This window comes from Crinia signifera, chromosome 1 (genome assembly GCF_055691185.1).
Source record: "Crinia signifera chromosome 1, ASM5569118v1, whole genome shotgun sequence".
NCBI classification, from domain to species: Eukaryota; Metazoa; Chordata; class Amphibia; order Anura; family Myobatrachidae; genus Crinia; species Crinia signifera.
Window position 1 is genome coordinate 284,239,866 of NC_139217.1, and position 144,179 is coordinate 284,384,044.

The following is a 144,179-nucleotide window of genomic DNA, read 5'->3' on the forward strand; positions in this document are numbered from 1 at the left end:
GGCATACTGTATGTTAATCCCTCTCGGCTGGCACCATCCTATGATACTGGCTGCAAATTATTGTCATTCACAAGCAGTCTATGAGACAGGATCAGTATTCCTGGCTACTCATTGTAAATAGTAATTGTCTAAACTATTGCACACTCATATATGCACCTCATATTGTGCACTTATATAACAGCATACATTTTCTGCATACTGTACACAGGACCACATTTACTTCAGCTTTGACACAGTTCCCATCATTGTTTGCTGTTTTTCTCATTAGTACCATTAGCTATGTAAGTGTAGATACACACAAGCAATTAGTATCTTAACCAGTTCATATGTTGTAATTAGCTACTATCTGAAGCTGGCCTTACACTTGTCCAATTTGGGAACTTTTCACCTGATTCCCACAAATCGGGCTGAGAAATCAGGTGCAAAGTGTCCAAATCGGATGTGTTTGACATCTGATTCAATCAGATGTGCGGTCCCATGTGCATCAGGTCAGAGTCAGAGATTGGACCAATCAGATGTGCGGTCCCATGTGCATCAGATCAGAGTCAGAGATTGGACCAATCAGATGTGCGGTCCCATGTGCATCAGATCAGAGTCAGAGATTGGACCTGCTTGCACGTCTAACCTTTGACACGGACAGCCTACCGGCATGAGGGATGGGAATGCATGCAATGTATTGCATGCAAAAGGCCCACATGTTATATATCACATGCGATCCTGCCACCGAGGAAGGTCCTGGGTGGCTCAAGAGGGATCGGCTGTGACTTCTCAACTTAGCGAAGTCACAGTATTGTACGGGAACCTTAAATAGACCTTACAGAATGTGTCAAGCATTTTTTGGTAGCATTAAGACAGTCTATAAGCTGTACATTAGCAGGAAACACACAAGCTCTTTATTCATTCATACTGTATGTACATCAGAAAGGAAATATGTCAGGGAAATAAAATGTAGCAATGTGCTTACAACAACTTCACATCATTGGTAATGAATTTAATAAAAAATAATTCAGAAAACTGTCATCAAAACTCCCCCACATGTAAAGAGAATCCAAAAAACTATTTTTATTGGAATAATCCTAAAGTTCTTAAAGAGTATTCAGAGCCATCTAGTTTCATGAACAGAAAATTAAAGACCCATACTGTTACACTATAGTAAGTCAAATGTTAATACAGGTTGAGTATCCCGTATCCGAGTATCCGTTATCCAAATTATTCCGAAAACCATACATTCCAGAAAGTGAATAAAAAATATTTTTTTTGCTAAAAACTCACTGGGGACATTTGTAACAGCACTACTGGTGACATGATATGTAACTGGCACTATATATGTGCAAGACAATGATTGCTTGACATTCAAATTCAATATCTGAGATAGTACACAAATTTTGTTTCATGTTTTGAAACCTTGTTTTTTGAACAAATAAAATATATTTGTGTGTATTTTATGTGGTAATAAAATATATTTTTGTGTATTTTATGTGTTTATACAGCATACATGCAAGATACTTCAAAATACATAATTGAAATATTAAAATATTCCGAAATACGGAATAATCCGTTATCCAAAATTCTCCTGGTCCCGAGCATTTTGGATACGGGATACTCAACCTGTACTCAAGCATGCATTAGCAACATCCCCTATTCCAGTAACTCTATGGGGCTGGTGTAATATACTATGAGATGCATGCATGGGCGGGAGTAAGGGCAAATAAAGTTGGTTTGCCTTTTGATTGATTTTTGCTTGCAGTCAGACTGCTTGGAATGGTGCCCATTCCTGGTTCCCACAGGCTATAACGGTACTTGTTTCCTAGCACGGCCACAACGATCATGATCGTGGGCATCGTGAGTAAAAATATGGGGCATCGCGGCCATCGCATGCACTAAAAAATCGGGTGCGATGGTACCGACGCGATGCCCGCGATTTCCCATAGGGAACAATGTTAAATGCCTCAATTTACCCGCGATGCCCCCGATTTCCCGTAGGAAACAATGTTAAATGGCTCAATTTACCCAAATCATCATAGGGAACAATGGTAAATGGGCCAGAAACCCCCCAAAACACCCCTGAACAGTGAAATGTCCCCCCAAAAGTAGTTTACGCCACCCCACGATCAACGCGAACCCAAAGCGTGGCGAGCGCAGCGAGCCCGCGAGGGGCGGCGGTACGCGTCATGCGACCTTTTCATACCCCCACTATCCATGTCGGCGTGGAGTTGAGAATAGAATAGTAAGGCGAGCACAGCGAGCCACCGAGCCCGAAGCGTGGCGAGCGGACGCGGATACCTGTGAAGCCCGCGAAGGGACGCGTTTACCTGTGAAGGTATCCGCGTCCCCTCGCCACGCTTCGGGCTCGGTGGCTCGCTGCGCTCGCCACACTATTCTATTCTCAACTCCACGCCGACGTGGATAGTGGGGGTATGAAAAGGTCGGAGGACGCGTACCGCCGCCCCTCGCGGGCTCGCTGCGCTCGCCACGCTTCGGGGGGTGGCGTAAACTACTTTTGTGGGGACATTTCACTGTTCAGGGGTGTTTTGGGGGGTTTCTGGCCCATTTACCATTGTTCCCTATGATGATTTGGTGAAATTGAGGCATTTAACATTGTTTCCTATGGGAAATCGGGGGCATCGCGGGTAAATTGAGGCATTTAACATTGTTTCCTATGGGAAATCGGGGGCATCGCGTCTGGACCATTTAAGCCTTTTTTAGCCGCATACGACGCGACCGACGTGATTTTCACTTTTTTCAATGCATTTCAATGGGAAAATCGGGGGCATCGCGTCAGTCGCGTCGCAGACCACTAAAAATTACACCCGATGCCCGCGATTGTGGCCGTGCTAGGAAACAAGTACCGCTATAACATAGTACCAGCCCCTCAAGGTCTAGACCACAGGTCTTCAACCTGTGGCTCTCCAGATGTTGTGGAACTATATGTCCCAGCATGCCCTGAGGTTTTTTGGCATGCTCTTATAGGAAAAAATGTGGCAATGCATGTTGGAACATGTAGTTTCACAACATCTGGAGGGCCGCAGGTTGAAGACCCATGGTCTAGACCAAGTCCTAATTAAACATTCTCTGAAGGGTACATTTATCAAACCTTGGAGACAGATAACATAAAAACAATCTGCACCTAACATTGGCTGCTTTACAAGGTGTGTTTGCAAATGACAGTAACTATTTGTTTGGTAGTTTATACAGTAGGAGCACATCTCATCTATCTTCCTTAGGCCATGGCTATCCTATTGTTCTCAGCTGCAATACAATACATTGAACAATAGAGTAGGGGATTAGCAGAGTAATCCAATTACTCACTTAATCCTATTATAGGGATAGATGGCAGTGGCTCCGACTGTATATTTCCACTTTATTACTCTCCAAACTTTGATACATCTCCCCCATAGACAGTTTACTCTATCTTCACTGATATTACATACTGTAGATCATGGCATTTTCAGTAGATCAAGATTACCCAAAATGTAGAAAATGCCTAGGCATAGGGTATCGGAATTGGACCAACAGCATATTTCTATATCACTATTTATTTTATACATATCTATTTAAAAGCCTTCTGTTCTCCTGGGCTTTCATGCACAACTGTCTCTACAGTTTACAGACGTTGGTGCACAAGGCACGCAATATACAGTGAGCTGTGGTTTTATTTCTTTTTTAAATGTCTTGTTAATGAGGGTGTCCCCAGTTCTTAAAATGCTCCATAGTAGTGTCCCCTTTTACTAAAGTGCCCCATAGTAGTGAACCAGCTTCCAAATTACCCACAGTAGTAACTCCAGTTCCAAAAATGATCCACAGTAGTGACACAGTTCTCAAAATTCATCTCAGTAGTCGAACCAGTTCCTAAAAGGCCCCATACTGTAGTAAGTACATTACTGCAATATGAGACATCTTTAGAATTTTATACTTTTAGGAACTGTGAAAACTATTTACGGTGTCTTTTATGAACTAGAAAAACTACTGTACAATGTTGCAGCTGAATAAAATGGCAACTTTCATTTATATCCATCGTTGATATTTTGTTAATGTATATTTAATAAGACACCTGCCTTCATAGTCTACCATGTACAGCTAATTGTGTAATATTGGTTGCTATTAAACAACCTTTTTGGTAAATTTTTATATATTTTAAGCAAGTACTAATGCTGTACATACAATTTATACAGTTATTTCTAGTTTTTTTCTATGGGCTTTGTTTCAGTTTTGTGGGTGATTTTGTTCTCTTCCATTGCTTCAAGGCAATTCGCTACTTCATGGTGCAATTAAATATGTTGAAAAGACAACACGTCTGCAAACTTGGCTAGACTAAAAGGTGCCAAGATGATAAAACGCAATTAGCAAAGACTTTGCTGCCACAAATTTTATCTCATGCTCCTTGACCCTAAGGCAAGACTGAACGACATTACATATTGATGTTATGATGTCTTATATTGGGCATTCCAAGAAACGGAATGTTTATGTTTTACTGCTACTACTAGCTTATTGGCACATATCTTGTGTAGAAGAGACCAACAAGTGCATGCATGCATATCAAATGCAAATCACGGCTGCAAAACTGAACAAAGAAAATATTTGAAACTAGGAAAACAATGTTATGACTTTATTAACCAGGTTTCTCACATTACTCATTGCTTCAAATTTGGACATGTAGCACGTTTACAGTGGTGGAAACATTATTATGCATATGAATTAATGCTGAATTAATTATAAGACAAATACCTTTGTCCCTCCAGCATTGAAGCTGCTGCACCTGTACATGTCTGGAAAAAAACAAACAAAACAATTCATTTAATTATACATGACAATTGACATTTCAGCATTAAATATTTCCCATATCTTTACCTTTCCCATATCCGAGTTTATCATGTTTCAAGTCATGATCAAGTCATTGTTATATAAATTTTTGGTCTTCATATTTTTTTCTTCTTTGTTTAATGAGGACCAGTGGCGGTTTTTACATATGGACTGCAGGGCTGCAGTCCCCCCAGGTAAAATCCGCCACTGTTCTCTGCCTAAGTGAAGCCAGATGCAGTCTGCGAGACGCTGGAACGGGACCCTGAATATACCTCTGGGGGCTGCTGCAAAAGCAGCCCATAGTATGTAAGAAGCTACTGCGTATGTGCTGGCCCCATGCTGGGGATCGGCGGCTTGGACCAGGATTTGCAGCAGCAGCAGGGACCACAAGCACAGCAGCGGCAGTAGAGGAGGGGGGCCCACATCGTGGCAGCCAACCTACTCCACGGAGGTAAGAGCTGCCATGTTTCTGAGCATGCATTACTTGGTGCTCTATTAAACTGAAACTCATGTTACAGCACTGGCCATTCCAGAAAAAAAGAGCACGCTTATCTTGTTTTGTTTTATTTCTGTTTTGGTAGTTTTGGTATTCAAACATTATTAATGCCGTGCACATTATATTACAGTATGGTCACCCAGATTTATTCTTGCTTTGAGTTTTAAGCAGTTGTGAAACACTAGATTTACTGACATTTGACAATATCTAGAACAGCGATTGATTCCTTTTAAGACCTTCAATTTTAGTTGTTTCCTTGCATGTAATATCCATTAATGAACAAAGAATGAATAACAATGTAACTTTAAATGAGAAATCAGAGTAATGTTCACACAACAAAATGTGGTTGTAATGTCATTGTATAGTCCTATAATCAGAACCAGACTGGAAGAAGGGGGGGGCACTGTGTGGGGTCCCTTTGCCATAAAAGCAACCAGACTGGCCAACCCAAGGCTGGAATTTCTTAGAATGTTTTTAACCCAAAAACAAATTAGGTCCCACCAGAGGAACCCCATGCCTGGGCTGATAGCCCAAGGCAATTCCCAACACCCCTTGTCACAATGGGTGTAGGGGTCCCAGAGTTACTGGTAAAGTAATACAGGACAACTACAGGTCCCAGGAATTATGCCCTGCCACCATGGCACTTAAGGAACAGTGACTGCATTCACAGACTTTGCGAGTCCACTGCAACCTGTTGTCTGATTGTAAAGTACATATTAAAATAACCACAGTACTCACACATACCATGCTGTAGCACATTATTAAAATAATAACACAAACATCCAAAAAGCTCCCATTTAAAATGTATCAAATCCCTGGATGGGCTCCTCTTAGGTCCAATGTAGGCATTCAATGATCCTGGTAAAATAACAAACCACACAGAAACCTCTGAACATGTGCTAAATCAAAATAATGGGGAAATGCTTATTGGATGAGAGCATGGCAGTGCCCACTCTCAGCCAATAATGTTCACATGTATATGCTTTTCCCTAAAGATGTGGGTACTCCCCAAAATGCTGTTGGTATGCAATAAAGGTCTTATATCCAGTCTTATATGATTACAAGGCTAAGAAGTGCAGCTTACTTACTAGTGGATTATATATATAAGAAGAAAAGAGTGGGTACTGTCCAGCGATTCAACCTTGGTGATTCTGATCTGCTCGTAATTAGTCGCGTATAAGGCTCCTTTTTGGGGAGATTTAGGTCCTTCCATAAAACAATCCCTGTGTAACAGGTGGCTGCTATGTTCTCTGTTGAAACGTTGTTGTGTCATCTCGGAATGTGTACTAGAAAAAGGGTGAGAAACAGCGCTCTCTAGTGTAATAAGTGGGTATTCACACTTTTGAATATAAGTATTGTGCGTACCATGTATAAGTGATTATTGTGCCGGATTTGTCTTTAAATGAAAGGTTTCATGGTTTACCAGGCTGCTACTTGACTGAATATTGGACACACTGCTGATATCTCCCACAAGTATCAATGTGTAATCCAAACACATGTGCCATGCGGTTACATATAGGAAAGAAAACACCAATTCAAATTAAAAATTGGGAGTTTATTTAAGGTGCATAAAGTGAATAAATAAAAAACAAACTTACATGAATAAAGTTCTGGGGTAGAAACAGGCTTCTCTCTATGCATTTCGTCTGTTACACCCTATAGGTATGGGTTGGACTTCATCAGGAGAGTAAAAGTAAGGTACTGTACCATAGGTGCTATAGTTATAGTGTGATCAATTAGAGGGCCACTCCATGTATGGAACTTCCAGGTCCTGTAATTATTCCGGGATTCCCGCGATCTCGCGAGTGTATTATTAGTATATCAAATGCCTGGATTACACTTGTGAGATTTTGTGAGATTTGACCCAATTCAGGTGGATTGAGTCAATTTATCTGACAAAATCTGATGTGCCTGTCTGACAAAATCTGATGTGCCTGATGTGTAGGAAACAATGCACAATCCTGGGCCATTGGGTATAACCAAGAGATTGCAAGAGATTGATCCTCCTGCACATAGGATAAATCTTGAGTCAATCAGGTCCAACTTGTTGAACAATAAGTTGGACAAGTGTAAGGGGGCCAAGGGCGCATGTGCAAGACTATAGATGATAGAATCCGCATTCCAGGGTTCTGTGTTTATGCGCATCTGCGCATATACAGCACTTTCGCGATCTTGCGAGAGAGGATCAGTGTATTCCAACGTCCATGTTTTATGTGCGCATGCGCAAGTTTCTAAATAGGATCGTCCGTACTTTAACTGATGCTGATTGCCTTTTACATACATTAATCTTCATTGCTCTTGTATAGTAGCCTTGTGACATATAAAAAACATAAAATAGCGCTTTTTATGAGGAGGACTATGGGACTTTTTTAATGTCGTCCGAAGTCTCGCGAGATTACGGACCCAAAGTCTTGCTAATATAGCTATGTTAATGCGCATGTGTGAAATACTCAGTCTTAATGGTTTTTGTTATATTCTTACATATCATCTAAATATATATTATTATTTATATTCTTATAGTGCAATATATGTCAATTTTTATATTACATTTGTCCCAACTATTTGACCTCATCCACATTAATAAACAGGACTACATTAATATATAGTATCAACATAATATGAACATGATATAAACAGTGTCATCATATTGTTACATAGTATTGAGCATAATATAAACAGAGTGTTTACATATTCATTCATATCTCTATAGACTTGTATGACATGATTATTTTAAACCTTACATATTAACATATACAGTATGCTTATAAAATTATTTAAAAAATCCAGGATTATTCAACTATAAAACAGAAAAAAAGAGATTAAAAAAAGGTAGAAATATTGCATAATTTGTAAAACAGATGTAATGGGCATTTTACACTTAGATATATAGACGAAAAAACACATAAATAAATATAAATAAATAAATATAAGAGGTGGGCTATATATTTCACAGAAAGGATGTCATTTCGGGTGCCGGACGGCTCCCCAACAGTCGGGATTCCGACAGTCATTCCTCGGACACCGGAATCCTGACTGCTCCCTGGTGGGGGTCCACGACCTCCATAAAGGGAGAATAAAATAGGTGGCAAGCGCAGCTCGCCACCATGCCTGCAGCGTGACAAGCGCAGCAAGCCCGCAAGGGGCTTCATTGCACTCCCCCCGCTGTGCAGTCGGGATTCCGACGTCGGAGAAATGACTGTCGGAATCCCGACTGTCGGTCATTTATACCACACCCGTCATTTCAAAAGACTCATTTAACCCATGTGTTAAGAGTAAAAATCCAAAACATTTCCCTCTGTGAAAGTAGTTTTTCATGATCGCCCCCTCTTGGACCTAAATTCCCATGTTCAATAGCTTTAAAGTACAAATGTGCTGGGTTACAATTATGAACCTTTAAAAAATATTTGGGTACAGAGTGGTTCTCCAATTTGTTTTTAATGGCCCTAATATGTTCCTGTACGGTACTCTTTACCTAGAAGGGCGCCCATCGCGGGCATCGCATGTACTAAAAAATCGCATGCGATGCGACCGACGCGATGACCGCGATTTCCCATAGGGAACAATGTTAAATGTCCCAATTGACCCGATTTTCCTGTTCAATGTCCCAATTGACCCGATTTTCCATAGGGAACAATGTTAAATGGCCCACAGAGGCCAAATAGGCACCCTGAAGTGTGAAATGGCCCCCCCAATTGTTAACGCCACCCCACGATCAACGTCAACCCGAAGCGTGGCGAGCGCAGCGAGCCCACGAGGGGCGGCGGTACGCGTCCTACGACCTTTTCATACCCCCACTATCCACGTCGGCGTGGAGTTGAGAATAGAAAGTGTGGCGAGCGCAGCGAGCCACCGAGCCCGAAGCGTGGCGAGGGGACGCGGACACCTTCACAGGTATACGCGTCCCCTCGCGGGCTTCACAGCTGTCCGCGTCCCCTCGCGGGGCTTGCTGCGCTCGCCACGCTTCGGGCTCGGTGGCTCGCTGCGCTCGCCACACTTTCTGTTCTCAACTCCACGCCGACGTGGATAGTGGGGGTATGAAAAGGTCGTAGGACGCGTACCGCCGCCCCTCGCGGGCTCGCTGCGCTCGCCACGCTTCGGGTTGACGTTGATCGTGGGGTGGCGTTAACAATTGGGGGGGCCATTTCACACTTCAGAGTGCCTATTTGGCCTCTGTGGGCCATTTAACATTGTTCCCTATGGAAAATCAGGTCAATTGGGCCATTTAATGTAAAATCGGGTCAATTGGGACATTTAACATTGTTCCCTATGGGAAATCGCGGTCATCGCGTGGGTCGCATCGCATGCGATTTTTTGGTCGCATGCGATGTGACCAACGCGATTTTTTTTCCCTAACGATGCCCACGATCAAAATCGTGGGCGCCCTTCTAGGTAAAGAGTACCTCCTGTACTCTTATTTTAACATTCCTTTTGGTTTTACCAATATATTTTAATTTACAAGTACACTCTAATTGGTAAATTACCCAAGTGGTATTGCAATTCATGAGTTCCTTTATCCTGTAGCTTTTGGTGTCATCGTAATTTCTGAACTCATGATTATTGGGGCTTACATATTTACATATAATACATGAATTGCATTTAAAAAAACCTTTTGTATTATGTAACCAGTTTTTACTGGTATCATTGGTCGGTTTCGGTAAACTCAGTGCAATGTGGTCTTTCAGATTTTTAGCTTTTCTGACACGCTGTGTGACGCGACCTACTGTGGATCACTTGGCGGATTGCTTTCTGCCATAGTGGAGGAGAGGGTGAGCGAGACGTCGTGGTGTGCGTGGAGGACACCCGGCATGGTGCGCTGGTCCCGGAGCTCTGCAAGGACGCTTGTATGCTGTATGCCAGTGTGGTCGATATAAATCATGTGGTATTTTTAGCCCACACCAGAGGAATATCTTGGTACGAGTCTTATCCTTCGGCTTGTGTATTTTAAAAACATTTTTACACATTAAATAAGAAGTTTATTGCACTATGTGTTTCTTTTTCTGCATATATATATATATATATATATATATATATTTATATATATATATATATATATATATATATATATATATATACAAGATGAGAATCATCGCAAAGTCACCAATTCAAAAAACCATCCGTCTTTTTAAATGCAGTGCAGCTCACTTCCAAGAGACTTTGTCACAGCCTCGGTGTGTGGAACATGTAACAGAAGAAAAGAAGGAGCGCACACATGAACAAGGTAGTGACCAGTATTTACTTAAAAAGTGTGGGCTCACATACAATTCAGTAAACAGAAGTCGGCATGGGGAGTATTCACTGCTCACTTGAATCTGCAGCATGGGAACCGGAGGACATCCAGCAGAACCGGCACAGCGGGATCGGCGGCAGCGTTCTCCACAATCGGACCACAGACGGACTGGAAGCAAAGATCTGATACGTCAGACGACTATGCCCCAACGTGTGATGAAACGTGTTGGGGCGTGGTCGTCTGATGTATCGGATCAAAAGGATGCTATGTTGACACTTTTCAAAAACTAGTATGCGAGGATTTAGATAAGATAACCCCAAAATGGCCGAAGAAACCCAATCTCAGCAAACAATAGAGAGAGGCTGTTAAAACCCTACAAGATAAAGAAGATCTGGTTATCAAGCCGGCCGACAAAGGCGGAAGTATAGTCCTCATGAACCGCTGTGAATATGATAAAGAGGCACTTAGACAGCTTATTGATAGGAACACCTACCGCCCATTGCGGGGGGATCCAAGTAATCGCATAATCGCATAATGAAGGATCTGGAGTGCTTAATTACCAAGTACAAGGAACAGAATACCATTACAAAGAAGGAAGCGAAATTCTTGATCAACCCCAACCCGTCTTTGCCAGTGTTTTATCTTCTACCGAAGATCCACAAGAACATCAAGGAACCCCCGGGTCGACCAATAGTGGTGGGTACAAATTCAAATACATCAAATGTATCGGAGTTTGTAGATCACGCTCTCCAACCGGAAGTAGTAAAAATAAGAGCTTACTTAAAGGATAATATTAATGTAATTACCGTGATAGAGAATACGACATGGGAAGACGGCGACATTCTAGTCACGGCGGACTTAGGTTCTCTATACTCAATAATTGAACATCAGAAAGGCTTGGAGGCAGTAGAATATTTCTTGGAGAGAGGGGGTACGGAAAATGGAAAAAGAAGCTTTTTAAGAGATGCGATCCTCTTCATACTCACTAACAACTTTTTCTGGTTTAATGAGAGGTTCTATAACCAAGTCCAAGGCACTGCCATGGGTACAAAATTTGCGCCAACCTATGCGAACCTATTCATGGGCTGGTGGGAGGAGAACACCATATGGGAGAATAACACATACCTTAGTAAGATCAAGGTATGGAAACGTTACATAGATGACATCTTCATGATATGGCATGGCAGCAAGGAGGATCTACAAATTTTCTGTGATTCACTTAATCAGAACAACCTAAATATCAAATTGACCTTTGATATAAGTGAAACGGACCTGCATTTTTTGGATCTTCATATTTACATAAAGGATGGAAAAATACATACTAAAAATTATACAAAACCGACAGACAACAATACATACATTCCGACCACAAGCAACCACCATAAAATTTGGTTACAGAACATTCCAACGGGACAGTTACAACGAATAAGGAGAAACTGTTCGGAATTGGAAGTCTTTGAAACTCAAGCAAAAGAGATGAAAAGGCGGTTTGTTGAAAAAGGCTATGAGGAGGCAACAATACCATATATACTCGAGTATAAGCCTACTTTTTCAGAACATATTTTATGCTGAAAAAGCCCCCCTCGGCTTATACTCAAGTTTTTTTGTTGTAAAATTAGGTGCCTCGGCTTATAATCGGATCGACTTATACTCGAGTATATACGGTAAATCAATCGATTACCCATTTAAGTGAGAAAGATAGGGCTCCCATGTTAAAGTATAGGGAAAAAGAACTCAATCAAAAGCCAAAACTTGCCTTTGTAACTAAGTACAATAACCAACATAAGGAATTTGAAAAAATCATCAAAAAACACTGGCATATTTTAATAAGAGATCCATTACTAAAGGAATATCTGGAGGAAAAACCCAAATTAATTTACCGTAGAGCCAAAATTTTAAGATCAAAATTAGTAAATAGTGCCAACCCAGAAAAAAGAATGGGCCGTATTCTTACAAAATGTTTTCATCGTTGTGGGACGTGTCCTATGTGCAAGATACACAAGGATACTCCCAAAAAAGTAGAAAAGATCGTCGCCACAGCAAATGGAAATACATTTAACATCGACGAGTTCATAACGTGTAACTCAAAAAACTGCATCTATGTGATCGAGTGTAAATGCGGACTGCAATACGTGGGGAAAACCTCACGCACCCTAAGAGAACGATGGGCGGAACACGACAGAAATATTAAAAAGGGGATGGAAAATCACTTACTTTCAGAACATTTTATGAACGTGCATAATTGCTCCAGCAAAGATATCAAACAAGTGGTAGGGATCAAAAAAGTTACAGGGAATTGGCGCCAAAATCACCCTTGCGCAAACAGAAATGAAATTTATTTACAACATGAGTACCCTTACTCCAAAGGAATTAAACGCGGACTTTGAAATCAAGTGGTTTCTGTAAATATACCATCGTGATCTCTATTCTTGGTAAATTTCTTGCACACCTGCTGTAATCATAACTTATGTTAATATTGTGAGCTCCATCATTAACTACTTCCTCTTTTTTTTTTTTTTTATTAATGATGTCCCCTTATACTTGTCAGAAAAATGATGTCCCTTTACATTTTTTATAAAAATAGGATTGGTCAGGATATCACATCTAATATCCATATTCCTATATATATGGATGGGATGCGGTCATTTGGTCTACTGCATTATGGTAGAAAGTCATTAGGTCGAATCCATTAGGTCGACATGCTAAAAGGTCGACATGACTCTAGGTCGACATGGGAAAAGGTCGACATGATTCTAGTTCGAAAGGTCATTAGTTCGACAGGTCATTAGTTCGACAAGGTCATTAGTTCGACATTGTCTATGTCGACATTCACAAGGTCGACATGGAGTTTTTCACTGTTTTTTGAGCCAACATGTGCCGACAGGCGGTATTTCATGCCCTACCATCCACTAGGGCGTGGTGGGAGAATAAAATAGTGTGCCGAGCGTAGCGAGGCACCGTGCCCGACGCATAGCGAGCGCAGCGAGCGATGCGAGGGGATGCAGTGCACTTTAAACTGTGTCCATGTCGACTGTGTTGACATTCAGGTAAAAAAACAGTGAAAAACCCCATGTCGACCTTGTGAATGTCGACATAGACAATGTCGAACTAATGACCTTGTCGAACTAATGACCTGTCGAACTAATGACCTTTCGACCTAGAATCATGTCGACCTTTTCCCATGTCGACCTAGAGTCATGTCGACCTTTTAGCATGTCGACCTAATGGATTCGACCTAATGACTTTCTACCATAATGCAATAGACCAAATGATCCCAACCCATATGGATTAGGTCTACCTAAATGCTCCATCTCTCTTTTAAAATTTTTTTTACATTTTCATAAAGGGACCCATGTAACATCAGCTTGAGGTGGGCACCTTCTATACTGCCCCCCAGAAGTAGTTTTATATGTGTTCCATAGGAGACTTATAACAGAATGCAAGGTACTGTAGATTTACATCAAAGATGGCCGTGCGTTTCATTTAGAAATGGCCATGTAATCCTACTATCTGTATCCATCCCCGTGTTAAAAATGACTGTGCGTTCCATCCTATTAATGGCCGTGTGTTCCACAGAGTTCCGCGCATGTCAATTCAACTTGGTGGTAAAGATGGCCATGCGTTCCATCGGCAATGGCTCTGCATTCCATGGCAAAAAGGGACCTCTTTTAGGTGTGCACACTTCCCAACATCCACAGGATGTGCAGGGGAAATTAAAGTCCCTCATGTCCATATATGGATTTCCGGGTTAAGTTTTAGGTGCTGGTCTAAAGCACAAATGCTCATATGTATATATTTTTCAATAATCACAGGAATGTATATGTTTTAATGATGTTTATTATATATTATGCCATGGTTATAATGTATTTTATGTAGAATGTAAGATGATTAATGTGTAACCGTGAGTGTGCTTCCCGGGTTTCCATCTGGCCGCTTCTGTGTTTCTGGTTTTGTTTTTCATCTGGCACCGGTTTTTATGTCATTTTTTATAATAAAAAAAATAAATTATTTTACTGAATGGAGTTGGAGATGCTTTTGTACAAAGAAACCTTGATGAGAGTTCCACCATTCCCTTACAATGTAAGCTATAAGTAAGCACCTTTTACTGATTGGTATAAAGAGAAAGAAACCTTTATATAAGGGGTCCTAACCCTTTTCATGTAAGCAGAGTGTAAGCTGTTATCATATCTAGACACGAGGTGATCCCCTAAAAGAAGCCCACCTGTTATCACGCAGGGGACATAGAGGAATTCACCAAACTCATCTAGCTCTGTGGGAACCCCTACATATATATATAGACTATGGGGGAAATTTACCAATATGAAAAACCTAGTTTTTCGTATTGGTATTTTCCCTACGACTGCATACGACTGTTTAAGTCGTATGCAAAGTCGTGTTCCGGAGGATCAGTTACAAAGCAGTCATATACGACTGCTTTGTAACCCTCCGATGTCGTAGGAATTCGTATTAGCAGCCGTATATACGGCTGCTAATACGAATTATTTGTAGGCAGTCTGCACGGATCAGTCAGATCCGTGCAGGCTGCAAGGTGTAAAAAATAAATAAATAAATAAATAAAAAAAAAAAAAAAACGGCGTGGGGTCCCCCCCACAGCCGAAACCAGCACCAGGCTGACAGAGGCTGGAGTCGGTAATTAAAAATCAGGGAACCCGACAAATAGGGGTTCCCTGATTTTTAACAACCAGCCCCAGGCTCCTGCTCTGGGGCTGGTTCCCAAAATACGGGGGACAAAATGACTAGGGGTCCCCCGTATTTTAAGAACCAGCCCCAGGCAAAACCAGCCAGCAGGGTAATGCCACAGCCGGGGGGAGACTTTTTATGCAAGTCCCCCCGGCCAAAGCATTAACCCTCCTGACCAGTCAGCCTGGCCAGGGGCCCTGGGGGAGTGGGGACCCCCCCAATAAAGGGGTCCCCCCCTCCAGGACTTACCTGACCAGGCTGAAGCCTGGTGCTGTCCTCGATGCCCCTGGGCGGTAGGCATCGAGCTGATAGCGGTGTAAAAAATAGAACAAACTATTGTTTTTTACTGTGGCACTACAAGTGCCAGCAAGCTGGGACTTGGAGAACCACAAGTCCCAGCCTGCTGGGCATTAAAGGGCCCGCTGGGTCTTGTAGTGCCACAGTAAAAAAAATAGTTAAATAAAACACACTGACACCCATTTTAAATAAAAGTTTAATACACACATTACATACATACTGATACTTACCTTTCTTGATCCCGTAGGTAGCCCTGGTCCTGATGTCCTGTGTCGTCCTCCAGGTCCATGTCGGCTGTCTGCGTCGTCCTCCAGGTCCATGTCGACGGTCCGTGTCGTCCTCCAGGTCCATGGCGGTGTCCGGGTCCGAAGAAATCCATGTTGGAGCTGTGGAAGGAAATCCTACTTACCTGGTCCTGCGCTGAAGAAGTCTTCTCTTGATCCGACGTAATCCAGGTAATCTTCACTGCTGTCGGCGCTCCCCGCTGTCTCTGCTGTCTCTGCATCGCGCTGAGGAGAGATGCTGAGATGTTTCATATTCGGCGCCTCTCCTCAGACTGAATTCTATTGGCCGCCTAGCAGGCCAATCAGGAGCCAACTTTCTCGGCTCCTGATTGGCCTGCTAGGCGGCCAATAGAATTCAGTCTAAGGAGAGGCGCCGAATATGAAACATCTCAGCATCTCTCCTCAGCGCGATGCAGAGACAGCAGAGACAGCGGGGAGCGCCGACAGCTGTGAAGATTACCTGGATTACGTCGGATCAAGAGAAGACTTCTTCAGCGCAGGACCAGGTGAGTAGGATTTCCTTCCACAGCTCCAACATGGATTTCTTCGGACCCGGACACCGCCATGGACCTGGAGGACGACACGGACCGTCGACATGGACCTGGAGGACGACGCAGACAGCCGACATGGACCTGGAGGACGACACAGGACATCAGGACCAGGGCTACCTACGGGATCAAGAAAGGTAAGTATCAGTATGTATGTAATGTGTGTATTAAACTTTTATTTAAAATGGGTGTCAGTGTGTTTTATTTAACTATTTTTTTTACTGTGGCACTAGAAGACCCATCGGGCCCTTTAATGCCCAGCCGGCTGGGACTTGTGGTTCTCCAAGTCCCAGCTTGCTGGCACTTGTAGTGCCACAGTAAAAAACAATAGTTTGTTCTATTTTTTACACCGCTATCAGCTCGATGCCCACCGCCCAGGGGCATCGAGGACAGCACCAGGCTTCAGCCTGGTCAGGTAAGTCCTGGAGGGGGGGACCCCTTTATTGGGGGGGTCCCCACTCCCCCAGGGCCCCTGGCCAGGCTGACTGGTCGGTAGGGTTAATGCTTTGGCCGGGGGGACTTGCATAAAAAGTCTCCCCCCGGCTGTGGCATTACCCTGCTGGCTGGTTTTGCCTGGGGCTGGTTCTTAAAATACGGGGGACCCCTAGTCATTTTGTCCCCCGTATTTTGGGAACCAGCCCCAGAGCAGGAGCCTGGGGCTGGTTGTTAAAAATCAGGGAACCCCTATTTGTCGGGTTCCCTGATTTTTAATTACCGGCTCCAGCCTCTGTCAGCCTGGTGCTGGTTTCGGCTGTGGGGGGGACCCCACGCCGTTTTTTTTTTATTTATTTAATTTTTCTATTTTTTTACACTGCAGCCTGCACGGATCTGACTGATCCGTGCAGGCTAAAACGCAAATACGACATGAAAATGGTGTTCTATTTTCCTGTCGTATTTGCGTGGGTGTTTTACACCACTAAGCAGCCGTATTATCAGTACGGCTGCTTAGTAAATCAGAAACCACCATTCTTTTGAATGGTGATTTCTGTCGTATTCTATCGATGGTGTAGACATTCGTATTTGTAAATACAAATACGAATGTTCCATCTTTAGGACTACGAATTGTTGTATTTTTGGGATTGTAAATCCCGAAAATACAAATTCGTAAAAAAAAGGTGTATTTCTCCCTACGAATACACCTTTTTTCTACGAATCCATTTTGGTAAATGTCCCCCTATATGTTTGTGGACTACTACACAATTTGTGTTTTTTTCTGTTTTTATTTGCATGTAACCATACGAAATAATACTGGAAAGGACACAGTCCAGGATTTCAAGCTGGTAAAATATAATCGTTATTCAATTTATCAAAAATATCCACAGTAGAGCTCTGTCCTCCCAAAATTTTCTCTGTTATATATGCTTTTGTTTGACCAGTTTGATAACTCCTGGTAGAGGAGGACAGCAGCACTATTGATTGCGCATCAGAATTTCAAACCCATTTGTTTTGTATATATATATATATATATATATATATATATATATATATATATATATATATATATATATAAATATATATATATGATTAGCAGCACAATTATATTAAATCCTTTATTATAATATTAAATCCTCTATATAGAAGTTATTTTATTGCATATTTTATAACTATATACTGTATGTATATTATACATGTTTTTTATTCTTAATGTGTCAATGGATAGCCATAGGAATTATTATTGTATTGCTAATGAATTATTAAATTTGAAGAAACCATTCCATTCTATTTTAGCAACTTTTTATACTGTAACATAAATTGGTTACAGCCAGCGCTGATAAACTCACCCCTTTTTCTTTGTATATTATTGTGAAGATTGACAAGACTTGTACCAGCAGCATTTAGTAGTGCACCTTATTACCCACAACTCTTAATACTTACCTACTTGACCCTCTCCGTGAGGGAGAAAATACTCTTTTGCTGGACTACCCTGGTAATGTATGATTGCCAGCACCTGTAATGAAACACCTTTCTTATCAATTACCTAGCTCCCCACAGGTAATTCAATCATACATTACCAGGGAAGTCCAGGAACAGAGCATTTTCTCCCTCATGGAGAGAGTCAGGTAGGCAAGTATGAGCTAGTGGGGGAGCCAAACCAGTTACCAATTACTGAGCAAATATGGACTGAAGCTGGTCTTGCAGAGAAGATTACAGGTGGGGTCTGCCTTGTCATAAATCACAGGTTAAACTTACATTCAGATTATGTGATGCTCTATTTACCCATACCTCCCAACATGACCCTCTCCAGGAGGCACACAATGTTATGTTCCTGGACTTCCCTCTCTGTATGATTCCTGTGTTAAAACACCTTTCTTTTTACTTAACCTATTGAACACAGGTGATGACAATCCTAAATTAAGATGGAATTCCAGGAACAGAGCATCGTGTCCCTCCTGGAGAGGGTAATGTTGGGAGGTATGATTTACCATTTGACTTGGAGATGTAGGCTTGTCCCTGACTGAAAGGGCTATCTCACATGGGTCATGTACAGAGCAGTGGCGTAGCTAAGTTTTGGGCGCTCCCCCGCCGTTAGGGGGGCGCCCCCGCCGCCGCCCCGCCAAGCACCCCCAATCCCCCGCCGCCCATGCAAACCCCCCCAATCCCCTGCAGTCTTACCTATCGCGCTGGTCCCAGCGGCTCCGTTCTTCTGCTGAGGACCACCAAAAAATGGCCGCCCCCATACAGCAGACAGTTTCAGAGAACTGTGTGCTATATGGGGGGGGGGGTGTAACTATAGCACCGCAGCCCCCGGCACCCCCACATGCACAGCGCGCCCCCCCCCCCCCCCCGTGGTGGCGGGGGCTGCGGTGCTATAGTTACGCCACTGGTACAGAGACAGCATGCTGTTAAAATTGCAGGCTATGCAGAGTTGGTTATGATATTTAGGTACTGTAGATATGTGTATATGAGCTGCACAGTGAGATTGCTGACACGGTCTATAGGATATGGGTGTATGGACTGTACAGTCAGATTACTGACATGGTGTATAGGATAGAGGTGTATGCCCTGTATGATTGCTGACACGGTGTATAGGATATCGGTGGTAGTTGCGTGAAACTGACATTGTTTGAAAGGCACATTTGGCACCTATAATGACTAACCATGCCTATCTGGTCAGGAGGACACACCCCTTCAACAAATTACCACACCCCTCAGTAGGCCCCTATGAGGGCATTTCCTTGGTGGGCCCTTCATGCCCCAGTCCGACACTGGGTACGAACACCTATTACCTGGGCACCGAATTACTGTCTTTAATGAAGTCAGACTCCTGTGGTTAGTAAAGTTGATAGGATATGCTGATGTTACTGTGCAGCTCTTAATCTTTAATGCTGTTACTTCTGCTATCACAGCTCTTAGGAGTAAAATTTTGTTAAAGTTGATTTTTTTTATTTTAAATCTATGAAAATTGATCTAAAAACTAGAGATGTGCAGTTCTGTTCTATAGAAATCCAAATCCACTCGAAATTTTGTGGATCCAAATTGAACCAAAACATAGGGCCTTATTTTGGTTCATTCTTTCTGACAAAATCCTTCTTAGATGGACAAAACCATGTGCACTGCAGGGGGGGCAGATGTAACATGTGCAGAGAGAATTGGATTTGGGTGAGTAATTTTGTTTCTGTGCAGGGAAAATACTGACTGCTTTATTTTTACACTGCAATATAGATCTCACTTTGAAGTAAAACCCCACCCAAATCTAATTCTCTCTGCACATGTTACATCTGCCCCACCTGCAGTGCACATGGTTTTGCCCATCTAAGAAGGATTTTGTCAGAAAGAATGAACCAAAATAAGGCCCATAGTGCAGATACCACAGGAGATCCACTCTTAAGCAAGTCCTTGTTTGAATCTTCCTGTGGTATGGAATTAATCCAAATTGTGGGTTTTTAGTTATAAAACTACCATGATTTTAGCTGTTTTAAAAAAAAAAAAATGATTTCTATCATGTAAAGTATCAATGAGTATTTTTTTTATCTATGTTAAACAGAACTATAATCCAGACCAAAACACTTGAGTTGCACACACATCTCTATTAAAAACTATATTGTGTTTCCGGGGCTATAACACATTTACTTACAAAATCATCTGCCACTGAACCACAACATTGATTTACATTAATGTTGTCTCTTCTTTTTTTTTATAAACTGAATAAAATCAACTTTCCAAAATATACCCCTTAGAGAAATGATGGGTTAGCAGGTAACTTCACTTAGTTTGTCACCAGGAATTTTTATAGAATTTGTATTTTTAGGGGGCAATGAGTTGCAGTTATAACGAAAAAAAAAAATGCTGCAACAACGTTTTCTTATTAAATTGCAGACCTGGTTGGGAGATGGCTTTCTCACAAAGACAAAGTGCATGATGATGCACACTTTTACTAAGCAGTGTACAGTACACTTGATTTACATACTATCAACTCTGCGCCAGGGGCTATGCTTTTTCAATCCATAGTATACCCCTTTTACACTAGAAAATGCAGGGACTTACCTGGGAATACAGTCCAGGGATCAAGCAGGGACATTCCGGCCTAGTCCCTGCATTTTCTGGTGCATTTTCTAGGGGAGAGATTTAACCATTGGCTGAATTCAGCCAATCAGTGTTCGGCAAGTCTTTTGAAAATGTTTTCAAATTCAGCAGCGCTTCCCACCGCGTCGTCCGGCAAATAGCGCTACAAGCTCCCAGCCGCCACTGCCCGGATCCCTGCTGCCTGGATGCCAATGCCTGGACCCCAGTTCCTGGATGCTGCTGCCCGAACCACATTGCCTGAACACCGCTTCCTGGACCGCACTGACCGCCATCCGCCACCGCAGTTGGAGGGGAGCGTCAGGAAGCTGGGTAAGTACCTTTCACACTGGCCTGTATCCCTGTCTCTTCGCAGGAGCAACCCTGCTAGCTAGCAGGGTTGAAATCCTGGCAAATTTTCCCTGGAATTTGGCCCGGAAACATTTCACACCAGCCCTTGTTGCCAAGATGGGAATTTAGGCTGCTGTGAAAGGGGTATTACTGTACATAAAATAAAATAAAAATAAAAAGCATTAAAAAGAGAAAAGCATAAAAAGGCATGTTTAAAAGACATCATAAAATAAAAGTTATACTTTTTTAAACAAATCCTATAATAAACTGATATTTAAATCAATAATAGTAAAAACTAACATCTGTATGCACATATTCTACATGGGAATACAGAAACGATGGCCTTTAAAACAAATATCCTTTACAAAGCACTGTGAATTTAATGTTTCTTTTTTCCAACTGTCAGATTTTTATGTAAATAATTCACAGTGTACATAGTCAAAAGGAGTGCACTTAAAGCAAGACAATATTTATTGCCAATGACATTTCTTTAAAATGACAGTTCGAGAAACATCTTATCTGGCAAGTTTGCAATGTTTCTATTTCATGAAGAAATCTTGGGATTCGAAGGCTGTTATTTGTGCATCCAGAGTAAAATTTCACAATTGGGTGTATCATTTAAAAAGTTGACTGTAAATAATTTTCTCTGAAACATCCAAGTATCTGAAAACCAACAAAATAAATGCAGGTACAGTAATCATTATAAGAAAATCTTAAAACATTAAATTGACAAATATACTGTACATGCAGTACAGGGCAGTGTATACCAAGAAATATTATTAGTTGTTGGATTTTAGATTATAAAAACCATAAAGATTACAGAATTTATTTATGGCCCCCATACACTAGGGTGATTTACATTCAATTTGGGAACTTTTCATTCGCTTGCGATGATCAATCGCATGAAAAGTGAACAAACTGCATGTGAAAGACAGCAGGTCCAATACGATGCATGGTCTTGTGCGCACCACACTGAAGTCTGTGAGTCGCACTGGCTGCAGAAGCAATCTTTTGGATTGCTTTTGAGCCTGGCAGGTTTGTCAGGCAATATATCGTATGCAGAAGGTTCGCAGGCAATATATCGCATGCAATCCTTCCACCTGGGAGGGTCCCAGTGTGGATTCAAGGCAGCTCAGAGGCTGATCGCATGCAGATTCTTTGCGAGGAGACATCCTCTAGTGTATGCCCAGCTTTAGAGTTGAATACTAGTTTAGATCCTGAACATGAACATGTTGGTAAAACATGGGCCTCAAAGCTGTATTTTTACATAAGCCTTTTAAGTAGCCCATATCTTAAGATACATGCAAATCATATTACTGCCTAACAATGCATACTGGTCCTGACTTTGATTTAGAAGTAAAACAAAAAGTAAATACTTTCTGGGTAAAACCATGCTGCACTGCAGGTGGGGCAGATGGCATTTGATTTGAATGGGGTGTAAGGGCAGATTGGACAACAGGAATGAGGTAAGTTCCAAGGTAAGTTCCTGCTGGACCGGCTCAGAAAAGCCTCTCTGACAATGGCAGACTGGGCTGGGGGGAAAAGTGTGAATGTCACCCCGATCAATGGGCTGAGGCTAAAGGGGGAGATTCTCTAAGAATCTCCGCCCCCCTTCGCCACCCATCGCATTTATAATTATCGCATATGTTGTAACATATGCAATAATTATAGCAAAGGACAGCTCTTGCATTAAGAGCTGTCCTTTGCGGTGAGAGTCGCCGGGTCCCAGCAGGTCCCGGCGGCTCTCCCCTCCCTCCCACACCCGGCGCTGCTGCTGCTGCGCCGGGCCCTCCTCCTCCCTGCACCCGGAAGAGGATCAGTGCAGGGAGGAGGTCACAGGTCCGGGCAGCACTGCGCTGTGCTGCCCGGACACAGGTGAGGGAGCGATGCGGGGCGGCGGGGGGTGGCGCGGGGCGGCGGAGGGTTGCGGTAGAAGACCATTGGCTTCTATGGGGCATCGCCAGATTTTTCTGGTGATGCCCCCCGCCTCGGTAACCCGGCGAGGGATGCTTACAGCATCCCAAAATGCGGTAAAAACCCCGATAACGGGGTTTTTACCGCATTTTTAGCTTAGAGAATCTCCCCCAAAGAGAGCCAGAATGAGCAAGCATATTCCAGAGCAGTGATAGGAAAAAAAAAACAGCTTCAGCGACTAGAGCGGATGCAGAGCTGTGATAACTGACACATTTGACCCATAGCATACACTCATAACTTCACTGGCTCAACCTCCTGGCTTCATACTTGTTACAGGTTTGCACTTTGCATCAATAGTGCTGCTGCTGAGCAGAGTGCATTGTATAGCATCACCTGACTACTAAATTAGGAACTGGAGAATTGGAAGTGGAGTGAAGCAACTGTTGGGAGTAAAGATATGGACTAGAGGACATGATGTTCATTTATAATACTAAAAATGAACAATGTCATTCAATAGGTTTCAGCATCAAGTGATTTTACAGCTGTAGAAGTACGCAAGATATGATGGAACTTTTAGTTCAAACCAGCTGATTGTATGTGTGTTCTAGTCACTAACAGAACAGCAACAATGGTGCATTGCATAAAAACCAATTGCATCCTATTAATAAGAATGCAGCGGCAGTTTAGAGTTACTTAGGGGCTGATTCAGAAGCAGATGCAGACACAGTCATGGCTGCATGGTTTGTTGTAGTCACATCTGTTATTTTAAGCTAATGGCATTACAAAGCCCTTCCCCTGTGTACAAATATGCAAGAACTGAAACTCCCGCTCACAGGCTTTAAAGGTCCATACACACTGGGCGACTTTGAGCTGAAAGCAGCTCAGTTTTGTTTTTGGAGCTCTTTTAAGCTCCAAAGCCACCCAGTGTGTACGGGGCAGCGATGAGTGGTGAGCGCTGATGCGCGCTTCCACATCAGCGCTGACCCTGCCGCTTGTTATACCAGCAGATGAGGAACAGGGTTGGCGGCTTTCCATAGCATCCTGCTATGGAAAGTAATCCACTCCAGGGCAAATCGCGAAAATTGTTCAGTGTGTATGCACTGAGGGCCAGATGTATCAAGCTTCAAAAAGTGATAAAATGGAGAGTGATAAACAACTAGTCAATCAGCTCCTACCTGCCATGTTACATGCTGGGTTTGAAAAATGACAGATAGGAGCTGATTGGCTGGTTGTTTATCACAGTTCATCACATTTGAAGCTCGATACATCTGGCCCTGAGTATTTTTGCCCAGTGTATATGGACCTTAAGACTTTGCATTTCCATACAGTTAGTCTTTAGACCCACCATCGATACACCATCATTATTTTGAACCATCAAAAAAATCTAAACTGGCCCTTTGACAAGGGCATTTTCTCTGTCTGAGTATGGCCTCCTATGTAAGCAGCACAACTACATCTGACCCAGTGATGTGACAATTTCAACTATCAATATATCACATCCTCATACACACTGCATGATCGTATATGATGGATTCTACATGCATAATGTAACTACACCACATTGTACAGTATGTTGCATTGTCCTATGAGATGTGCAGCACGTCAGGTTCTAAGATGGAAGTGGCTGTGAATCATAGTATCAATTTATTTATTTATTTATTAACAGTTTCTTATATAGCACATACATATTCCGCAGCGCTTTACAGAGAATGTTTGTCCATTCACATCAGTCCCTGCCCCAGTGGAGCTTACAATCTATATTCCCTACCACATGCACACGCACACACAGACGTTCTAGGGTTAATTTGTTGGGAGCCAATTAGCCTACCAGTATATTTTTGGATTGTGGGAGGAAACCGGAGTACCCGGAGTAAACCCACGCAAGCACGGGGAGAATATACAAACTCTGCACAATTAGGGCCATGATGGGAGTCAAACCCATGACCTCAGTGCTGTGAGGCAGTAATGCTAACCATAACACCATCTGTGCTGCCCCAATAAAATGCTATTGGAACAGACATAAGTAGCATAAGATAAGCAGACATGTTAAAATGAATAAAATGATTACAGATGCAGTTCATTTCTAAATATAGTTTTATTTCCTACCAAAATTAATTTCATTGTGTTTGTGATTAAATAACAATGATTCCAAAAGTATAGCAATTATTTCAACAAACCTTAAAAATAACTCCACTGTCATTAACTGAATTAATGTTATACAAAGGTCTACACTGTAAAAGATACTGACAAAGATCAATAGGATTACTTAATAATGGCTTACTCATAGCATGAAGTAATACAGTAATTTCAGTTATTTTGATTCACTGTCAGTGTACACTATAGATTTAGTGTTATTGATGCCCATAAATGGATAACTACTGTAGGTGGAAATAACTATGCTATACTGTATTGTAAATCTGAGTAAATTATTTAATTTTGAAATCCAAGGTCAGATACTATGACAGAGAAATTCCATTTGTATAACACATATAACTGATAACTGAATGAATGTCTATGGTCTCAGGGCCAGATGCACTAAGCTTCAAAAGTGATAAAATGGAGAGTGATAAACAGCCAGCCAATCAGCTCCTACCTGCCATGTCACAGACTGTGTTTGAAAAATGTCAGAGAGGAGTTAATTGGTTGGTTGTTTATCACGCTGCATTTTTTGGCTTTTGAAGCTTAATGCATCTGGCCCTGAGACCATAGACATTCATTCAGTTATCAGAATCAAAGAATGATCTAGAACAGGGGTAGCCAACTCCAGTCCTCGAGAGCTACCAACAGTTAACATTTTCCAGGTCTCCTCACAGAATCACAGGTTAAGAAATGATCTCTACCTGTGCAGGGCCGGTGCTAGGGTGTCCGGCACCCTCCTTCAAACCTATACGTTTTGCGCCATTTCACATTACCATTGCAACAAGCTGCAGCCCGATTGTGGGAGTGTATGCAACATGCGATCCTATGGAGGATCTCGGGTGCATGTACATGTATGCATAGACCATCTCAGTGCTGTGTCCGCAAAATGTTGCAGGCACTAAAGGTGCCCATACACGCTGCGAGAATCGCATACGTTATGGGCTAGATCACATCGCATCACACGGCATGCATGCAATGAGTGTGCGATGCGATCTGAAAGCAGTACAAAAAGTATGTGCAGCACTCGTGACTGAGGGGGAAAGGAGGGGAGAGAAGGAGGAAATGGAAGAAGAGGGGAGGAGATAGAGGGGGCGGAGTGTTGAGGACTGGCAGCGGCACTGGCACAGCACACTAAGAAGAGGGAAGGAAGGGGAGGCGGCGCTGCTGCCTGTTCGTCATTTGATTGACAGCTGACAGGGAGCAATGGGTAGGGGGCGGATCCGGACATGACATGACATGACATGTAATCCAGGCATTCACAGACAGCGCTACATGCCTCAGCGCAAGTGTCTGTGAGGAAGAGGGGGCAGGTCGCAGGAGGAGGACAGTGTGTGCGCGGTGCAGGGAACTGCTCAGCCTCTCCATACTGTCGCCCGCTATCAGACAGGTTCTGCAGGCGGCGTGCAGGAGGCAGTGACAGTGAGGACTGAGGCAGCTTTAGCAGAGCAGGGAGGGAGACAGCGCCTTTTCAGCATGGCGCTTCCCTGCTTTGCAGGAGCTGCTGAGTGGGTAGTGCCGGCCCTGTACCTGTGGATCTTTTGTAATTTGTCAGTCAGTACAAAGTGCTAGGTAGTCTGGAAACCATGAACTGTTGGCAGCTTTTGAGGACTGGAGTTGGCTACCCCTGATCTAGAATGTAATTTTAATTATAATTAAGCTCATAATTTGTTACTCATTTTTTAATATATAGAATTTTTGGAAATAAATATTTCTGATTATTAAGTGTGAATGCTATTTTTAGAGCTGGCTGGGGAAAACAGTCTATTTTCTTTTCTCTTTTAACTCTATTTATTTAATGATGATGTATTTAGCAATAAAACTGGTCTTTTTATTAAATGTGATGGGTAGAAATATCATACTAAAGATCAGAGACTTCACTAGGTGCGTGCAGAATAGAAATCAGGTATCACCTTTCCAGCAGGTGACTCCAAAATACCAGCTCCTTGGCACTGAAGTCACCAGTGGCAGCCCAGCATCTCTAGGAATGCTGGGCACTCTCCCTGGAGCTGAGAGGGGGGTGCGAAAGACACTGTATCTTGGGACCCCCTCTCTTAAGGAAGACCCTTGAGCAGAGAACACTGACACCATCATCAGAATGAGTGGGTTTTTTTGGGGGGTTCAATCGCACAAGACTTTATCACAGAGATGTAGTATCATTTGAGAGAGGCCCCCTGTAGGTAGCAATATCGTTTGAATAACAATAGGGATACAGGGGTGTGCAACCACGGACAATGATTTGAACAGAGTATATTAGGAGACAGAGTAGGGTTTGTCACGGTTGTGGTGCACCATAGAAGAAATAACTGTTAGACTTTAAAATATACCTTTTATTTGGTTTATTTAAAACTGCGAAATATACAAACTAACATATAACATAAAACAGTGAATTACAGTGATGGTTAAAAACTGTGCGTGCGGTATTGACATGCAGCACCTCCCTGTGTGCAAATCACCTCTCCTTTTATCACTTACTGGTACTGCCCTGTAAGTATCCGATGGCTTAATGTGGCCTTGTAGCGGATGTCAGCGGGTTAAAGTATTCAGATAGATAAAATTGGGTGATATTAATTGGTGTCTCTAAGTGTCTGATTATTTTTATCCGGATACAATAGTATCTCTATGTATATGCCAAAAGTGGCAGCAATCAGATAATTCTCTTGATGTGGAGAGTAGTGAATAGAGATTGGACCAATATCCAAATCTCCTGATGTGTATGGCTAGTTATACGTTTTGGGGCCAGATTGGATTTAATTCACCAAATTGGGTTCTCCCACGTATATAGGCTTATAAGCCAGTGATGGTTTATCCCGTGGATGTGATCTAGAATTTTAATATGGGGGATAATGTCCCAATTGGGTCCCCTATCGTACTCAGTCACAAGGATATTTATTGCACTATCTCAACACATACTATATAGTGTAGATTGGTTGATTGCTTATTAATTAGCCGTTATACGGACGGTATCAATCTTGAGTATTTGGTATAGCGTATTTTACAAATATTTTAGCCGGTAGCCTGATCTAATTCGCCTCATCATTCGTTAGTCTGCTGATGTAATATTGGTACTTGCTCACATCGGGGTTCTGCGGCAGTGTTGGGGAACAGGTATATGTATTAGCCTGTTCTGCTGTCAGAATCAGCCCCTAGTGCGGCAGTATAACTCTTTTAGTCAGCCTTGGTTGGTGTTTGACTATATATATTCCAGGCGAGGATTATGAACTGCTCAGTGTCGGCAGTTGTGTTGATATATCAATTGGGTATTTCCTGGGTGTTTGAGGACCCAGTCCTATATACCTCAAAGAAATCCCTACGTTAGTCAGGTTTAAACGATGTATATACAATAAATATCGCTACAACATTACCTCATTTATAATTTGTTCAATATTTAATGCAGGTATTAGGTTGTCTTAGCATATATTTATTCTTTGACAAATAGCCTGACCTATTGCGCTTTCCACAGGGGGTTTAATATCACGCTGTTGGAGTGTTTGGTAATCGTGCATATGCGGGGTTCTGCGGCGGTATTGGAGAACAGGGAACAGATATATGTGTTCTCCCGTTCTACTGCCAGAATCAGCCCCCTGTGCGGTAGTAAGTACCCCTAAATCAGCTGTGGTTAGTAGCCAACTGTATTATTTTGAACCCGGAAATTAAGCCGCTCGATATCGGCAGTTATATAACAGTTGTGTGCTACCTGAGTGGAAGTTAGGGATCGGGTCCCAAGCACCTCCAAGGAGTCCCTCAGTGAGTCAGGCTATTGATACATCAACGGCAAATATCGCTATAACATCATTTCATTAAGTACATTAGAGTCCTGATAAGGACTAGTATTCAGACGGACACAACATAAATGGTAGTACGAGTCCTGAAAAGGACTATATCAAGACACACAGGGAGTGAGCATGCAAGGCGACCGCACGGCTGTGTTGGCCGGCGTACGCTTCGCAGATCTTCCTCAGGGCAACCGGCGCTGTTGTCCTGAGTGGATATATGTAGGCAGCGCAGTATTTGGATTAACCAGTCAGAGGTTTCCTCTTGCCGTGTCACGTTCATCTCGTCTTTGATAGGTCAGGGGCCTGTATGACGCGTCTCCAATTGGTTATGTGTCAGAATCCTATGTTTTATACTTCTTAGCCAGGTATCGTATTAATTGGTTATCTATTAGGATCTGTATATTTAGTATTGGATTGGGTGGTCATTGGGAATTAACTTAACTCATGTATCGTGTTCCGTTAGGTGAAAGTCCCTGTTGTGATGCGTCAATTATCCCAGCTTATTGGATGGATTAGTTATGATAGATGTAGGTTTAGATATGTATTAGTGCTTAGATTCTGACCTGTTAGGTACATTCCAAAAAATGATGGTAAGAGTCATCACTGTTCCTGTGATATTCAGTATAATGTATTAGCATATCGCTCCGTATACGGTGATTGTACCACTTTAAGTTATGTTACTTTTTCATTATTATACTTTTTGTTGCTTGGTTCTAATGTACATAATTTTCTTGTGCTTCTGTATTTTGTTGTAGGTTTCCATTCAACAGGACGCTGTTTGATTCATTCGTTCAGCAGGACACTGGGTAAGTAAATAGCTTTTATTCTAATTTGGCAATACTTTATTAAATGTGATATTGTCTCGTTGGTTATTGTTCACGCAATATGGGACAATATTTTTTGGTAGTGGATATCATCTCCCCATTACCCATCTGAAGTCAGTCCGTTCATCATGTGTAATATCAGGCGAGAGGATCTCATGTTTGGATTTGAAGGTAGGTGTCATCCTCATATTGGTCTCATCCTCATATTGGTCTTATCTGGAGAATTCCGATTTATTAGTGCCGCGCGGATTACCAATAGGTGGTGATACAGGTGAAATAGTACGTGCCCTGGTTCGTTATGTGTCTATAGGTAGGTAGGGTGATGACTGAATTAAGGTTATGGTGCTAATATTAATAGGCGTGCACCAGTGGGTGACATAGTGATACCAATTATTATAAATAGTTGTGGGATTATGATAATATAAATTAGATGCTGGCAGGGTATCATGAAAGACGGGAGAGTGACAATTCAAATAACTAAGCCATACGTGATACGTGAGTGGGAGAAAAAACAAACCAAACTGTGATACTCTACAGGGGGTATTGATATGCATAGAAGTGTAGAACTGTATACAGTTCATTATTAGGTGATGAAGACATATGGTTCCAGTGGTAGTGAAATATAAATATTACTAAGGTGTGGTGTACATGTGCCTGACTTCATATGAGTCATCATGATTGTGGTAATGGTTTATTGGGAATATAGTGCACGGATATAGCCTGATATTCCTACACGGTAGATGATACAGTTTAAAGTGGGTGTGAGCTGCTATTAGGGTCCCAGGAACCCTAGTTAGGGTCCTAGGAATGCTGCATAACTGTTCTCCTCATTGAGGCCCCGCAGGGTCATAGTGTCCATGAGGAAGATCACAACAACATCAACACAACTGCCGACACTGAGCAGTTTATAATCCTCGCCTGGAATATATATAGTCAAACACCAACCAAGGCTGACTAAAAGAGTTATACTGCCGCACTAGGGGCTGATTCTGACAGCAGAACAGGCTAATACATATACCTGTTCCCCAACACTGCCGCAGAACCCCGATGTGAGCAAGTACCAATATTACATCAGCAGACTAACGAATGATGAGGCGAATTAGATCAGGCTACCGGCTAAAATATTTGTAAAATACGCTATACCAAATACTCAAGATTGATACCGTCCGTATAACGGCTAATTAATAAGCAATCAACCAATCTACACTATATAGTATGTGTTGAGATAGTGCAATAAATATCCTTGTGACTGAGTACGATAGGGGACCCAATTGGGACATTATCCCCCATATTAAAATTCTAGATCACATCCACGGGATAAACCATCACTGGCTTATAAGCCTATATACGTGGGAGAACCCAATTTGGTGAATTAAATCCAATCTGGCCCCAAAACGTATAACTAGCCATACACATCAGGAGATTTGGATATTGGTCCAATCTCTATTCACTACTCTCCACATCAAGAGAATTATCTGATTGCTGCCACTTTTGGCATATACATAGAGATACTATTGTATCCGGATAAAAATAATCAGACACTTAGAGACACCAATTAATATCACCCAATTTTATCTATCTGAATACTTTAACCCGCTGACATCCGCTACAAGGCCACATTAAGCCATCGGATACTTACAGGGCAGTACCAGTAAGTGATAAAAGGAGAGGTGATTTGCACACAGGGAGGTGCTGCATGTCAATACCGCACGCACAGTTTTTAACCATCACTGTAATTCACTGTTTTATGTTATATGTTAGTTTGTATATTTCGCAGTTTTAAATAAACCAAATAAAAGGTATATTTTAAAGTCTAACAGTTATTTCTTCTATGGTGCACCACAACCGTGACAAACCCTACTCTGTCTCCTAATATACACCATCATCAGAATGCAAGCAGGACAGCACAGAGCTTTACAACCAGAGGAGCTATAAGAGGGGGGAGAGCTGTAAGTCACCTAGGGATCCCAGCCACCCACCCCCATGCACAGCTGGCTAGGTCTCCTGTGTAACCTGTAATCTGATGAGAGAACTTCCACTATGCATTCTCATAGTGGGGGTGAGCAGGATGATAAGTGGGGCAGCGCTGACGAGATGTGGAGGGCAGGTGAGTGGGGATGGGCCCCACTGTCTAAAATGCAACAGGCCCTACAAAGCTTAGGGGGGTATTCATTCTCCCACATCCATCTCCTGACGGGGGAGATGGCTGCGGGGCCCTATTCAATGCTGTCTTCCCCGACAGCATTGAACAGGGGATCTCGGCAGAACAAGCCCGACTCGGTCGGGCTCATTCTGCCAAGAACATCCAGGAAGTGACGAACTCCCAGATGCAGATCGCCTCTTCCCAGCCGCAGCTCGCGGCCACGCCCCCTTCTCATCCTGCTGCAGGCGGGACATTGGCTGCAGGCGTGAAATTCTCGGTCGAGCAGACCGAGAAAGGGACAGGATGAGCCGGCCCGACAGCTGTGACCCAAGATTGAATACCCCCCTTAATCCAAAAACTTTCCAATGCTTACTATATCTGCACAACTGTACACCCCAGTAAACTCATGTTCGTGCCTCACATACTGTTTTATGTGTGTATAGTATTAACCCATATATGGAACTGGTTTACTGACACTCCTGGTCTGGGAATGCATTAAATTGTACATTTCTAAAACCAATAGACTATGGGCCTTATTCTAATTCACTCTTAGAGGCAAATTCCTTCTAAGATGGACAAAACCATGTGCACTGCAGGTGGGGCAGATATAACTTGTGCAGAGAGAATTAGATTTGGGTGGGGTTTTTCTTCAAAGTGAGATCTATATTGCAGTGTAGAAATAAAGCAGTCAGTATTTTCCCTGCACAGAAACAAAATAACGCACCCAAATCTAATTATCTCTGCACAAGTTACATCTGCCCCCCTGCAGTGCACATGGTTTTGACCATCTAAGGAATTTGCTTCTAAGAGTGAACTAGAATAAGGCCCTATGTGACATACAGTCCTTTAAAAGTATGAGCAAAATATGAAACATTTTTGCAAATAACATAATGGGATCTTTAAAAAGGTAACCCCAGGATAATTCTAGTAATGTCTGTTGTTATATATTTTGAAGACATAGTATAGCTGTTTCTGTTGCTGCTACAGGTGTAAAGCCAGAGGCACATACAGTTGTACACCCAAGGGCACATACATGTTGTACAGCCAAGGGGCACCAACAGGTGTAAAGCCAGGGGCACATACCTCTCCTTGTACATGCATGTTCATCTTTATATCAATTTACAGTCATTTGCACACAAGTTTTGTAAAATAGTTACAACCAAGAACATGCTAAAATGAGAATGAGTTTATGCACAGATGGGTTTTTTTTTTGTTTTTTTTTTAAAGAAGAATAAAGTTATCAATTTGTCATAAATAGTTGTATATGTACGCTATGGTCTTCAAAAATGTTACTACCAAGTAAGTGGTTGTAAACAGACCTGTTCGCTGCTGTGCCAATGCACTATTTCTAGTTTAAATTTGGTGAGAAAAGTGGAGCAGAAATGTGGGTTTATACTTATCCTTAGATATTTGCCTTTTGATGTTCCTTTTTGAAAGTTGAGTGTTGTTTTTCCTCAGATGTTTTAATATATGCAATGAGATAGAATAAATAATATACCCTTGTATCATAACTCATAGAGTGAGATGTATTTAAGCCTTGGAGAGCGATAAAGTAGAGAGAGATAAACTACCATCTAACTACCAGCTCCTAAACCAGGTTACAAGATGTTTCATAAATGGCAGTTAGTATCTGGTTGGGTTGTAAATTATTTCACTCTACTCTAACACTCTCTATGGCTTAGTACATTTGCTCCATATTCTTATATTGACCTGGTGGTTAAATACAAGTAGGTATCCTAAAATGTGAACCACTAAAATAATTACAATAGGAGGCAACTGTGGAAAAGTATGAAAAGGGACCTAGTAAAGCTAAGATGCCTATTATAAACAGCATTAATTATTTATTTTATTTATTTATTAACAGTTTCTTATATAGCACACACATATTCCGCAGAGCTTTACATTATGTTTTTTAGCCCACCCCCTTCCACATCTGAGAATTAGATCATTCTGATTTCTCATTACACCTCATGAAAACGAAATGCACAATACAACATTTCTGACTGTACTACAGTATCTTCACACCTAACTTTTGATTAATCTTACTTAACATGCCTGAATCCGCTCATCATACATCATGGTTTTATATATAAAATGGTGTCATTAAATGTTTTTGTGTCCCATGATTTCATTTAATAATGAATACATTATTATATTTGACCACATTGAATTTGAAATGCTTTTCTCAGGCAAATGAATGATGTAATGGAACCATGCCAGTAGGTAATTCTATCCAATATCTTTGAATTCTCTACATGAAGAGTATACTTGTTGCACTGGCAATTATACTGTGTTTGGGTGCCATCTGCTGCTCATTTGTGCATACAAGTGCAGCTCTTAAATTAGTATCTGTACTCCCGTGGAATGTCTATGACTCAACATGTCTGTGATTTATGTTATACTTGCAATAAATGTGCTAAAGTTGTAAGTGTGTTGGTCATGATTTAATGCTCCTGTTGTAGCCTATATTCTATATTCATAAAAATGTTATGCTAACACGTAGCTTTGAACTGCAAAGGACAAACAGATGTGTATTGCAGGAATGATCTAAACTGGGAGTTCTTCATTATTTATAATTGGTCCCATAATTCTGTGATCTGTTACACTTTAATTAATATTGAACTTTATTTTTGCTAACAAATTTACCTAAAAGGGAACTGGGTGCAAAATAATCAACATTTTGATAATGTATAAGTTGGTGACGCACATTACATATTACATTAGTCTAATTAGCAAAATTTTGTCATTTTCAGTGCAGACAATGGTGTAATGATATAATTAATTAAAAGAAAAAATGAGGTCAAATGAAGATGATCATGTATTACATGCACACTAGCCAAACATGCCATAATTGGGTAATATTTAGCTGTGCATTCAGCAGCATAGTTTTACAAATCCACCATTGTGGGCTGCTGCAAATATATTACCGCAGGGTTAGACTGGCCCACAGGGGTACAGGGTAAACACTCATTAAGGTCCATTGCCTGGGTGACCACCCCCTCCTCTAGGTATAAAAAGATCATGACCATGCACTCTTTGTGGAAAGTCAAATATAAGGGTCAGCTGACCATACCCTCTCTGGAGCCTGGCTACACCAGAAGAAGTGTGGTCTTTCTCATTGGGCATAATGGGCAGTTACCCAGGGGCCCAAGTGTTCTAGGGGGCCATCTGGCCGTCTAGGAAAGACAGCACTGGGCGTCTAGGAAAGACAGTGTCTGTACCTTGCTCAGGAATTTCCAGGCTTTCTCCTGGTTCTCCTGGTTCCCGCCCAGAAGCGTCAGCTGAGCGATTCGGAGGCACCTGCTTGCTTCGCCCTTGTTGCTGTCCATGGTTCTGGGACTCCTCTACTCCTCCTGCCCTGGCTGTGAGTGCAGCAGCAGCGGCTATGCTCAGCTGATAAGGGGAGAGTAAACAGGGAAGGAGCGATGCTCAGTGGCTCCTCCTCTCACCAACGCCACTGCTGCTGCATTGCAGGTGGCCCCTGGGAGCTGCGGCAGTGGGTGGCGAGTGGCGGGCAGCATTGCAGTGGGGATCCGGGCAGCGGTGGCGGCTGAGAGCTTGTAGCAGAGTGCAGTGTCCGAAAAGCACTGAGTGAGCGGACTTTGCGAAAAGCAGTGGCAAAATTTGAAAATTCAAATGATAGGCCGGCTGCTGATTCGTGTGGGGGGGGCCCAGTGAAGTTTTTGTTATGTTAAGATGGCCCTGCCCCTAAGCATGGGCCCCTACTATTACATTCACCCACTGGGCCGTTGAATGCCCCAGTCTGGCACTGTATTACCTAGTCTCACCCTTGGTACCATTTAGGAATTTCCTGTGTTTTATTCTGCTCTCTGAGGCAGCTACTGTAGGCTCTGGATTTATTTTGTCGTTGGTGAAATGTCCTTAAAGTAATTTAGAAAATCAATCGAAAACTAGAACTACCATTTCTCAGAGGTGTAAAGCTGTACTAAAACTATTCCATATAATCAGCTATTAGCTTTTATCTACTTAGCATATTATGCAAGTCACACACACTGCAATATTGCAGTTGATATATTGGGGGTTATTCTGGTCCGTTCGTACGGACAGTTCGTTTGTATGGGGACTGATGTTTGGCATATGCGCAACAGCATTTCTGCGCATGTGCATATGCTGGTTGCGTGCGGCCACAGCGAACAGACTGTTCGCCGGGTGCACACACCCAAGAAAGGGGGCGTGGCATTACTGTGTATAGTCATTCCCATGGGAACGCCCAGCATTTCATGGGCGTTCCCATGAAAATGCTGCCTGGTGATGTGGGCACCTGGGGCAGGCAGCTCATATATTTGGTGATGTCAGCTGCCCGCACATTTCCTCTCAAGTGTACACACATATCTAAGTGACCTGAGAGTCACTTAAGATATGAGTGCACTCACCACATCATTCGATGGTTGGCGACCATCGAATGATGTGGGAGTTTCGCCCTGGCCTGGCGGCATTTGCAGTACAGCTCCTGGGAAAATCGCAAGGCTGGGAATTCACAGCCTTGTGAATCAACAAGAATAAGGTCCAATGTACTGTAGGTCATCAGGATAATATTGCAGTGTGTATACCAAAATCAATATAACTACCATGGATATAAATCTGTAAATCAATATCAATATTGAACGTTATGGGAAATGCAGTTTGAGTGTCGCATTAACAGTATGGCCCTTATTCAGATCTGATCGCAGTACAAATTTGTTCTCAAAATGTGCAAAACCATGTGCACTGCAGGTGGGGCAGATGTATAGAGAGAATTAGATTTGTGTGAGTTATTTTTTTTCTGTGCAAGGAAATACTGGCTGCATTATTTTTACACTGCAATTTATATTTCAGTTTCAACACACCCCACCCAAATGTAACTCTCTCTGCACATGTTACATCTGCCCCACCTGCAGTGCACATGATTTTGCCCATTTTGAGAACAAATTTACACTGCGATCAGATATGAATAAGGGCCTATGTGTGTATTGTCATTTTCAGATGCAGTAATAAGTTGTATAAAAGTTTAAAAGTGCCGAATAGCAATCACTTATGTATGTGGCCATTTTGTAAATGGGTCCTGGTGCTTAATGCATGCAATGAGCTACATAAGTCTGTGTGCAGCCAGTCTTCTATATAAGACCATCTGTAGCCATCCTTATACATAAGTACAAAGCCGGGGTTGTGGGCACCGGGCTGATGCCAGTCAAGTGTAAAAAAATAGATTAAAAAACTATTGGCTTCTGTAGTGGAACAACAAGTCCCAGCAAGACTGCCCCACATGCAGGGACTTGTAAAACCTCAAGTCCAAGCATGCAGGGCATTAATGGGCCTGCTGGTACTTGTAGCTCCACAACAGAACCAATAGCCCAATAACTTACACTGACACTAAGAAAAATAAAATGTGAAGACACCCCACATACACACAATGGCACATATAGAGTCCCCCATAGGCTTGTTCTCTTCTCCAGTAGAAATCCATAGGAGTACATGTGAGGGGGGGGGGGAGCTTATGTAAAAAGCTGCTGGCTGTTTGAGCCCGGTGATGGTTGCAAAATAAGGGGGACCTCTAACAATTTTATCCCCCATATTTTGGGATCCAGGACTGGGCCATGAGCCTTGTGGTCTTTATAGAAATACAGGGACCCCAGCTTTTTGTCCCCCTGAATTTTTGCAAACAGGACCAGCTCAATGAGCCCGGGGCTGGTTATAGCTGTGCTGGAGGACCGCATGCCATTTTTTTGACCAGGGTTGACAGTGCCTCCATTTCCCGGCACCTCTCGCCAGCCCCGCTGACTGGTCCCCTGCAGTTGTTCCAGGTCACTGTGATTTATTGATGGATATGTGATAAAGGGGAGTTGGTAGAGAACTGGTGGTGGGATGCTCACTGATGGTGGTAGGCACAGTGATGGGGGGTACAGTGGTGAAAAGGCCTAGATGAGAGGGGACATTGACGGGCCGTGGCTGACTATACTGTCATTGACTTGCCATGGCTGGAAGTCACCTCCCCTGCTGCAGCCTAGCAGTCACCTCCCGCTGCCACACCCTAGCTTTCACCTCCCCTGCTGCAGCCAAGCCATCAACTTCCCTGCCACAGCCTAGCCTTAACCTCCCCTGCCACAGCCTAGCTGTCACCTCCCCTGCTGCAGCCGAGCGTCACGTGCACGCGCGCGCACACGTGAGCGCGCCCCCCAAGCGCTGGTCAGATTTTTTCTGTCAGCAGACATGGAGGACAGCGTTTCTGTGTCTGCCACAGACTCCCTCTATATGTCCTCCATGCCTGGCAGTAGTAAAGTGGAGAGAGGCCACAAGAGGGCACTCTCTCAATACACAAACGACACATCCTCTTCTGAGGAAATTCCTGCAAGAAAAAAGAAAAAGTCAGTCAGAAAAGTTGTGCAGACTGACTCAGACTCTGAGGTGAATGAGTCTTCCCAGGAAGAGGCAGGGTCACCCAACACCTCAGGGAGCCCCATTCCACACAGGAAATGTCTTAAGAAGGCTAATAAAAGTAAGTCTGCCAAAAAAGGGACCTGTTCAGGTGAAAAAAACCCTTTTCCTGGCATTGCCCGTAGCAGGCAACCTGATAGTGCTCGGAGCAAGCACACCTCTCCTGCCCCTAGCTGGCATAACTTTCCTGCCCGTAGCAGGCAGCATGAAGATGCCCGTTCACAGCATAAAGGGTCACCGGCCAGGTCGTCACAGTACTCCCGTAAGAGTAGCCCCCCTCCCCCAGTGGATTGGGAGTCTGAAGAAGTTACCAGAACTTCAGCTTCTTCTAAAAGGGGGGAATATAGTGACATCCAGATGGCTAGAGTGGCGCTAGCAGGGAAGACCCCTCCACCTAAGCTATATGCTACCCACTGGGCACTGAAACAAAATTCTGAGGTACAGAAGTTTGCTCAGCTAGCATTCAGAGCAGCACTGGTTAAGGAGGATGAGTTAGTGCTGCGCTCTCATACAGGGCTACCAGACATTCCTGCGCTATTTGCGCCTGGCATTGACCCAGTGCTAATGTCTATTGTTGGTGATAAAAGACAAAATGACACCACAGACCGTACCCTGAAAAAGATACAATACAAGATAGCAGACGCAGCTGGTCCGCTACTATACGTCCTAGACAAGGCAGAGAGGGAAGGAGAATCTAGCGTCTCCCTAGATGCACTGGTGGCATCTAAAATGGCTCTTCTGAAGGCCATCAGTAGAGCAACACTGATTATAGGCCAGACCTTTAATCACATTACCAATACCCGCAGACCTGTGCTGATCTGTTTGGGCCCCAATTCATAGAAGAGGTCAAGATACGCCACAAGGCAAGAAAATCTTTTTCTGACCTCAAGAAAGGGGGTGAGCACTTCAAGAGGCCCTTTCTCCAGGGGGGTCGGACTTCGAGACCCGCAGGTCCGTCCCGAGAATACCAGGGAACAAGAAGAACCCAGACTGGAGGGTTCGGTAGCAGATCCGGTGATAACCCCAGAACATCGGCAGGAAATAACTGGAACAGCTCCAAGAGAGGCCGAAATTTCGGTAAGTGTACCCGCACACACCACATTCCACAAAACGCTGGGCCAAGCCTATACAGAATGGGAAAGCATTTCCTCAGACAAATGGCTACTAAAAACCATTCGATTTGGGCTGAAGCTCCCTCTACTACGGTTTCCACACCAGTTCAGTCGCATTCCTTGTTCAAGGAATTGCAGTCCTCAACTAGACGAGGTCCTGGCATTAGCATTAAGCCAGGGGAAAATAGAACCAGCGAACCCAGTGCGTTCGGGCTGGACAAGTCACTTGTTCCCCATAGCCAAACAAGACGGCTCTGTAAGACCGGTATTAAACGTCAAAGGTCTAAACAGATATCTAAAAACCAAAAGATTCCATATGGAAGGCATATCAGACATTCCATATATTCTGAGAAGGGACTGTTTCTGCATAAAGATAGACCTGAAGGAAGCTTTCCATTCTATATCGGTTCATCCCAACCACAGACGTTTTCTCAGATTCGTCTGTAAAGGCAATACATATCAGTGAACTGTGATGGTATTTGGCCTCTCATGTGCACCCTATACATTTACACGGGTCATGAAGGCAGTCATATCCCATCTACGTCAGCGGGGTATCCTGTGCATCATTTACTTAGACGACATTTTACTGATGCACCAGGACATCGATACTTTAATGAAACACAGGGACATGACTCTATCTCTCCTGTCCACCCTGGGCTTCACTCTAAACACACAGAAGTCCATCCTCAGCCCCACAAAATCAATAACCTTCTTAGGGTTCAACCTGGATACCCATTCTTTTTCACTGGCAGTCCCTCCAGAGAAATGGCTGGACACACAATCCTATATCCACAATACATTAAGGAAATGCAGACTAACCCTGCGGGACCTAGCCGCAATCATTGGGAAAATGATTGCCATGTCCCCGGGCTTTCGTCATGTTCCCCTGATGTGCAGGGAGATGCAGGGTCTCCTCAGATCTCTACTACACGCACATTATACATGGAAAGATACGATATTCCTATCCAGGAAAGCAAAGACAGAGCTGTCCTACTGGAACACTCTTCCTATCCCTCCTCCTCGTCCCCTGATAGACCCTCCACCGTCCATGACAATCACCACGGACGCTTCCTTAACGGGTTGGGGAGGCTTCTCACAAGACAAAGCAGTCCGGGGAACCTGGTCGGCAGAGGAAGCCCAGATGTTTATAAACATCTTAGAATTGCGAGCAGCGAAACTAGCGATGAGAGCTCTAGTTCCCAATCACATGACTAACACCCGCATATAGCTGTGCCTAGACAATACCACAGCGGTGTCGTACATAAACAGAATGGGGGGCACGAAGTCCATTTCCCTGTGCAGGGAAGCCCTAGAAATCTGGGAGTGGGCTACACAGAGGGATATTATCCTGGTGGCATCTTACGTCCCAGGCCAACTAAACGAGCTAGCAGATTCGCTATCTCGCGAAAGGATTTCCCTAGACTCTGTGGCTCTAAAAAGCCAGGTTTTTCAAAAGATAAAAGAATCCTTCGGGGACCTAGAAATAGACCTTTTCGCCAGTCCCACAAACGCCCAAACCCCATGTTTTGTATCCAGAATATGGACCGAGGGAGTCTGGAGGATGGATACAATGTCCTTCCCATGGACAGACCTTCCTCACCCTTATGCCTTCCCTCCCCCAGCCCTTCTCCTGAAAGTCCTTCAGAAGATCAGAGAGGACCGGGTACCTCATATAGTATTGGTATACCCCTTTTGGCCATCCAGAGTGTGGTTTCCCCTAGTCAACCAACTTTGGATCGGCCCGAAGATCCCCCTGGGGCTATCCAAGGATTGCTTCCAGGGAACCTCAGACATTCTAGAGACCCTTCCCCAGTGCATGTGGATGGCAATATTACTGGGTTGCTGACCGACCCAGCCCTAGCATCACCCACAAGGGCGCTAATTAATGCGTCTTTGAGACCACGGACTAGATCCAGATACGGTGCAATTATCAAAGAATTTGATATATGGAAAAGCCAACGCAGCTTACAAACGCGGGGCTCACCTCTCCATTTAGCCCTGGATTTCTTAGCATCTAAATACCAATCAGGGTTAGCCTCAGCCACCATAAGGTCATATGGCTCGGCCTTGGCCATTTTGGTCCCTGACCTAACAAATAATAAACTTTACCTCCGACTACTGAGAGGCATCCACCTTTCCAGGCCCATCACACCAAAGTATACTAATACCTGGGACATTGAGCCATTCCTAACTTTCTGGTCTTCCCAGGATACAGTTGACGACATCATCTTACTCTCCCGCAAATTAGCATCCCTATTAGCCCTAGCCATAGCAGCAAGAGGGGCCGAGCTAACTCTAATTCACATAGAAGATCCGTGGTTGTCACGTACCCCAACAGGTTACCACATCATCCTGAAAGGGCATACAAAAACCTCGTCCTTTAATACACCAATAGTGGAATTTGACATCATTAGGGATTCCACCGACCCCAATATCTGTATATCAGCATGTTTAGAATCGTACCTGGCCCGAACGGCGCCTATTAGACACAACATCTCCCAACTATTCATCACCTGTAGGAAACCCTACCGTCCTGCTAGACCCTCTACCATCAGAGGGTGGATAGTAGCTTCCATGAGACAGGCGGGTATAGACACAGATCAGTTCAAAAGCCATTCCCTGCGGGGGGCGGCTGCCACTAGAGCAGCTGCGAAGGGCATTCCTCTCCATGCGATTATGCGAGCAGCAAGATGGTCCTCTGCCCGTACCTTTGCAAAGCACTATTGGAGACCAACCGATCTTCAGAAGATCGAATTTCTCAGAGCAACCACCAGGTATGTGGTAGTCTGCCCACCTGCTGTTGCTAGGTGGCAAGCCTCCCGAAGAACAAAACACTGGTTTGCAGGAATCTATGACCTGCAAACCGGATTTGTTCTAGGGAACAGGATTGCCACCTAGCAACAGCTACCACCCACCCACCCTTGGTTGGCACCAAATGTTGCTAGGTCTGGCGCTTCCTCTGTTAAATTAGTTGGTTCTTAAAAAACTTTCTTTTCTTCCCATCAGGCGCACCGAGGGACCAAAAGAAGCCACAAGCACCGGCCAATAAAGACCAGAAGTAACCTCCACCCTACAGTCGGCGGTTAATCTTCAGGCTGCAATCAGTTCCTATCCACTTCAAGTTCAGTTCAGGGAATTCAATCCCCCTTACAGAAGGATCATTCTCTAATTTAGTTAGCCCCGTTACCCAGAAGGGCTCCCGGTTTCAGTTAATAAACCTTTTCTCTGGTTTCAAGGCACTACTGGTTTCGTGTCTTTCGTTACCTAGGTACCCGCCAAGAGTAGACCCATGGGGAAGTCATCATACCTCTCATATTCTTGGGGGACAGGTTGCTACCAGTAACCTTCCGAAAAAATCTGACCAGCGCTTGGGGGGCGTGCTCACGGCGCTGTAGCTGTAGAGGGAGAGGTAAGTGAAATTTTTTTCATTTTCTCTCCCTCAGCGTTTTCGGGAGGCTTGCTGCCTAACCCACCTGCTGTTGCTAGGTGGCAATCCTGTTCCCTAGAACAAATCCGGTCATTGCAGGTCATAGATTCCTGCAAACCAGTGTTTTCACCTGTCCGTGTTAATGGGGAATGGTGGACACCACTGCTCCACAGGGCTTACACCGATGAATGAACATTTACAACGATGAAGGTTACACCGATGAATGAACATTTACACCAATGAAGGTTTCACCGATGAATGAACATTTACACCGATGAAGGTTACACCGATGAATGAACATTTTTTTTTTTATAAGTTAAGTAAAACATCAGGAAGCTCACTAGCCTCTTATCTAGTAACATATATGTGCAAGCAGGAGAACTATTTGTTTTACCAGTGTGATGAAGTATTTCATTCGGAGATCTGAACTATGAAAAAGCAACATTTTGCCTGTTTTAGATTTGATTAATGTCTGTTATTTGACTTGGCAGTGGCCCACAATGCATGTTACTACAAGCAGATTCCAATCATTTTAAAGCTTGATCATGTTGAAGAATATGTAGTAGTATAGCTGCAAACCTTCAGCATGTAAATCAAATCTGATAACTGAAAGAAACAAAACAGCAACTAAGATACTGAGTTTACATTACATTCATTTTATTTTGCTTTTTCTCTATTTTTACTTGTTTTAGTTTTACAAATCAAGGTGCAGTATATGTTATCTTGAAGCTCACAATGAGAAATCAACATCAGACAAAAAAAATATTAATAGAAGTCAACCTCAGTGGTATTTGTGGAATGGTTCTAGTTACTTGTTGTACTGTGCAAAGTGCAGCAGCAAACACTACCTGTGGCACAAATTACCTCCCACACATAAGGTGTGTACTAGAAATATGCTTGCAAAGGGACTTAGTAACAACTTGCGTGCAAGATATAAAGTTGTAAACAGCTGTTGGCAAATGGCACCACGTCACATAATACACACAAGGATTTCCCTTGACTGCTGTCCATAACCATGGAAACGGTCACCACAACCTGCAAACAGTCACCTCAATTACTCTACATTCCAGCAATCCTCCCACTGTGGGAATCCTTGTTTATATTTCATGTTGTCATGGAGACTATTTCCGATGCGATCTGCATACACTCTGCCTTTACTTTTACTGCAGACACATTTTTTATAGGTGATTTGATTACATGTCTCTGAAAAGTTAATGTGGAGCTTAGAATTCCATATAGTATGAGAGATTGTGGTTTTGCTTCACTCAGCTTTCAGCATGCAATATCACCCTCGTCATGATTGGATTACTGACACAGGTCATGAAAACCAAAATCATGATGTTAAAATAGCTCCAGTATGTTTCTTTTTATTCTTCTGGTAATGTTTGGTTTGTTATGCTCTGGCTTTGATTTCATAAACTGTTCTTATTAAACTAAAATGCAGATGTTCAGTGATCCATGAATCTGCATTTTCTATGTAATGAAACCTTTTAAAAGTATTGGAAATCAGCATTTAATAATCTTTTGAACGTTCTATGAGCCTAATCTGTTAGGACACACACAGTACTGACTTTAGAAATATTTATATATATATTACTAAGAGTTTGAGTCATTTCAATGTTCAAAAATAAGGAATATTACCCATATTATGTCTAAAAACTATTGCATTTAATATTAATCATAGTGGATTCTGTGTGTGTCAGCATAAGGATTTGTATATTGTCTAAGCTCACATACCAGTCTCTTTACTAGAGGAGGCAAAAATAAACAGTGGCGACTCCTACCTTCTGGTAGGAGGGAGGCTACCACTACCCATGTCTGGAGATGATCCCAGGACCTACGCAATAGATCTTGGACAAGCGCATGTGCATAACAACCAGCTGATTGGAATGCACATGTGCAAGACTGACTTCTATGGACTGAATCGGCAGCAGCCTTTAAAAGCTGACAATGAGACAGGGAGTGGCTTTGCATAGGAAACCAGCTCTCTGCTAATCACAGTCTGGTCTAGCAGGCCCAGAGCGAGGAAACATCTCCCAATGCGACTGAATGTCTTAGGAAGTCAATAGGAAGTCCCTGCCAGTCATAGTAAAGCCAGTGCAATCAACGACTCACATTGATTTAAGACTTTTTTGTAATTTTTTGTAAAATCTGCTGTTAATGTCTATGCAGTGTCTATTCAAAAATGTGCAAATGTCACAGCCACTTGGATTTGTATTGAAACCACCACCAGCGGCTTTGCAAATCCCAGTCCTATGTACAAAGGGCCTGATTTGTTTCCAGCTATTCAGGATGTGGACACTGGGATAGGTTCAGTGATACAACAGACACTAAGGGGGCACCAGCAATACCGTGGACACTATACTGCTATACTGCAGACACTAGGAGGAAACCAGCGATACATCGGGCACTGGGATCGCACCAGTGATACTGCGCACACTGGGATAGAACCAGATATACTGCAGGTGCACGGATGGAACCAATGATACAATGAACACTGGGATGGAAAAAGTAATACTGTGGACATTGAGCTGGAACTAGTGGTACTGTGGACACTGGGATGGAACCAGCAATATTATGGACAGTGGGATGGAAACAGTGATACTGTGGACACTGGGCTGGCGCCAACGACACTGCGGACACTGGGAAGGAACCAGCGATACTGTAGACACTAGTATGAAACCTACGATACTGCGGACACTGTGATGGAACCAGTTATACTGCGGACATGGGGATGAAACAGAGATACTGCGAACACTGGGATGACTGTACTGTTAACACAATGATTACAGTAACAGTATAGGCAAGTCCTGAACTCTTTGTGGCTGTTTTGTTTATATATTGTAAGTAATCCTCTACATATAAATCTGTCTCCCCGGTATATCTGACAGATAAAAAGCATATGTCTTTGGTATTTTTTTGCAATACATACTGCAGGTTTAGGGTCTATAACTGGGAAATCTTTAATCCATAAATAACTTAAAATCAGACACAAGAAAATAAATATGTTGCTATTATATCATATGCACAGTCTCACTATGGTCCCATCTCTCAACCACTTTGAGCTTACTACTATATAGAAAAAGCCAGACATACTGTAATTCATAAATTTCATTTGTGCATACTGTACGGTATTTTATGCATGAAGATCCAAAGTCCAGGAGAAAACCTTATCCAGGGTTGAGCTGGTAGAGCAATGAGAGTGGGTTATACATACCCACAGTGGTGAGACGATAAAAATAATAAGCAAATGCTCAAAATAGTTTTTTTCGTTGAGAGGGGCTTTTTCCAGAGAGATACCTAAATGTATCAAATACGACGGTAAATAATCTATTCTTTTAAAGTATTTTTGCAGACAACATTGTACATTACAGAGCTTCATATACCTAGGACTCGTAACTAGGAGTTGAATCCTGCCTGGCGATTTGTAGTCAAGCAAAAATAAAACAGGCCAGGGTCACGGCTGTCGGCGGAATGTACCTCTGTGGTGTCTCAGATTTCTGAGTGCCCTGTTCGGGAAGCAGGCAGGTAGCTGACATCAGATGCCCACCCCCTACTTTGGGGAACTTCCATGGGAACGGCCAGCATTTTCACGGGAACGACCATGAAACGTCGGGCTCTCCCATGGGCAAATCCCCTGGGCTGCCGCCCCATGCCCGCTTGTGCACCATGCCCGTACTTCTGTGTGCGAGCGCTGTGGCCGCTTGCACACATCGCTTGCAGTCCCCAAAAATCAGGCCCCCCGTGCGAACGTGTGGGGGACCGATGAAATCAGAATCACCCCCAGAGAGAGAGAGGTGCATACATACATACAAGTGTTTCCAAATGCAAATGAAGCATTGAACTATTTATTACTATCATCAGAAACAAAGACATACTGTACTGTAATACACCTTTCATTTACTTATCTTATACAACAGACTGATGAAAAATCATTGTTGTATAATGATTTGGTAGTTTTATTTATTTAACCTATTATACATGAAAAGCAAATGACAAGTAATTTACTGAATACTGCAGACCTTATTCAACCATTTCCGAGTACTCAACAAGGAACCACTGGAATTCCAAGTGGACATGAAACAGACACCATATGATTGAGAAGGGATGCTGAACGCTAAAGCCTCATTTCAAGTAAAGCTCCAATTATTTAACATACATTTTTAATCTAGAAATTTACAGCTGAATAAACAACTAGTCAATCTGTATGTTTTCTATGATTTATGCATTTGTGTGTGTTCTTTATTTGATTTGGTTTCTATACGGAAATGAACAATTTTGGAAAATTGTAAGATTGCAGTAAGTTGGTTTCATATTAAAAAAAAAAAAGCATTGCCTACTGGCTGCTAAACTAATGCAATCATCAGATTCCTGCTGTATATCACTCTCAGTAGAGGCATTGTACAGTATATACATTTAAATCACTCTGCAATCTACTCTCCCAGTTCATGAATTAGGAAGGGAATCCTTTATGATATCTGACAGTAAAATTATTATTAAATGTTTGTGTATTTCTTTCTTTATCTATATTAAAGATTATAATTATTTATAGGGTAACTCAGCACTCAGCATTAAGTTATAATGGGATAATAATAATAATAATAATAATAATAATAATAATAATAATAATATTCATATAGCACTTTTCTCCCAATAGGACTCAAAGTGCTTTACCATTGTCTTTACAGCTCAAAATACACAACAAGCTTAACAGTAGATATCAGTAAAATGCTTGAGTAAATAGGTACGTCTTTAGTCTATTTTTAAAGGATTCTACAGTGGGTGCTTCTCACACTGTGCAAGGAAAAGAGTTGGAGCAACATAGTTGAAAGCTTGACCCCCAGATGAATTGAGGGAAATTCTGGGTACTGTTAGTAATCCTTCTTCAATGGCTCGTAGTAATCGAGTAGGAGAGTAAGGTATCAGCAGCTGCTGCAAGTACCTTGGGCCTTGGTCATGTAGGGCCTTGAAAGTCAGTAAGCCAATATTGAAACTGATTTACCCCCACCCAAATATACCTATGGGGGCTGAAAACACAGAAAAGAGGTTGGCTGGAGAGACAGAATTGGAGCTGGCTGGAGAGATAGAAAGGAGGGGGCTGACTGGAGAGAAAGAAGATGGGAAGGTTGGATGTGGGGTTGGTTCAAGCTGGAGAGACACTGGGTGAGTTGGGCTGGAGAGTCAAAAAGAGCCTGGAGAGATTGAAAGAGGCTGGCTGGAGCTTGAGAGACACTGTGGGTTTGGACCTTCTAAAAGGCACAGGATAAGGCTCAAATTGCTGGGGGGGGGGGGGGGGGGAATCCAGAGTTTATTTCATCTGCCAAGATTACTGGCACATTTGTAATCCTTTTTCTCCTACCCCCAAGCTGTGCTACTGTGTGATGTCAGGACAGGGGGCATAAAACACAGTCTATTTTGCCTCCGAAACGGGGGCACCACAGTTTATTTATTCTCTGAGGTAGGAGTGGGGACTCCATCTAAATTGTCAGTTCCAGTCACCACAATTTCTAATGGCCCTGCCCCTGAGCATGAACTAACCACACATTAAATTAAGTGATTCTCCCAAACTTTTAACCCACCTTTTTTTTTTTTTAAATGAGTACCAATTAATGCAGTAAAATAGAGAATGGGGTTCATTCACTTCTTGGCCATGTGCTATTAGGTATCTTGCCCATTTTCCTGGGCACCTCTATGGGTTGTGTGCTAAATTTAGAGAAATATGGGCTTCTATGTACTGCAGAAGTCTGTGCACATAACTTGGAATTGTACCTCCCCCATAATGGATTTACTTAGTTAAGTATAAAATACAAATTGTATTACATGTTTTATTACATGACTATGTAATACACATATTTAATTAGAGGAGGTGGGGAGGGGTGATTGTACATGCATTGCAAAGTAGTTGAACAAATAAAGCCTTTTCAATTAAATTACAGAATAATATTAAATACACTAAACCAAGATGTAGAACCACAAATGCGATTTACCATCTTTTCAGATTTTAACTGAGATGGAGGCATGGATTCTCCTGACCATGACTAGCAGAACTGTGATGGTCTCTTAATACAGATAGTGTTCACTACATTTTATATTCTCCATAACAGAATTAGGGAATAACAACAACTGCTGGGACTTAAGGAATTTAAATTGGAATGAATAAAACCTGCCATATATTTTCTAGACTTCTGTGTATGCAGTTCTATGCACGTATTTAGGTACTATTAATTAAAAGACCAGAGTCCACAGGGTCAATTTTACAAGTGAGACATTGATATCATAATATGATTGTAATAGTCTTCAGTCTTTATCAATATGTTGGACTTTAAAAATGTTTATGACTAAATCATCCAGTATCCACCCACAGTGAGATATAAAACATGGATTGAAAAGAACGGATCAGACTAGACACAGTCCACTTTGCAGTTAACTAATTACTGTGAGCACATTAGATTTTCTTAGGGAACAATGACATATGTTTACAGCACATAAATAAAGACACACAAATATAATTAACCCAATTACATAATATAAAGGCCCTTATTCTGATTGATGCGGACTTTACCGCGTTCTTACGGATCGCGTCTTTACGGCGTCTGCGCATGCGTGGAGAACGCTACGCGCATGTGCCACGCCTTGACTCGGTACCAGTTCGGACAAAGCCCGTCCAAAACTGGTCACCGCAATCAGTCGGGAAATAGGGGCGTATTATGGGCGTCATGCGGAATGACACATGGGCGTAGTTTCAAAGTGGGCAAAACGGGGCGGAAACATGGGCGGACACGGGGGAGTACACTTATGTTGGGGGGCGTACATTCGGAAACCACTCCGAATGCACGCGAGCAAAAAGGGCAGAAATGTGCGGTGTCCACAAGTGTACTATTGCTTTGCGGACACCACTCGTTCATGCGGTAGGCGAACGTACGCCTAATGACTACAACCATTAACACCTGAACCCAATAACAATCTACTCCTTTACTCATTACTCACTAATAGGACGCTTGTCAGTGCTTTAATTGAAACCATTGCACTTCAATTGCTGTAAGGGTTAATGTGTGCTATGCATGTGTTAGGCATGCTTGTAAGGATATATTGGAATCTAATTGATTCCAATTCCAAATAAGCAGTTTTTTATGAGGATAGGTAATTGAATAAGTGGGTCATGTGATGTCTTGCAGAAGATACTTCATAGTGGGTTGTTTGGCGTAAATCCTCCGCTTACGTGCGGTAGCACCGCTTGGCTCCCGTTCGGATGCGGTATTCCCGAGCATACTCTGTAATACTCTGTAATACCGTGCCGAATCGGAGTGTTTCTCCCGCACACGCATGGTTTGTATGTCGTCCGTAAACACGCCCTGTTCTTAAAGAGTGAGTCCGTCCGAATGCGGAGGACACGTGGGCGTTTCTACGGACGATGGCCGCATGCGGCAAAACACCGTGGCGTGCGGACCGCTCCGTAAGAATGCGGGAATATCCGCACAGATCAGAATAAGGGCCAAAGTGAGGTTATGAAAATTAGTAAATATTTTTAAAAAGATAATGTAGGATTATGTTTGTCTACCACCAAATTAGTTCAAAGTAAATGGTTTAGTGGCATTTGATATGGGAGCCAGATGGATCCACAAAACCCGGAGTACAGATCCAGGAAAACATACAAACTGCAAACAGAATAAGTAAACTGCACATTTACACCGATCCGCTGGAGGCGGATCGTAACTTGGACATGCGCAAATACCAAACATCAGACATCCGACCGCACACGGAGCCGTCCGATTCAATCAGAATAAGGGCCATGTTTCAACTCAAAACCCCAATGATTTGATGCGTTTGGTTTTCAGCAAAACCAAACTGCTCATCGCTATCCTTCAGTATATTAGTAAATATTCTACTGCATGTAAGGCTGCATACACTTGCTAATAGTTGGTAGCACATAGTTATCTTTCTGTCATACTTTTAACTTAAACATTGTGCATAATGCTGAGAGTGACTGCTTGTGAGAATGACAAGACGTAAAGGTTTGAAGTTGAGGTCAATCACACTAATGACATCATCTCCAGGCTGGTCATGGGAAGAATAGTTTAGCAAGCTATTAAGTTAAAAACAATATCTTGGATCAGACTCTTTTCTGTGATCTTCCCACCCTTATGCCGAAAGCACTTAAATAATGACTTCCAACTCAATTAACTGCATTACTTTCATAATATATTTTTTATTTTATGTAAGTATTTATGTGGTTTGTTATATATGTATTACACAATTACCATATAAACAGTCCGAGATCATTTCTGGATCACTGTTACCAACTACTCATAGCAGGGTCTAATTTAAACTTTGATGACCCCATAAGAACATTTTGAAATGATCCAAAGCACCAAAGTAGTTCACAACATTATTTTATGCCCCAGTTAAGTGTGCCTTATTTAAGTGTATGCTACCTAGTTTAAATGCCATACAATGCATCCAGTTCCTATTGTGCCCCAATGCATTGACCCCAGGTCACATGATGACACCTTGTGTTGCCTGTAGTTCATATTATACCACAGTGTCACCAGTTACCATTATGCCAGAAAGAGCTCGCACTTCACATTGGCAGGCTCCTGCTTACAGTTTTTCTCGAACGCAACTGATTATATTGCTACTTGTGTTCTGAGCACCAAATCTGCTATAAGTTATACTCTGTAAGTTGGTAGAGATATTGGGGGAAGTTTAATAAGATGGGAATTCTATTTCACATGGGATGTTGTTATGGGCAACCGAACAGAATCTACTTCTTATTTATTTAGCACCTTCTAGAAGATAATAGATAGTATCTGATTGGTTGCCCATAGCAATATCCCATCTGAAATAGAACTCCCATCTTAGTAAATGTCCCCATTGTACAAAATATATGAGTTGTGTGAAATATATGAGTATTATGCAGAGTAGTTTGTAGACTATCCTTTTCTGTTTTTAATGGTGTCTCCTGTTCTTACCAGGCCATTGTCATGGGCTTGGCTTGTTGTCTTCCCAGTAATTACCTATGTGAGTCAGTGGAGGGCAAAGGTATCCGGAAGCTAGGTGGCTTGAGATAATGATAGCTCATATGCAGACAGCTTTAGGCGTATACATGGGAGACACAGAGAATTGTCGAGACCCGAAGCAGAGGCACAGAATCTATCTTGTCAGTGATTTTCACAAGTGACCCCTGCTGCACCCAACAAGAAGATCATGGCCCTCTGCCTGGGATTCTCTGTGGGGACTGTGGCATAATCAGGGATACAGTAATGATACTGGTATACAGTACATGGGATGTTAGACGATGGTGATGGTAATCTGATGGTGATGTGAAATAGTGTGATAACACTTGAGCAAGCTAAGGATGGCAGGAAAACTGTGACAACTGTTGGTAATCAGTCAGTCTGGGAACCAATGGCGTGGCCTAGGAGCAGGTAGCAGGGTTTGGTCTGGGAACTGATGACGTGTCCTGGGAGGTAATAGCATGGGTCAGTCTGGAAATCAATGGTGCAGCCTGGGAGCCTATTGTAGTGTCGGTCTGGAAACTGATGGTAGTGTTGGTCTGGGAACCAATATTATGGCCTGGGAGCAAATGGTAGTGTCAGCCTGGGTACCGATGGCAGTGTTAGTTTGAGACTGAAGAAGAAAATATATGACTACCATCAGACTGGAGATCCATCCTAACATCTTCTGCCTGCTGCATGCCTGGGGAAACTTTTCCTATGCTTTTAAAACAAATCACTTGTTTGGTAGAATTGGAATTCTGGAAATATCATAGGTGTACATACCCTTCCAAATAATTTGTGACTCATCCAAGTTATATTGGTTTTGTATGCATTTATTTATTTATTTATTTATTTATACACAAGGTGTAATGGTATTGATTCATAGCTACCTCTGAGTGCTATCTTTCAGATCCACATATTTTCTGTTGTACCAAGTATCAGTCTGAGAACCAATGGTGTAACCTGGGAGTCAGATGGTATCTGGAGCCTGTGTAGAGAATCCTGGGCTGGGCACAGAACACTGGAGCACACTAGAGATGATGATAGTGGAAGTCTCTGGCAGCAGATGAGTAACCAGGTCAGTAGAGCAGCAGGACACATGTATCTGGATCTCTGGGGCCTTGGAAGCTGATGCTGAAGAAATTCATGGCAAGGAGGTTTTTGGGAAGCTTGCTTATAATCCACCAGAAGTGGTGTGCGAGAGTAGCATGGGGGCCTGGTTCCTTACAGCCATTTTGGACTGATGCCAATGTGAGCTTGGTGCAGGAAAATTTGGCCCCTCTAATGCCCCTTTCAGACCGCACTTTGTAAACGGTATATTGCCGTTTTTTTACCGTTTTAAAACGGTAATCTGTGCGGTCTGAAAGGTGCAGGACCACTTAACCGGTTAGAAAATACCGTTTTTTCTAACCGGTTAAAATGCAGGGTCCTACCCGTTTCAGAACCGGTATTTTAGGCTCAAAATCGGTTCTGAAACGGTATTTAGGACCCAGCCAATGCGCAGTGAATATTTAATGAGCGCTCATTAAATATTCACACCACTGGAGCCGCCCCGCGCCCCAGCGCGCGTGTCGACACCCCCCGCGCGTGTCGACACCCCCCCGCGCGTGTCGACGCCCCCCCCCCCCCCCCCCACGTGTCGACTTACCCCCCTGCAGCCGGTACCTCCGTTGTGGATCGCGGCACTGCAGTTCTGTATGGTCGGAAGCACTTATAAGAAAAGTGACTTTTGGAAAATGGCTGCCCCCATACGAAAGACAGTTTTTTTAAACAAGTTTTCCTATGGGGCAGCCATTTTCTGAAAGACACTTTTTTTCATAAGTGCTTCCGACCATACAGAACTGCAGTGCCGGGATCCACAACGGAGGTACCGGCTGCACGGGGTGGGGGTAGGTCGACAGGGGGGGGGGGGGTGTTTGGGTCGACATGCGTGGGGGGGCGTCGACATGCGAGGGGGCGTCGACACGCGCGGGGGGTGGATGTCGACACGCGCGCGGGGGGGGGGGGGCTGAAGGCTGCACTGGCTTTGGCCCTGTATTTGGAAAGTTTCCAAAAACTGGTCTGCCAGTGTCAAAAAATCGGCACTTAAACAGTAATATACCGTTTAAGAGCTGCGGTGTGAAAGGGGTTTTATCTGGCAGACCCGTTTTTGGAAACGTTTTCAAATACAGGGTCAAAGCCAGTTATGCGGTCTGAAAGCAGCATAAACCTCTCACATACAATATATACTTACTCAGGATATAAACCAGTATGTATTTTACAGTGAAAGAGATGATGGGTGTTAGAATTGGCCACTTTGTGTAAATTCTAATGTGTAGTTGTCACGACAGGGGAATGGTGGACCCAGGAGTGACCTTGGTGGCAAGCTGACTACCAATGGAAACAGATCTCGGAGACAATTATCTATAGTGATGGAAGTTTATTTGCACAACAGAAAATATGGTACAGGTAATTGCTTTGGGGAAAAGTAAGTTTCAGAGTCTGCGAATAGTCTTTGGGGAAGATAGTGGAAACAACTGGAGCTGGGAGAATTCACCAGGGCAACTGGACTGGACACTTGGAGACGAGGAGAAGAACTGAAGACGGATGGATTGACCAGGAGTACTGGACCGGACACTAGAATGTTGTAGCTGGAGGACCAAAAGGAGAGGCACAGGTGCTGGAAGTACACAGGTGCTAGCAGCTGGAGGTGTACAGATACTGGGAACCAAAGGTACACAGGTGCTGGCAGCTGGAGGTGTACAGGTACTGGGAACCGGAGATGCACAGGTGCTGGGAGTACACAGGTGCTGGCAGCTGGAGGTGTACAGGTACTGGTAGACCGGAGGTACACAGGTTCTGGAAGTACACACCTTTACTAAAGGTAATTTAGTTATTTACTAAAGTGACAGCAAAATGACCAAAAACCGGACTTTAGAACAGTTTAATACATACTGCAGGTCTAACTATCAATATTTTTACATAGACAAGTATAATTTAGTCTATGGTGCAGCCCAGGGCAGTATTCCCTAAGAAAGTGGGGTCCCCCAAAAAATGCCACGCGACTCCTTTTTTTGCAGGTAAGCTTAATAAAATAATTAAATAATATTGTGTTTTTATTCCACTTTAAATAATTATTCAAATAAAAGCCAGCTATGATCCTCTTCAGTCCATGTTTCATTTACAGGGTTTAGAAAACAAAAAGTTATTACACAGCCCCTTCAAGAGTAACCATGGTGCTAAGAGAGGGGTGTACTAATTACCCAGGGAGGTCTGTTGGAGGAGCATGCGGTCCAGGCCGGCTGCTTGGGGAGTCAAAGTTCCCACTTTGCACTGCATAGCACCTCAAGTGCATAGTATTTTCTATTGATGCTTTTTGGAAGTGGACATGGAAACACCTCTCATTTTAGGCCATGTACCTTTGTACCTAGGCCCCAAGCATGTCTCAATGGCCCTACGGGTGACAGAGTCACTCCCAGTCATCTCAATGACAGTGTGGGAGCTGTATCTCCCCAGTATTATTTCCATATTACACTTGCTTTTTGGATATTATTATCCATTTTATTTAATTACAAAAAAAAATATACAGGATTCCTGCTACTTTTACACATTTATGTTGTTCCATATGTCTTGTCATTCAATAAATTATGTTAGCATAAAAGTCCAGTTTATAGGCTTAGCCTCAGGTGGATTCTATACTTCATATATCTTTAACATAGCTGCCCTGGGGAGGTTTGCAGATGACTGAATTCACTGCTGAATTCATCTACACAAACACACAAATATCCACAGAATGGACTTTTTTAAATATATTTTGATATGTAATTACTATATCTGCCTAACTGGTATAAGTCATAATTAACATAGAAATTTTTTTAAATCTTTCCCCATAATACTGTATCACAATATAAATTGGTTATAGACCTCTATGTCAAGGAAGTTATACCATACAGTATATGAAGTACTTTCCCAATTACTGTGATTATATCCAATGGGAAAGAAAAATTAATTGGAGATGCTCAGATTTAAAATTCAACTACACATTTATTTACAATCATAATGCCTTTATTTATTGTTGCTTCTATTATAGCTTTATTTAAATAGATCTATCGTATCTCATTACATTTTCTCTTTAAAAAATGAAGACTCCAATGCCCAATGTAAAGTATTAGAATTTTGAATACATATGAAATTCAAATTTAGAATCTAATTGCCTCCATATAAAAAAAAAAAATAGTTTTATTTACATTCAATGGGCAATGCAGTTTCAGTTCACCTACATACATGACTACCAATTTAGGCATGTTGCAAAAGATAAAGTTATAATATTTTTAATCAATAGATTTAGTTGACAAATTTTATTTAAATGGACCCAATGATATATTTAATTTAGTTCAAATGTATCATTTGAATTTACGACTGTTCTATCTTTTACACATTTCCACTGCTTAGTTCCCATGGGTTTGCAGCTCACATAGAACAGCCAGGCTGCCATCCCAGAAACAGAACTGGCAAAGAAAAGAAAATTTAGGGTCACCACCAGGGTTTATTTATGGTCAGGAACTTAGCTTACAAATGGAAATGTTCTCGCCCTGAGGGAAATTACAAAAAGATATTTATATCTATAGTTGTAATAGCAAAATGGAAGAATCTTGGAGAAAACCTTAAGTTCCATAATTACTTTTGCTTTACTTATTTTGTTAATTTCACTTTAATAAAAAAGGGAAGGCAATGTACTTTGCAATATTGATCAGCTGGCAGCCTATTGCAACCCTTTGCATTTTTATGAAATCTCAAGATAAGTAAGGCATGAAAATTGAGCATACTTAATGATATTAGCAATTAAGGTCCAAAAAAATAAATGCTGCAGTAAAGATTTCAATCCGAACAGAGCACACTGGCAGTCAGTTATTGATCTTACAAGATTCCAGATGACAGATCGACAGTCGACAGTCATAAGGTTGATGCCCTGAGGTCTACTTTGCCTAAGGTTGACATGTTTAAAAGGTTGACATGAAAATATTTAACACAAAAATAGTTTGCACAATTTTTTTTTTTTTGTCATATAGGCCCTTATTCTGGTTGGTGCGGTCGAGCCGCATATGCGGCTCCGACCGCACCAGACGAATCCCCGCCTACAAGACGGATCGGCACGGCCGTCCGTACACGGACGGCTGCCGATCCGCATGAAAATGGCGGGGCGTACGCCTCCACCATGTTGGGAGCTGCCCCCTGCATTCGATGGTCGACGACCATCGAAGGCAGGGCCGCACGCTCCCCCCGCTCACGCAAGCTTATAGCACACGGACAATCGTCCGTGTGAAAGCTTGTATTTGGGCGGAGAGCTGACATCCGGCGATGTCAGCTTTCCGCCCCCATCAGGGGCGTCATACCCTGATTAGCATGCATACGCCCCGCGTTTGCATGGGAACGCCCATGAAACGCGGGGCGTATACATAGGGAAATGAGGGCATGAAGCCCCTCACGCCCCTATACGCCCCCTTTGCGGCGTAGTAAATTTATGTGCGGCGAATTCGCCTGCACATGCGCAGATTGACCTCTGCGCATGTGCAGACGGAAAACATCGGCGGTACGGCCGCACGCGGGCCGTACCGCTCGAATCTGAATAAGGGTTGGGATCTGCTTTATTTGCTATCCATATGAACTGTGCCCACATTTAATTTGCCATCTTTTGGGGGCTCTGTATTGTAAGAAAATAAGAGGCAATATTTCACACTTTTATACTATTATATTATTTTACAATAATTTTAAAAGTAAAAATAAAATATAGATTTTTCAGGAGTTGTATTTATTCTGGATTTTTTTTATGTTTACATTTTTATTATCAAAAATCATTTAAATAACATTAAACTACTGAAAATAACCATGTGCCTTATAAACTATAATTAAAAAAAAATCAGATATTAGAACCACAGCAAATGTCACTTGTGATTTATGGAATATAAATTGTACTTGCAACATAATTATGTTTATTAATATTTTAAAATGTATTGTATTTATTACAAAGTATGATATTATAAATGTATTTTCAATTTTTTTGCATGTATAAGTTCTTATTTGTGTTATTAAATTTCAATATACAATTTAAAAAAAACTATAACAGGCTATAAGGCATCTAATTGTATTTTTCTGCATATTCTGAATGGTTATGGATTGGCTCAAAGACAATTTCTAGGTAGCTCGACATTGATAAAAGGTTGACATGCACTAGGTTGACAGTAACAAACATTCAACATGGAAAAGGTTGATACATGAAAAGATCGACATGAGCTAAATAAAAAAAATTTAATCCTTAAAATAAAACGAAAATTGAGGCAAGCCCCATACACAAGGGGGAGATATATTGCTCAGCAATATATTGCTAGCAATATGTTGCTGAGCAATATATTGCTCAGTTTCTCCTTTTCATCAGCGACCAGAGATGGTCGCTGATGAAAGGGAACCTCTGCCGGCGGTGCCGCAGAGGTAATCAGCTGGTCGTAGGAGCAAGCTCCTGCGACCAGCGATTATAACAGGGCTGAAAACGGGAGCGCGCAACCGGCGATTTATCACTGGGGCACACTCCCATCACTGGCAATATGGTTGCCAGCGACCATATTTCCAGTGATTTCAGCCCCTATCCAGGGCCAGCGCTACCACTAGGCAGCTTTAGGCAGCTGCCTAGGGCGTCTGGCACTGGAGGGCGCCATTGAGCTGCCTCTATTGTCCTAGCAGGTTTTTATATATATATATATATATATATATATATATTACCGCAGTTTGTGAGAGGTAGATGGTGGGGCAGAACTTGATACTCGGCAAGAATCAGGCATTAGCCGGCCGCCTGCCCACCTGCGCTGCTGGGGAAGCTGTTTCTGGTGCCTGCCATTTATACAGCTGCAGCAGCAGCCAAGAAGAAGCCGAGGAGCTCTTTGGGCTCTAGTGCTTTGTTCCGCCCGCCCGGCAATGACAAGACTGTGCTGCTGGCTGTCAATGAGATTACTTCAGCCCTCCCCTGTCAGCAGAGTGATTGGCTCCTACACTAATGTAGTGTAGTGCAGAGCAGCCCAGGCCAGCATCCACCACGCGGACGCCAGCCCCAGCTTGATTCTGTGTGAGAGGGGGGGCAACGTGTTTGCACTGCTGCAGCCTCTGTCGGGACGCCAACATTTAAGAGATCTTCAGTGGCGGTAAGTGGCATGCTGCTGGGTGCGGGGAGGCTGCTGCTGAGGTAGAGGGAAAGCAGAGGAGTGGTGCTGGGTAAGGGAGGGGGACTTACAAAAGATAGGCAGGTGGTGCAAGTTAGGAGGTAGCTGCTGCTATGAAACGATCTGGAGGGGGGAGGGGTGTTTCATGTCATGGATATGCTGTGTGAGGGGGGGGGCTGTTTAATGTTAAGATGTGTTAGGGAGAAGAGCTGTCGCAGCTGGTATTAGAGAGGTGTGAGACATGTTCTGTAAAGTGGGCAATGAGGGAGAAAGTATAAACTCTGTGGGAGATATCAGCTGGCAGTTTATTCATAACTGGTCTGGCCTCCGTTATTGTACTCCATGCCCCCAGTGTAATGAAAATGAACGAGATGTTCATGGATTAAGCATTCCCTTTTAGGCCAAACCCATTTTTCAAGGAGCATGGTTGTTTTTCACTGGTGACTAAGACCTTCGAGTGCCGCTCACTGCACACTTAAATCAGACCTGCTCGCTAGGCTGCACATATTCTCAGCCCAGTGAGCAGGTTAACACTGTCCCTTCACCTGACTGACTGGGAAAGTGGGTAATGGGCGGTTTTTTTTGGGGGGGGGAGTAGGCAGAAATTTTGCCTAGGGTGCCAAGAACCCTTGCACCGGCCCTGCCCCTATCACCCCCGTGTGTACACAGCTTTAGATATTATGTGCAATGTTTGACAGCGGTATGAATAGGTAACTCAGGAGGTTATTCTGGTCGGTGCGTACTTTCCCGAATTCGGACGGACTCACTCTTTAAGAACAGGGCGTGTGTACGGACGACATACAAACCTTGCGTGTGCGGTGGACACGCACAGATTCTGCACGGTCTTACAGCGTAAGCACAGTCTTACCGCGTTAGAACGTACGGGAACCTGGCCGTACGCACCGATGCTGAGTATTTACGCTCAAATACAGCACTATTTTTCTGAGCACACACAGCGAACACATGACCCACTTATGCAATTAGGCAACCTCATTAAAAAGGGATTGTTGTCTATTTGAATCAATTAAATCCTAATATATACTGAAACACATTACTACTATATTCATTACACACATTAACCCTTACAGCATGTGAACATAACATAATCTATATACAGTATGTACAGTTTGCTTATTTAAAAGATTATAAACAAGTTACACATATACTTTTCCATTGTAAAAAAAAAACACGGACAACTTCGAACTGTAATTAACTATTTATTACCTTTACAAAACATATAAATTATAGAAAAAATAATTAAATTAATTTGCCCCATCCAGTAGGCGGTCCAATTCCGCCATGACCTGGCGCATGTGGGCTCGAATTCGGAAGAGGGCCCCACGGAGACCCTCTTGTGCTTGGGCTGGCTCATCTGTGGACCAAATAAAAAATGGAAAAATTAATAATGATATTCATGCATACATTTAACATAGTCATACCTAAATGTTAAACATGCACCGTGATAGGTGTGTGTGTATATATATATATATATATATATATATATATATGTATATAGACACATATATAACTATATATATGACACATACAGCTATACATACATGCATACATACTACATGGAAAGCCTGTTTTTTCCCCTCTACCCTTTACTCTGTAGAACACCTCACAGTCATAGTGCTCCTTCTCAATCCAAACCCACCCATGACTAAGCTCTGAGAAGCATGTCACGCGCTGCACCAATCCCAATTCTGCAAACAAAGTTCAGTATCTGTTATATGATGGAGCGTGGCAGGGGACTTAGTCAACTCTCAGGAATGCTCAGTACATTTGTGCAATCAAGCATGGCTTGCCTGCTGATGGTCTGCTCCAGAAATCATTGTCATAATGCCAGTTAGGTGAAGCTGCAGCACTAACCCACTCCCATGCACAAAATCATTAGAAACACAAAATCAACAAACAATTATGGTGCCAAACATACATGCAGACCGCAGGGGGTGGTTAGCTACAGGAGGGCCCAGGGGCACTGACCACTTGTTACTCCAGTCTAAGCCACGCCTGTCCATACTCCATTTATGCCATACTGAATCTAGTTTAGAAAGATCAATCACCAGTAAACTCTACTCACCTATATGAGGCTACAGATTGTATGCTTGCAGCAGGGACATGTAACCCTTACATGAGCAAGTCATCCCTTTCTTCCAGGATACAGATTAACTACACAGGTTCAGTGGCACTTAAAATCGACCTGAAAGCCATCCTCACAACCTGTGTCATTAATATGTGACCAGGATGAAAGGGATGGTTTGGCCACCCTATCTAACCCCAAAGTGTGTCTGTTGCTACCCAATTTGTTGTTTGACTTTATAGTATTTTCAAACACAATTGAATCACCAGTGCTACATATCAAATAGTAGATGACAAAAGGAATAATGATTCTTTATGTATACATACCACTTTCGGCTGCCAGCTCCACCTCACAGGCCTCCTCATCCTCCCCCTCTTCCTGGCCCTCCTCGGCTGCCACCACCTCCTCCTCGGCTACCACCTCGTCCTCCAATGGCACCACCTCCGCCTCCACTGCCCACACCTCCTCCTCCACTTCCTCCCTTTCCTCTGCCTCCACTTCCTCCGCCACCCCTTCTTCACTTTCACCCTCCTCGGCCATAGCTGGCTCCGCCTCCTCCTGGGCCTGGGACGCCTCTGACTCCTCTCGGGCATGTCTTGCTCGTTCCCGTGCTGTGTTTGTGAAAAAAAAAAAAAAAGTGCCAATTAGGGGTCATTTGTATTAAGCCTTATCAAGCTATAAATCAAAAGGTTATAAGTACTGATAAATGTACAGCCAATCAGCTCCTTAGTGGCTTTTACAAAACACAGGCTGTAACATAGCAGTTATGCTGTGACATTTGGGCCATTGTAAGCTCACAAACATTAATCCTACACAATGACATATTTTATCACCATTACAGGGTGTCAAACAGGAAGTAGCACACATATAGTGTATGCCATGTTTAACTCATGATCAGGCTGGTTACCTTATTGGCTTAAATAAGGTCATGTAAGCAATCATGTACAAATGGCCATTTAATGTATAAACACTCACATCTCGCTATGCTGGCCCTGATTTGCTGGAGCAAATCCGGCTGGCGACGTCTCAAGTCTGACCACCGCCGCTCCAGCTGTGCGATGGTCCGCCGCACCTGCGTGCGGGCGTATATGCGCCGGCGGGCCACCGCATAGGCATTACGCTTCTGCCGGTTGGTTATGAAGGGCCCTGCACGGCCCAGCCTGGTCTCCATAACGGCGACCAGTGTCCTTAACTCTGGGGAAAAAGGGGCTGCTCTGCCATAGGCCGCCATCTTAGCAATGGCACAAATCAAGCGATCATGTCCTGTCATTTGTTGATCAGAGTGATATTTGGTATTAACTTTATTGTTCATTTTTACAGTAACAGCGTGTATGCGCCAGAACAGACGGCTAACCCATTGCATCGCAAACCCACACTTGCTGTACCTTTGCATAGTTTAGCAGACCATGCCATTACTTACTATCTCCTAAACAGACAGTGTAAAATAAGATGGGAACCCATTATATATAATCTATAACATTCACCAAACATGGCTATAAGCAACAGGTGAAATAGTCTGCATCACTAGCCACTTACACCTAACTCAACACGGTACTAAACAGCTATTTTATAATGAAAGCTATGCAGCAGAAACATAGCAAATAGTGCCAGACCTTTTACCAATATTAGGCCATGCTGCCATGTGTACACTTACCTTCTACAGGCCCATACTAGAGAGGTGGAATGAAAAGAAGCTAGCATCAAGGCTGAATTTGGAGAGCTTTCACATGTGATTTGGATGCTAGCACTGATTACTTGTGCCTAAGTGGTGGACTGGATTTACATATGGAATGGGTATTGTCATTTGTACTACATACCAAACAAGTGCACAGTACAGATGTACATTCACATATACATTTCATGTCTGACCTCGGTTGACGCTGCCATACGGAACGCGGCCGTACGGAACGCAGGGTGTTGCTGATGTACGCCGATTACAGAAATAGTATATAAAGGTGTGTTTGGCAAATGCAATGTTGTTGCACACATGTCTGCATCTCTATCTGAGGAAGAGCAGGAGTTGCAGGACCTATTTGCTCAGATGGACTCCAGCACCACCTATGTCCCCATCAACCCTGAACAGCCATTAGGGGAAGAGCAGCCAGATGGGCCATCGACATCAGGCCAATCGGCAGCTGGCCCATCCTCAGCATCAGCAGAATCATTGGGAACACTGCAGGTGGCTTCCCAACAGAGTAGCCTGGCCAGCACTTCAAGTACAGCAACCGGTGGCCGTGGCCGTGGCCGTGGCAGTGGCGGTGCCAGTGGCAGTGGCGGTGCCAGTGGTCGTGGCCGTGGCCGCAATCGGGCAACAGAGGAACCAACCACCAGAAACATGGCATACGAACCGCAGGAGCTTGCCATCCTGGTGACCCGGGCACGGGATTTGATCGAGTGCCCACAGGAAAAGTTGACACACACAAGGAGCTGGAAGATCTGGGAGGACATAACGGTGGAGATTAATACGGTGGCTCCACAAGTTCGTGAGGCGGAGCACGTTAAGAAGAGGCAAGTTCATGTGTGTTACATTTGAGCAGTACAAGTCCAGTAATGTTTACATTAGATATTAGATGGAGTTGGTCAATGGGCGGTGACGTTGCTTGAAGCCACAGACATGTTTGCCATGTCATTGAATTGATAGTTATTGTAGGCTGAGTGTGATTGTATCTTCTAAGGGTTGTTTTTCAAAATTATTATAATCTAAGTTTGGTGTCAGGAGGCACATGTTGTATTATGTTTCAGATTGCAATGGGTGCTACAGCAAACATGAGGAGTGACATGTATTAATATGTACACTTTGATTGCAGGTGGCACGACTTCAAAACGAACCTCAAAAAGAAATTGACCCAGCGGTGGGAACACAGCCACACCTCTGGGGCTGGCCCCATGCCTTCAAAGCTGAAGCTCACCCCCCTGGAGGAGATGGCCGAGTGCTGCATTGCAGTGGAGGAGGTCCGGGGGGTGAGCACCATGGACAGCGAGTCCCCAGCGGAAGTCATGGCTTCTTTGCTTGAAGGTAATTATTTGCCATGCCATAAGTAGATGTTTCGAATTTTGCATGGAATGTGTGGTAATTGGAATTTTCTCTTTCACCAGCATCCCCACCGCTTGGTCAACAATCTCTTGAGGAGGTTGAGGAGTCTGTGCCACCTGGCCCAAGTAGCTGGCCCGTGCAGCAGCAGCCGCCAATGTCCGCGGCTGAATTGGCCACGTGGGGGCATGTGCTTGTCAATATTCAGCAGCAGGGAGAGTCGGCATCAGAACGGGTGCGTAGGGCCGAGGAGGTGTTGCAGGGTTTGACCAGCAGCCAGCAGAGTATCGCTGAGAGCCTGCAGGCTATGAGTGCCAGCCAGCAAGCTATTGCTGCTAGCCTGCAGGTGCTGGCTGATCAAGCCCTGCGGCAAAATAAACTCCTCCTCCGCCATAATGATCTTATGGTGGAGCTAGTTGCCAGCAATAGGGTCCTAATGTCACCCGTTTCTGGTGCATTACCACCATCAGCACTCCCTGCTGCCAGAGGGGGAAGACCATCCACCCCTCCCCAGCATGTGCTCCACCTGACCCACCATCTGGCCGTGGCCGTGGCCATGGGCGAAGAGCTGCTGCACGTGGCAAGGAGCCTGCCAGGGGCAAACGTGCCCGCAAATGAACTTGTGTCCGCATTAATCTCCACCCTTATGTCTTCCCAAATCTTTCATTGAGCTGTGTGTGTCAGCATCCTGTGTCCAATTCCGTGCCGAGGGTCCCCACATTTGCCCTCGGTTCAAATGTCATGTTTGGTTCCCCTGTTGCCCCGTTTTGGCTAGCATTACTGTGTGCTGTACTTGAAGTGTTGGTGCTATACTTTTGTTGTGAAGCCACCTGATGTGTTCCTAATGATTCTGGTGTGGCTATGTATGTCTATAATACATGTATTTATTATATATTATTTACTTTTATTCCTGCTATGCTACCTTTTATTTTGTGACGGTTTCTAATTTATTTTATAAGTTCATTTAATAAATGTTATTTTTGTCCCCCAAATGTGTGGTTTAATTGATACATGTAGAAGTGACATGTGTATTTGTATTATTAATATTAAGTTGTGTTCATTATTTGCAGTGTAAAAGTGTGTGAAAAATGCAGCATATATGTGTGTGTTTAGTAATGGTCCATTTAAGCTGCAATGGTTCCAATTGAAGCAGCGAGAAGCGTGTAATTAACAAGTAATGAGTAAAGTAGGTGATTGTATTGTGTTCAGCTGACATTGGTTGAGGTTCGTCCGTCCTGATTAGGTGTTCCGATTGCCTAGCGCATGACTGAGTGGTGTCCGCAAAGCAATACTTGCTTATGGACACCGCATATTTCTTGCCTTTTTGTTCGCGTGCATTCGGTGTGCTGTCCGAATGCACGCCCACCAAAATAAGTGCACTCCCCCATGTCCGTCCAAATTTCCGCCCAGTTTAGCCCACTTTGAACCTACGCCCCTGTGTCATTCCGAATGACGCCCATAATACGCCCATATTTCCCGAGTGTTTGCGGTGCACATTTCTGTACGGTATTAGTGAGTACAAGTACGGAGACTATGCGTGGCACATGCGCATAGCGTTCTCCACGCATGCGCAGACGGCTAAAAAACGCCATCCGAAAGTATACGGGAAAGTACGCACCAACCAGAATAAGGCTCTCAGTTATTATAATAAAAATATTCATTATTATTATTATTGTTTGCAATTCATTCTAGCTTTCCCTATACATTGTATAAGGCCCTGTGATAGGACTGGTGCCTACCGTGAAATAAGTTTTTCCATTAATTACAATTCAAAGTAAACATATATTAATATATTGCTATTCATTGTATTGAATTTTGTCCCAAGTAATGTGTGGGCAACTGAGCCATGCATTCACCTTCCAACGTGCAGGCACCAGGTGTACTCTTCTGATTTGTTGTGAGAAGAATGATTATTAGCAATGTACATACACACATATATATATATATATATATATATATACAGCACTTACCCAACCTCATGAGGAAAGGACCAGACCAGCACTCAGTTCGTGAAAAAAAACGTGTGTATTCAGGTAAAGTACAACATAGTCATAGACAGACAGCAGGGCTGACCCGACAGCCGTTTCAACCGGAACCCTGTTCACCCCTGATGAAAACCGGACAGGGTTCCGGTTGAAACGGCTGTCGGGTCAGCCCTGCTGTCTGTCTATGACTATGTTGTACTTTACCTGAATACACACGTTTTTTTTCACGAACTGAGTGCTGGTCTGGTCCTTTCCTCATGAGGTTGGGTAAGTGCTGTATCTTAAACTGTATGGACCCTGCACCGCTGTTATTACTCATTCAATTGAGTGCCGTTCTGAGACTCCCTATATATATATATATATATATATATATATATATATATATATATATATATATATATATATATATATATATATATATATATTAGGCCTATGTCATGTAGGGAATCATTTATGTTGTACACTGCTAATGCAAATTCTTCTCACAATTCAGGAGAGTAGCAACATTTTTTTAAGTCTTGGGCAGGAGTATATCAGTGGCAATGCAGGATTTTTAGAAGGGGGTTTCCACATGTAATCCATAATCTCCAACTCTGCAGCACATTGGAGTAAGTACGGGAGTCTGGGGGAGCAGTAACAGTCCTAAATATTGGTCTGTTTATGCACTGGATACTGTGTGGAATACAGTATTAATATTAAACAGTACAAATAATCTAAGTATAGGCTGTTTCAAACATTTAAATAACATAAGTGGTCAAAAAAAGGTTAAACATATAATAAATAAATAAACATAATATAACCAGTACTGCTGATAATATACTGATAATATTGCAACAGAATAGATCAAATGGAGGTATTCATTTTCCTAAGATGGTTGAATATGGATATGCCTCCCATCTGAGATACCTTCGGGATTGGTTACATGGCAAAGATATGTATGCGAACACTACGGTGGAAACTTCTTTCCTTAAGGGTGATAACTTAATTATTTTTACATAGACATGATGGAGAGTTAAACCATTTGATACAGAATAACCCACTACTTATGAATACACGTATAGTATGGCATTTGATACGGCATAAACAGTTATTGATTCCATTTATTTCTCTTCATCTTTTTTTGGTGTCTAATCCGCAGTTTCAGCATGGTATGGCCCAATATCCATTTACGTTGTGGCAACGACAGGGAATCACTAAATTGGGCAATTTAATTAACAAAACAGCTAAGAAACCATTACCGTTTATACAAGTGGTAGATAAATTCTCATTTTTACAACCTTTCCCATTAGAGTTCCTCCAAGCCCAACATTATGTGGCCGGTCTCTCTAAGGTGCTCTCCCCTAAGGATTATACTAATCCATTGGATACACTTTTGGCACTGGAAAACATTTCTTCTAAGGCGATCTCAGACCATTATTTATTCCTTCATAATCCCTTACAACATGGATGGCGCAGTGGAGAGACCATCTGCCTATACTGACTATAAAAAAATTATTGAAATCCTAGGAAGTTTCCATAAAATTGGTGCCAGCAGCCTCATATGTAGAACTTTTTCTCAATGTGTTGCACAGAACATACTGTAGAAGATTCCTATAGAAAGGTTTAAGCGCTAGGGACAAGTGTGCTGTGCTGCGTACAGATGGCTGCCTTCTGGTAGAGGGATGCCGCCCTCAATTGGGGGATACAAAGAAGAAAAGAACCAGTGGGCGCCTTCTGTACACTAAAACAATTTATTACACAAATAACACAAAAAAACACAATATATATATATATATATATCACACAAAAATTATAATATAAAACAATAATTTGCATGCATGCAATACCTCAATAAAAAATTTTTTTGTTAAAAAGCCATTTCACTGCATTTGCATTATGGTGTAACTAATAGTTACCAGTTCCTGGTTGGATGGGTAAATCGCTGGGTGTGGACAGATGTTTCAGTCTCGCACAATAATGGTGTGGGCAAATTTTGTAAATCCTTCCAGGTGGAATGGGGGTTTCCAGGACAAGTGCACAACAGCAGGTATGGCAAGATATTCCTTAGTGATACTCGGCGCTGTCTCCTTCACTCATGAGGATGTGCGCAAGATTGCCTGATGTGGATGCCGAGCCAAATACCTTGTGTTGTTTGGGCGCTTCTCCAGGCGCTGCGCCGGCAAGCAGCCCGACTATGGGCTGGGATAGACGGTGCTCCAATAGATCAGGAACAACCCAGCACTTGCATGTGCTGGCGTGTACAGCGCAGACCTCTTATGTAGACAGCGGCTGATGGATTTTGTTCCCAGCCGGCTGTACGTGTGCGCAGTGGGGACCAGACTGCCGCGGGTATATATCACAGTCAAACGGCGGGCAGATGGTGTTGGTCAAGTGCCGTAATGTGCCCCGCAGGTCCTCAACTGTCAATCCTCATCTATGGACTCCTCAAGATGCGTTTCGCCGCGCTCAGGTGGCTTTGTCAATTTTAGAAACATACTGTACCTGTCACCACATCATTGGTATTTGATGGGATCATTGTCTGACCACTCATGTCTTCGATGTGGTAAGCAAGAGGCTGAATTGTTTCCACTGTTTGTGGAAATGCCCAGTGATAAGGAGTTTTTGGGCTCAGGTATGGACATATACTACACAGCATTTAGTTTTGGCCTTGAGCCTGACCCCAGAATGTGCAATATTCGGTATTATGCCTACAGGTATACTTACAACACAAAGAGTACGTAAACTGTTAATTATTATATCAGCAATTGCTAAGAAATTTATTTTACAAGTCTGGTTACAGCCTACAGCTCCACCCTTCACTCTCTTTATTAATAAACTACACCATATATTTAAAATGGAGTGGCTAGAAGCATCTCTGAGAAAAGATATATCCACTTGGAAATATTTCAATATATAGGAGAGTTACATTAATACCCAACCCAATACTATAAAAGTTCAGATTTGGAAAAGTTTTCGGAATACACTCTGGTATGAAACTCCTATTAATGCACAAGACCCTCCGATTCTTTTTGGTTAATAACAAATAATATCAACACTTTAGATTTCAATTTGGGAATATTAAGCTGTGGGGAGATAGGTAGGAAAGTATAATCTGACCCCCATGCCATATAGCGATGTTTATATTTGTCTTGTTATTGTAATTTGTATGGTATACACAAATTATTTGTAATGATTTTTTTTAACACGCTTCAATAAAAGAAAGTTAAAAGGAATTCGATTCTGGGGGACACAAGTGTAGAAACTTGTAGAATGGTGAGGCAGACATGAGGAGATGATAGTAGAGATATTTAAATGAATTGAAGTGCAGATATATGTGTGGGCGACAAGCCGTAACGGTGTTAGTGCATTTAAAATACTGTGATAGATAAATGACCAGCAGTGGTCACACATATATGGTGGCTTAATTTAGCATGTGTAAACCACTGGCTTCTATGGAATGCATCTGCTGGAGCACATAAAAGCTGTCCAGGAATCCAGCTCTCTGCTAATCACAGCCCAGTCTGACAATCCCAGAAGAAGAAAACACCTCCCAGTGGGACTGCCTGTCCTGCAGGTGATTGGCACTTAGAACTTCCAATAGGAATGCACAGTGTAGCCAGTACACACACAGACTGCAATTGGCTCACTCAGCAGTGGCAGATTTTACTGGCATAGGTAAAATCAGCCAACATAAATCACAGAAGCTAATTGGAGCAAAATCTTCCATCAAGTGACTTAAATCCCACAATATAATTAGGATCAGAGTTTCTTTCCTAGGATTGCTTCCAATAGATTGCTTCTCTGTAAAGCGCTGCGGAATATGTATGTGCTATATAAGAAACTGTTAATAATAATAAATAAAAGAAGAATGTGTCAGTGCCATTGGCATATTTATAATGGGTGCAGGGTGTGCAGTACACATAGGAGTGTGGAGCCCTATAGAGTACTGCATTGCCCGACACTGCACCATGTTCCAGGAGACCTGCCCAGAATCTACTTTACTGCCAGAGACAAGGGTGCTCGCACAGAGCCTGCCCACAGGCCCTCTCCTCTTTCAATATATAACTCGTGAGTGTACCCATATGTAAAGGCAAATTATATATGCTAAAGAAAATAGATTTTGTAAATGGCCTCCATTGTCTGGACCTGAAGACATTTAAATGCTTCTATAACATTCTTTCCATAAAGCAACGTGTCCCTCTTTTCTTTCCTTCCTTTCTAAATCTGTCTCGTCTTGCATTTTTTCTTTTTTTGTTTCTTATGGCTATAATAGTGTCTATTATGTATTATACAGTATGTCTATATGTCTAGAACAAAATCTGTGGTTCTGCATGTCTAAAAGTCAAAGCTTTTAAGCCTTTTTATGGAACAAACCTGTTCACTTTTTTACATCTTATTTACTGTACTTGTGAATAAGATTTTTATATACCTGAATAAATCATGCTGCACATGACATAACTGGCAACTACAAATCATAGGAATATTTTATTTTAGTGAATCGAAGAATTAAGAATGCATGAAAAAAAGTGTTAAAATGTCATGTATACAGATAGAAAATCTTTCAATTAAATAAAGTAGTAATGAGTTTACTTATGGCACATGTAAATATGTTATAGCATTTTTTGTTTCTTTTATTTTTGTATAAAAATGTCTCAAGCTAAAAAATTAAAGATATTCTCTTATGCTGCTTATATTGAGTTATCAGTTACATGAGAAACTAAATGATGCTGCATGCTGTTCCCAATGATGGGCCTGATTCATAAAACCATGTTGCACTACTTGTGGGCATATTTAAACATTACAGAGCGATTTAGAGTTAGGACAGATGTGTCCAAACTCAAATATAGCATCACTGATGGTCAGGGCCGGATTACAATAGGGCTGATGGAGCTACAGCTCCAGGCCCATTCTCCAAATAGGCCCATTCTGTAGCTGAGGGCCAGAGCTTTCCAACGAGCCCAGCCCCGTGTCGGTAGCCCCCCGGGAACCCGAGATACCGACAGGCAAACCTGGAACGTTTTCCCCATAGGATAACATGGGACCCGCTAATTCCGACCTCCACCCGGTTCCAACGGCTGCCAGTTCCCCCTCCGGCATCACAGAAGCTTGAGGTTGATCTCAGTCGAACCCAAATCGCTGGGCCTTCAATCTGATACCTGGTCCATATGGGTTCATTGGTTCTAGAGATATTGCGGGTAAACCAATTTTTTTTCATTTCTGAAATGTAATTTCATGGCTGTTCATGTTGTTTGACAGATTTCTCTGTAACCAAATGGCCCAGTTTCACGGGACCAAAATCATTTGAAGCCTACATGTAAATCGGTCAGTTGGTTCCGAAGATGTAGCTGATTGTTTAAAGGGGGACGGGGGTTGTTTTCTCTCCCCCTCACACAAAAAAATGCAGGGACTAGGCTGGTGTAAAACGGTCCAGTCCGGGAATGTCCCTGCATGATCTTGGCGCCATATTCCCGGATAAATCCCTGCATTTTCTGGTGTGAAAGGGGTATTATTACAAATAGCCGGGACATGCAGTGCTCTGAATACAGCCAGGCAGCCCCCTGCTCTCTGCCCAGCTGTCAATGGCTGTCATTTCTGCCCGGCGGTGGCTATCCCCCAGTTACCGCAAGCATGTATTCCCCCTTGGCAATGAGCATGTAATCCCACATGGCAATGAGCATGGAACCCCTGGCAATAAGCATGGAACCCCTGGCAATGAACATGTTGGTAAGCAACACTTAAGTAGCATCATTTTTCATAGGCATTATGGTGTTTGGCATAATACATAATGGAGAATATGGTGTTTGGCTTAACATGTAATGGGCATTATGGTGTAAATTTTTAATGTGCGCCTTCAGCGCGCAATGCCCCTATTTATGAAGCATATTGTGCATTATTGCTCAATCTGTTTGGTATAAAAATGTGTATTTTGGCTCAATCCATGTGGCAAAATGTGTATTTTGCCTTAATCTGTGTGGCATAACGTGAATTTTGACTCAATCTGTGTGCCATAGTGTGAATTTTGGCTCAGTCAGTGTGAATTTTGGCTCATTGCATGTGGCACAATGTGTAATAGGCAAGTACAGTATAAGGGGGTTACTATTGTGTTGCATGATTTGTATAAGTGGTATATGGTGTGGTAAATTTAGGTAGCCACACAAAAGGTGCTGAAATGTTGTCTACCAAGTTTCGGCTTTCAGTATTTTTTTTATGACTGGAATGCTGCCTCGCCCTGCAAGTATCTTAGAACATCGGTATCCTGCATCTGCACCTTTGCCCTCACCCGCCAATATATCTCCCTGCATTTTTCTTATGCCAGCCCCCTGCCTTTTCCAGGCATATATAATTAGTTGAAAGTATTTACACAAATACAGACACACCCATGAGCAGACCACCCAAACAGAACACTGGTCACGCCCCCCACATTATTAGGTGCTGGCCGCAACCCCTATTATTGTGCATAATAGGCCATTGATAATTTTCAGCTCCAGGCCCATTTAGACCTTAATCTGGCTCTGCGGATGGTGTAATGGTTAGCATTACTGCCTCACAGCACTGAGGTCATGGGTTCAATTCCCACAATGGCCCTAACTGTGCGGAGTTTGTACATTCTTCTCGTACTTGCGTGGGTTTCCTCCAGGCACTCCGGTTTCCTCCCACAATCCCAAAATATACTGGTAGGTGAATTGGCTTCCAACAAAAATTAACCCTAGAATGTCTGTGTGCGCGTGTACATGTGGTAGAGAGTATAGGTTGTAAGCTCCACTGGGGCAGGGACTGATGTGAATGTTCAAATATTCTCTGTAAAGCGCTGCGGAATATGTATGCACTATATAAGAAACTGTTAATAAATAAATAATAAATAATAAAATAAATATATATTACAGTGTAGAAATAAAGCTGCCCAGCATTTGTTGGCTTCATGCAAATACAGTCAGGTTTTACACTGCATCTAAAATAATAAATTCAAAAAGTATGCTTGGTTTTTTGCAGATATAAAGTTACTTGCTTTTCTTGCATGACTAAGTATTAGCTCAGATTAAACCTGTTTATGAGCAAATAAAGATGGAATTGGATAAATAGGTATTCAATTGGTTGTGTTATATTCTTTAGCATTGTTATCAAACATCAATAAATAAACACGTCTGACAGATCTCTCATTGGTGCATTACAAAAATGAAATCAGACATGCTTTTGTAATTCTACATTCAATACTTTTTATGCCTCGTCGTAGTTGGCAAATATGAAAAAATACCCACCGACCAATGAAAACAATATGCACGTTTCCTATTATTCTTTGTATTTAATATGGAACTATATACACTAATTGAAGCACTTTGTCAGCCTGACCGGAATCTCTTTTTGGGAAATTGTATATCATACAATATTTCCTATTTATTTATTAATTAAATCATATGTATCAAAGTATTGGCCAATTGTGTAGCAAAAGGTACAAGTAAATCCATGCGAATTTGATTGGTTATTATCTTCACAGGGTCTGCAAATGACAGAACTAAAGTAAATTAGTATAATCCTGAAAACAATATTAGAGAAGAACATATTTGTTACTCAGGTCTCGCCAAGTCATCAAGGAGACAGTAATTGTCTAGTTGTGGTTCATCCCCACATTTTATTATTATTTATTTACAGTTTCTTATATAGTACAGGAAATTCTATTTGAATTATTGAACTAATACTGCAGATAAATATTGAATAACCCACATTTACCTGTTACTCTTTCCCAAATATTCCATTTATTATTGTGAATCTGCCACCTGTTTGTCCTGAAGAAAACCACGCTGATAGCTATTTCATTACTTTGATTATTGGAATTTTGTGTTATTAGGAATACAATTTGGGTGTTTCCTGATTTGGCATAACTTTTCATATTTCAGCAGTGCTCTCATTCCTTCCAGACATGCCTTTTAGCTCACCAAAAATTATCCCAGTTATAATAATATTTGCAGATTTTCCAGAGCCTATCAAATTTCCTCTATGCATAACAGTACAAAAAAAAAGTTGATATGCTATTAATGATAATATGAATTTTATGTATTAAATGAAGATATAACAGATGCATTGAAAAATGTCTAAATGAATATCTTTTTATTATTGGCCTTATAATACAATATAATTTAATTTGCTCGTTTTGAGTAAACAAACTGTAGCTATTTGCTGCCCTCTAGTGTTAGTTAAGGCTTAACAAATAATGTTCCATTGCTTATAAATGGCAATTCATACATAAGGTGAAATTTAATAGGATGAGAGATTCAGAAAGTGAAAGATTTGGTAAGAAATCTCCAGGTTTTTTAAAGCGGCAATCATTTACACTGCAGTTTGATTTTGCAGATATTTTTATAACTTTCTCATCATATTAAATTTCCCCCATATATTTTAGATGTGTGATTATTTTATAGGGCAACTTTTATTTCTACCCATGCTCTTTTTTTTTGTTCAATCTAGAGTTAGTAGTTTACAGCCCAGATTCTGTGCAGCTTTTCATTTAGATTACTCTTTTTAGTAATAGAAATACCTCATTTCATCCCTTTTGTGATGTACAGGAAACATTTTGAGAGTGACGCTCCAAATACTTTTATATGGAATTATATATGCTAAATAAAGCATTTTGGCAGCCTTGCTGGAATCAGAAAAGTGAAACCTTTAAATGTGTTTTGCAGAATTTTTTTCCAACTGTCTTCTGGAAGCACAAAACCAGGGTAAGTATAGCATCTGTGTGTTTTTTCCAGTCTTAAGCTGTGGACGCACAGTGCAATTTGTACTAGCGATTTTCACAATATAATCAAAACCTCATATGCAGCACTCGATTTGATCTTGATGTGCAGCCCCGCAGCATTGCAATCAAATGTAGAAACAGACTGTGCAGCACAGTCTATTTCTACTATCTCGGAACGAAGGCTATGCTGCTCAATGCAGCACGGCCCCCACTATCTCTGCAGGGATGTTCCTCCCTACCTGCCAGCCGATGCCGGCACCCCGCCAGTTCCCAGCAGCCGCCAATATCAAAATTATATTGGTGTCCGCCACATTGGCCTGTGTGTCCACAGCATTATATTTCTTAAACTATGGACAACAATAAACTTTATTGAAAAAAACAAAAAAAAACATTTAGATGTGTTGGACTTGTCTGTACAGACATGGGGATGTAGCTCTATACATGTCAGTGGATGACTTACAAATATCACAAGTATGAATAGCTCAGTTACCAGTGGAGTGATTTTATTCATGATAAAGAAGGTACAGCAATACTCATTGTCATACACACTGCTAGAACCATGTGTCATGGCTGGTGCAGGGTTTTTCGGCACCCTTGGCAAAACTTCAGCTGACTGCTTCACAACAAAACCCACACATCAATACTGACTTTCCAGAACTGCTGGTGAACCTGCCTTAGGGGAGCCCCCCAGATTATAGAGCCCTTAGGCAGCTGCCTAAAGCTGCCTAATGGTAAAGTCAACCCTGCATACAATTTATCAGCTGGTGAATGAATGTACAGTGGTGCAGGATGCAGGAACTGCATCTAAAACAGCAAGTAATCAGGTCTCACTGGAGCTAAGTGGAAGAGTACTGTCTCCCACAGTGGCATTCTCAAAAAGTGCCAATATTCTCCACACATGCTCAGCAGAAGCCTTGGTGGCCATCTTGGTACAGGAAATGAAGGCTCTTTGGAATAGTAGCAGCATGAATACTTACGATGAAGCAGTCATTTTATTGCACTGCCTTATAGACTTAAAGGCCTAATTCAGATTTGAAAATAAGTTGGAAGCAAGTTTATGTCTGATTGAAATTGACAAATATGGAAATAATATCCAGCTATACATGAAAACAAATGTGGATCTACGCAGAGTGGATTACACCTATAGTATGTAGCTGTATCTTTCCATGTATAAATGTGTGAAATCTGCCACTATATTAGCAGCATAGATTTTCATCAGCCCTATACATGGTTCCAAGGATCCACTAAATGTATCTCAAGATATGCGGAATTCATCATAGTCTTCAGATCCACCTACCGGCCCATGACACAAACTCAAATGCCCAGTTGCCACCAAGGTACACCAACTCCACCACAAGTGGCGATACAACTGAGTTGCATATAGCTGTGAACGCTCTTATTTGCATATGCTCAGTTAGGACACATGCAGTACGACAAATAACAAGTTCCATCAGGATCATGGACTAGCGTGCATCTCAGTAATGTTTTAATCATTTTGGTAAATAACTGTGAAATAATAGTGTCACATCACATGTTGGCCTTTGTGCACCTAATGTCTCAAAGCCTTTTGGGCATATTAAGCAAACAGTACACTAGTTAATATCAGTAAGATTTACTACATGCATTTATTGGAAAACTGATAAAGAGCTTGCCAGCTAAGTCTTTCCTGAGGTTAATGAGTTTACTAGGATCCAAAGTCTGCATGAGTTTTTCATTGAATCATAATATTATTTTGGCAAGCAAACAAAACATTTAGAAACACATAAATCTGGTATAATATGCAATAAGTAGTGCCTTCTTTAATACATGCAATCAACTTCAAACCTCAAGTGGTGTAAGCATTTAGAGATCCTTAAGGAATTCCTCTTTGTGCGCTGGTGCTGGTGGCTTATATTAGATCATGACCACATATAGTATCTTTAGGCCAGGGCTTTTGATAATCATAAAAAGCTCTAAATGGGACTCATTTTCAGGGATGTGTTCTCCTTTGGAGTGTTGCTTGGAAGCTACCCAACATGGACATTAGGTGGTGAGGGCAGATTTTTCACTAGGCCCGTGAGGCACTGGCCTATGGATGGCACCTGCTGGTGGCGGCAATGCATCCCCCCCTCACAGGTTGCGATTTACTGGAAGGGGGGTCGTGGGGGGGTGGGTAAGAGGAAAGAGGCTGGCTCAGCCTGACAGCGAAGAGCAGCAGTGTGACGGCCTAGATGCAGCAGGCTTGGTTGTGACACAGGATTAGGGAGCCATCACCTGCCCCACGACTCACGAATATTCCCAGTTGGCTGATTGATGTGAGCCGCAGGGCTGCCTGTGGCCCCGACCCCTTGTCGCATCCCTCGGTGACAGCTCTTGAATGACAGCTGATGCAGGGAGGAAGAGTGGTCGTGCTCCCTGCCACCATCAGCTGGCGACCGTCTGGATGAAATTTTTCCCCACATGCTGTCAGGAAAGGAGATTTGTGTCCGAGCCCACCGCCACAGTGAGTGCAGATTTTTACTTGCCCAGGCTAACGCTTATGTCCTCACCACTCTTATCCCTGGTCCAACCTGCCCCCCTCCCCCCCCCCTATTTTCCACCTCTGACCCTCCCGGGAGGCAGCAGCAGCAGCACACACAGCATGTGTTGTGCTGACAGCAGGCTCAGCATGAGCATCTCACGACAGCGTAAGCCTGCTGTCAGCGCAGCACATTCTGTAGGTGTGTGCTGCTGCTGAGGTGGGGGGTGGACAATAACACTCCCCCTCGAATTTAAAGTGTTTTTTCACCCACCTAAAACATTTTTGGGGCGTGGCATAACATTGGGCAGTTCCTGAATAATAAAGGTGTCTGGGTGATACTGTACACATGTAATAAGAAACTCAAGGATTTGTTTTAATAATAATCTATTAATAAAGCAAGGAATTTTACCATTTATTCTGTGGAGAGATGAGTGTGTCCTTTTGAATTGGTTTCCACTGCTCTCCTTTGACTTATTTTATTAATCAAATTGATAAATATATTTGAGACTAGATAGATGTATAAAGTGTATATTTCTCCTTACCATTACAATTTGGTGCCGGAATCAATTTTTTCATAGATATTAGTAATCTGTATGTTCTCAGATTTAGATGCTGATCGCACGGGACCATAAAACAGAATAATGTATGGATCCAAGGATATAATGCAGGATAACAGCTGACATGAGATAGAATAGAATAGAATCAACTTTATTGGCCATGTATGCTTGCGCACACTAGGAATTTTTTGGGGATTACAGTGCAGCATCAAGCAGGGATGAAAAGGGGGGGGGGGGAAATTACGTATATTACATAAAGACATTACATGCATTCCATTTCTAGCTATGACTATGGTGGTCAGGTCGCCAAGTAGGGACACGTTGTTTGGCTGTTGATATTGGGATTGCATTCGCTTTGATTGGATTGTTCAGGTGATGGACGGCTATTGGAAAGAAGTTTCTTGCGGATATGGACGTTTTGACGGGGATGGACCTGAACCGTCTTCCGGATGGTAGGATGTCGAACAGGTTGTGACCGGGATGCAGCTTGTCCTTCACGATCTTCTCAGTGCGTTTGCTTACCCTGGATTAGAACAGATCCCTTATCGGGGGGAGGTCGGTCACTATGATCCTTTCCGCAATCTTCACTACCCTCTGCAGTTTTTGTTTGTCGTTCTCGCTTGCACCACCGTACCAGATTGTGATCGAGGAACATAAGACAGACTCCACAATGGTGGTGTAGAATACGCACAGCAGCTCCTGTGGGATGTTGAATTTCCTGAGTTGCCTCAAAAAGAACAGGCGCTGGTTGTCCCTAGGAATTTGAAGGATTCAACCCGCGTCACCACTGCGTTGGCTATTGTTAGCGGGACTAGTGCATTTGGTTTTTTTCCTGTAGTCGACCACCATCTCAACTGTTTTGGTGGGGTTTAGATTGAGGTTGTTGCTGCTGCACCACTGTGTCAGCTTCTCCACTGCATGCCTGTATGCGGTCTCATTACCATCCTTGATTAGGCCAATAATAGTGGTGTCGTCTGTAAGTTTGATGATTTTCACTGACTGCTCAGCTGAGGTACAGTCATTCATGTATTCTAGTGATTGTTGGCATCGACCAGAACTGCTGGATTACAGGGCATTCCACCCAAATGTGGAAATAAGTGCCCACCATACCACAACTGCCAACACTGATGTGTGTGAGTATAATCTGTTTAAATGTAAGCTTTAGCCATCCACTGCTGTGAGTGAGACCATTAATCGTCATCTAATTGTAACCCTAAATCACATTCCCAAGCTATACCATAAATTCCCTTAGAGGAATAATCAGGGGCTAGAATGGAATTATATAGCTCCGTTATGTCACACGGAGTACAGGCACTGATGTGCAAATGGGGAGGGCTGGTGAAGTGTCCATGAGTGGCATTGGCAGTGGCATCACCCCTCTCCCCCCAATAAACAGCACAGCAAGGGCGTAACTACCATAGATGCAGGGGGTGCAGCTGCTATGGTGGCCAAGAGCTGAGAGGGGCACACTTTGCCTGTCAAAGTATCATGTGCTGTATACACTTTTCAGCATTAGGTGCTAGATAGGGGCCCTTACAAACTTTTGCTATGGGGCCACATGTATCTTGTTACGCCACTACAGCACAGGAACCACCATCCCCTCCACCCCCCCCCCCCAATAAACAGCACAGGCACCATCACCCACCTCCCCCCAATAGACAGCACAGGCACCTTCACTCCCATCCCACCAATAAACAGCGCATGCAGACAGACAGCAAAGGCAGGATTACCACCCCCACACAGACAGCACATGCACCCTCACTCCCCCCCCCCCCCCCCAGGCTACACAGGCACCATCAACCCCCCTCCCCCCAAACACCATTATCACCCCCCCACACACACACAGGTAGCACCCCCACCCACCCCCCCCCAGACAGGCAAACAGTGCAGACACCACTACTACCCCTCCTCCCCTCAACAGCAGTGGGAGAATACATCCATAACCCCCCACCCCCGGCTTTGCTCACCACACAAAAAGTATGTAAATGTATGAGAATGTATTACTGCATACCACTGACAACCTCACTTCGCTGCTGCACAGAAGTTACAGCCAGTTCCTACTAGCACGTGATGCTGCTTCTCTCTGTGATAAGCCAGATGGGTCTGTTCAAATTGTCCAACTTGTAAATAGGATAAGTAAAGAGTAGGAGGGAGAGTATAACATTCTTGAAAGTCTGCAAATGTAGTCAGGGCAGAGATTCCAGAAATGTGTAAGAAACGTGGAACCCAGAAGAAAGTGCCAACGTGGTCTATCTACCAGAGAATCCTGGGGGAAAAAAGGGTATCTTCCTAAAGGCATGAGGTTGCTAGTAAGAGGCAAGCTAAAAAGACTTGCTAATTGAATCCCAGATTGTTAGTGTGACATGACTAGAGGAGTGAAATAGTAATACATTTGCAACAAGGGGCCAAGGCCACAACCTTTGAGTTTTAATAAACTCAGACACTATTACATTGCCCTAAAATTTCGACATTTCACAAAATCAGACCAAAATTAGCTGCAATTACATCCCAGCCATTGAATTATATTGCTGTAGTTTGCTTTGTACTTAAACATTGCACACATAGCAGGAAGATGATTGGCTTGGGCTACAATAAAAAATCGTAAAAAGAAATAGTGTCCGCACTGCAAAACAAGACATCAATATTATCAGTGCTGTGTGAAAATGTAATTGTTTATCTATGTGTCAAATATGCTTCTATTTTGTGAGGAGTAGGCGAGGATACACTCTGAGGGGTATACAGTGTTTACTAAGCATCTTGTTTGGTCCAAGGTTAAATATGCTCAGCATCGCTGCAATATGTGAGACTGTTTCAAGATAAAAGTGTTTTTCAATGGTGTAAGCAATCATATTTAGTCATTGTTAATAGTGTGTGTGTTCAGTTATGTTAAAGTACTGTCTGTGAGCAGCTTGTTTGCAGAAGCCTGCACAGATAGCACTGATATGTGCAGGCTTCAGCTAACACGTGTAAAAAGTAAAGAAAGTATATCAAATCCAAAAACAAAATTGTTTGAGGTCTCCCTTCCCTCCAAAAACAAAAAGCAGAAGCAACACTGGGCTCTTTGAGCTGGCCCTGGTCCCAACAAAATTAGTCAGCCCAGGTCCCCCTTCTTGAGTATACCCAAGGCCTCTGATGAAGCCCAGGACTATCCCCTGCACATCCTGCTGGTGGGTATGGAGTTGATATCAGTTTAAAGTGAGAATGAAAGTAGAACTACTGGTTCCAGCAAGTCTCCCCTACATCCTGGCACTTGGAGAACCTCACATGCTAACATGTGCATAATTAGCGCCTACTAGCACCTATATAGTCCCTCTAAGGGAAATATGTGGCCATGCCTCCTTTTCCATGCACACACACCTATGCGGCACAAGGACAGAGGGATGCTGGGGCCTACCTCCAGCCCCAATCCATCTTTGAGTGAAAGCGTTGTGTCTTCTATGTATCCAGCATCACAAAGCGGTTTACACGTGACCTGAAAAACTGCTTACAGGACCGTAATGTTGTTGTCATTTCTGGCATCAAAGGGGACATCATTTTTTTAAATTATAGGTTGCAAATGGACCCAAATGTCATAAAAATGAAAATATCTAACTTGGTGTAATTACCAGAACCTACAATATGTTGTCAGGCTTGGACTGGCCCATATGGGTACAGGGGAAACCATAAATCCACTGGGAGCTACCCACATTGCCCTCGGACATCAACGATCATCTGCCTATGCAGACGCAGGTGGTGGAAGCAGCAGTATTAATCCTACAGGCATTAACAGGAACCTAGCAGACAGTACACAGCCAATGGCCAGACACAGAGGGATCCCATTCCTGACCGCTCACTACTCCTTAATATAAAGAGAAGAATAATTAAAAACATAACGCTCATTTCCACTCCACTTGTAAGTACTGATATTTAAAATTGAGAGTAGGGGGTACACATAAATGACAAGCTTAATAAAGGGGTATGGGAGAGAAAAACATTTGAGAACCGCTGTGCTAGACTATCAAGCATGCACTAGCAAGAGCATAACTAGCACTTTGTGGGCCCCATAGAAAAATCTTGAGAGGGCTCCCTCTTCCAATTGCAATGCCCCTTTTGGAAGATGCACAGAATAAAGAGTGAGAAGAGTAATGCTGTGTACACACTTGTACAATCTGCATGAGATCCAGATGCGATTAGAATTTAGACTATCTGCATACAATTTAGACTATCTGCATACAATTTAGACTATATAGTGCAGATCTGCACTATATAGACAGGGCAGCCAAGACTTTCTGGCTGAGATATGGGAGCGCGCATCTTGAACGCATCTGGATCGCTTGGAATAAAACCCATACAATCTGCATGAGATCCAGATGAGATTTTGACTATATAGTCAAAATCTCATCTGGATCTCATGCAGATTGTACAAGTTTGTACACATAAGAGACAAAAAGGGTGTTGGGAAAAGAGAGAGAAGGGGAGGGACAGTGAGTGAATGAGAAAATTATAAAGAGAGAGAATGAGAGAAGGTGTCTCTGAGAGAAATGAAGTGAAAGCGGGTGTTAAGAAGAGACAGGAAGTAAGAGACATGGGGGAGTCAGTGTGAGAGAGAAACAGCACCAGGCAGTGGTGCTAAGGGAAGAGAGAAAGAGAGAGGAAGTGTGGGGAAAGAGGTGGGTAGGAGAGAGACAGAGGAAAAAGAGAGCAAGGAGAAGAGAGAGAAGGGGGTAGACTAAGAGGAGAGGGAGGAAAAGAGGGGTAGAAGGAGAGGAGAGGAAGGGGGAGAGGGAATGCGGGATTAGAGGAGGAGAGAGAATGAGGGAAAGGAGAGTAAGAGGCGGAGGGAATGAGATAGAGTAGGGAGAGGGAGAGGAGAAGAAGGGGGGGGGAGGTGGAGAGGAAGCATATGCTGCTCAGCACCGGGTCCCATGCACACACTGCTTGTTGCCAGTTTTCCTGCACATACTGCATACCCACAAATGCTGCCCAGTGCCAGGTATGCCAAGCCGCTGGGCCATATAGTGGTTGCATCCCCTGCAACCTCTGTAGTTATAACACTGTGCGCTAGCAGTATTTAATATTTATATTTATATTGTGGCATAGATTATGCATTTACTAATACTTAGCCAAGCCTCTGTGGTAGCAAACTCGGCAGCCAAAGCGAATCATTTCACCATCAGAAAACATGAATCCTGAGAATACAGCATCTTAGTAAATAAACAGAAAATCTTTTTTAAAAGAGACTAGATCACCTTAATAATCATATAAATTGCTACTCAGCTGTTACATGATAGCTTAGTAAATTTACTCCTGAGTATATGGCATGCATTTTGAAAGGTAAATGGTCCTACCCAAGAATAGGGATGGCCATCAACCATCGATGATTTGAAATCATTGATGGTTCGTGGCTGATGTCGAATACTTTTGCTATCGATGGGGGAGAACCAGATGGGTTCCCTCCATCAATGGAATAGCAAAATTATGTTTTGCAATTTTTTTTTTCTCAAAGTGCCGGGACATAGCTCCGCCCCGACACCTGTGAAGCCCCACCCCCTGTGTTTTGATTGGCCAACAGGCCAATCAATCAAACACAATGGATGACCATCAATATGTAAAAATATCGATGGTCATCCATTGCATTGTTTAGCACTATCGATGGCAAGTTGCAAAATTGCCATTGATGGCAAACATCGATGGCAATGGCAACGATGGCCATCCCTACCCAAGAAGTGCTGCATACTCAATTTATCTGAGGGATAGGCATGTGCTAGATTGCCTGTGTATTGGCAAGATGCAGCTACAGTAAACACCCTATTGAAGTTAGGAGATTGAAAAAATACAGGAGAGAAAGAAGACTTTTCTGTGGGCACTCTTTGATATGTATGTCTCTATTAATAAAATGTAACTTTTAATAGATAGGTTAGAATAAAAGTTTGGGTAGCACAGCAAGAAAAAAAATATTTTTTAGTTAAAATTCATAGAATATATACACAATGTGTTTTGAGAGCCTAGTTTAGAGAATAAATCAAACTTTTGACCTAATTTACACAGAAATAATTATTGTTTCTGTCCTGGGGTCAAAGAATATATGAATTTATCACATTAGAACTGTCAATTCCTGGGTTATAAATGGAGACTCCTAAGCAAGTGAAATCAGTCTAATCTGAGTAGACCAGGGTTGCTTACCTGACCCTCTCCTTCAGGGGCAAAATGCTCTGTTCCTGGACTTCCCTGGTAATGTATTATTGCCATCATCTGTGCTGAAACGCCTTTCTTGTCAATTAACTAGCTCCCCACAGGTGATGTCAATCATACATTACTAGGGAAATTCAGGAAGGAGTGGGTCAGGTAGGCAACCCTGGAGTAGACATATTGTTGTACTAATATTGTATATGTATGTTTCAAATTCTTACATAAATATTGTCTCTGGATAATAGACTAGAATGTTTACAAACATTGGCATTTATTATTCAGCACTTCTATCAGTAAGTGCCTTCTTTTGTGCAAAAAAGAAACAATGTTTAGAAAGTAACATCATCTAGTGCAACATAGTAGCCTGTTAGTAATCAGGTTACCTTCCCTTTTATTTGCAATGGTTTACGAACAGTAAATACACAACTTTACTAAGGTTTAACCAGGAAGTTAGGAGGTTGCCAACATATGAGATCTCAGTTACACCTAAGCTTAACTGCTTATTGATTTCACAGATTCCATTGAGGACCTTTGTGGTGTTCTTTCATGGTGTTCTTCAAACGGGTCCGGTATGATATGCCAGCGGTCGGAATCCCCGGCGGTCAAAATACCGACGCCGGAATCCCGACCGCCGGCATATTGACCTTATCCTCCCCAAACTACCACAATGATCTCACAATGGTATCTCTCAAAGAGATGCTCTATTTAACATTAGAATACTTCACTGCAAGTGCATAGTCTGTAGAATCATGGATGATGCCTTGTCCAATGTGATCTGCCAGAAAACACGTTTGGCATCCAGTGTTAAATATCTTCTCATTTATTACTTGCTCCATTGTTCTGAAGGAGGTGGTGGTGGGGGGGGGGGGGTGTCGTCTCGGGTTGGGATCATTTGGTCTACAGCAACTAGGTCAACAAGCATTAGGTCGACACCACTAGGTCGACAGGCAGCAAGGTCAACATGATTCTAGATTAACATGGGTCAAGGTCGATACGGGTCTAGGTCAACATGGGTGTAGGTCGACAGGACATTAGGTCGACACAAGCATTAGATCGACATAGGCAAGGTCAACAGTCAAAAGGTCGACATGGGGTTTTTCACTGTTTTTTGACCTGAATGTCAACACAGTTGAAGTGCACCGCATCCCATCGCATTGCTCACTTTGCTTGCAATGCTTCGGGCATGGTGATTTGCTATGTTCGGCACACTATTTTATTCTCCCACCACGCCCTAGTGGATGGTAGGGCATGAAATACCGCCTGTCGGCACATGACTCAAAAAACAGTGAAAAAACCCCATGTCGAGCTTTTGACTGTCGACCTTGACCCATGTCGACCTAAAACCACGTTGACCTTGCTGCCTGTCAACCTAGTGGTGTCGACCCAATGCTTGTCAACCTAGTTGCTGTAGACCCAATGACCGTATCCCGCAGACTCACCAAAGCTTTGTTCAAATGCACAAGATTAATGAAGATGCAAACCAAACCAACTTTTTCATGGCAGCAACCATTACTTACACCCACAAGGTGGCTTCTACCACCTAATAATATCATGTGAGTTTTATTTTGTCCTTCATGGTGAGAGATATCTGGGGGCACATGCTCTGGGAGAAACTACCTTGTCTAAATGCATGTTGTATGTGGCTGGGGGTTTCGGAATAGTATTACACATAAACACATCAACAAAGTCTTTAACTCTGGAAGATCCTGTTGTATAAGATGCACATGAGGCTGAGCACTTACCGTTATTAACTCCAGTTGTAAGCTGCCCAGCATACCAAAGTTTGATTTGACATTACTTTTCCATTATATGAAACTGCAGCAGGAGTTTGTGGGTTGCAGAGTGATCCCCATGGTTTACTTGTGGTTCGTTAACCAATATCGTCCAGTGAGTATGCACTTGTTTTGTCCAGTTGCACCAGCTAAATGTGTGTAAGCTTTAATATTATAAATCACACACCCAATCCTGTCCCTGATAAACACACTTGCTAATGCACAATGGGCCCAAATAAGACCTGATTACTGCTATGCGAATTAGCAGCGGCCAGCGAATAGGTAGACACCGCCCCGCTATAGTGAAATCCCGCCTTGCGAATGAATGTGCTTGCTGTGTGAATAGATGTGTACGGCTTGCAAAACTCACCATCAAATGAGTATCCACTGGTCAGCACTCATCGTAGGCTCAGAGTAGCCAGAGACTTATGGTGTGGACACACTGTAGCTTTGCCGTGCTATGCAAGTCACATTTCTTTGCTAGTGCTTTCAATCTGGCAGTTTATGACTGGATACTCTCAGGGGGAGTTCAAATGCCAGCACAAAATAAAATAAAAAACCTTGCCACAAGGATGGATTTTCCCATAGCTGCAGGATTTTGATATTCTTTTTTTTTTTTTTTTAAATGCTTTTTATTAAAGTTTTCAGAAAGGAGAAATATACAGTCGATTCAGAAAATACACTGGATAACAGAATTTGTCAGGTATAAAGTACAATCTTGCAATATTACAATGTTAAGGAAACCATCATATTTATCTTATTTATATCCAATATAGGAACAAATTATGCAAATTGAAATTTCTACAATAAAAATTTTGAAATAAAGAAACACTATAGTCTTGTCTTTTATTGAGCTGTTATAACACTATATATTCTATCTTTTATCTTTAATAGTATCCAGATACCTAAGTTATACATTGTGAAGTAAGACATGAGTGTTATCAGTGATCATAACCGCAGGATTTTGATATTCAATTGCAGTAGTGAAAATGTATCTCAGTGATCTCTCTAGAATATTTATTTTAATGCCCCTCCAGAGCAAATATGATTATTCCTAAGGGGGGTATCGATCCCTCTCGACAGCTGTGATCCAGGCCCGTTTACGTTTTGTCCCACAGCAAATCGGCAGACAGGATTCAATGTCCCGCCTGCCGATCGGTGAAAAGTGGGCATGTCCACGTAAATGGCCGTGGATTGTCGATCTGCGACCGGGATCGCGTCAATCCACGGCCGTTATCGGCAGAACGGGCCTGACAGCTTATAAAAGCAGGCTTGTTCTGCCGTGATCCCTCTTCAATGTTGTCGGTGAAGACAGCATCAAATAGGGATCCGCCGCTATTTTCCCTGTCGGGAATAGTGGCGGAGTATTGAATACCCCCCTAAAAGTATTAATTTACTTGGGCTCCCAATAGTCTTCTTTGAAAAATCAAAGGGTCTTTCTCTGGGACATTGACATCACCCTCAACATGACTAATTAAGCAATTGAAAGGTTCCAATTACCAAATGTAGGGCCAGCAAACAACATTTGCCTCACCTCCTCCACTTTTTATAACATTTTCAGCTCCAGGAATAGGAGGCCCTTAATCAAGCACGAAAGTGCCCCTCAGTATGTGTGACCTGCCCTGTGTTGTGTAATCCTCTCTGGAGCCATCCGCTGGGAGTACTACACCTCCCAGCAGCGCTTGCACCTCCCAGAAAACCTAGAGCCCCCCAACAGTCCCTCCCCAGTTGCAAGATGGAGGGAAGAACAATGGGAGCCCAAGAAACAACAGAGAGCACTGGGAATGTAATTTTGTTTAAATCGCATCTCAGGGTTTTCAGTGCTGAAAACCCCACTACCAATTTTTTTTAACTGGATACTATGGGAATGAGATATGCAAGGTTGACTGCACTCAATTGAATTTCCCATTCAGAGGGGCACTAAACAGCAGTGTTAAAGTCAGTCTACTGTATGTCAGGGACTGTAATTTGGATCAGTTGTTGAATTTGAAGCCGTTTTATAGAAAATTTGAGGTTAAACCACTAAGAACAGCCTCTAATTACCAGCATATTCGATTAAATCAATGTTCAAATGACTGAGGGAGTGGCCAATAATAAACAAGAGTGTCTGTGGTAATTGGAATCAATAATACTCCTTAACAGTAGGGGACTGTGAGGGCAGCATTTGGAGATATGATAGTACCAATCACACTAGGTACTCAGAACATATCCGCCCCCTCTGTGTGTCACATGAATGGGTGATTTGTAGACATGCAGTGTAATGTCAACTACTAACCTTGGACTACTGGTAAACAACACATTTTATTAGATACTGTATAATATTTATTTTCTTGTAAAATTCTGCTCATTTTAGCTTCCTAAATGTATTAAGATATTTATACATTTGGCACATTTCTATGTGTAAAGATTATATTTATATTATGCAAAATGTGCCTACAGTATGTTTCTCCAGCAAACTGCAGAATTAGCCCTATTAAAAATATAGAATAAAATATAATCTCTGCCAGAAAACATCAATAAAGCCATTTGTTGGTGTAGGAATACTTGTGTGCAGAAACATCCTTTGTTTCATTATCACTGTGTATAATGAAATCTCACTTTGCACTGCTCTGCAAAACAAGGCTCCCCGGCAGACCTAATCCATACTTTGCAAGGGTTACTACAAAATGCATGTGTCTATTCGGCATAAATGTATACTGAAATGCCAGCAAAGAGGATTATCATGCAGCATCATAGCTATTGAAAGTGACCTATGTACCAAGCCTTGGAGAGACATAAAGTAGAGGCACACTACCCAAAGCAACCAATCATCTTCTGTGATTAATTTAGCACAGTCTATGAAATGAAAGATGGTAACTGGTGTCTTTCTCCTCCATAAATGCAAAATGTGCTTTAACACAGTAAATAGGATTATTTGGCTGCTCCCCTAATACCCCTTTCATGTCGCACAAATAACCCGGGTCCGATCTGGGTTGTTGTCAGGTTGACTTGGGTTGATGTGTGGTGTGAAAGGGCCTTATCAAATTACCCGGATCTAGCAACCCGGCATTCCGACCCAGGTTTAAAGAAGAGTTAATCCTGGGTCAGACCGGGGTTGTTGTGCAGTGTGAACCGGTAATCCAGGTTGAGCGACCCGGGTCCCATTCAAACTTTAGGGAGGAGGCAGCAGCAGCTCAAAGTGCTGCCTCCTCCCCCACCCCCCGATGATGCGTTGCTTCTCCGCCCTGTCCGCATTCTGATGTCAGCGACCCAAAGAGGCAGTGCATCCTGGCCGCATGCCTGACTGCCTGCCTGCTCGCACGCCCACCATCCCATCATCCAGTCCAGTGACAGTGTTTTCCAGTCCAGTGATAGTGCTGTATAAAGTCGAGACCAGTGAAAGTACTATATAGTCCAGTCCAGTGATATTTAAAGAGAAAAAAGGAAAGTGTGTCACTGTGTGGTGCACAGGAGGTGAATTTCACATAAAATGTAACCTTTATTGATTTCTTTATAAAATGTTGCGAAATATTGACATAAAATATACACAAATTGACACGGACAAACGTATTAAAAAGGATACTCGATCCTCACACAGGGGTTCCCCCGCTGCACTATCTCCTTGAAATAAGTTGGTTCTTCTTAAACAGCACACGCTACTCAAAGTCTCTAAAACATACCTCTCTATATATATTTATATATATATGTATTTTGGCTGTGTTTCCGATGATGATCACCTGCCGCTCAGTGGGAGATCGTCAGCCGCGACCGCTATGCAGTGTTAAGCAGGGATCGTGGTGTACACCTATAACACCTCCGACACCTTGCCGCTCAGGTACCAGAGATCAGACGGTGATAGGCGCCACACACCTCTGCTCTGGCAACATGGGCCCAGTGTCGACTGGCGTCCGTGGGTAGAGCTGCCGTTTTAAGATAAACAGAAATCAAAATACATTCATGGGGGGAGGGGAGCAGGGGGGATGCACACACTGTGGGTACAATGGTCTGCGTACGCTTCGCAAATAAGCTTCTCAGGACCTGATGATAAACCACAAATCAGTATTGTTCATGAGGAGGCTGCAGCCAAAATACATATATATATATATATATATATATATATATATATGTTTTAGAGACTTTGAGTAGCGTGTGCTGTTTAAGAAGAACCAACTTATTTCAGGGATATAGTGCAGCAGGAGAACCCCTGTGTGAGGATCGAGTATCCTTTTTAATACGTTTGTCCGTGTCAATTTGTGTTTATTTTATGTCAATATTTCGCAACATTTTATAAAGAAATCAATAAAGATTAAATTTTATGTGAAATTCACCTCCTGTGCACCACACAGTGACACACTTTCCTTTTTTCTCTTTAATTGCCTTGTATTGTGTCCGTGGTAGCACCCCCTCCCGTAATTAATTACAGTGATTATCCTATTAGAGGGGTTTCCTAACATATTTAATCAATACACCTTCAGTGCGACTGGCACATCTCTGTTTTTTGTGTGTTCAAGTCCAGTTATACTACTGGTGCATAATTCCAGTCCAGTGATACAGCTGCATAATTCCAGTCCAGTGATACAGCTGTGTAATTCCAGTCCAGTGATACAGCTGTGTAATTCCAGTCCAGTGATACTGGTGCATAATTTCACTTCTGAAAGATAATGGAGAACCAAAATTTGGAGGATAAAATAGTGAAAGAAAATCAAGAACCACTTCCTCTTAGTGCTGAAGCTGCTCCCACTAGTCATGACATAGATAATTAAATGCCATCAACGTCATCTGCCAAGGCCGATGCCCAATGTCATCATAGAGGGCATGTAAAATCCAAAAAGTTTAATAACACAAAGAAAAAAAATAAATGTAAATTGTTTGAGGAGCAACGTAAGCTTGCCAATATGCCATGTACAACATGGAGTGGCATGGAAGAGCTTCACATGATGATCTAAGCCCTCCTCCTCCCCCCGGCTAGAAACTTTAAGAGAGTTAAGCTGTCATTAAATACACAGCAAACAACTGTGACTTCTAAAAACATGATATCACATATCTCCAAGGATAGTCCAAGTGTGTATGTTGTTCAGGAATCCAGTTACACGGAATAGTTCCACTTTAGGTTTCAAGATTGCAGTGTCTCCCCTATTGAAAATAAAAAGGGGAGATGATAGAAACCAACATAGTGCAGGTCAATTATACCCCTTTTACACCAAAAACCCTGGTCCGACCCTGGTCTTTGAACGCTGGAGTTTCCAGGGTCTGACCCTGCTTTATATTGCATTTACACAGCACTTCGACCTGGGTCGGACCTGGGTCTGCACCATTTACACTGAACCTGGGTCAGCCCTGCCTTTCCTTGTTGATATATATATATATATATATATCTATATATATATATATATATATATATATATATAGATACAGTATATATAGATATATATACAGGGAGGAAGAACCTGTCACTCAGGGCTTATGGAAGCTGCAGTGTAGCGTAGCCGGCTCCGTTGCCATAAGACGATAGACTGTGTCGCCACACAGACATCCAATGTAAGTACCAGACAGACAAAGGCACTCGGAGACTTGTAAACGGTGAAAACTGGAACGGATTTTAATCCATCGGCCTGTATATAGATATATATATATATGTCTTGTACTGTAATTTGTTATGTGTTTTTGATTATAACTATGCTCTGTAAAGCGCTGCGGAATATGTATGCGCTATATAAGAAACTGTTACTAAATAAATAAATAAATAAATATATATATATATATATATATCTATATATATAGATATATATCTATATATAGATATACGCCAAGGAGGGTAGACCGCACTCACACTTTATAATGACAACTTGGGGGTGTTCAACAAAGAGGTTGATATGTGTCACCATATCCCTCAAACATAGTCCAGATTCCCAGAACACTTTCGTGTCAAGGGTGTGAACACTCTCCTCCAAAATAACACTTCAAATGTTGATATCCATAAGAAAAGTTTTTTAATCCATTATTTTAACTTGCATCATGGGGCATGATGCAAGTTAAAATAATGGATTAAAAAACTTTTCTTATGGATATCAACATTTGAAGTGTTATTTTGGAGGAGAGTGTTCACACCCTTGACACGAAAGTGTTCTGGGAATCTGGACTATATATAGATATATATATATATATCTATATATATATATATATATAGATATATCTATATATATATATATATATATATATATATATATATATAGATATATCTATATATATATATATATATATATATATATATATATATAGATATAGATATATAGATCTATATAGATAGATCTATATATCTATATAGATAGATCTATATAGATTTATATAGATCTATCTATATAGCTTGGAGGGGGTAGAGGGGGGAAGCTGTCCCCCTGGGTGCTGTGAGGGTAGAGGGGGGAAACTGTCCCCGGGTGCTGTGGGGGTAGAGGGGGGAAGCTGTCCCCGGGTGCTGTGAGGGTAGAGGGGGGAAGCTGTCCCCGGGTGCTGTGGGGGTAGAGGGGGGAAGCTGTCCCCGGGTGCTGTGGGGGTAGAGGGGGGAAGCTGTCCCCGGGTGCTGTGAGGAGGAGGGGGGTCCCTGCGGCTGCTGAGGGGAGAGGGGGTACCTGTCAGCCTGACAGTATGATTGCCGGCGCTGCCGCTGCTGTATCTCCCCCCGGCGGCCGGTCCTTGCGGCAGATGGACAGTCAGTGTCGGCGGTCCCTCTGGCGCAGGGGAAATACTACTATTTCCCCTGCGCCGACACTGACTGTCCATCCGCCGCAAGGACCGGCCGCCGGGGTGAGATACAGCAGTGGCAGCGCCATGTCAGGCTGGCCGCTGACAGGTACCCCATCTCCCCTCAGTAGCCGCAGGGACCCCCCTCCTCCCGCAGCACCTGGGGGCAGCGGGACCATTTACACCGCCTTTTACACGGGTCCCATCCGGGTTCTACCCAGGTCAGGACCTGGGTAGAGGACCCGTGTAAATGGACACGGATACCCCCCATTTACACCGCCGAGGATCCGGGTCTGACCCGCCGCTGACCCGGATTTTTCGGCGGTGTAAAAGGGGTATTACATAAAAAGGTTTTTAATATACACGCTTTTCATCTGGACCCTGTGTCGACGCTGTGCTGGCTGGGGATCGCTGACTAGAGTTCCTATCCGGATTTGTAATACTCATATATGATATGTCAGTTTGCTATAATTCATTTGCTATCACGACTTACAAGGTGTAATTGTCTTGTCTTATAGTTACTTTGTAGCGATATCCTTCCTCTTTACACTTTTCTACCTTTGTTTTACGTACATTATAGGAAAGAAATAGATCGGGAGGGGGTGGGGTTGGGATCTGACAGTTCAAGGACAGGCTTATTTGCTGCATTTCTAAGTAATCATAGTTTAGAACCAGTTATTACAGCAATGGTCGGGTTTCAGGTTTAATCCCTGCAGCTCAGAAAAACATGTAGAAGGAATTACATTTACAATATATTATTAATTATATTTTAAAACAAAATATTTAATATGACATACAGATGCAATTTCCCCATGCAGCCGCAAGATAGTACAATCTAAATATCTGTGAAGGGCAATAGATATTAAGGTGCCCATACACGGTACAAATATTGTATACAATTTGGAGTAGATTGCATCGCATAGCATAGGTTTTGCAATGCAATGAGATGAGATCTAGTACAAAAAGTATGTGCAGCACATACTTTTTGTGCTGTGCGATAAGATGTGTGACGGGAGCGCGCATCTCATCGCACCCAGCCATATTACCCTGTATGGGCACCTTTAGTATTTTTATTTATTTACTTATATTTATTTGTATTATTACAATAATAATACAATTTAACACATTTTATACTTTATTCATATTCTTTCTAACACAACACCAACAAATTAATTAGGAGGTGCCTTTTTAATTGTTTTTATATATATACAGGTCGGGTATCCCGTATCCGGGCATCCCGTATCCGAATTATTCCAAAAACCGTGTTTTTTTGGAATAATTCAAATTTTTTTTTTTTTCCCCTAACCCTCTTTTAATACTTACCAAGTCCTCCGGCGTCCACGGCAGGCCTTCAGCATCCTCTCCGGCGTCTCCAGCGGTCCCAGGAGTGCTTTGCGCAAGTGCGCGCGCGTGCCGGTGACGTCACCGGCGCGCCTGGGAACTTGCGCAAAGCACTCCTGGGACCGCTGGAGACGCCGGAGACGGTGCTGGTGGCCTGCCGTGAACGCTGGAGGACTCCATGGACGCCGAGGGATCCACCAGGGGCACGTAAGTATGGCAAAAAAATATATATTCCAAAAACCGGAATTTTCCCTTATCCGGAATGCTCGTGGTCCCAAGCATTTCGCATAAGGGATACTCAACCTGTATTATAAAGTCATGGTGGTATTTCAATGAGGCAACATGTTGATTAGGTTCTAATTCACTAAATATGTTGTGTCCTCCTCTTGGCAACTGAATCTGACCATACATGCAAAGGGTTCCTCATACAGAGGAATCATATACAGTAGAACACAGGTGTGGAATGATGGCCTGACAGTCAATATTTCAAAGCTCAGTATACCAAAATTGGAATGCTGACCAGGGTGTCCAGTGCAAAGATGCAGTGCTAGCGGGCTCACTGTGCTTTCGGTTGCACGCTGCTCTTGTCCAGTGGAGAACTAGATGGGTATGAATAGACTCTCCATCTGCTTTTTTGCCTTGATAAAGACCACAGATGTGGTTGAAACGCATCGGCCAGAGGAAGCAAGTACCACTTCAATCTTTTCTGGAAGTGGTGGGTGTCGATCCAAGTCCGGTGTCAGCGGTTCAGGACCAGTAACTGGACTCTGAATGTGTTTAACATCTAAAGCCTATATGAGAACTGATACCCATCTAGTTCTCCAATGGACCCGGTAATTGCACTCCCCTTTCAGTTTTAGGATTCCAGTGTGATTGTTTTTATGCTCATTTGAGAACTATTTTAAGAAAAGTTCTCTATTGTTTTTGGTAATTGTCCCATTTCTATGGATATACCTATGTTATATAAAGAATATTAAATTGTGTTACGCTGTGATAGATTTTTCATCTTTCATGTAAATTAGACAGATAACTATTTAAACTTTGACTAATTTTTTTCCTCCGCAGACGTGGACAAGTTTAAGGGACATATTCTGTCTTTTTTCATGTGTTGGTGTAGAGGCGCCAAAGTGCTAGTGTATAAAATTGTTTTACCAGACATTTACACATATTTGCCTACCCTGAAATAGTAGCAATCTCTCTGTCTCTCTGAAGAGTCTAGCAATGTCCCTGATTATACCTAACACTTAGTATGCAGCTGTTGAAATTATCAATGCAATTTCCCTGCATTTGCTATAAAGCATGATAGGCCAAATGTATTAAGCCTTAACAAGTGATAAAGTGGAGAGAGATAACGCGTAAAAAAGGACCAGCCAATCAGCTCCTAACTGTTATTTCTCAAACACAGCCTGTAACATGGCAGTTTAATTACTTTCCACTTTCTCACTTGTTAAGGCTTAATACATTTGTCCCAATGATGTTTATGTCCACATGCATTTTAAAGAAAGCCACTTATAGGGAACCACTTGTAAAACACAATACATGAACAAGCCCTCATATCAGTGTATTTTCTTTAACAAGTATAGTGTATCTTACTAACTGCTGTGGGGCTCATCTACATTTGGATGTACATAATTCTATGACATTCCTCTCAGATGGAGCTGTACATTTTCTACAGATTCTAGGTGCCACCTTCACAGACTCTGCAAAATTATTTTTGAAAAGTAGGCAAGTATGGATAACTTGCCTATTATTATTATTATTATTATTATAAATAACAGTTTCTTATATAGTGCACACATATTCCACAGAGCTTATAGAGAATATTTGAACATTCACATCCGCCCTTGCCCCAGTGGAGCTTACAATCTATATTCCCTAACACATGTACACGTACTCACAGACATTCTAGGGTTAATTTGTTGGGAGCCAAATAACCTGCCAGTATATTTTTGGATTGTGGGAGGAAACCGGAATACCCAAAGAAAACCCACGCAAGTAGAGGGAGAATATACAAACTCCACCTTAGGAATTTATTGAATAGACATCAAATTTATTATCACGTATATTATAATGAGTTAGTAGAAAACATATACTGTATCATAAAAATGATTGCAAACAAATCCAATATCACAGGCAGCAATGTTACTATCAATGATTGCTAAATCTCCCAAAATATATAATTAATAATGTTTTCTAGAAATATCTCACAGCTAGCATTTAAGAATATACAGTATACATTCATATATAAAGCTAGACACAGGGTAGTAGAGAGCCTGGTCGGGCCCAAGTATTCCTCTGGGGGCATCGTCTTATTGTGGGAGATGTGACCATGTACCCAGGAAATAAATGACAGAAAAAAACTGTACTTAAGGGACTCCCTTGCCACACTGCACCCCAGTACACAGCAGCGTGTGCTAGGTTGAGAAGAAGAGCTGCTGCAGCGCCTGCTTTCAGTTAAAGGGGGGATGACCAGGGCCACCACTTGGACCCTCCATAAAACCTGGGCCTGGGTAATTAGTACCCACAAATTGGCGCCCCTGGCTAGACACACCCTTTTAGTGGAGAATGACATGTCCCCAGCTATGACCTCCTTACTTTTCTAAATTAGGCAAGTATACATTTACAAATGACTTGCTGATATGTACTCACTACAGTCTGCCCCCCCCCCCCCCCCCCCCCATGCTATTTGAGTCATTGTTTGGCACCATGACTAATTATACCATGTATTTAATCCAATAACTGCATCTGTCAGTCAATGTATGTAATACATTCACGAACAAGCTGGAAATGTATATATTTTATTGTATTTAGAAAATTGAGACACAAGGATTTTTAAGTAATTAATAAAAAAAAGCTAAATTATAACATTTGCTGTGAAACTAAAACATATCTGACATTACAATGTGTCAATAGATATATCAAATTCCTATAGAAATTTTCAAAAGTACACAAAAATAAAAATAGAAATATCCTCTGTTTTGCTGGCACTGGTAGAAAAGAAAGATGGCAATATGGTAGCATAGCAGGTTTAAATTATCACAGCTATGCCAACATCTTGCCTTCTCTCCAGCTCTATTCAGAAGTGATGAATATTCCATTGACTCTTTGGGTAGCGATGGAATCAGGAACCACCTAAAGCTGCAAGAGACAGATAAATAATTAAACAAACTACACTAAAAACACAAAGCCACAAGAATAAATATAAGCATCAACATACCAGGAAACAATAGAGAATGTAAACAGTGCATCCAGCAAGGTGAACATCAGACAAAAGCTAGCCTGGTGCTAGGAGGCGGATTCCATTGACCAGTTGTCACTCAGTTTAGAGGAATTTGGATGAGTGGTATATGAACAATGTTGGTATAATTGGGTAAATCTGATTTTGGAAAGGACCTAGGAGTCCAAATTGACAACAGACTGGAGAGCAGTGCTCACTGCTATGTATCAGCCAATAAGGCGAACAAGATAATAGCCTGTATAAAAAGGGGCATGGAAGCTAGGGACATTGAAATAAATATGCCACTGTACAGGGCACTGGTTAGACCTCATCTAGAATTCTGAGTACAGTTCTGGCCTCCTCACTACAAAAAGGACATTATAGAACTTGAAAACGTCCAGAGAAGGACAACCAAGCTGGGGATTTAACATCTAGACAACACCCTCTGACGGGTCCTGTAAATGGTTGAACTCGATGGACGTAAGTCCACTTTCAACCTAAACTACTATGTTACTACAGTGGTACAAGACTTGAAATGTTCAGGTCATACATTTGCCAACTTTCCAGCATATTATACATACCAACACTTCCTTTCTCTGTATGGACTGTTTTGTCTGCACTGGTGGTCCTGGTACTGTACCTCTAAAAGACAATTGGGGATAAATCTACTAAGATGGAAGTTGAAGATGGGATGTTTCCCATAGCAACCCATCAGATTCCACTTCTTATTCATTTATCACATTCTAGAAGATAATATATATCATTTGATTGGTTGCAATGAGCAACATGCCATCTTCAATAGATCTCCTATCTTAGTAAATTTACCCCTTAGAGCTTGATACAACATTGTATGCAATGACAATTATTGCTTTCAGCCATGACCCTATATTGTTTAATGTTATTCTATATGTCTCCAGTTCTCGTCCTTGGTGTATATTATTTGCTTTGCTGTTTATAACCAGTTTTGACCCTGTAGATCAGTGGTTCCCAACCCTGGTCCTCAGTTACCCCCAACAGTGCACGTTTTCCAGGTCACCCGGCAGGTTCACTCATTATTCAGGCACATTTTAAAAGATCCACAGGTGGAGCTAATTATAGCACTTGTGATTCTGTGTGGAGACCTGCAAAACATGCACTCTTGGGGATACTTGAGGACCAGGGTTGGGAACCACTGCTGTAGAATATACCATTATATTATCTGCACCCATCCTTTGATATTGAAGTATATGAGGCTTTGGGTAGTTGTTTCCTTGCACGAATTGGATGGAGTGGACCATAAGATATGAAGTCACAAAACAAAAGTGTCTAACCACAACTCCTAAAAAGTTATTGGAAATTTGAATACCAATTAGTGTGTTCAGCTTTATGGCAAAGGTAGCTGCTAAATCAATTAGTTGTTCTAAATGCATTATTGTGTTTCTTTGGTATTCAAATACCAAAAACATTTGAAACGCTAGACATAGGACAAATATAACTTCCATATATACATCATTACTCAACTTTACAGTGTAGGGGAAGGGAAGACAGGAAGAGAGTAGTAGATGACATAGAAGAAGTTAGGCAAGTAATAGGAAGGGATGGTAGGATTCAAAATATGAGCTTGACAGCATTTAAAGTCTGGGAAGTTGAGGACAAATAATATTGGCTGTTGAGAGGGATTCAAGAGTTTGGATTGGCATTGGTGAAAACAAGAGTGGGAGAATGAGATCAGGTAGGTTTCTCTGCATTCAAAATCACAATCTAAATAGTAATATTTCTACACTTGCTCTAATCGCAGTTGTAGAAAAGTTTATGAACTTAAAAGCCAGAAGTGTAAACTAATAGCGTTGCATTAGGGCTGCCACAAAAAAAGAAGCCCACAAATGGTGGCATAATCAGTTTGACTCTTTATGTGTCGCCACTAACTTTTTAACGCTGAACTGATCTCTGCAACCTGGGCTCAGCTGGAGCTTAGCATTAAGCTGCCCTCTGACTTAGCACTGATGTTGTTCTGAAGTGCTGGCTCACTAAAGGCTGTGCTGAAGATATAACTCCACCACCTCTCACTGAATTCCTTTGGTTAACTGCTCTCCTTAAGCAGCCGGTTCCCTTCTTTAACATTGCCCTGTCTTGTATACCACCTCTAAGGAGAAATTCTGGGAGGCACTGGTCTCTGGCTCTTGCCCGATCAGAACTTTAGTCTTGAATCTTGGACTGCACTCTGACCTAACATTCTTCTGTCAGAGGCAGCCCTAAATTACTGTGTGAAACAATGGCAATGTGCACTATTACTGCGTGGACATATTGGGCCTTATTCTGGTTGGAGCGGCCAAACGTGCGTACGTTCGCCATTAACGTACGCTAGCCGTACGCGGCCGTTAGGGTTAGGTCCACCCACAAATCAGCCGCTTACGTACGGGCAGAAATACCGTAGAAGGGGAGTGGCGTACAAATGAGCGTACGGCAACGTACGCGGACGGCCCAGCCCTTGCACTCCGACAACAGGCGTACAACTGAGCGTATGGCGCCGTTTACGGACGTCTTTCCTCCGTCTCCCCACCGACTTCTTGCGGAGATCTGAGCGTACGCCAGTTTGCACGGACGGGTCCCTATTGTTTTCAATGGAAAACACAGGTTATGTCACCGCTCGTGAGAGTGAGCGTACGTCCGTGTACGCTGCCATACCCTTCACATATATGGACCTGCAAATCTTGCCTCTCAACTACTAATCTGACAATTGATTAATTAATCTATTTGTTATTCAATTATTGTTTTCTATTAACTCAATTGTCTACCTTAATAAAGACCTAATAAACCAACATTTGAACCCTCATTACATGTATATTTGTTATGTTCTAATGTGGCATTTTAATCACTATCTATGTGTCCCCATATTGCTGTTACTTTTAAATCAAGTTATGTTGGTGTTTCTGTATATGTACTAAATTATGTCCATAATTAGTTTGTCCAAAATGTGTAACATGTATACCTACCCTGATGTTATGTGTGATGTTTTAATCGAACAACATTAAACATTCATGCATTTTCACTATGTGTTATTTTACTCAAAAACACACACATTCACACATCAATCATTACCCCTCACCTCAAATTACAAGTATAACTTACAGTACACATCTGTATGTACCTACCCTTACAAGCCCTCTAACATATTTATTAGTAAAAACACAGGCAAGTTCGAACTGTACATAAACTTTTATTTCGGACAACAATAATAAGGGGGGGGGGATAAAAAAAATTAAATCCGGGCCTCCAGAAGTCCAAACAGGATCTGGAGGTACAGGAGGGTCAATACAATCTCCCTCATTAGGGCTGCCACCTCCTCCTGCTGCTGTTCAGGGGTGGGGTGGGGGTTGGGGAGGGGGTGGGGGTTGGGGAGGGGGTGGGGGTGGGGGTTGGGGAGGGGGAAGGGGATGGAGAAATGGTGTGGGCCCCAGCTACAGCCAGTGTCTCCAGTGTTGGGGAGGGGGAGGGGGTGGGGGTGGGGGTTGGGGAGGGGGTGGGGGTTGGGGTTGGGGAGGGGGAGGGGGTGGGGGTGGGGGTTGGGGAGGGGGTGGGGGTTGGGGAGGGGGAGGGGGTGGGGGTTGGGGAGGGGGTGGGGGTTGGGGAGGGGGAAGGGGATGGAGAAATGGTGTGGGCCCCAGCTACAGCCAGTGTCTCCAGTGTTGGGGAGGGGGAGGGGGTGGGGGTGGGGGTTGGGGAGGGGGTGGGGGTGGGGGTTGGGGAGGGGGAAGGGGATGGAAAAATGGTGTGGGCCCCAGCTACAGCCAGTGTCTCCTCTTCTTCCTCCTCCTCTTCTTCCTCCTCCTCTTCCTCCTCCTCTTCCTTCTCCTCTTCCTCCTCCTCTTCCTTCTCCTCTTCCTCCTCTTCTTCCTCCTCTTCTTCCTCCTCTTCTTCCTCCTCCTCTTCCTCCTCCTCTTCCGGCTGCTCCTGGGCTGCCTGGTCCCGGCGTGCCTGCTCCCGGGCTTCTCTGCGGGCTCTTGCCCGTGCTGAAATGTTCATGTTGATGGCATAGAAATCGAAGATTGGGTTTCATAAAAAAGGGGGAAAGAAAAATTCACATTAGTCATGCTCATAACCTTCAAAATTATCATTGCTGTGATATTTCAGACATTTATCATGCAAACTAATTGATATCCTACACCCAAAAACTGAGCAACTACTTAAACCCCCCCCTATACACCCCCTATACACCCATATACCCCCCATATACCCCCCATATCCCCCCCATATACCCCCCATATACCCCCATATACACCCCATATACCCCCATATACCCCCCATATACCACCCATATACACCCATATACACCCCATATACCCCCCATATACACCCATATACACCCCCATATACACCCCCATACTCAGGAACATATTTATAAAAAGTACACAAAACATTGCTAAAAAACGCTGACATACTAGTAATCAAAACTTACATCGGGCAATATGGCGGCGAAGGCTGCTGAGAAAAACTGGCTGCCGCCGGCGCAGGTCTGACCAGCGCCGCTCAACCTGCCCCAGGCTTCTGCGGACGCCGGTCGTCGAGAAGATCAGGCGGCGGGCAGCAGTATACGCCCGCCGCTTGTCCGCATTGCTAACATATGGGCCCCTGGGCCCCAGGTGATGGTCCATAACGTCGACCAGGGCCAACAGCTCAGGGGTGGAAAAGGGCCTAGCTCGATTACAAGTCATAGTGGCAATGGCGCAGTTATTAATTGCAGGTACATATATCACTTTTGGTGCTTGCTGATTGGTCGAAAAAATTGTTTGTTTGGTATTAACTTTATTAATCCCTCTTACATTAACAAACTGGATGCGAATAGAAACTTACGCGGACCGTTCCGATATACACACACCACAACCAACAGCATGCATTCAATGTAGAGATGAACTGTATATACAGTGTGCGGAAAATAATACACGCAACCATCAACTTATAACTACGCTGCTTAAAGGGGGCACGATACACCGATTTCCATGGAGAGGAGTACTGTATTTACAGTGTGCGGAAAATAATACACGCAACCATCAACTTATAACTACGCTGCTTAAAGGGGGCACGATACACCGATTTCCATGGAGAGGAGTACTGTATTTACAGTGTGCGGAAAATAATACACGCAACCCTCTACTTATAACTACGCTGCTTAAAGGGCCACAATGCGACATGTTGCTGTATGACAATTTCATACACATTACATATGTAAGGAAAGCATTGTAACGTGATGTTTTGAAATGTGACTCACAAAGCATACACGAACTCCAACAGATACCAGCTGACAACACTCATCATTGGAATGACAGGTGCACACATTTCACGATGTAGCCCACAATGCTCCACAACCTGTGTATGTGCATATACAGGTGATTGATCAGGTGCGTTGAGACCTGCGTAATGTAAGCGGGAATTATCGGCGGGAAATATCGGCGTAAATTTGCATCTACATTGCGTGGAAAAATATACGCCCCCTTGTTCATGGCGGGAGATTAACATATAAATATTCAGTCAGATGCAGCCCACAATTGCTGCAAACATGTCTGACTCAGACGATTCCGCAGCTGAGGACGCTCTGCAGAGAGCTACAGCACAATCCCTGCTTGATGCACTGAACAAGAGGGAACAGGAGCGGAGAAGGAGGGCCCAAGAGAGGAGTAGCCTGCAAGATCAAGCGGGCCCCTCAGTAACAAGCCCTGTTGAACCTCCACCAGCTCCACAAGGGCCAAGCAACCAGCCAGAACAAGAGGTTGCATCTCTCCAAACAGGTGTGACCCAGCAGGTGCATGGTGAGAGAACTGGGGCCACCAGAAAACGTGCTGCAACATCTAGGGTGAGGACTGAGCAGGATACCACCACCAGAAAGAGAAACCCTGCATTTGTAGAGGCCGAAATGCGAATTCTAGTGCCCAGGGCACGCGAATGGATTGAATTGGCAACCAGGAAGCCTAGTGCCAGTGCAAGGAGAAACCTTTGGGAGAAGATCACAGAGGAAGTGAACCAGGTGGCACCAGTGGTCAGAAATTGGGACGCGGTGAAGAAAAGGTTAGTGTGTTTGTCAGGGCAATTTTTCAGCAGTCTCCAGCAGGAACTGAGGCCCTTATTCTAGTTCACTCTTTCTGCCCAAATATTTCTTAGATGGACAAAACCATGTGCACTGCAGGTGAGGCAGGTGTTACTTGTGCAGAGATAATCAGATTTGGGTGGGGTTTTACACCTGCCTCACCTGCAGTGCACATGGTTTTGTCCATCAAAGAAATATTTGGGCAGAAAGAGTGAACTAGAATAAGGGCCTCAGTTCCTGCTGGAGACTGCTGAGAAATTGCCCTGGTCTTTGTCCCCCTGATGTCATATGTGTGTACATATGTTACATGTATGTTTTGAGACTAATAGAAAGGTGTGTTTGTAGATAGTGCTACACTTCAATGTCACATGTGAACACAACCATGTCTAATAACCCACATTGATATATGAAACATGCACCATTGGTGTGATGTGAGGTTATGGGCACAGTTCTGCTCATGTGAAGTATGTGATGGGACAAGAGAAAGTGTGTTTTTGAAAGAGTTGTTGTAACATGTTCCATATGATGCTACTGAAACAAGAATGACCAAACTGTGCACATGTAGCTGGTGAGAAACTACACATCCCAGTATGCCATTCCATAGTTAAATTACTCCATAATAACCACATTGTCAAGCTATGGTGGAATGTGTAGTTTCACACCAGGTGGAGATGCCTAATTTGGCCATGGATGATGTCATTTCTGCATAGTGATGTATGTATGTGCATTTAGTGGCCTAATGAATGAGATGAGACACTGAAATGCCTCCTAATTTAGACATGAATGTGTGTGTGGGACACATATGGCAAAAAAACATAAGAGCACCCACACTAGGAAATGTCACGTAGCTAGGGGTACCACATAGTCCCTTTAATTCCGGACACATATTAATTACACAGGTTCTGTGGCTGGCTGACTTCAAGACTCCACTTCACCTAATTTTAAACTGCCACAGAACCTGTGTAATTAACATGTGTCCGGAATTTAAGGGACTAGGTGGTAACCCTACACGTAGCACAGTGGTGCACATATCTCATGGTGATATTTGTATTTTTAAACTTGTAGGTGGACTGACTTCAAAAGTACACTGAAGAGGAAGATGACTGACCAGTACAACCACAGCATGTCCACCGGGAGAGGTCCTATGCCTGACCATTTGGAGTATACCCCCCTGGAGCAGGACTCCATGGACGTGATTGATGTGGGGGGATCAGGGGGATCTCCAATATGGACAGTGAGCTCCCCGCGGAGGTCTTTGATGCTGCTTTTGATGGTAAGTCACAGTAATGCATTGTATTAAGAAAGATATTTTTTATTGCGTATGTGATGGTGACATTGTTTTCAATTCTTATCCTAGCAGAAGCAGAAACCCAGGATGTACCGGCAGCATCTTCCTCTGCAGAGCCACAGGTGGAGCAAGTGGTCCAGCCTCCACCAAGACGTCGCCCCCAGCCCCAGCCACAGGAGACATGGGATGAGAGCCTGTTGGTGACGCTGGAGAGGATCGAGCAGCAAGGGGTGGATGCTGCGATCCGTCAGCAGCAGGTGGCGGATTTTCTGGCGGAGTGGAAGGCCACAAACAAGCTGCAGGTTGAGGCCTTGAACCGCATTAATGAAACTCTGGCAGCTGGCATAGTAAGCATTGGCCAACACCTCAGCCGCCAGAATGAACTTCTTGCGGAGCAGCTGTCCACCGCCAGGTCCCTAAGGGACAATCCCCCATCTGCTGCCCCACCCCAAGCTGCTCCCCAACCTTCCACCTCTGCTGACCCTCCTGTGTCGACTAGGGGAAGACGCCGAAAGCCAGCTGAGCCAAAGGCCCCTGTCCCCAAGGCCCCATCTAAAAGGGGCAAAAAAGGGCCCAAATGAGACCTGGTTCACTTCCTCTGTGGTTGGAGCCCAAAGGTTTAAATTGCACTGGACATCCGCTTCCTGAGTTGGCCATCGATCCATTTGCGTGCCATGGGCATGAAAGTTCGTATTTTGACCTCTACAAATGCAGGATATTTTTTTTTGGTGGTGTGTATCTTGCTTAGTATTCACCCTGGTTGTTGCAGTACGTATTCTGGTGTCCCCATTTCTTTCACCATTGCATTTGCAGGGTAACACATGTTTGGAGATATGCAACCTCTTGTTCTGGCAGTTTTTTTATTTTTGTGTCTATTTTATTTGTTTATTTGATTTCTTACATTAAAGTGTGAAATAAGCTGTGATGCTGAACAGCAAATAAATTTCTTTTCCCAATTAAATCAAAATTGTGGTCTGTGTAATTTCTTGTGTGAAACAAATACTAGATTTATGTGTACTTACTGACCAGGGTATTTTTGAACATTTGATGAAGTGTGGTAGAAGTTTCCCATGTGTAACCCTCTCCATGGCCATTACCACGTTCCTATCCAACTTTTCCCAGCTAATTAGTTTGTGTCAGCACATGTGCAGAGCAACTTCATAGGTGAGAAAGCAGTTTGTGTGCAGGTGAGGTAGCTCCTACAGTAGTAGGTAAAAGCAGGTCCAGAACAATGCTTTCCTCATGGAGTGGGTGAGGCAGACAAACAAGGGTGAAAAGGTACATTTGTGTAGGAATGCATATGTGTCCTCCCTAAAAAAAGATGTGTGAATGGGCCAAACATGATAAAATAGCTTGTGAACAAACATGCATAACTTTTTAAATATATATGATTTGACAGTGTCATAAGCAGATGTAGGAATCCTTTGTTAGAGAGATGTGAGTGCAATAATGTGATTGGTGGCATCTTACATCCAGAGTGTAGTAAAATCCAATTCATAGCAGATAAGATAGTGGTACAGTTCAGTATTTTGGGTACTATACAAAGATTGTGTGCAAAATAGTGGTCATGGCCTTCAAACATTGCTGAAACATCCTTTGTAGGTGTTAGATGTGGTTTATGTTATTGTATCCTAAATAGAAAACCTATGTTTGTATTAGAGTGAACACGTTGACACATGTCGACTTGTGTAGATTGAGTGTGCTACTGTGTAAAGTCTATGAAAGCACGTAGTGAATGTGTCTAACTGTTTAGCAAATCCCTACCTTAGCGTATATAAGCAGGTCTTAAAAAGATTCTTACCTTAAATTAAACAAACGTTTAAATGTGGAGAAGTATAGAAAGAGAAGCTTCCAATGTGTTTGCGTGCTGTGTGTGTGGCTTGCAGGTAGTGAAATCATGCTTTGGACTTAATAGACTGCAGCATTGCTTATTACATTCAGGTGTATGTGTTTGAGTAGTAATCAGCGTTAATTAGCAATCCCAGGCGCACGCTGGCATGCGGTATCTGTAGGGGTGGTCTGAGCTGGCGGTTGCCGGGCGCCTGTCTGGTGTCCGAAATGAACGGTGCTTTAGGCGATCGTGCGGTAGTAGCACCGCTCATTTTTGGTGCACACCCCCGTGTACGCCCATATTTACGCCCATTTTCCCTCATTATTTCGGCCGCTCCCATCAACACGCCCCTATGCCGCCCCATTACCCGTACACTCGCGTACAGGTTTTTTCGCACGTTGAGACCCCGGCCGTAAGCGTTGTGGAGTGTTCGCGCCGGCGCATTAGCGTATCTGCACATGCGCAGATCATGAAAAACACCGGGACGTACGCGTACGGCCCGGCCGCTCCAACCAGAATAAGGCCCATTGTGTAAGAGGACAAGTACATAAGGAGTTGTACATACTGTAAGCACTGCATGGTATATTGTGTATAAGGAGTACTACTGTGTGTCATAACATGAGTAATTGACGCAGCTAAGTGTAGTAATGTGATTAATGGGCTTGACTGTGTAACATAATTTGAATTGGGGTACTATTGTGTGTCAGACTTTTTTTTGTTATAAAATCCTTTCGGATAAATATTAAATAGATTTTCTTGACCTAATTTAATCATAAAAAAAATTCTCAACAGTTTTTGGAAAAAGTTTTAGCCAGATAAGTGGTCAACAGGTGTTTTTTGACATGAGTCCACTCTGAATAGGCCCCATGTCAAGGATCTGTTCCATACATATTTATTCATGCCTTTACTTTAAATATATTGCAACGGCTTGTAACTAGCTTGTGAAAATTACACAGATCATCATTTAGCAGCACATTTTCCATTGTGTGCCATCTGTGCATAGCCCAGGACCTACTAAGCAGGTGCAATAGTAACAGGCTGATTGGGGCTGAAACTGACGTTACATGACTTCCCTTCAAAAGCCTGGGCACAAAAGCCTGGGCACACCTGTGTTTTCCCTGACTCTCCCAGAAAACAGCAGGTTACCACCGACAGGCGCTGGCTTCCTATCAATCAACTTGTGTAGGCAAGCAATAAAAAAGTAGCAGGATGTTATCACAGGATGGTCTCACACATGCATACTACAAGCTGTATGCATGAGCAGTCTATCAATTATCACATGGCCTGCGAATTCGCTGCCCTGTGATCAGGTCTGAATAAACCCCTATGTGTTTTTCTGCACATTGTATTAGTTATGTATGTAAAAGATCCTTGGAATGCCACCAGGTGCTATTATAATGTGTGGTTTAACTGTATTGTTATCTATAAATATACTATAATGCTAGTGTCCATGAGTCTCCGAAAAAGTGAAACTACATCTCTTTCTCACAAACACAGAAGATAACTATCCCCCTTACTGTGTCTAATGTTTATATCATTAGGTTGACAGGGTGATTAGGTCGTCATGGGGAAGGTCGACAGTCAAAAGGTTGACATGGAGGCTTTTAGCTTTTTTTTTTGAGCCGACATGTACTGACAGGCGGTATTTCATGCCCTACCATCCAGCAGGGCATAGTGGGAGAATAAAATAGTGTGCCAAGCGTAGTAAGCCACCAAGCCCGAAGCACAGCGAGACATACGAGCGGATTTGGTGCACTTTTTTAGTGTCCATGTCCACTGTGTCGACTTTCGTGACAAAAAAAGTGAAAGGCCCAATGTTGACCTATTGACTGTCGACCTTCAACATGTCGACCTAATGACCCTGTCAACCTAATAACCTTGTCGACCTAACCCCTAGTCATCCTTTAGTCATGTCGACCTTCATGCATGTCAACCTTCATGCATGTCGACCTAGTGGGGTCATCCTAATGCTTGTCGACCTAGCTGCTGTCTATCCAATGATCCATACCCATTTGCATGACTACTTATATAAGACAATATTGTATAAGTACCTACTAGCTAAAATAGGCTTCTGATGTAGGTGTAACTGATTTGAAATGGAGAGAAATGCTTTTCAATGCTAGACGCAGAGGCAGAACTCTGGGAGGCAATGGAGTCATCTGCAGCCGGGCTCCTGCTCCCAAGGGGGCACCTGTCTTCCCCTGCACATTTGAATCAGTTAATTGAAAGTCGTCGATAACGGTTAAGTGGCTGACTCCCCCTCCTATCAGTACCATAAATGTCACACTTAATTTTAAACATAATATACATAACATGTATTTATTTAAGGTGGTGTGTGTGTGTGGGGGGGCACCAATATTTACATTGCCTCTGGGCAACTGGGACAAACTTACAGCACATGCTAGACGCACCCTTGAAGCTCACTGAACTAATCTATAGATGATATAGAAAATTATTTTAGGTACTTATGTAATATCTGGGCTCCAGTTTTTCTTATGAGACCGCGTCCCCTCGCGGGGCTCGCTACGCTCGCCACGCTTCGGGCACGGTGGCTCGCTGCGCTCGCCACACTATATAAAATCGACTCGATGCGTAGTTGGATAGTAGGGGTATGAAAAAATGGGGTGCATTTAACATGGGAGCCCAGATAATACATAAGTACCTTATTTTAATTATTTTAAACTTAGTTCCACCACCTATAATGGTTAGGTGGTGCTAGTTCAACCTTCCTTTCCCTCGACTCTGTACAGTAATTCTAGCATAAAAGCATTCTAGTTTTCAGGAGTTGCCAAAAAACCTATCAATGACCCTATGGCCCTGTCTCTGCCTAATGAGGGAGGGGAGGGAAGTATTTAGATGGCAGAGGGAAATGAGTTTCCCCACCTCCCCAGGACCACTTCAGAAGGGGGGTAAGACCGAAAACACTCAAGGACAAACATTCTTGTGTGCAATTTTATTGGCAAATAAAAAATGAAACACATATTAGATTATGAGGACTGGTTATTCATGATCCAGGGACAGTAGAGAAAAAAGATAAACTACATATCATATGATTGGGATTTCTATTGGACTTTTATCCCAATAAATCCTGTTTAGTGTTGTCAGTCTGGAGACATAGAGTCTGACAAGCCTAGAGGTATTTTCCAAGGACCGCTACAAGGCGGGATTGACTTTACAGCAGAAGTATATGATAGGTGAGGCACTGTACAGCAAGCAAGGGTTAATGCACAGAAGATGTTGCTAGATTGCTGGAGCAGTTTAAGAGATGATGCACTACCAATACTGTAGGTCTGCTGTAGTGCAAAGATTGAAGGACAGGTGTAGGTGCTGGACTAGAGGAACAGTATGAGGGACTGTGCACTTCATATATTACATGGTTTGGTCTAGCAGTGCAGAGGGTTAAAGCACTGGTATGACTGAAGTAGCAGTGTGTTCACTAGAGATATTGAATGTTTGCTGGACCAGTGTTAAAGCAGGACTGCAGCTCATATGGATACACAAGGAAATTTCCAAGAGGAGACCCAAAAGTAGCCAGAGCTCTTAAAGCAAGGAACTAATTACTGCAAAGGAGTGCAAGACTTATCTAGTAACATTTTAGAATTACTAGAACATAATGATACCATGAACCATGATCCAGAGATCTGTTGACCAAGTACAGTAGGTTAGATGAAGTCTAAGCAATGAGTAAGTGAACAGAAGCCATTAAATAGCCCACTTCAAGAGGGCAAAGTCAGGTTTGGCTGACAGTACTCAGGTGACCACAGGTTCAGTACAAGATAGGGAATTTGTAGAGATGGAGTAAATCCAAAATGGCAGTGCCGATGAATCAGTGCTGCCATATAAGAAAGTAAAAGAGCCATTTGCAGATGATTGCAAGATAGAGCATACAAAGTGGTATGAGGAAGAAAGCCAGAAACTGACTGTACCATCTAAGCTGGAAATATAGCCTGACAAACTATCTAATTAGCAGATGTACCCGACTCTGCTTAGGCACCCTTTTACCTGCAGCACTCTCACGATTAAGTGAGGAATTTCTCTAGACATTGTGAAATATTAAAAAAATCGGTAAGCTGTCCAATGGACCCCCACCACAGCCCTCTAACAACCAATCCTGATATTTATCCTAAAATCTGCCTGGAAAAATTACATACAGATTAATTTTTGTAGCCGAGACACCGCATTGTTGGTAGCCCCAAAAGGCTTCAAATCATTTCAGGTATACCCTCTCACAGTACCTACGTGAAGCACAAAGTCCTCCTCCTGCACAGCTCCTCCAAATGGGCAATATCACAAATGACCAGCTCTACTCCAGACAGCAAAACCTCCATCTCTCAAATCCTCACAGGTGCCCTTGATGATGTTTGAGTATATGAGTATATGTAGGGGAGTTTCTGATTATAGTAGGGGACACCTGTGTAAAAAATTATCCATTTCCATTTTTTTTTAAAGTTGGTCTGTATCAAAACCACCCATCAGAACCTGGTCTGTTTATGTGGCGATTTTTAGTAAAAAATCAGAGGTGAATTTCGAATTTGCATCCTATTAAATCTGCAATCGGTATGCTTTTCAATGGGAAACATGTGGAGGTGATATGAAGTGCTAATTAAAACCGACAGATAATCATGTGCAAATTGCTGGGGAAAAATCTGAATCAGAATCAACTTTATTGGCCATGTATACATGTGGACAACACAGTGTGATATTAAGTGCAATTTGCATCCTATTAATTTGGCAATTTCACAAAAACGTGCGATTTCGTCCTTTTTTTACTAAAAATCACAAAAGTCTGAATATCTTCTGCCATTAAATGCCACCCATAATTAAGAACACTTACAAATATTGTACCGTATGTAGAGAACATTTTTTTTACATTTCCAGTGGCAGCTCATACCTTAAGAATTAAGAGGGGCTGAAACAACCTATCTATTTCTTGTTGCCCAAAGTATATCACACAGAGATGATCTACTTTAAATCATCTTCAACTATGGCATACAGCAGCTCTCGCATAAAAAACACAGAACACAGTGCATATACATGTGATACTCAATGCCCAGGGATGACACAGTGCATTTTTAGAACATTCTGAGACTGCACATATTAGTTGCTCTGTGTGGGTTGCATGCCCAATATTATGTCTAACTCAGAAGCATGCCCAATGTGTTTGTGTGCTATAGTAGTTTAGGGTTTACTATAGCAATACTGCATACTGTACAATAGGTAGCTACGGTGAAAAAAAAGTCACATCAATTAAATATCAATTGTAGCGTTCTAAATACATTGATTTCTTTTTAATAGTATTGTACTGTTCTAAAATAATTTTCTTTATTAAGTTTCTAAATACATAGATTTTTCTTAAATAGTATCTTAGTGTAAATAATTTGCCTTCTTAAGATTCTAGGATTCAGTTTCCTCCTGTATCATATTATATTATTTATAGGTTAGTGCAGTACAGGGATACACCAAGTAAGTGGTGTGAAGTAAGTGACTAGTAAGTGACTAGCACCCCCTGCCCCCATATATTTCATATAAACTTTGGTAACACTCATTACTGGGATATAGATACTGCGCCATGGACATCATATTTTCAGGAGGTCATTGTTGCCAATGCTGAAAAGCAGCTGGGTGATAAGCCGGTAATGTAATATAACGTTAGGTGCTTTGGAGTGTACCCTGACTGTGATACCCTACGATGCTGCAACTTTGTTTGCCGAGGTGTTAACCTGTTATGCTTTTTTACCGGCTACAAAATAAAGACCCAGACTTCATCAAAACAAGTGTATGTGATTCCTTGTCACAATATATATAATCCAGAGTGCCACAGCATTTTTATGTTGGGGGGCAAGATAAAAGTTAATTTTGGCACCCTTAAGAGGGGTCCTACAAGGTTGAAAAGAGAAAGGATGAATCGAAAGCTGATGGGGAAGAGGGGCGGAACAAATGAAGTGGGAGATGAGAAAGGATGGCATTAGATGTGAGGCCAGCCTACAGTAGATAGCAACACACTGTAGTGGCTGGAGCAGGGTAGAAGGCAGAGAAGGGCCCTTGAAGTACAGTAGGTGGAGATGGAAGAAGAAGCCTGAAAATAAATTATCTCAGTCCTATAACTACCCATAATAACCCTAGATGGCGGCTGCACTGTGCCCCACAACACATTGACTGGTACCTCACAAATATTTTTTGGGGGGAGCTACTTCAATGCCCCCCTCTTCCTGTTTCAACACCTATGAATGCAGCTAACGTCTAATTTGCAGGAATTAATGTTCCATTATCGTGCTACAAAATGACAGCTGAAATGCTTGGTAAAAAATGTTCAGGAAATTATATTCTATCCTGTTGCAAAAACATTATGTAATATTGTGCAACTAATGGTAATGACAGTACTGTGTTACATTATATTAAAATAAAAATAAATTTGAATTATTCCAAAAAACCACGGTTTTTGGAATAATTCGGATACGGGATGCCCGGATATGGGATACCCGACCTGTACTGCGATCAGATCTGAATAAGGGCCCTAGTGTATTTACTGGACACATGTAAAGCAGCAATATGATATGTGCCTGGTTTATTGCAAGTCATCCTAATCCACACTGTAAACTTGACGGTGAATTATGCTATTATGCATGGGCTGCATATGGTTAACATGCCCTTAATGAACCTAGCTATTGGGAATGCTCCTATATTCTACAAATTGCTCATCTACATTCAAAGAATGTAATGCATGAAAAAATGTGCATATGTCACTTCCCACCTTATCTCTGTCTGAGGCAGAATAATAATAATATCAACAATGATTGTTTCTCGGATATGTAATCTTTGTCCCTAATACATACTGCTTGAACAATAAGAGGTAAAGTCAATCAGCCCCAAAACATTTTTTGGTAAAAGAATGGCCTATTACCACAACTTTCTGTCCAAAGTTTTTAAGTGAAAACACATACTGTAAGATCGGGATAAGTTCCTGACGGTACTGTATGTGTTTTTGTGGCTGTGATCCTGAAAATAGGGCACTTATCAGAAATTATTTTTCAGAAACTCACCAGGTACAAAAAATAATCAATTAGCCCACAATAAATCACTGCAGGCAATTGGGTTCCCCCTAAATGTATTATTGGGCGAGGCCATATAGACACATAATATCTAATAAAATATTGCAGATCTAAACATATACATTAATACAAATATTAATACAAATATGAATCACAGGTTGAGTCTCCCATATCTAAAATAAGGCAACATTTTTGATGGCTCAATTTACAGAGACTTTGTATCATGCACTAAATTATTAAAAAATATTTTATATAATTACCTTATGTGTATAAGGTGTATATATAACATAGTCAGAAAAAAAAGTAGATTGAAGTGATCAATTACACATTTAAATTTTGTAAAATGTACAATGAACACACAGTTCAAATTACAATGAACTATTTGAAATACTGTTTTTAATTGTCATTATACTTTTTCTTTTCTCATTATGTTTCCCTCACAGAAGAGAAGCATTATCATTAATTAATTTAAAAATGTATATTGATAAAGTTAAGTTTGCTTAATAAAAAAATATTAGGTTAATTAACAAGAACAAAGGTAATATTTTTAGGAAATCTTTTTGCTATGTTATGCATTATTTGGTTTCTTGATTTTCTTGATTTTTCTGCCCTTTAAATTGCTTTTAGCAATATATTTTCAAATATAAGAACTTGTTTTATGGCAAAACCTTACCAGTGCTACTTTTATGACCATAGTCTGGGCCATATACATTGCTACATAATCACTACTTAAGTAACTTGATGGAAGGTATTCACATACTCACAGTTGACCGTTGAGCAAACATCGTTATACCTCTTAGACAAGAAATTAAACTTTACCTTAAGAACAGTGATAAAACAAATAATAACAATACTATAACAAATACTGTGAGCATTTGAACACCTCTTTTTATCTCTAGCCACAAAATAAAACCTTAATAAACTGCAAGAATGTGCCAGGATGCCTTCACATGTAAATTAGAAATGAGAAAGTAGAACATCGGGAGGTGCGGCACTCCACAGACAGACCAGGTAGGACAACGGCTTGATTTAGGGCAATGGTTCAATGCCAGTTTAATTCCGCAATTTAGTCCTGATGATAATGCTTAATTAAACTGGCATTAAAACACCCCCCCCCCCCCCCCAGGAAGTCGCCAGTGTCTCCAATATTCTAGTCTACAAGTCTACAAATTGAGCCAAAGGCTGTAGTATAGACCCACATGCGGAGATAATTGGTATACATACATACATAGGAAGCAGCACTAGTGAGACTTGACTGTTGAAAAATCCAATGTTTATTCCAACATGTTTTGGGACTATGGCCCGTCTTCAGGAAACATGTTGGAATAAATTTTGAATTTTTTCATCAACATTAAAGACTCATAAGTGCCATTTCCTATGTTGATGAGTGCCGGTTGAGAAAGATATATCTATATATATCTATATCTATATCTATATCTATATCTATATATATATATATATATATATATATATATATATATATATATATATATATATATATATATATATATATATATGGAAGAGGCAGTGGCACTCTGTGACCAGACAGTTTGTTAAAAAAAAAAATTATATTTAAATAAAGTACATGATAATGGATAAACCATTATACTGAATTCTACTCAATATTGAACAAAAATGATCAAGTAACCTTGGTTTGACCCATGGAATGCTTTCCTTATTCTTTGTTAATGTTCTCTTCTGTATCAGTTGCTTGTTAGGTAAAAAATGTTATCTGGCCTTTGTTTGATTTTACCACCAGGTTACTGCATTGTGACTGACATGCAGATGGTAGACATAAGGTAAACATTGAAAGACAATGATTGCACCTTCCGTAACTACTCAGACATGACATTCTTTACTACGCTGTTAAAAGTCTACAAACGACAAAACTTTACTGAAGCAGTAATGCAATTAATGTTTTCTTTATGTATTATACATTGACTGTGGAAAATGATAAATGTTAAACGTATGCATGTGGAATGTATTTTTAAATCTTGGCAAAGGTGAGTAGTGTCGCTCTATGTGTCAGCTAGCAGTCTGCTACATTCTGTCCTCTCACTGTGATTTCAGAATAAAAGTTCACTGAAAAAAAAGGGAATATATACATATATATGTGTATATATATATATATATATATATATATGCTATGCATCTAGACTAATGTCATTATTTATGTTTTAGTGCTGCACCCTCGTCTGCCTATATATATATATATATATATATATATATATATATATATATATATATATATATATAGATATAGTGTACAGTGATTCGGCATTCTGGATGAGAGAGCAACTGCCGAGGTGCCTTCCTATTGTTTAGATATAACTGGTTAGTTCATGGAGTACAGATGCACCCAGAAGCAAAAAGGCAGCACTCACCGGTCTTTGTAAGAAATAAATGCAACATATATAGTAATAATCAAAACATAACAAGTGCAGTCATAAAAGGTCGACAGTTTCAGGGTCCAAGCCCCTTCATCAGGACGACTGTCAAGTACAAGAAATATAAAAGTAAATTATATATATATGTATGTATATATATATATATATATATATATATATCTCAATCAATATAAAAATAAACAGCATCTCATTTTTTGTAAAGTAACATTTATTTAACATTGTATAGTTAAAATATACACACATCTAAATGGTCATGTTCTATACGTTTGTACTGTCATTACATACTGTTTCTTAGCATAACATAAGTAATGTAGTAATAGATTTATTTAGTTTGCCATTTGGGCTATTTTAGTGCATACTGCTACATCCAACTAAAAGTGCAGATTTCATTCAAGCATATTTTTTAAGCAAATAAAACAATTAAATGAAAGATTGATATGATCGGAGTGAAGTAAAACAAGGATATACTGTACCCTCAATTTTGTGCTCTGATAAACAAAAATAATGAAACTATTACTTTTAAGTATGGAATAATTATTTGTTTGATTTTCAGTGGTGAAAGAAGAAACACACAACATAACTATAATTATAGCAGGCAGCGGGTTAACAATAAAGGGCTCAAGTCAGAAAACTAGCGCACCAAACTTTCGGGCTCATTAATACGTGATTTTTATGTAAAATAACAGTATAGTAATATTGTTAAGTGATTAAATACTGTACAAAAAAATGTGCGGAAATACAGCCCCTCTTGGCTTTTTTACCTATGTATAGGGTAAGTGACCCTCCATCAAATGATCATTCATATTGTATTTTGGCAGTATTTATATACTGTATGCATGTATAATGCACCTGTGTGTGTCTATATATCTTCTACTGTACGTATCAATATGCAATTTCTACATGTACAATAAGAGTGAAAACAGAACTGTACTGTATGAAATAGTACACCATCAACTTCGTATGAAATAGACTTTTAATAAATGCACTTCTGATGCACATGTCTGACTCAAATATTGGGATATATGATTAAGGCTATCTAGATCTAATTAATAGACCCTCAAATAAGGCACCAATCTACAATTGTGGTCTATATTTGTTTGTATTTCCCCTCTAACAGAGAATCTTGTAGATAAGGCTGCCTCATTATATTATGATATCAGTTTAAGCACAAGAAGGTTTTTTTATAATATATATAATTTATATATATATGCAGTATATATATATATATATATATATATATATATATATATATATATATATATATATATATATATATATATATGTGGGAGTTGGACTGCCATGATTAAGGGCCTACATAGGTCCGAAACGTCGACTTATTACCTTTGATTATGATGGAATAAAAAAGCATTGATTTAATGCTGTCTGGTGAGTGCCCTGAATACATTTTGGACTGTGGATTTGGACCGTATACAATGCGTGCCTGATGGGAGCACCACCTCAAAAAAACCTGTAACCGTGAGTGCATTGGACATATGTATATATATATATATATATATATATATATATATATATATATATATATATACACACACACACACACATGCAGAGCTTGCATAACTGAGATGTATACATGTGATAACAATATGCTATGAACCATTAAGAAGAGAACCTGTGGGGTTTTTTTGTAGTTAATATCATTATTTATATTTCTGTTTTATGATGTTTGAGCAATGTCAAGATCAAAGATCAAAACATAACACTCATTATGTATAATAATAATAATAAAACTCGTTATGTAATAAAAAAAATAGATAGTGTGCAATTCATTCATTATTATTATCGTGCATATGATTTAAATACTTAGAAAACCATAGAAAGTCCACACTAAAGTTTGCCATACTATACATATTACTGCAATATGGATCCCCAAACTTACCTTACAATGTAACATGAACTTCCATGTTCTCTCATACTGAAGTCAAATTCATAACGTTCTGTTCAATGAGTCCAGTCTTAGTGCAACCCTGTACAAGCTGTAGCTGTTATACCTGTCAGCATGAATGAGAAAGAGGAAGCTATCTGGGCGGGAACTCTGCTCAGATGTGAGAGCTTGGGAACAGCTTGATAAAAAGGGAGTGAGTAAAGTACTGTGCACTTTGCAGTCCTGCATGAATGTGCTTTCTGGAAGTAAGCAGGTGAGAAAGGGTATATAATAACATATGTTTTAAATACAGTATTATTTTAGGAAACAAGCACTCCCCACTAAAAATATATTAGTAGTTTGCTCAAATGTGAGCTAATAAGTCCTGTTCCTAATCACTATCCATAATAGAGGGTACCCAGCCACACTTTATTCATATAGAAGAATAGGGAGTGTGGCTCTGGGAGACGAGGAGGAGAGAGGGCATGCCGCTGGACCCCATATATGTCCATGTGGAAGAGGGAAGGAGAGTTTGGGGGCAGGAGGAAGGTAAGTATATTCACCTGACCCCCATCAGGATTCTCCAACATCGGCATGCCGGCATCAATATTTTGACCGCCAGCATCCCCATCGCCGGTCATCTGTATATATCATGCTTGCTTTTGCAATAAAATCCAAGATATACTTCTATCTAGGATACAAACAAGGGAAACATTTATAAGAATCAGAAGTATACTTTGGCATGAGAAAATTGTGCATGATCCAAGGAAGTAGACAAGATTAGGTGATAATCAGCCACAATAATACATTGGGTGGAAAAAACCAGAAACTACCACCATTCAGGGCCGGCGCTACCCACTCAGCAGCTCCTGCAAAGCAGGGAGGCGCCATGCTGAAAAGGCGCTGTCTCCCTCCCTGCTCAGCTAAAGCTGCCTCAGTCCCCACTGTCACTGCCTCCTGCACACTGCCCGCGGGCGGATGGCAGTATAAAGATTTGCTCCCTGCACCGTGAGTGCACACAGCCTGCATGCCGCCTGCAGTGCCTGTCTGACAGCGGGCGGCAGTATGGAGAAGCTGAGCAGCTCCCTGCACCGCGCACATACTGTCCTCCTCCTGCAACCTGCCCCCTCTTCCTCATGGACACTTGCGCTGAGGCATGTAGCACTGTCTGTGAATGCCTGGATGACATATCATGTCCGGATCCGCCCCCTACCCATTGCTCCCTGCGAAATACAGTAAACTGTGTAGAGCGCTTAATCTGGGCTGTTTACCCAATGTTAGCTGCTGCAAAAAAGGGCTAGTCAAACCCTTTAAAATGTAAGCGAAAAAGAGATAATTTGCAGCGCTGTTTTAATGACACAATTAGATAAAAGTATAACAAAACAATTTATTAATCACATGTAATATAAAAAAAAGGATATATATATATATATATATATATATATATATATATATATATATATATACAGTGTGGCAAATATATAAAAGAAGGGGGGGAACCTGTCAGCAGAATGATGAGGGGTTAATATAACCTGCTCTGGTCACTCATACAGTCCCGGCACTGATGCAGGAGGAGGAAGATGGAGTCCAGAATTTTTGTAATCCAAGCAATAAGTGGAGGTGTCCCAGTCCTTTTGGGGGGCTGCGATTTGGGGGGATCCTCTCTAGATGGATGGCACTCCCGGATGTTACTTCTCCTCACTGCTCTCAAGAGGGGTCACAGTCTGCTTTGACTGGACGGTGAATACTCCTCAATAAATTGCAATGTGCTGGAAAATAGAGTCCAATTGCCAGGAAAGTGCTGGTGCACAGGGCAGGTGACAGAGGGGGTCAAGGGGGACAAGTGTGATGGGCCCCAGCGATCTGAAGGGCCCCAGAGCTTCCATGTCTCATCACGGCCAAAGTCTGTTCTAGCTGGCCGATCAGTGACCCTCGCGGCCCGGCTGTCTACTGTGTACCATCTGTGTGTTGCTGAGACTGACTCACTGTGTGCCACTGTTGTCTACTGTGTGCGCCCTGCCATTCGGCGCTCAGAGCCATCTACTTTGTGTGTGCACACGGCCTGGGGCTGCAGCCGCACAGCCGTACCCACCGCTGGCACTGTGGCCTCAGTCTCTGGCTCCTGTACTTTATTGCGCATGCGCAGGTTGTCTGTTCCGTGACTGCTCGTAATGCTCGGCATTCTTTTGTGAAAGTAACAGGCCAGCAGCAGCAGGGAGCCAGCAGGAAGCAGCAGCCAGGAGCCAAGCCACCAGGACTGAGAACGAGAGAAGTCCGCATTTGGAAGCCGGATCTGGAGCAGCGAAAGGTTAAATGAGGCTCGGGCAGAAGAGGGTTGTGTGGATTTGGGATTAGGTGGGGGCCCCAGAAATATCATTGTACAGGGCCCCAAGATTTCTATAGCCAGCCCTGCTGGTGCAGATCCAGAGATTAAGCAGGATGGGGTTGGCAAATCTCTGACAGGTCCCTGAGGTGACACCAACCGTTTCGCTGTCACTCCAGGACAGCTTTTTCAAGGTCGCCTTGAAAAAGCTGTCCTGGAGTGACATCTTGGAGTGACATCTTCCTCCTCCTATATTTGCCACACTGTATATATATACATTTTTTTTATATTACATGTGAATAATAAATTGTTTTGTTATACTTTTATCTAATTGTGTCATTAAAACACCATTGCTCACTGCGCCTGTCAGCTGTCAATCATATGACGAACAGGCAGCAGCGCCGCATCCCCTTCCTTCCCTCTTCTCAGTGTGCTGTGCCAGTGCCACTGCCAGTCCTCAACACTCCAGCCCCTCTACCTCCTCCCCTCTTCTTCCATCTCCTCCTTCTCTTCCCTCCTTTCCCCCTCAGTCACGAGAGGAGTGTATTGGCATCCTCAGCGTCCTGCCTACGCAGATAGAAGAGGAGGGACTGCACAAGAGTTAAAGAGCAAAAGAACAGCAAGTATTTTATTATAAATGTTTATAACAAATTTTTTAATAATTGTAGATTTTTTTATATTAATTTAGACACTTTGTAAATAATGGGCTGGGTTATGTGCCTAAAGGTGGCCATGCAATGTGCGCTCCCGCGGTCATGGCACAGTACAAAACGTATGTACTGCACATACTTTTTGTACTGCTTTCGGATCACATCGCACACACATTGCTTGCATGCCATGTGATGCAATCTAGCCCATAACGTATGCGATTCTCGCAGCGTGTATGGACACCTTTAGTGCCTGCAACATTTTGCGGACACAGCACTGAGATGGTGTATGCATATATGTACATGCACCCGAGATCCTCCATAGGATCGCATGTTGCATACGCTCCCACAATCAGGCTGCAGCTTGTTGCAATGGCAAAGTGAAAGGGCGCAAATTTATGGTTTGCAGGAGGGCTTCGGACACCCTAGCACCGGCCCTGCCACCATTGCAGGAGGTGCAGTGGCTATGAGAGTGTGTGTGTGTGTGTGTGTGTGTATGTGTGTAAGGGGGGAGGGTATCTGTCACAAAGCTTAAAGCATCTGTAGTTCCACTTTTATCACTTAGTATACAATAAGTCGTACTGTGCATTTACTTCCACAGTTCTGAGACAGTGGAAGTGGTAACTGAAATGCAGGCATGTTGGAGACTGCGATCCCATACACAATTACAATGGCTCTGGCATGTTATGTCCAGCAGCGATGCTGCACACACATATGTAGAGTTTGACCAATGTGCATCTGGTGGTTGCATCTTTGTATGAAGGGGCCTTATTTAGAATTGACCACTAATTAGAGGATTTGCAAATTGAGAGATTATGGAATAATTGAGCATGCGCTCCACTTGTATCGTGCATGCACGAGGAGAATTAGTGCCAGAAAAAGCAAATGGATCATAACGGAAATCCTCTCACAGTTTAAAAGGTAGCTGGCATTTGGGGGTGGAAACCTGCTGTTTTCTGGGAGTGGTGGAAAAAAAACGCAGGTGTGGCTAGATGTTTTTGAGGAGATTCTGACAGGAAGACACAATTTGGGGTGAAAACCTGTCGCTTTCTGGAGGTGGTGGAAAAAGTATAGGCGTGTCTAGGCATTTTATGAAGAGGGTGATGCCTGATATTACAGATGCAGATTAGTGGAATCCTCAAATTTACTCACATTTTGCACAGACAGTAATTGCAAATGTGGATGCTGATTAGATTATGCAATCCATTCTAAATATTCTCATAATTTTGCAAGGGTCCTTTATTCTTTCTGTCTGGGTGGTGGATTAAACCTCACATTCCACTGAAAATTCTCACATTAGTGGTCAATTCTGAATTACTAGTTCAAAGACTTCTACAAATGTAATTTGAGCAAATTAACAATTTGGGGTAAAGGTACTTATGTAATATCTGGGCTCCCATTTTTCTTATGAGACTGTGTCCCCTCGCGGGGCTCGCTGCGCTCGCCTCGCTTCGGGCACGGTGGCTCGCTGCGCTCGCCACACTATATAAAATCAACTCCATGTGGATTTGGATAGTAGGGGTATGAAAAAATGGGGTGCATTTAACATGGGAGCCCAGATAATACATAAGTACCGGGGTAAATTTACTGAGAATAGTGATTTATCTGAACTTCTTCAAGATCAATCATGCTGGACCTCGAAGAAACTTGGGGAATTTTCTTTTGTAAATCCCAGAAATTTACTAAAAAATCATAAATTCAAGAATCATGTTGTTAAAAATCGAGATTATTCCTCTGTGTTACTGTGTTTGCCCGCACATGAAAATATTGAGAAACATGAAAACTCTCCCACACATGACACACTGCATAGATCAGTGAGATCTGTGCAGGCTTCTGTATAATTTGTAGAAAGTCTCTGGCTCAGAAAGTCTCTGGCTCATTGCTCCGGTTCTGGTTGTAAAATTCCAGGGGGAAAATGCGTGAGTTCCCTGTGCATTTAAAGAACCAGCACTGTGCTTGTGGACCGGTACTGACTAGAAAATTATGGGAGGGAGGTAGACGAGGATAATTTTTTAAAAACCAGCACTGGGCACTTCTTAGGCAGGCTACAGCTGGGAAACATGTTTATTATGGTGCCTGCAACCGTTGCATTACCTTACCATATAGTTAGACCTGGCCGGAGTTGCCTCTGGGACTGGGAAACCCTTTCAAGCCATCCAAGGGCCAGGACTGAAGCCCAGTGCTATGTCTGCCAACCCTGGGCTGTGGGTGGGGAGTTCATAGTAATCACATGTAAAAGAAAGAGTTAATATTGTGTTTTACTTGTGGAACTACAGGTCCCAGCAAGCCTCCCCGCATGCTGGTACTTGGATAACAACAAGTACCAGCATGTGGAGCATTAAAGGGCCTGCTCAACCATGGCTGACTAGTTCGGGAGGGAGGAGGAGTAATGCTACAGCTGAGTCCAGCAGAGACCAATATAAAGGATCACAGAGAAGCTTGTTTGAAAAGTATGCTTTCTCCCCAGGTGTTGTTATCATGATTCTTAGTAAATTTCAGTGTTGTATGTATTTAGTCAGAAGAACTTGCGAGTTTGGACGATGGTGTTTTTGGTCGTTATCAAACTCTCTCCAATTTTTTTTCATTTGCATTTATGATTTTACACTTATGTTAACCTCATGTTTTCCTTTAGTACATCTCTGTGTTGAAAAAAATTATGAAACACACCCAAGAACTGACATTCTGCAAAACACAGTGCTTAGTAAATTTACCCCGTAGTATACAGTGTGCATCATTGAAAGGTAAAATAAGTACCCTGCATACTTCACACACACACACACACACACACACACACACACACACACAAAAACATTTTTTACTTTTAAAAGTCTTACTTTGCCACAAACTCGGTTGTATTACACATACCTCCCAACTGTCTGTATATTCAGGGGACAGTCCTGTTTATTTGGGACTGTGCCCCTGTCACTAGCTGCTTTGCAGTGATTAGATGTTGTGCCCAGGCACATCTGAGTGATATATATATATTTTACATTCTCATCTAGTGTGTATGGGGCTTTAGGAGCTCATTGGCTGGAACATCAACTAACATTTGTAAGTAATGATGACAAAGATAACAGTCATTGTTAAATAAGCCTTTACAGTACAGTAGCTTTCAAACCTGATCCCCCACAGTGCACCTGTTTTTATTGTATTATTATTTTAATATAGTTGTGATGGTTCTTTCTTCTTTGTGACATAAAGTAATTCTTGCACACAAGTGCACCAGAGACACATATGCATTATCCGCCTTTCCTTCATGTGAATTAAATTGATATTTTGCAGTTTAACCAATAAAAATATTAATATTTTAATGTCAGTCTGAAGCTGTTTATTTTTCCCACTCATTTTAAACAAATCACTAGGAAAATGTAAGTATAATTAATATCTGGATATTTAAACCTCTATTTTATTCCTATTTCCACATGAAAACATTTTGATTACTCAGTTGTCAAATTTTGTATAATGTGGAATGACAGATTATAATGACTCATATCCTGGATTAGTCATCAAGCACCCCTCCTATACACATACCAACACCCACAGATAACATAATAACTAAACTGTTGGGAAGTTAAATTGTGGGATATACCTGCAGTAGTTAAACAATTAAGCAAACACCAAATGCCATTCAAAGTACTAAGCATATTCAAACTGCAAAATCATGATAAGCTATTTTAATTTGATTATTAAGGTTACAGAACTGTTAAGGTGCATACATAAGGTGTGATTTTGGCTATGGACGATTTTGACAATGAAATTTCCCTTGAACTCCTTAGAGCCCAGAACCACCAATATTGACTATACACACTGTGCCATTTTGGTTTTGTACAATTTTGGCTATGGCTGATTTTGACTTTACTAGAAATAGATTGTACACTTTCTATTCTTGTGATATTGACCAATGGCAAGCATTGGCAATGCAGGCTGTACATACACGGTGCAATATGTACTAATATGTACAGAACTAATTTGTTCTCAAAATGGGCAAAACCATGTGCACTGCAGGTGGGGCAAATATAACATGTGCAGAGAGAGGAAAGGTGCCCATACTCACTGCGATATTCATGTGCTGTGCGTTTTGAACTTTACAGGTGCCATGCGATTTTGGCAATGGAAGGGGATGCGATGCGATGTACTGTACTGTGTGGGTGCGATGCGATTTCAGCCTCTTTTTTTTTTATAAGTTAATAGTCACTAATGGACATCGCATCGCATGTACTCCAAAACTGAAGCGAAGAAATGCAATGAAGCACAAAAAGTACTGCCTGCAGATACATTTTGTGCTTTACAATATTGTTCCCGCGGGGACGCGCATCGCATCGCATCCCCGCAGGTACACGGTGCGATTTAAGCCGATGCGATGCGTTTTGAACTAAACGCATGCTGAAATCGCAGCATGTATCAGCACCTTTAGATTTAGGTGGAGTGTGTTCTGAAATCAAAATTGCAGTGCAAAAAAAAAGCAGTCAGTGTTTACCCTGCACAGAAACAAAGTAACCCACCCAAATATAACTCTCTTTGCAGTGCAACATGGTTTTGTCCATCTGCAAACAAAATGTGCCCTGCGATCAGGTCTGAATTAGGCCGCAGTTCACATTATGCCATATTTTTAAATTCCCTATTTCAAATTATGCCAAATGGGGTCGTAGACTTGAAAGACAAAGGAGGAAGAAACCAGCTAGAGGTTAAGTTAAAACTAATCCCACATATTGGAGAATATCAATCAACAATCACCAGCTTGAAGACAGAGTTCCTTTCAAAAGAGATCATGGCAGCGAAAAATAGGCCAGCTCAGCTTTTCCACGCAGTGGAGATGCTTTGCAAACCAGCATGCCTGCAGCCTGATGAGTCACTCTCCCAGTCAGGATGCAATGAGTTTGCAAAATTCTTTGCAGATAAAGGGCATAATTCAGACCTGATTACAGGGCAAATTTGTTCTCAAAATGAGCAAAACCATGTGCTCTGCTGGTGGGGCAAATGTAACATGCAGGGGTGTAACTAGAAGTTTGTGGGCCCCAAAGCAACATCTTCATAGCCCCCCCCCCACCCCCCACCCTCCATGCTGTTGTCACTATTGTCACTAGAAGGAGAGTGAGGCATACTTGCCTACTTTTGAAAACTAGTTTCAGGGAGATTATACTTAGTAATAGAATTTTGTACAGTAGCCCATTGAGGGGACGTGTCATGCTCCTACCGAAGGGCGTGGCTAGTTCCATATATGGAGAGATTGTGAATAGAGATTGTGAACGTGGCCCCTAGAGGCGTGGGTGTGTACTGCTACATCTGAGAGGAATCTTTTGGGATGTTCCCGCACTCGGAGGGGCAGTTGGGAGCTCCTCCCCTGTCACACATGAATAGACGCTGTGTGCATGCATACAGCATCTATCCCTGCAGCCAGAGGGGCTTGGGGCATAGTCACCAGCTCACGTAGCTGCTGGGCATGCCCCCACAGTGGCGAAAACAGGGACGTGGCCTTACAGCAGTGCTGCAAGCACAGGCCACGACCCTTCCCACTAGGCCACGCCCCCAACGTGTCAGAATTGTCCCTCCTTGATGGGATGAAAAGTTGGGAGGTATGAGTGTAATGTAGGCTAGGTGAATTGAGGGAGATTGCTAGACTAATGAGGGAGAGAGGGAGATTGCTGCTATTTCAGGGCGTCTCCTGCAGAATGCCGGGGATTCTAAAGACACAGGACCCACACTGCATCCATCTCTAAATGAGGCCCCTAATTCCAACAGCCCCAGTGACCATGTTTGGCTCCTTTGTATTAGTAATGTGCACAGATCCTGCAGTGTTTCTTCCTTTAAAAAAAAACATTAAAACATTAAAACATCTAACAGCCAGGTACAGCAATATCAGAAGGTAAATCGGCCACCGGCTGTCCTGCAGGACCGATGTCACGTGACTGTGAATGATGTTGCTCAATGTGCACAGACCTCTACCTGGCAGGAGCCACAACCACTGTAACCCTGTGCTGCAACATTGTAGCCATTCTCTATGACACAGGTTACGATTCATACTCACCACACATTGGGCCTTATTCTGGTTGGTGCGGCCAGGCCGTACGCGTACGTTCCGGGGTTTTTTATGATCTGCGCATGCGTACATTCGCTAATGCGCAGGCGCGACCACTCACCAACGCTTACGGACGGGTCTCTACGTGCGAAAAAACCTGTACGCGAGTGTACGGTATTGGGGGCGGCATAGGGGCGTGAAGAGGGGAGCGGCCGAAATAATGAGGGAAAATGGGCGTAAATATGGGCGTACACTGGGGTGTGCACCAAAAATGAGCGGTGCTACTACCGCACGCTCGACTAAGGCACCGTTCATTTCGGACACAAAACAGGCGGCTGCCAACCGCCAGCTCAAACCACCCCTACAGATACCGCATGCCAGCGTGCGCCTGAGTTTGCTAATTAACGCTGATTCCTACTCAAACACATACACCATAATGTAATAAGCAATGCTGCAGTCTATTAAGTCCAAACCATGATTTCACTACCTGCAAGCCACACACAGCACTCAAACACATTGGAAGCTTATCTTTATATACTTCTCGACATTTAAAGGTTTGTTTAATTTAAGGTAAGAATCTTTTTAAGACCTGCTTATATATGCTAAGGTAGCTATTTGCTAAACAGTTAGACACATTCACTACGTGCTTTCATAGACTTTACACAGTAGCACACTCAATCTACACAAGTCGACATGTGTCAACGTGTTCACTCTAATACAAACATAGGTTTTGTATTTAGGATACAATAACATAAACCACATCTAACACCTACAAAGGATGTTTCAGCAATGTTTGAAGCCCATGACCACTATTTTGCACACAATCTTTGTATAGTACCCAAAATACAGAACTCTACCACTATCTCATCTGCTATGAATTGGATTTGACTACACTCTGGATGTAAGATGCCACCAATAACATTATTGCACTCACATCTCTCTAACAAAGGATTCCTACATCTGCTTATGATACTGTCAAATCATATATATGTAAAAACTTATACATGTTAGTTCACAAGCAATTTTATCATGTTTGGCCCATTCACACATCTTTTTTTAGGGAGGACACATATGCATTCCTACACAAATTTACCTTTTCACCCTTGTTTGTCTGCCTCACCCACTCCATGAGGAAAGCATTGTTCTGGACCTGCTTTTACCTACTACTGTAGGAGCTACCTCACCTGCACACAAACTGCTTTCTCATCTATTAAGTTGCTCTGCACATGTGCTGACACAAACTAATTAGCAGGGAAAAGTTGGAAAGGAACATGGGAATGGCCATGGAGAGGGTTACACATGGGAAACTTCGACCACACTTCAACAAATGTTCAAAAATACCCTGGTCAGTAAGTACACATAAATCTAGTATTTGTTTCACACAAGAAATTACACATACAACAAATTTGATTAAATTGGTAAAAGAAATTTATTTGCTGTTCAGCATCACAGCTTAAAGTGTGAACACTTTAATGTCAGAAATGAAATAAACAAATCAAATAGACACAAAAATAAAAAAAAACAGCCAGAACAAGAGGTTGCATATCTCCAAACATGTGTTACCCTGCAAATGCAATGGTGAAAGAAATGGGGACACCAGAATACGTACTGCAACAACCAGGGTGAATACTAAGCAAGATACACACCACCAAAAATTTATCCTGCATTTGTAGAGGTCAAAATAAGAACTTTAATGCCCATGGCACGCAAATGGATAGATGGCCAACTCAGGAAGTGGATGTCCAGTGCAATTTAAACATTTGGGGTCCAACCACAGAGGAAGTGAACCAGGTCTCATTATTTGGGCCCTTTTTTCCCCCTTTTAGATGGGGCCTTGGGGACAGGGGCCTTTGGGTCAGCTGGCTTGCGGCGTCTTCCCCTAGTGGCCACAGGAGGGTCAGCAGAGGTGGAAGGTTGGGGAGCAGCTTGGGGTGGGCCAGCAGATGGGGGATTGTCCCTTAGGGACCTGGCGGTGGTCAGCTGCTCCGCAAGAAGTTCATTCTGGCGGCTGAGGTGTTGGCCAATGCTTAGCATGCCAGCCGCCAGAGTGTCATTAATGCGGTTCAAGGCCTCACACTGCAGCCTGTTTGTGGCCTTCCACTCATCAAAAAATTCCCCAAACTGCTGCTGACGGAGCGCGGCATCCACCCCTTGCTGCTCGATCCTCTCCAGCATCACCATCACGCTCTCATCCCATGTCTCCTGTGGCTGGGGCTGGGGGTGTCTTCTTGGTGGAGGCTGGACCACTCGCTCCACCTGTGGCTCTGCAGAGGAAGATGCTGCCGGTACATCCTTGGTTTCTGCTTCTGCTAGGATAATAATTGAAAAAAATGTCACCATCACATACGCACTAAAAAATCTCTTTCAAAATACAATGCATTACTGTGACTTACCATCAAAAGGAGCATCAAAGACCTCCGCCGGGAGCTCACTGTCCATATTGGAGATCCCCCTGACCTCCCCCACATCAATCACGTCCAAGGAGTCCTGCTCCTGGGGGGTATACTCCAAATGGTCGGGCATAGGACCTCTCCCGGTGGACATGCTGTGGTTGTACCGGTCAGTCATCTTCCTCTTCATTGCCGTTTTGAAGTCAGTCCACCTACAAGTTTAAAAATACAAATATCACCATGAGATATGTGCACCACTGTGCTACGTGTAGGGTTACCACCTAGTCCCTTAAATTCCGGACACATGTTAATTACACAGGTTCTGTGGCAGTTTAAAATTAGGTGAAGTGGAGTCTTGAAGTCAGCCAGCCACAGAACCTGTGTAATTAATATGTGTCCGGAATTAAAGGGACTATGTGGTACCCCTAGCTACGTGACATTTCCTAGTGTGGATGATCTTATGTTTTTTTGCCATATGTGTCCCACACACACATTCATGTCTCAATTAGGAGGCATTTCAGTGTCTCATCTCATTCATTAGGCCACTAAATGCACATACATACATCACTATGCAGAAATGACATCATCCATGGCCAAATTATGCACCTCCACCTGGTGTGAAACTACACATTCCACCATAGCTTGACAATGTGGTTATTATGGAGTAATTTAACTATGGAATGGCATACTGGGATGTGTAGTTTCTCACCAGCTACATGTACACAGTTTGGTCATTCTTGTTTCAGTAGCATCATATGGAACATGTTACAACAACTCTTTACAAAACACACTTTCTCTTGTCCCATCACATACTTCACATGAGCAGAACTGTGCCCATAACCTCACATCACACCAATGGTGCATGTTTCATATATCAATGTGGGTTATTAGACATGGTTGTGTTCACATGTGACATTGAAGTGTAGCACTATCTACAAACACACCTTTCTATTAGTCTCAAAACATACATGTAACATATGTACACACATATGACATCAGGGGGCCAAAGACCAGGGCAATTTTTCAGCAGTCTCCAGCAGGAACTGAGGCCCTTATTCTAGTTTAGTCTTTCTGGCCAAATATTTCTTTGATGGACAAAACCATGTGCACTGCAGGTGAGGCAGGTGTAAAACCCCACCCAAATCTGATTATCTCTGCACAAGTAACACCTGCCTCACCTGCAGTGCACATGGTTTTGTCCATCTAAGAAATATTTGGCCAGAAAGAGTGAACTAGAATAAGGGCCTCAGTTCCTGCTGGAGACTGCTGAAAAATAGCCCTGACAAACACACTAACCTTTTCTTCACCGCGTCCCAATTTCTGACCACTGGTGCCACCTGGTTCACTTCCTCTGTGATCTTCTCCCAAAGGTTTCTCCTTGCACTGGCACTAGGCTTCCTGGTTGCCAATTCAATCCATTCGCGTGCCCTGGGCACTAGAATTCGCATTTCGGCCTCTACAAATGCAGGGTTTCTCTTTCTGGTGGTGGTATCCTGCTCAGTCCTCACCCTAGATGTTGCAGCTCGTTTTCTGGTGGCCCCAGTTCTCTCACCATGCACCTGCTGGGTCACACCTGTTTGGAGAGATGCAACCTCTTGTTCTGGCTGGTTGCTTGGCTCTTGTGGAGCTGGTGGAGGTTCAACAGGGCCTGTTACTGAGGGGCCCGCTTGGTCTTGCAGGCTACTCCTCTCTTGGGCCCTCCTTCTCCGCTCCTGTTCCCTCTTGTTCAGTGCATCAAGCAGGGATTGTGCTGTAGCTCTCTGCAGAGCGTCCTCAGCTGCGGAATCGTCTGAGTCAGACATGTTTGCAGCAATTGTGGGCTGCATCTGACTGAATATTTATATGTTAATCTCCCGCCATGAACAAGGGGGCGTATATTTTTCCACGCAATGTAGATGCAAATTTACGCCGATATTTCCCGCCGATAATTCCCGCTTAAATTACGCAGGTCTCAACGCACCTGATCAATCACCTGTATATGCACATACACAGGTTGTGGAGCATTGTGGGCTACATCGTGAAATGTGTGCACCTGTCATTCCAATGATGAGTGTTGTCAGCTGGTATCTGTTGGAGTTCGTGTATGCTTTGTGAGTCACATTTCAAAACATCACGTTACAATGCTTTCCTTACATATGTAATGTGTATGAAATTGTCATACAGCAACATGTTGCATTGTGGCCCTTTAAGCAGCGTAGTTATAAGTAGAGGGTTGCGTGTATTATTTTCCGCACACTGTAAATACAGTACTCCTCTCCATGGAAATTGGTGTATCGTGCCCCCTTTAAGCAGCGTAGTTATAAGTAGAGGGTTGAGTGTATTATTTTCCGCACACTGTAAATACAGTACTCCTCTCCATGGAAATCGGTGTATCGTGCCCCCTTTAAGCAGCGTAGTTATAAGTAGAGGGTTGCGTGTATTATTTTCCGCACACTGTAAATACAGTACTCCTCTCCATGGAAATCGGTGTATCGTGCCCCCTTTAAGCAGCGTAGTTATAAGTAGAGGGTTGCGTGTATTATTTTCTGCACACTGTATATACAGTTCCTCTCTATACATTGAATGCATGCTGTTGGTTGTGGTGTGTGTATATCGGAACGGTCCGCGTAAGTTTCTATTCGCATCCAGTTTGTTAATGTAAGAGGGATTAATAAAGTTAATACCAAACAAACAATTTTTTACACCAATCAGCAAGCACCAAAAGTGATATATGTACCTGCAATTATTAACTGCGCCATAGGCACTATGACTTCTAACAGAGCTAGGCCGTTTTCCACCCCTGAGCTGTTGGCCCTGGTTGACGTAATGGACCGTCACCTGGGGCCCAGGGGCCCATATGTAAGGAATGTGGACAAGCGGCGGGCGTATACTGCTGCCCGCCACCTGATATACTCGACGACCGGCGTCCGCAGAAGCCTGGGGCAGGTTGAGCGGCGCTGGTCAGACCTGCGCCGGCGGCAGCCAGTTTTGCTCAGCACCCTTCGCCGCCATATTGCCCGATGTAAGTTTTGATTACTAGTATGTCAGCGTTTTTTAGCAATGTTTTGTGTACTTTTTATAAATATGTTCCTGAGTATGGGGGTGTATATGGGGGTGTATATGGGTGTATATGGGTGTATATGGGGGGTATATGGGGGGTATATGGGGTGTATATGGGTGTATATGGGGGTATATGGGGGGTATATGGGGTGTATATGGGTGTATATGGGGGGTATATGGGGGGTATATGGGGTGTATATGGGTGTATATGGGGTGTATATGGGGGGTATATGGGGTGTATATGGGTGTATATGGGGGGTATATGGGGGGTATATGGGTGTATAGGGGGTGTATAGGGGGGATTTAAGTAGTTGCTCAGTTTTTGGGTGTAGGATATCAATTAGTTTGCATGATAAATGTCTGAAATATCACAGCAATGATAATTTTGAAGGTTATGAGCATGAGTAATGTGAATTTTTCTTTCCCCCTTTTTTATGAAACCCAATCTTCGATTTCTATGCCATCAACATGAACATTTCAGCACGGGAAAGAGCCCGCAGAGAAGCCCGGGAGCAGGCACGCCGGGACCAGGCAGCCCAGGAGCAGCCGGCAGAGGAGGAGGAAGAGGAGGAGGAAGAGGAGGAGGAAGAGGAGGAGGAAGAGGAGAAGAAAGAGGAGGAGGAAGAGGAGGAGGAGGAGGAAGAAGAGGAGGAGGAAGAAGAGGAGACACTGGGTGAAGCTGGGGCCCACCCAATTTCACCATCCCCTTCCCCCTCCAAAACCCCCACCCCCACCCCCTCCCCAACCCCCACCCCCTCCCCCTCCCAAACCCCCACCCCAACCCCCACCCCCTCCCCAACCCCCACCCCCACCCCCTCCCCAACCCCCTCCCCAACACTGGAGACACTGGGTGAAGCTGGGGCCCACCCAATTTCACCATCCCCTTCCCCCTCCACAACCCCCACCCCCTCCACAACCCCCACCCCCCCCCCAACCCCCACCCCCCCCCCTCACCACCCCATTTCCAACCCCCCTACACCTCTCCACCACCCACCCCCAAACCTCTCCAATCCCCACTCACACCCACTACCTCGAACCAAACTCCAGTACCATCCCCCTTGCTCCTGACCCCCCCAACCACCGCACAGCCAACCAGCGGCGACCAGGATGGCTCAAGTAGCCGTAAGTAAATAATGTGTCTAATGTTTACCTACACATTTCTACACATAAACAATCACAACAACCACATATGTGTATCCAACATCAACATTAGTTGCAACATATCACTGCAGGGCGACCATGAGGTGTGTCCTGTCCTTCTCCAGGAACAAGGGTCCCCTTGGTGGTTTTTTTGAGTGTGGCCATGCCTCACCCCTTGAATAATTGACATAACAGTACATCCAATGAGATATCCGACATTAGTGGTGTGGTAGTTATGTGGCTCCAGGTGTTGGGTAACTCCAGTTCCCAGCATGATGTGCAACACAGGGCCGGATTATAATGGAGGCACAAGGGGTCAGTGCCCCTGGGCACCCCTCTAGCTAGGGGCCCCCTGTGGTTGTCATGTATTTTAAAAAAAAAAATGTTTAAGTTATGTTTTTTTTTTTTTTAGCTAAATGTTTTGTGCATGGGTGGGGTAGTGCTGCAGCTTCACCTATCTGCCAATGTGACAATGATTTATGGTGCTGAGCATCGGGAGCCAAGGCACACTGATTGCACAAGTGTGCAGTGCATTTCTGGGAGTTGACTAAGTCCCATGACACTTTGCACCAGAGGACAGAGGCTGAGAAGTTTGTGCTGAGCTCTGATTGGTGGAGCTCATTACATGCTTCTCAGGTCCATGGAGAACAGCAGCAGCAGCTTAGTCATGGGAGGGTTTTTAATCAGAGGCAGCACTAGGACTGTGAGGTCTCCTCCAGAGTAAGGGGCAGAGGGACAAACACAGGCTTTTCATGTGGTGTGTGTGTGTGTATATATATATATATATATATATATATATATCTATCCCATGCAGTTAACCATTGACCAAGTTTATTCTGCCTTTACTCTGTGTTTTGACAGTATAATATTCTCCCATGCAGTGTGCGGCCAGTAATGACAAGTGCAAGGGGGCCCCCCGCTCTAAAGTACCCCGGGCCCCCCAAAGGCTTAATCTGGCACTGGTGCAACATAAATGTAGAGATTGTTTTGTTAATAGTGTGTGAGGCCATGCGGATGCATGCTTTACAAACATAGCTGTAGGCCTATAATTTGTACAGCAATGTCCTAAATTTAAAAGAGTAAGGAGTGCTTAAGCCACAACAATGTCATAACCCTTAAATAGCACAGCCTAATTGTGAGGTTAGAGGACAGTCCCCCAAAACCAAAGTACCAATTGGGATACAGCATACATTCATCCATGAAGGAGTAATTGAATTAATGTTATTTACTATGTACAGTATGTGTGTGTTAACATATTATTTTTTAGTACTGTGTTTACAGCAGACCCATCTTCAATGTAGTTTAAAAATGTATGTGGCCTTCACACATAACTCTGAACTTTTTATTATGTACAAATACAACAAACATTTGTGTATGTTATATATTTATTTATTTATTTTATCCCTTCACTACAGACACTGAACAGCAGCAGGAGGAGGTGGCAGCCCTAATGAGGGAGATTGTATTGACCCTCCTGTACCTCCAGATCCTGTTTGGACTTCTGGAGGCCCGGATTTAATTTTTTTTTATCCCCCCCCCCCCCCTTATTATTGTTGTCCGAAATAAAAGTTTATGTACAGTTCGAACTTGCCTGTGTTTTTACTAATAAATATGTTAGAGGGCTTGTAAGGGTAGGTACATACAGATGTGTACTGTAAGTTATACTTGTAATTTGAGGTGAGGGGTAATGATTGATGTGTGAATGTGTGTGTTTTTGAGTAAAATAACACATAGTGAAAATGCATGAATGTTTAATGTTGTTCGATTAAAACATCACACATAACATCAGGGTAGGTATACATGTTACACATTGTGGACAAAGTAATTATGGACATAATTTAGTACATATACAGAAACACCAACATAACTTGATGTAAAAGTAACAGCAATATGGGGACACATAGATAGTGATTAAAATGCCACATTAGAACATAACAAATATACATGTAATGAGGGTTCAAATGTTGTTTTATTAGGTCTTTATTAAGGTAGACAATTGAGTTAATAGAAAACAATAATTGAATAACAAATAGATTCATTAATCAATTGTCAGATTTGTAGTTGAAAGGCAAGATTTGCAGGTCCATATATGTGAAGGGTATGGCAGCGTACACGGACGTACGCTCACTCTCACGAGCGGTGACATAAGCTGTGTTTTCCATTGAAAACAATAGGGACCCGTCCGTGCAAACTGGCGTACGCTCAGATCTCCGCAAGAAGTCGGTGGGGAGACGGACGAAAGACGTCCGTAAACGGCGCCGTACGCTCAGTTGTACGCCTGTTGTCGGAGTGCAAGGGCTGGGCCGTCCGCGTACGTTGCCGTACGCTCATTTGTACGCCACTCCCCTTCCACGGTATTTCCGCCCGTACGTAAGCGGCTGATTTGTGGGTGGACTTAACCCTAACGGCCGCGTACGGCTAGCGTACGTTAATGGCGAACGTACGCACGTTTGGCCGCTCCGATCAGAATAAGGCCCATTGTCAGCAGCTGCCGACACAGCTGAAGGGACATAGCCGGTGTGGATGGAAAGGTCTACACTGTCGGCACCAAAAGGTCAAAATACAATAGGTGGGCATTGTAAAAGGTTGGCATTGAAACAGGTTGACACGAGTAAAAGGTCCATATTGAAAAGTCAAACCATGTAGATATGCTCCAAGTCAGCAATGAAAAAAGGTTGACACAAGTAAAAGGTTCACATTGAAAAGGTGAAACAATGGAAATATCAAAAAAGCTCTACTGGGGACATCTGTAACAGCACTACTGAGGACATGACATGTAACTGGCACTACTGAGGACATGATATGTAACTGGCACTACTGAGGATATGATATGTAACTGGCACTACTGAGGACATGATATGTAAATGGCTCTACTGAGGACATGATATGGCACTGACACTACTGAGGACATGATATGGCACTGGCATTAATGAGGACATAATATGTAACTGGCACTACTGAGGACATAATATGTAACTGGGACTACTGAGCACATAATATGTAACTGGCACTACTGAGGACATGATATGGCACTGACACTACTGAGGACATGATATTTAACTGGCATTAATGAGGACATAATATGTAACTGGCACTACTGAGGACATAATATGTAACTGGCGCTAAATATGTGCAAGAAAATGAATGCTTGAGATAGTACACAAACTATGTTTCATGTTTTGAATCCTTGTTTTATGCACAAATAAAAATATATTAGTGTGTATTTCATGTGTTTTATGTGTTTTTACAACATAAATGCAAGATACATCATTGAAATATAAAATAAAAAACAGAATAATCTGTTATCAAAGTTCTGAGCATTGTGGATAAGGGATACTCAACCTGTACTATCATTATGTTTAATTACTAAAACAGATAAAATATTATAAATACAATGTATATAGTAACATGTATACAGTATGTATCTTATTAAGAAAGTCACATTTCTATGTTTTTGTTTATTTTAAAGGTGCTACAGAGACGAGTTCCGTTGCCCAGACAAGCTGGAGATCAGGTACAGTACTTGCTGGGTTTTTGCCCTATACCAAATGTTTGACGCCAAAGTCTAAATTAGGATAGTTACATTGCTGGCTGGAAATGACATTATTAGCCCCCTACATATTCCCCGTATAGATGGTTATGGCAGGGTGTGTAAGAAACTCCCCCCTCAGGCAGCACAACAGCACTACAGGTGGCACGTATAGAAATGTATATGTCACGGTCTCGGACATGGGCCTGTGACAGGATTGCTGGCCAGTTTGTGCATTACACATGTGGCAGCCATCTTAGCCTGGCCGTAGATAACTGCGCGTGATAGGTCGACAGCAGTCATGTGCGCATTGTCCCCTTCCCTCAGCTGTGCTCAGGCTACACGTGCTGTGATACCCGGCCAATGGCTGCAGTATCACAGAACATGTAGTCTCCGCACAAACATTCCAGCCTTACCCATATGCATTGTCTCTGTAATTATAATAATGTCCCATAGTCATTGTCTCTGTACATATGTAACGTGTATCACGTGCTTATCTTGTCTGTCTCTCTTTCCTGAACAGCATTACCAAAACTGGAAACGGGATTATCCATTGGAAAGATCATCTTAGGCATCCTGATGCTGTATGGACTTTATACACTGTATAAGCACATCCAGGAATAGTAAGTTACTAACATTCTCTACACATAATATTACATTACAGAGGTTTCTCACCTCAAATACTTACTTTACTTGAATCACTTGGTCCAGGGGGAAGCTATTTTGTGGATGTAACCAATATTCATTAGGTTGCAGCCTAACACCTCAGTAGGAGCCATTGCCTTGTGAGGATTGGCCATGAAGTGCCTCAGGGAGGTCATTGGTACCCAGTGATTCATGCGTGTTGGTTTAACCCACAAAATGGCTGCCTGGACTAGTAAAGAAGGACACATCTAATTACAGTATCACCTTATCTGGGACGTAATAGGAAAAACTGGGCTATTTTATGTCTCTGGGCTGTGCTGTGTGCACTATTATCAACTGACTGCTTCTCATTATTTTTATATTTCAGTTACTAAAGGACATGTGAATATCTGGACAATAATATCAGTATCTAAAGCAGATGGTGACAGGCGCAGGTACAGATATAGATACAGGTATAGATATTGAGGCAGGAATGGAGCGCCATGACCCCGGACACCATGAATCAACATACCACATGGAATATAAAGGGGAGCGCTACCACAGCGGACATGATGAGGCACACCGTGATAAAGAACACCATCACAGCGAACACGAGGCTGAGAAACACACACAACACGGCAAAAAAGACTCAAAGCCGGCGAAGAAAGAAACGAAGCCCGTGATTCGTCAGCTAATAAAGAAGCCCATCCAAAAGCTGAAGCTCACCAAAAAGCAAAGCTTCATAAATGCAGCACCCAAGAAACCAGCGACAAGAAAAACACCTAAAGTCATGAAAAAATTCAGGCGTTAAAGGACCAAGAGGCCATAAGAACAATTAGGGGTAGATGTATGAAGCAGTGATAAGGGAGGAGAAGTTATAAAGTGCATGGTACTTTATAACTTCTCCTCACTCATCACTGCTTCATGCTTCTACCCCTCAGTCCCTTTGTAATATCTTGAGGGCTGAGCCATTGCCTTGTACACCCGTCTGCCACCCCACTAACATCTGCTGTGTGCCCCGGTCCGTCGCCATCTTGGAGATCGACTGCTGGTTTCTATCCGATTCTTGCTGCTACTGATGCTGGGACTTCTTCTTGCCTGTGATAACATCTGCTCAGACTGAACAGGAAAGAAATGTGGGGATTAGGGCTACTGGCAATACCCCCAACAACAAAAAAACTACACTGGGCAGCCACCCCACGGGTGTGTTGGAAGAGCTGCTAAGCTGATAATTATTCTTAATGATGACACTGACATCCAACTCATTGGTAACTTATTAACTTGTAGATTTAAACCTGGGCAACCCCGGGTACTTCAGCAGGTCAACAAATCAGCCTAAGCTAATACACAATAAGGATTCTGTTTTGGGGCACCCGTGTATAAGTGCAGAACGGACTGTAAATATAAAACATATACTTTATATCATCTTATAAAATGTCAGGGAATAAAGCATACTTGCCTACTTTTGAAAACAATTTTCAGGGAGATTATAGTTGGTAATAGAATTTAGCAAAGCCCCCCTTAAAGGGGCGTGTCATGCTCCTAGCCAAAGGGGCATGGCTAGTTCCATATATTGTGAATGTGGCACCTAGAAGCATGGTGTGTACTGCTACATCTGAGAGGAATCTTTTAAAATGACTTATATCCAAATGTAGATGAGCCCCAAAGCAGTTAGTAAGAGCTACTATACTTGGTAAAGTGCTGGGAAATGGCACTGATGGTTCAGTGTAAATGTATCTGTCTCTCATTCCCTTTTTCCCTAAAAATGTAACAGTGTAATGTGGGCTAGGTGACATGAGGGAGATTGCTAGACTAATGAGGGAGAGAGAGAGAGAGATTGCTGCTATTTCAGGGAGTCTCCTATAGAATGCAGGAGGGTAGGCAACTATGGAGTGAGGGGAGTGAGAGACAGAGGCTACAGGGGAGAGAGAGAAAAGGAGTCAGGGGGACAGGCTGTCACTTAAGTGTGGGGGGTGAGCGGCCTGTCCCCCTGCGATAGTGGAGGTGGCAGGCTGTCACTTGGGAGCTGGTCAGCAGGCACACGTACGGGAGGGGGCAGGATGAAGTGTGAGAAGTAAAACTTTAGGCCATTGTCCAAGTGCTGCTCCCTCCAAAGCTGGTTACCTGCTTCTAGCTGAGAGAAAGAGCTTCCTCGCCTCCTTACAACATCCCAGCTCTTTGTTTGCAGGAAGGAGCCGCCGTGGCCATGTGTCTGCTTGTAATCTCAGCTACTGCCCGACTCTAAGAAGAATGGTGCATAACACTCTAGTGTGCTGATTTAAGCTCTGCACTCTTCCTGCTGCTTTTTTCCCTACCCTGGAAAATATATCTGACAGCTCTGAATTTGGCATTGTGCGGCAGCGACTCAGCAAGTACTATTTTAAATTGAAATAAAATAAATCAAAAGGCTGCAGGGGATTGCCTGCTGGGACCTCGCCCCCCCCCCCCCCCCCAAGCCCCAGTATAGTTGCATCCCCTGCATCCTCTGTAGTTACACCACTGGTAACATGTGCACATAGAGTTAGTTTCAAAAGCAGACAATATTTACTCTGCCCAGGAAGAAAATAACGGTACTTGTTTCCTATCTGGGCGCCCGCTAAGTTAATTGCGCACCATGCTATTCTCCGTAGAGAAATCTGATCGCATCACATCGTACACATACACGATATTGAACGATGCGATGCGATCCGATTCGATTTCCCATAGGAAACAATGTTAAATGGATCAATTTACCCAAATCAGCATAGGGAAGAATGGTAAATGGGCCAGAAGCCCCAAAAAAACCCACAGAGCAGTGGAATGTCCCCCCAAAAGTAGTTGACGCCACCCCGCCATCAACGTGAACCCGAAGCGTGGCGAGCGGCGGCGGTACGCGTCCTCCGACCTTTTCATGCCCTACTATCCACTAGGGCGTGGAGTGATAATAGAATAGTGTGGCGAGCGCAGCGAGCCACCGAGCCCGAAGCGTGGCGAGCGTAGCGAGCCCCGCGAGGGGACGCGGATACCTTCACAGGTAAACGGGTCCCTTTGCGGGCTTCCCAGGTGTCCGCGTCGCCATGGACACCTGGGAAGCCCGCGAGGGGACGCGTATAACTGTGAAGGTATCCGCGTCCCCTCGCGGGGCTCGCTGCGCTCGCCACGCTACGCTCGCCACACTATTCTATTCTCACTCCACGCCCTAGTGGATAGTAGGGCATGAAAAGGTCGGAGGACGCGTACCGCCGCCCCTCGCGGGCTCGCTGCGCTCGCCGCGCTTCGGGTTCACGTTGATGGCGGGGTGGCGTCAACTACTTTTGGGGGGACATTTCAATGTTCAGGGGTGTTTTTGGCCCATTTACTATTGTTCCTATGATAATTTGGCTAAATTGAGCCATTTCACATTGTTTCCTATGGGAAATCGAATCGGATCGCATCGCATCGTTCAATATCGTGTATGTGTATGTACTCAATTTAAGATCTGGGAGGCGTCACATTTATATGTTTAGGAGAGATAAAACAATAAAATGGCAGTCCAGGTTTTTAACATATCCTTGCTTGAGCACAGGTGACTGACGATATTTCCCAAGAAAAAAAAAACCCACAGATATAGTTTAAAAAGTTAAAAAGTATTTTTTTTTTTTTTTTACAAAAGTCCTGTATATTTAAATATTTTATTGAAACAAAAATATGCCTTGGAGGTGTCTCTCTCCAATCTGTGGTCATAAGCCCCCATTATAAAATCACTTTCCATTCCACACACACACACACAGAGGTAGAGGTGGATTCAGGGGATCGGGATTTTGAACGCCGGGATTTAAACTGCATCCCGGTAGAGTGGGGGTACAAACTGTTATAAACACACACGCAGGCAGTGCAACTGTGTTATACATGGGCAATGAAGGTACAGGGGATCACACACGGTAGGGGGTGTGCAGTGTACATGGGGAGTAGGGGGTGCACAGGAGATCAGACACTGGAGGGAGAGGGGAAGGGGTTGCACAGGGGGGTCACACACCAGGGGGATGAGGGTTAGGTGGGTACACAGAGTCTCTACATAGGTGTATAGGTGGGTACAAGGGGGTCACACACAGAAATGTGGTAGGGGTACAGTTGGACACACCCCAGGGGGTGAGAGGAGTACAGATATCCCAGGGCATTCATTGCTCTGTGCTCTGATCCACCTTGGGGTATGCCACACTGTAGTGCATCCACATTATACCACAATATGCTGCCCGCACATTATACCACACTGTAGCACGCCGCATATTATATCAAACTGCAATGGAACGTGTGATGGGCTCCTCTAATCAGAGCTCAGCACACACTCCTCTGACCCATCTCACCTCCCCCATATGCAGAATGGATCAGAGTGTGTGTGTCATGTAAGGAGACTGATGATCAGTCCCCCTTGCTGCAGCTGAAATCAGCTAAGCAGTGTATGGGGGAGGGGGGACACTAAGCTACCCTCCACACACTTTGGTCCACACACAAACACATCCCAGAATTCCATTTACATACCTCCCAACATTTAAATCTGCAGGATGGACTCGTGGGGATGCTGCCGCCACAGGCCACCCCCCCCCCCCCCTATTCTGGCACTACGGAGTCATGGCCAGCACTGTGTAAGGGCCCCCATGCATTAGGCCAACTTGTCCTAAGGACAAGTCGGACCCAATTCTCCTGCGAGCCGCCCGACAGCTCCCCGGGAGCATGCGATTTATCCCATATAAAAAAACGAAAAGCTGAAGGGTGGTGAGGACGGATGTTTATGTTAAACATCCATTCGCATGCCAGACAAACGAACCCGGTGTGCTAAGGGGGGCGGGCGTACCACCGTTCACAGGGCAGGTTCTGGATGACTCGCAAGGGTGCGAATTCACGCCCAAGCGAGTCAGCCAGAATAAGGCCCACAATGTTTAAAGATATAGGGTGACATTTAATGGGATGCAATTTTTAGTAAGGTTCTAAAATCGCACCTTATCGCATATTTTTTGGATAGAATTCGACTATTTAATGGAATGCAATTTAGCGGCTTAAAAATGTGATATGGTGCGTTAAGGTACAAAATAGTGTGATGAGTTGTGATTTTATGACCTGGTCGTGTGCAAAATCCTGACCAACCGGAATAACACTGGCTTACCAAACCATACAACACCCCAACCTATTGGCCACCCTAAGTTTCCTACAATATGCATCATACTCCCTATTGAAAGGGCTCAGGTGCAATTTTGACCTTTGAAAGATAGCAACGAGAGCAGCATGGACAGGAGGCGAGAGACCCAGATAGAGCAGCAGTGGCAGAGTCAGCATAGTGCCAAGGAGGGCAGTGGTAGGGAGGAGGCTATCACTGCAAGCAGCTACACCAGCACACAGTAGGAGCTGTTGGCACACAGCATGAGGAGGAGCTGCAGGAGCCAGACATCAGTGATGTGGACTGGCTGGAAGAGGAGGGTGATTCTGGCCAGCATGAGGAGGCTGCAGAGGAGGGTGATGTTGGGTAACCGTCAGTATGCACTCCCAGTGGCCGCAAGGTTCGTTTCTCTTATGAAGAGAATTCTGCCCTAGTTCGAGCAATTGTGCCCATTTTTGACCACCTACTTGGAAAGCACAATCACTGCATCAATATGCTGCATAATATGTGGCAAATGTGGGAGGAAATAACATCTGCAGTTACTGTAGTAAGCTGCCATAAGCATACATAAAAAACGTTAAAAAAAAGATTTAACGTGATGTTAAAAACTCAGTATAAAGGAAGGTTAGGAATCTGCATATCCTAACAACCAACCAAAATTTTACACTCAATCATACTCCAGAGTAGTGTGAACATATTCACCAATTTCAACATATTCACAGGGACATCACAAGAACCGCCTCATCCATAAGAACCACCACCAATGTTGGAGGATGATGGTTCTGGATACAGTTGTTTTGATCCTGTGAAGGAAGCAACACAGCCAGCCTTCACAGAAAGTCCAACAAGCGTCCTGCCACCACAACAACATACACCACTTACACAGCCAGCCCCTCCATTCCTAACTATATTGTCAATGTTACCTTTAGTCACCACACTTACCAGCAAGTACTGTATTCATCAAAGTACACAACCGGTATGGCAGAACTTCTTAGGGGGTGGGCCCTAATCCCCTAAACAATAAGAACATTGTAAATTTAACAGTTAATGTACATTAACAGTTTACAAAAAATGTTGCCACATGTTCAGTTTTACTTTTTACATTTTAGACATTCAATTACCTGAGAAATTCTGCCATATCGCTCATTCCTGATCATATCCCCCTCCGTGTACTATTAACTACCCTAGGTTGTGTATTTTCAGCTTTCTCTACGACTGCTGCAATGCCATCCTACACATAATTGCCTTGACCCAGGGCAATGTTATGCAGCATACAGCAAGCCTGGATGATCTTCAATACTTTTGGTGGGTGGTAAAGCAGTATACCGGATGATTGGTCCAAACACCTAAATGGACTTTTCAGCACCCCAAAGGTGCGTTCCATAATATTGTGGGTGGCAATATGTGCATAATTGTAGCAGCGGGCCTTGTGGATTACCCAGAGTTATCATGAGCCAAGGTAGATACCCATATCCTGAGTCACCTGAAAGTCACAATTGTGGTGTTATACTGTAATGTAACATGTGTAATGATATGTTTGTAAGCTAACACATGACACAATTGATTGTAAAAGTTATGCAAATCAGCCTACACAAATAATGAATAACTACCCT

General features: G+C 42.8%; 1 long non-coding RNA gene across 1 annotated transcript; it reads right to left on the reverse strand.

Annotated features, from left to right (window-relative positions):
• Window positions 1-21,571: 21,571 nt before the first annotated feature.
• Window positions 21,572-80,325, reverse strand: LOC146028576 (uncharacterized). Its single transcript, XR_014455241.1, has 3 exons — window positions 80,029-80,325; window positions 78,003-78,136; window positions 21,572-21,867 (listed from the first exon to the last, which is right to left on the reverse strand). It is a non-coding gene; the product is annotated as an uncharacterized LOC146028576 (long non-coding RNA).
• Between the last annotated feature and the right edge of the window lie 63,854 nt (window positions 80,326-144,179).